The sequence below is a fragment of the Coffea arabica genome, chromosome 10e, assembly GCF_036785885.1.
Source record: "Coffea arabica cultivar ET-39 chromosome 10e, Coffea Arabica ET-39 HiFi, whole genome shotgun sequence".
NCBI classification, from domain to species: domain Eukaryota; kingdom Viridiplantae; phylum Streptophyta; class Magnoliopsida; order Gentianales; family Rubiaceae; genus Coffea; species Coffea arabica.
Window position 1 is genome coordinate 42,397,158 of NC_092328.1, and position 143,687 is coordinate 42,540,844.

The following is a 143,687-nucleotide window of genomic DNA, read 5'->3' on the forward strand; positions in this document are numbered from 1 at the left end:
GTTTTAAAAAAAAGTACTGGTTACACCTAAAAAATTTATCACACTTTGCCCCCCTCTAAATTTTGAGGTAACTTATTTTTAAATTTAGAGGAGGAAAAATATTTATTAAATCGGAAAAAAGGGCATAATTGTAAACTACAAATAACTCACATTTTTTTTTATGGAGTTAAGATTTTCAAAGTTGATTAATCTTTATAGAGGTGAAGTGTATATTTTTAAAAGTTGAGGATGGTAATGTGACTATCCCCAAATTTCAGGAGGCAAAGTGTTATTAATCCAAAAGTTCAAATCCTCACTTCTCATTTCCTTTTCTTAAATCTTGCTCCTCCGTTGGCTAAAAAGAAAAAATGTAAAAAGTTTCAATAATTTCTGTAACAAAAGGGGAAACATATTTTAAGAGAGGATGAAAGCACAAATATTCATAACATAAAAACAAGAGAAACATGACAGTACTTTCTCATTTTCTTTTTCATTTTCCCGTTCTTCCTCAGTTAAATTTCCCTCAAATTCTCTAATGTCTACACTCCAAAACATGGTTGGACTTTCATTTGCCTGATTTACCAAAGGGTGTTGTTCAGTTGCACCCAAAGTTTCAGCCCTATGGGCCATATCTTTGGTGCATAGTGAAGGTCTTGTTCGACAAACGGATTGACCAATGTTAAGAAATTGGAAAGAATGGGAAAAATGTTTAAGGTGATCAACCTTTTTATTTTACTTTTTCATTTAGGGATATCTCAACCTTCGGTCAAACTAATCTTCTAAAACTGTTTAGAATATTGTCTCAAGAACACACAGCAAGATAGCACACAGGGATCGATCACAGGACCTGCTAGTAACTATCACGCTACGGAATCAGGCTGTGTAATCAACCTTTTTAAGTTGTGCAATTTCTTGAAGAAAAGTTGAGATGCCAATAACTTTACTACATATTGTATACTAAAAGTGAATTCAAACAAAAAGGTGGATTAAATGAGACTTGGCCTGTCTAATTAACAAAACTGCCCTGCCTTATTATTAGAAATGAAGTCAACAAGAAGCTAGACAAACGAAACCTCATTCATAAGCTTATTAGATTCCATTTTTGCATATTGGAATTCAATTTGCAATGACTAAACTTGGGATGGATGTCTATGTGATTCTTCGACTAGATTATTGTAGGAACTAAATTACATTCTTGTACCTTATATTTTGATCACTTTTTTCAAATAAATATCCAAAATACTTACCTATTTTGAGAATTCTTACCTACCTAGAGAAAGATTTTGAAAATTCTGCATTAAAGTCAAGACCCATTCAAACAGATTTGCTTTTTTTTTTTAATCCCCTTTTATCTTTATAATTTCCATACTTGAAATAATGAACTTGTCCAAGAAACACACAATCAGCAGCCATGCAGCAGCCTAAGAGATTCAACAGAACATCAGTGATGGAATTTTTTTGATCTTGATAATCAAGCCTAAAATTGGAAGCCACAATAGTTAATTTATCCCTGACAATCTGACTGAAATCATTCATGCCATGTACACACTCAAGGAAACTAGTTTGATCCCTACCATTGAAGTTAACAACGGCTATACAACACATCTATATTTATATATAATGAAGAAAAAGAACTCAGGTTCCTTATATAAAAGTTGTTACACAATTCTAAATCCAGTTATGCATCTTCCTCATCAGTCACGAATTTCCCTGTTCCTGGATTTATTGCTGCAACGAAGAAAAAGACGACATTGAATATAATTAGGGGTTCAATTTCAGTAATTGGAACACCAGTCTCTATATTGAGTTGTGCCAAAGCTCCTTTCCCCGTAATGATTTCACCAATTATAGAGAAAGCAATGCCCAACTGGGCTAATCTTCCAACAAAAAGCTCATTTGCTTTGGTGAATCCAAATAGAGGACCTGCAATTATAAATCCATGTTAAAATAACATAGAACTCAACAATACATAAAAAAAAATCTGCAACTATATACTATAGAACAATTTGACCTTTAGAGTGACCAAACTTGAACTTTAAAGGCTCAGACAAATGTTTTTATTATCATACTATATCTGATTATCATAACAAGGTTATTTGTTGACTGGATTGAAAATGATGAAATCAACTTTTAGTTTGAACCCAGAACATTAGTTATTCAACTAATTAATAGTCAATTAACCAGCTAACACATACATAATTGAGAAAGTGACAGACAATGATGTTAGAGAAAGTGTCCAAATTCGAAGTTTATGGACTAAAGTTGACAAATTTCATGTTTTAAGAGGTAAAGTATCCAAAAATTAAGTTTAAGAACTAAGTGGGATCGCGTGGACAATTTAAAGTTCCAAAGTCTAATAATTAAGAATGCTAAATCATTTTACGTTGAACCCAAATAAATTTTTTGTCCGATAAAGAGAAATTAAGCAAAACACACAAGATGTTTTTAAAAAAAAAAAAAAAGCATGTGTATCTTAAGTGAAAAAAATTACTATGCTCATATTGCCCCAAAAATTATTCGAGGTATATATAAAAGGTAATAGGTTAGAGAGTGCCCTTTACCTCCTTCACGGAGCCCTAATGCACTCCTCAACCCTTTGCCAGGAGGAACAACGGCTCCTTCAATCCCAGGGGCATCATCCACAAAACGACCTCTATCACCCAAAGCTCCTATTGCTCCAAGTAGATTAAAGAGGATGAAGAACAGAAGAAGAGGCTCAGCCTCATAAATTGGAATCCCAGTTTCTAAGTTCAGTTGTGCCAAAATTCCTTTCCCTGTTATAGCTTCTCCCAATATGGATGCCTGTTGATCAATTGTCAGCAACTTAAGAGTAAAAACCAAATTGTCGAGTACTAAGGTGGGAAATTAAAGCAAAAGATCAAACGACATTTTTCTCATAGTGTAGATGAATTCTATTCGCATTTTATATCAACTAGGTACAAATTTTTAATAGCATAAATAGTTGCTACGTAAAAGAATACTATTTGAATAGCATTTCATGGAGATTGAATCAGATTGCAAGGAGATTGTGGACAAAATAATGGAAAAGGACTGGAATGACAAGTGGATTGGTCTGATACTGGAAGATATCTATGCGATGAGTTGTTCGTTTGAGAAATGTTGCTTCTCCTTTGCCACAAAGAGCTGCAACTTTGTTAGTCACTCTTTGGCACAGGTTGCCGCTAGATGTTATAAGGAAACCTCTTGGAGGACCTCCTTCCCTGTCTGGCTGATGAATGCAGCCAGGGAAGATATGCTGAGCAGTCGCTCAAGCTGATGTAGTACCAGTTTTGGTGAATGAAATATCTTTCCCGCTTTGGAAAAAAAAAAAAAAGAATAGCATTTCATGCTACAAATACAGGTACCATTTCTTAGGGCCTTGCTACAACATGAACCGCGAAAATGGTGAAGTTTGTCCATGACATCCTCTACCTCTTGTACAGTTTGACCAAGGGCTCCTTGAAACACAAAACCATTCTAGTTCTTCATGAATTCCAAAAATTTGGGATTGTATTACAATTTAATTAACTCATTTCACTAATTTAGCAAAATTGTGTAAACACGGTCATGGAAGTTCTAAATCTTTGGAAACCTCTTAATTTACTTTATTAATCTTACTTGTAAATTGTCTATTATTCAAATATCTTTTAAGTTATATTTATATACACTGACTATGTATATACTGATACCCTTAAGTACATGCAACATATTTAAAAAATGAAGTTTATATTTAACTGAGATTATGTGGTCTGCATTCAAAAGTATTAGTGTATGCATTGTTAATATATACATAATTAATCATACTCTATAACTGTTATCTAATATTTCACAACCACAAAAATTTGCCATGTTTATCTAATATTTCACAACCACAGAAATTTGCCATGTTATCTAATGGCCACAGAATGTTGCCACGTGTCTTATATTTACAGCAAATTGATGAGCTTATGCCTATTAGGTTAAACAAAAAATGTGTCAAAAACTGATGAAGTCCAATAAACATATACTTACAGCAAATCCAAGCATAGCAACACGACCCACAAATAGTTCATTTTCCTTGGTGAATCCAATTCCACCAGAAGTGCCAAAAATCCCATCCTCAACTTTTTCCTTTGGCTTGGTAGCAGCTGCAGGCTGTCACGACCAAAAATAAAAAGGCAAGAAAGCTTAGAAATGGCCAAAATGCAATACTAGGAATAATAAGTAGAAACCTAGCTTGGTACAAAAAAAAAACATGAATACCTTCTTGGCAGGAGCCTTGGTTTTTGACTTGAAGACGGCAACGGTTGTAAGAGGGCAATATGAAGAGGAAGATGAAGTGGGAAGAGGGGAAAAGAACAAATGAGAGATTGGTTTTGGTCTAATCCTCTGAAGCAATGGCTCTGATCTCTTGAGGTCACCTGCATGGCTAGAAGGGACACTAGCAGTTAGCAACATTGCTTGAGCCATGGCTTTTTCGTGTGATGATTTTGCAAATGTTCAATGAATTTTTTTCCTCTGAATACAATATGATAAAGTACCTTTATATTGAGTGACTAATATAAGTGAAGGTGTGTGTCTGAGAAAGGTTTTAAATCAAGAGATGAGGATAGGATGCCAAAGTTGTGAAAGGTGAATAAGGTGACCACGTCCCTATGTATAATTTATGCTCTTTGAGGCATGGCCTGTGTTTGGGCAGTCTGTGTTCATACACACACATCATATGGACTAAAGACTAAAGCAAAATCAATTAAAATCAGATTATCTTCTAACCATACACATATTTTTCACATACAGTGGTTTTCTTTTCTCTTTTTTTTTTTTTTTGTTATAGAAGAAATGAGGTTTATCAAATAGATTGCTAGAAATTATTCAAACACATTTTATTGGACAGAATTTGGAGGAGAATTTCAAAAGACTTAACGAGATTGGTGAATTTTGCAATCTGACCTAAGTTAAGTTATGCACAACCTTATTGGTTTTTTTTTTTTTTTTGTAATCCAATTTACATTAATAAATATGTTGATCTAATATATCAAAAAAGCGGTTGTTAATTAAGATGGATAATAAGTTGGCAATTACCCTAAACAATTACAAGTTCTGTTATTGAGGTCAACAGTAATAAATCCTATCAAAGCAACTAACGTAACTATATATTCAAATTAAAAAAAAAAAGTTTGAATGGAAGAAAATAATCTGCTGGTTAAATGACTCCAATTTGTTAATTGACCATCAATAATCAGAATTATCAAATATTACTTTTACATATAGCTTGACCTTGGAGTGATTGCATGACAATAATAGATCGGATGAACTTGACATGTATAAGCTTGTCTTATTGATTAAACAGGTTTTTGGGTCAATTAACGAGTTGGGATTACATTTTAACCCAAAACTCTTGCCTTATAAATGTCAATTAAGGGTGCTTTCAAAATATTTAGGGAGAATTTACATGTTCATTATCAAAATTAATAACTTCAGAAGTAAAAGAAAGAAACTAGTTAGTCTTCTTCTTTGTCTTGATGGAACGTTGCAGCTTTGATAGTCTTATTTGTTTGTATTTTCTAACTATTGCCGTAAACAAGTCGGACCTACCTTATTCTACAGCTGGCAACTTGTGGAATGCTGCCGCTCAGAAAAACAAATTTTTTTTTTAAAAAAAAGTGGAATCTAGAAAATTCTTGAAACTTCACATAGAATTTTGTCGTGGCACCAGAAAAAATACAAATAGAAACCCCACATAGAGGTTTCTGTGCGTGGCACATGTCAAAGTGGTCAAAAATCATTTTCTATGGTATAAACCTATGATACGTGGAATATGCAGAGAATCAGCAGGTAGTGTAAAACATTTTCTTGGGTTATAATTCACTGGACAATTAAGAGCCCATTTCGATTGTATTTTTTGGAAAATTTTTGAAAAAAAATTACAGTGAGTACCAGTGGCGGAGCCACATGGAAGCAAGTGGAGTCAATTGACCCCACTTAACTTTGAAAAAAATTAGTTTTTAGGGTTAGAAAATTAGAAAATTTTAAAGTCACATTTTATTTGACCTCATTAAATTTTAACAAATTCTTTTTTCTATATATATTGAACCCCAAACGATTGAAAATTCATAATTGTTACTATCACATGAATTTTGAATTTATTTCAAATTATTTATGAAAGTTATTTCAATAATAAATTCTTCCAAATTTTCCAAAAACAAGGAATAAGCTTTCTTGAGTGGAGTGGTAAAGCCAATTCTTTCTAATGCACACTTCCAAAGTTTCCAAAAACAAGGAATGAACTTTCTTGAGTGGAGTGGTAAAACCAACTTAAAAGTTTTCAAAAACAAGAAATTTTCAAGTGGATGCTAAATTTTCTATTTATGTTACGAAGTTAGGTTATTATGATTTTTATTTATAACAGATTAAAGATAAGTTTCTTAAAAGAAACCCGTAGAAGATCAAGTTGATGATAGTTCGCAAAATGTTTAAAAGAAAACATCAAGAACTTCATTTACTCACGTTGAAAATAATGTATTTAACAAAATTGATAATTAATTGATTTTGCAATGTTTTTAGAAGATGAGTACTTGTAGGTCAATGAAAATTGATATTATTAAAAAAAATAGAGTACTTATAGGGTACAATTATAAATGTTTTGCAAATTTATTATTTTTAGTACATGTTTAACCTATCATTAGGATAGTATTGTAAATCAAATCATACTGGACGATTTCTAGCAATTTGTCAATGAAACTTGCTTTTTATCCCCAAAAAAAATCTGTAAGGATTTTTTACTTTTTATTCTTATATTTTGATTTTTGCTTTGTAAAAGTTTTAATGTATTATAAAAAAAATAAGTTTTTTGTACTAAAATTTGACCCTACTTACTGTGGAGTCTTGGCTCCACCACTGATTATAACATTTTTTTTTTTATATAAAATATGATGTATATAAGATAAAAAGATATATGGCTCAAAAATGTGAAAAAAAATTTTTTTCAATTTTTCACGAGGCAATAGTAAGGGAGGTGGAAGAGTACAGATGCATTTTCGTCTACTTTCAATCTTTAGTGTCGGTTTATTTATTATTGTTTTGATTGGAATCAGATGTAGCTTCAGCAGTCAGACTAGTCCTGTGCAAAGCGCTGGAAAAAGGATGGTGCAATGTCCGAATACAACTCCAAAACAAGGAAATGCTGAGACAAATCAAGCATGGTAAATCATCGGATGGCAGACTGGCAACGATCCTAGAGGATATCTTTAGCTTAATGTCGTTGTTTCGAATGTGCTCTTTTTGCTTAGATAGTAATGATAATAGTAACACTATTGCTAATGTTAGCTCATATGCCTTAGGCATTTTGATGGATGAGGAAGGATCTTTTCCTCTGTGTTGCTGAACACAAGTTGTACAGCTTGACAAGCCGTTGCTCGAATTGTAAAGTCATCTTTTAGATCAATACAAGTAATCTAACGTTTCGAGAAAAAAAAAGAAGAAGAAGTGATAGTGCCCAAATTGGGGGATAATGAGTTCTGGGTAATAGAAGACCCAAAAGTGGGTACTGAACAAACTCATAGTAGTACATCAAACAATATCAGTGGGTGTCATTACCCTCTCAATTCCACTGAGGAGTTAAAAACAAAAAAAAAAAAAAACCAACTAATTGGGTAGTTAGAACAACTAGCAAAAGTCACAAACATGTTATATTAATTACAACTTGGTGCATTAAGTACAAAAGAAAGTCAAACAACACATGCTTCGACGTAGACTAATTTTAGCACACTTCATTGTGATTAACTACCGTCGCACATCAAAGAAGTTAACTTTCTCCCTACACAAGTTGGCCCAATTAGCAAGCACAGACCACTTTTTCCCAAAAGATAGTATGTTCAAATCCCATCGATGTGAGAGCTGTGTTAGTGGACGATCTATAAAAATCTCTATAAGTGATCTATTATCATGGATTACTTAATTTCCTATAAGCACACACGCCGTGCGAAACTAGCATGGCATTCAAGAGTTTTACAAATGCAATACAAGTTTTTCTTAGTCTCCGATACAACTAGCATGACAAGTTGCTCATTATCATACTATAACTAGTCCATCATATGTTACGTCACACATTCTTATTATAGTAAGACTAGGGAATTACTTTCCGTGCGAGGCGTGGGAGTGATAGACTTGTTGAGAAGGCAAATTTGTCCGTTGATTGTGTAGTGAATATTTTCTATTGAATCATATCTTTAGGCTAACATTTTCTACCGAATGATAACTATAGCAATGCGATGCGATGTGAAGACACACTAAAAGCCACAAATCAATATATCATGATGCATGCTCCATAGAGAGTCACAGATTACAAATACACAGAACTCGATACTTAACCTAATATAGGATACTTGGTATATTGATGTAGAAAAATGAAAATAAACATCGTCAGTGAGTTGATTAACCAAAGTCCAAGTTAAATGGACTTGCCTACAATAAACCAAATACACAATTTGAACACTTAAAATAAGACATGAATAGGGAATGTAACTTGAACTAACTATATATCAGAGGCCGTAAACCTCAAAAGATTGATATTCGGAGTTATATATATATATTTTTATATAATAAAAGTCTATTGCTAATTTGTGGTAGCAATTAAGCCGTTGCTAGGATGTCCAAAATAAGAGCAATGAAGCAGTTGTTGTGAGATCGAAGTAAGAGAGCCATGCTGCTTATCTCGACAAAGAAGTTGGAAACTTGGGAAGGCCACTGAGCAAGGTCTTTTATAGGAGCCCCTGAATCTGCTCGAGGCCTCTATTTATAGCCTCTGTAATGGTTTTAATCGGATAGATATTATCTCTTTGTTTGTTTAGAAAAATCAGGACACGTGCAATTTCAAAGCCTTTGGAAATAGTCAAACAAACTTCAAGGAACGTTCGTCAGAGCCTTTGGAAAGAGTCAAACAAACCAATTCCAAGCTTTAACTTTGTTTGATTGAAAGTTGTGGGATAACATAATGCTCCACGTTTCGGTTTAAACCCATGTGCATGCCAACAACTTTTTCTTATCCGATAGAAACAACCTGATAGAGTATGAAATTGTCAAAGCATGACCATGAGTTTTAAAATAACATGTGTAGTAACAAATCTTTTGAAATATACAACAAAATCTACTTTCGAATGATAGCCTCAACCTAAAATCTCAGTATCCATAAGAAAGGCATCTTTGAGGAGGAAATGTTAAATTGGAGGCTGAACTTACTGTTTGTTGATTTAACAGAATCTTGTCAAGGTAATTGACTAAAGAGGCCACTTGATAACAGTCAAAGAACCATAGAAAAAGAATCTCACACGAAGGAACAATGAATGCACAAAGGATAGAAATGTAATATCAACTAAAAAATTCTCTGGTTCTTACACGCATTTATAAGACAACAAAAAATATGAGTGGCACCATATAGAGTAGAAAATGACGGCAATTTCCTTGGAAGCGCAGATGAAAGTAGCTTTGCAAAGTAAAGAAGAAGTGCCTCTTATATATTGTAAGGATATTAAGGATAAGGATATACTTTGCGGCAATTACAATCCCATACACAAAGAAAGAAAGAAATAGTAGATTCCAGCCAAATTATTCACCCATGGCAACCAGTACTCCAGTTAGCATCCCCTCTAAAATGAAGGCATGGGTCTATGGCCAGTATGGGAAACCCGAGGATGTCCTTAGATTGGAATCCGAGGTTGATGTTCCTGAAGTAAATGATGAACAGGTTTTGATCAAAGTAGCTGCTGCATCCCTGAATCCAGTCGACATCAAAATGATGGCTGGTTTATTTAAGGCCACTGATTCTCCTGTGCCCGTAAGCCTCTTTTTTTCAGTAAAATTTTTGTTTGTTTTAGTTGCTAGATAGCCCTTACTGCTGTTTTGTTCATCTGGCAGACTGTTGCGGGATATGATGTCGCGGGCGTGGTGGTTAAAGTTGGAAGCAAAGTAAAGGAATTCAATGTCGGGGATGAAGTATATGGAGACATTCACGAGCATGCTTTGAATAACCCAAAGGGATCTGGGTCACTGTCAGAGTACGCTGCAGTGGAGGAGAAGGTAGTAGCTTTGAAGCCCAAGAATTTGAGTTTTGCTGAGGCAGCTAGTCTTCCTCTTGCCGTTGAAACAGCGTACGGGGGCCTTGAACGCGCAGGGTTTTCAGCTGGTCAATCCATTCTCGTTCTGGGCGGTGCTGGTGGAGTCGGATCTTTGGTCGTTCAGGTACATTTTTGTGTTTGGTTTCTCCCCTTAAATTCCAATACTTTAAAAATCAGCTCTAGTTGATTAGTTCCAAAGAATTAGTGATCAGCACGAAGTTGAAGGAGTCTCTGTTTTGACCAATGAAGATGAGACGTCCTCATGGCGGGGCGCATTTGTAAAGCAGCGGGGCGCACTTGTATTAGTTGTATAGCCGCGGGGCAACGGTGGGGTGTAAGTAAGGAGTTCGCTTGTGCTGCGACCAGGCAAACGCTCAGCATATTTTTTAGGGTTATTATCGCTTTACCCCCTTAAATTATATTACTACTATCAGTTTACCCCCTAACGTTATCTTTTAGTCACTTTATTCTCATAAGTAATTCAACTCAACATGTTAAGAAGTTTTGGACAAAAATACCCTTTTATTTTATAGCATTACTACATTGTTATTATCACTTTATTCGTTTGGATTATAGTGATACAATCACTTTAGTTTCTAACATTATTTTCTAGGCATTTTATCTCATCATTAATCTAACTAGTATGGTCAAAAAATTTTAAATATATTTATCCTTTTTATATATAATTAAAAATAAAAAAGTTGGAATGGTTATTCTTCCTTTTTTTCACTTTGAGAGATCGAAAAACATAAAAATAAAAGGATTTTCTCAAATTTCTTTTTTTCACACTTATTAATACTAAGAAAAGAAAAAGAGATAGGAAAGAAGGAGACAAAAAATTAGATTTTGCAAAAAAAAGAAAATAAAGAAAAGTCTAACATTATCGTGTTACTTTAAGGTTGTCGGGATTAGAATTGGAATTTGGTGGTAAACAAAAAAGTAAAATAATTTTAAAATAATAAAAGTATTTAATTCTTTCTTATTTGTAATTTTTAAAAAAAGAATTGAGCTCTCTCTCTCCCCCTCCCCCTCTCCATCTTTCAATTTTTTTTCAAAATAAGATTGCCAAGAAGAAAGAAATTAATACTTTGACTTTTTTTCTTGATACTAAAAAAGAGAAGAGTCACTTTAAATTTTTTATTATTTTTATTATGCAAAGAGGATGGTATTTTCTTCTAAAGTTTTTTAACTTGCTAAGTTGATTTAATGGTATGATAAATTGTCTAAAAAATAACTCTAGGGGGTAAATTGATAATGAGACTATATTTTATGGGGGTAAAGTGATAATAATTTTAAGGGTTAAACATGTCTTTTCACTTTAATTAACAAACTCCATTAAGTTTGACCGTTAGTCTTTGGGGTAAAGTGACTAAAAGATAACGTTAAGGGGGAATTTGATAGTTACACCAAACGTTAAGGGGGTAAGTGACAATAATCCTTTTTTTTTTTTTTTTGGGTAAAGTGTAAAAGTGTCCCCTATGGTTGAATTAACCTACAAAAAAGTCCCTTATACTTTCAAATCATACATTTTCGGTCCTTCATGATTTAAACTAATTTGAAACAGTAATGGAAATCATCAAAACTAATGAAAACGGATGAAATGACACAATTACCCTAATATATATAAGTAATAAAAGACCTTCTAATAACTATCCTATTAAGCAAACTTACGAAAAAATCCTCTGTGATTAAGCCAATCTACTGAACATCCCCTATGGTTACATGTTGCTTTTATTTATTTATTTATTTTATGCATAGGAATAAGGTAAGTTGTATTTGGAAGTATTTATTTATTTATTTTATATATAGAAATAAGGTGAGTTTTATTTGGAATTTTTATTTATTTATTTTATATATAGAAATAAGATGAGTTGTATTTGAGAGTTTTGGGTTGTTTTTGAAAATTTATGAGTTCTAAGGGGTTTAATAGGTATATCAGCTAAAAAATTGAATTGAAAAATTAGTATTTTCCATGTCAAGCAGCCTCAAACTCATTAATTTAAATGATTTTTGTCGATTTCACATTAGTTCAAACCATGAGATACTGGATTATATGATTTGAAATCATAAAGGACATTTTCTATAGGTTTGCTTAACCATAGAAGGCTTTTCTGCATTACAATTCTAAGGGTATAATAGGTATATCAACTAAAGATTTATTTGTTTCTAGTACAAATACTCGCAAAAGAAGCGCATGTATTTCAAACCCATTAATTCAGAAGATTTCTATTGCTTTTTTAAATTAGTTCAAATCATGAGACATTATAGTGTATGTTTTGAAACTACATGGGATTTTTCTGTATATTCACTTAACCTCAAGAGATTTTTCTATATTTTACCCTTTTTTTATCTTACATACTTTAAATTGTTATAATGTATTTTTCTATAAAAATTTCAAAAAATAGCAATTTAAACGAGTTTATAGCAGTGTTTTAAAAATGGGATCGGACCAGCTGTGTTGACCGGTCGGACAGCGAACCGGCCTTGACTCCAGTCCGGTTCATGCTTTGGGTTGATTATACTTAAAAACCGGATTGAACCGTTCAAACCGTGCGAACTGAATTGAATCGTTGAATTGGCGGTTTTTTTGTTTTTGTCTATTAAATTGAAAAAATTAAAATAAATATATGTTTTCTTTAACCTTAAAAACTAATTATTAAATGCCACATTCACTCACTTTCTTCTCATTTTTTGGCTCTTTTCAAGTTTGTATTTTTATTTTCTATTTTCTTGACTTCCTCCAAACTCAAAACTTCTTTTTTTTCAAGTTGCAATATCTAAATATCAAAAACTTGAATTAAAATTTAAACTCACAATGAATTTTGTATAATTTCAAAATATTGTGGTATTTTTGAGCTGGATTTAACATTATTTTTTTGGTAAATTCAATTAAGATTGAGATGAAATTTATTTGTTTCAACTTATAATTTAAAAAAATTATTTGTGAAAATCCAACTTCTTTGAAAATATTAAATTTTTCATCATGTAAAGTCTTAAATTAGTCCAATGCATGTCTTATTTTGTGCATATATATTTAAATAAATTATTTTTTAGAAAATTCATTAAACCAAGGTTGAACCGGTCCCACCGATTGAATCTCGACCCGAACACCTCACTGGTTCAATTAACGGTCCGAGTTTTGTTTAATAAATATATACTTATATATAAATATTAATACAAAAAATATATATATAATTAAATATATTTACATATATTTATAAATATATTTATTTATTTATTTATTTATTTTAATATATAAATATATTTAATTATATATACTTATATAAATTTATAAATATTTTTATTTCAAATATTTTTATAATATGTAAATTAATATATATATTAATATGTATATTTTGATATTTATATTTCAATTATGAATATAAGATATATATAAATTAAAGTAAAATTAATATATTTCAATTATGTATATTAATATGTATAATATATATATTATATCAATTGAAATAAATATTATATTTTTATATATAAATATAAATATTTTGTTTAAAATATATTTATATATATTTATTTAAATATAAATATATATATCTATATCTATTTATATAAATATATTTATTTATATATTTGTATAAATATGTAAATATATGTATTTCAACTTTGTTTTATAATATGTATATTAATATATATTAATATGTATATTTCAATTATGTATATTATATTATATATATAAATTATATTAATATTAATATGTAATTTAAATTATGCATATTAATATGTATGTTATATATATTATATCAATTGAAATAAATATATGTATTTATATATTAATATTAATATTTGTTTAAAATATATTTATATAAATATATAAATATATACATATCAATTTTGTTTTATAATATGTATATTAATATATATATATATATATTTGTATATGTATATTAAATATATAATAATATACATATTAAAAAACAAAATTGAAATAAAATATTATATATATAAATAAATAAACATTAATATATAGAAACAAAGCCAGTATATATTTAAAAAGAATCTCAACAAAATTCTAAATTATAAAAATATTCAAAAATATATTTTAAAAATACCTCTAAAAACAATCCAAAAACATTTACAGTAAAAGTTTTTCATATACAAAACTACAGTAAAGTTTTTAAAAAACACCTCCAAAAACAGCTAATCCAAACAGAGCCATTAGTTTATAGAAGAAAGTGAGGAGAAGGAAGTATAAACGAGTTATTTGAGTCCGAATTAGTATTTAGCATTAGTGATAGATGGGAGATGATAAAAAACCATAAATGGAAAATAATAAGGGAGCGAGAGTAAAAACTTTTTGACGATTTAAGATGTGTTTAAGATTTGGGGGAAGAAGGAGGACGATTTGTAGCTGCACCAAGTGTAGAGATGGGGAGCTACTCTTAAAGAACATTTAGTATCAAGTCCTCCTATTTTGGCTCAGTTATAAAATTTGGCTCACATGTTATCTGCATTTCTTATTTAACCCCAAAACTAGATTTCTTATGAATTTTACCACTTTTAGATTGTAATACATATCATAAGAAAAAAAAAATTCAAGTTTCAAAGTAATATCATTATTGTCTCTTGTCAGATACAAGACTACAGTCTAAAATTTGTCAGATACAACCGTTTTAAGATGCCCAAGACTACTATTTTATTGAATTTTTACTATATGTTCCATACTATTATTACTACCATATATTGCAACAAGAAAATTTTTTGTAGTTTTCATAATTGTGCATTTTTTATGGTAAATAATATTTCTCTTATTTTTTGCAATATTTTTTTAGTATTTTATGTATTTGTAAATGGTAAAAATTAAAAATACGTAGGACTTATGCCTCAAGCCGGGGAGCTTTTGGCCTACTTGGGTGGAGACAAAACGCCTCCAACCTGTCCAACATTTTTTACTTTTAAAACATTTAGCAGTACTGTACTAAATCATCCTTGGCAGAGACGAAAAGCCAGCAATATTTAATTACTATATGTATCAATCAAAATTTCGATTTTGGCTGAACCATCATAGCAATTTTAGGTTTGGCTTCTGGATTAGATAAATTAAAAGTAATTCTGAAAATTGACCTTTGATTAGAACATGAAGATAAATCATACTACCTAAATTCATGCATGACTGAAACGATTTTTGATCTGAGGCAGCTGGCAAAGCATGTCTTTGGTGCATCCAAAGTGGCAGCTACTTCTTGCGCTGGGAAACTGGAGTTGCTTAAAACCTTAGGTGCTGATTTGGCAATAGACTACAAAAGGGACAAGTATGAAGATTTGCCAGAGAAATTTGATGTGGTATATGATACCGTTGGTAAGAATGAATCCTAAGCCATCAATCTCTTGCTCTCTGTTTTCTGCTAGGCAAAAAGTTTGTATAACTTTTTTATACATTGTCAATGTATAATTTTTTTTTTCACGCTAACATGTTTAAATCATACTGCATATCATGAATTCAAATTATACACATGTAGCATACATGAAAAATTGTTAGTGTAAAAAAATAAAATCATTACACTGTTAATACATAAAAAGTTAATCCAAAAAGTTTTGCTGAACTAGCTTTCTTGATAATTGCTAGTAATTAATTTGGATAAAATTTCTTACATTGTCAGTGTATGCATTTATGGACCTAGATGCATGTCACGTTATTTTAATTTAGATTTAAACATCAAATTTTTCATATGTACTATGTATCTAAATCCGCTAATGTATACATGACCGCGCACGAAAAATTTACCTAATTAGCTTCGCAAATGTGTGAAAATGAGCAGGCGAGAGTGGCAGGGGTAACAAGGCAGTAAAAGAAGGCGGAAGCGTGGTGACAATCGTGGGGGGCAGGCCAGTGATTCCCCCTGCCTTCGTATTTGATGTCACTTCAACTGGCACTGTCTTAAACACACTCAAACCTTTCATAGAGGAGGAGAAACTGAAGCCGGTGATTGACCCTAAAAGCCCATTCCCATTCTCTCACACCATTGAAGCATTTTCCCATCTTCAAACTGGCAGAGGTACCGGCAAGGCGGTCATATATCCAATTCCCTGATCACTAATCATTGCCCCGAATCCCTGGACGCATCATAAACTTTTACTACTAAGGTGGCGTTTGGTTTTGGAAATTTTATGATGTACATACATGTATTGTATCACGAATCAAATGATTCTTCATGATTCTAAGATGTACATACATGTATTGTATTATGAATCAAATAATTCTAAGATGTACATACATTGTGATAAATGTATTTTCATTCATAATTTATATTAATGTATGTGGGGTTCGTTGAATGTAATGATAGATTCATGTCTTTGATCATAGAATCATATGATATACATGAATTTGTACACAATATCTTGAATGTATTTATACAAGTATTTATTAAACTTCATTTGTTTCTTAAACAATCTCTCTTATGTAAAGAGGTCAAGTAGAAAGTGATTCCTACTATTTTGAATTCTCTCAAAAAGGACTCTTTAGTTCAAGAGGGTTTGTCTTACTTTGTGCAAAAGTCTAAGACAAACAAACTTCATCTTATTTTTAAAGATATTTGTCCAAGATTATTGCACATTATACGGGACAAATAAAGCTTAAAGGAAAGTGATATTCTATCACGATTTGAAGCCAATTCTTGTCACAATATTTGCTAGTTCGTTATAAAATATTCCCAACATTTCGTTCTCACCTTGGAATCGGATTTGGATTTGGAATCATTCATCCTAGGTTTGGAATAGAATATGTTATTGCAATACATCTGTTTGGTTCAGTACCAGAAATGTATATCATTATTTTAGTTGATGTTTGGTTCGTTGGCTCTTTCGAAATGGGATATAAGAAATTTTCACTAATTAAATGTATTAATATAAATATATTAGTAAATTTAGTATAACTAATTAATAATTTCTATTGATAAATATGTATAATTATTAGTATAATTCAAAATATCAATTATATTACATATACTAATATACATTATATAATACATATAAATAATAATATCATTATAATAAGTTTGTAACTAATTAAATTAAATATTATATATAATTAAATACAATTATAAAAATATTATAATATAAATATATAATTATATATATGTATATAATTAAATATTAACTTTTTTAATGGGTGGCGGGACAGGCCCCTTTTCTAAATGGGAATCAGATTTGGATTTTGTCCAAAACCCTTCATGTTACCAGGGAATTGGGGAACTCCAAATTTTTAAATATGATTCCAAAATACCAATTCCGATAGTAGTAATCCAAACAATAATTAAGAGGTTTATTCCAATTCTCCATCCTAAAACCCTCTTACCAAACACCACCTAAGAATTCTAGACTGCCTTGGCTTTCTCTCCTATGGCCAACATCCCAAGTACCACCAAGACTTTAATTGTGGCTACCAAGACTTGACCTTTTGGGAGGTCAAGGGTTCAATTCATGTCTCTCACCATATAATTGTCACTTAATTGTGGTTGTCACTTCAAGTGGCTTCCTTTGACGGGTTTCCGTCGGCACCCCCTCCCCTTAAACTAGGTTCGAGTAGCTCATACAAATATTATCGTTGCTACAAAAAAAAAGGCTTTCTTTCTTGTCTTTTTAGTATAGTATAGATGTAGCTTGGTCTTGGAGGGATTGCATGACAATAATGTTGGAATAGTTTGTGAATTGAAATAGAAATAAAGTTTGTTAAATTCAAAATATTGGATAAAAGAAAAATGCCTAATGTAGCCTCTTGATGACCATTATAGTGAGGAAACGGTTTTAGCATGTTTTTTTCAATTGAAGGAGACTAATTGCAGTCTCTTGATGATTATTATAGTGAGGAAATGGTTTTGGCATGTTTTTGCCCATTAAAGGAGACTAAAGCAACCTCTTGATGATCATTGAAATGAGGAAATTGTGACCATTTGGTTTTGATATCTTTTGGATTGTCTTTCCTATATAAATGACAAGTTTTTAATAAAACAAACTAATTTAGTCATTTTGATCCTTTCTTAATAAAAGATCTCGTGGTTTTGTTGTCAAAAGTTCTTCATTCTTGTTGTATCTTAGAGGTATATTACCCTAACCCAGAAGCAAACTACCAACTATAATGGGTGCAATAAGCACCTTAAGGATAGTATTTGTACACGCCTCAAAAATCATCAACAAATCCCCTTTCTTTTGAGGAATTTGTTAGTGAAGTTTTTGTACTCTTCTATTGTCTTGTTTTATTTTTCTTAACAAATAATAGATCGCATGAAGTGGACATTTATAGTTTGTCTCATTGATTAAACAGGTTTTCGGGTCAATTAACGAGTTGGGATCACATTTTGCTTGCAACTCTAGCCTTATAAAAGAAACTAATAACTTCAGAAAGTAAAAGAAACTGGTTAGTCTTTTTCTCTGTCTCTTGATGGACCACTGCAGCTTGATAGTCTTATTTGTATTTTCTAACTATACCCATCAACAAGTCGGCCTTACCTAGTGTTTCTATAGCTGGCAACATTTGGAATATTACTGCTCCAAAAAAAAATGTGGAATCTGGAAAAACTCTTGAAACTTCACATAGAATTTTGTCGTGGCACCAGAACAAATACAAATAAAAACCCAAAAGAGAGGTTTTCTCTGCGTGGCATATATCAATCGGTCAAAAATCGTTTTTTGTATTGTATAAACACGTTACATGGAATGTGCAGAGAATGGACAAGACATTTTCTTGGGTTACAATGCACAGCACACAGGTTCTGGCATCTAAGCCTTCTAAGGCAAGAACCACATGCTCCAAAAGAAAGGGAAATATCAATCCTAACGACTATTGTTTGGATCGTGATTTTCTCTCAAAAAAAATTTACGTTTTCCGTGAACATATTTTTCAATCACATTTTTATTTCACATATATCAAATCATTACATTGCATTTTTCTAAAAAAAAAAAAATCCTAAAAATAGCAATCCAAAGCATTGTCTTCTTTGAAGTGCATATTGGACATGGTTATTGTATGCGACTACAGTGTAAATTGATAAGATAAAATATGAATCCTACTCTTTGTTTGCCCCCGACGGGTTGCTCGGGTGGTCGTGTAGCCCTTATTAGGGTGAGACGGCCTGAGTTCGATCCCGAGCTCAGCAACCCGGTGTAATTTCGTGAGGATCGGTGGGGCCCGTTCTCCTCGGGGTTAGGGGATTAATAAATTGTTTCCCAGTGCATTATATGTACGGATTAAAATCTAATTTACTGTAAAATTATCCCTCAATATACTTTCCCGTTGTTTATTAATACCGTTAAATGCATTGCCATATTTTGGCTGAGACACTTCTGCTGGCTGGACTGTGGGAAGGAAAACATTAGCTAGAAGCATAATGGCGAGTTCGAGAGCTTTTGGTAGCTTTTCATTTGAAAAATAAATAAACACGAATAAAGGGACTTTTTTGTTTCCTTTGCAAAAAGCACTAAGAAACTCATTACTTAAGTACCCATTTGGGGTTGCAGCGACTTAACAAAATGTACTTTTATGTAGTAGATTTTTTAGTTAAAGCTCTTATAAGGTGCTTAAGGATCCATTTGAGATTGAGGTGGCTTATCAAAAAAACATTTCAATTAGTAGAATTTTTGGTCAAAGTACATATGAAGTGTTTAATCATATTGTTTAGGTGCATACTTGTATAAGTACTTATTCTATTTAATATTATGCAATTTTGAATTTTTTAAAACATATTTATCTCTTCATTTAATTCAAAAATTATAATAAATTTGTTAAAATTAATTTTTTATTTTTTTGAAATGCAAAAGTTGGCTTAAAATTGCCAATTTTGAGCTTGTGCTAATAGTATTTTAATGGCAAAGGCTCTGCTTCTAAATTCAAAAAATTAAGCTCACCAAACACATTAAAAGTACTTTTGTCCTCACAATGCACTTTTTTAATAAAGCACCACAACCCCAAATAGACCCTAAGTATGTTGCCTGGATGCACACTTGGATAAGTGCTTATTGTATTGTATAATGTCTGATTTTGAATTTTTGAAATGTATTAATCTTTTTATTCAATTCATGATTAATGATAAAATAATCAAATTGATGTTTCATTTTTTTTATAAAAACATCATCCAAAATTTTTTTTTGATATGTACAATATGATTGTTAAGCTTTTCTTAAGGTATCAAAAGCAATAAAATGAATACTTTTTTCTATTTGGCTGTTAATGCATTCCAAAGCATATATAAATTGTTTCCTGGTAAAGTAATTTGTTTTTATAGAAAAAATTAATTAAAAATTACTTTTGTAAGTTATATGTAAGAGGGCATGTTCTTTTACAACTATAATAAAGATAACGGTTACTTTAAAGCTATTCTATTCCTATACCCAATTATTTATTGCAGTAAGTTGTTTAAAATCTAAAACTTGGCTAATTGTGTCATTTTGGTCAATGAAATTAACGAGAAAAGTGGCTGAAACTAATTAAGAAGCGCCAAAATCATTAGACTTTTTTCTTGATCAAAATGCAATTAATAATAATATATCTTGATTATCATGTTTTCAAGTGTAATTCGTAAGTGTCCATATCGATTCAGTTGGTTAATTAACACCTTTTTACTTGGAAACCCTTTTTATGAGTAATTACTAACATTATATATCTTTTTGTCAACAATATGTTGCAAGAAGCAAGCTAAATTCACCCCACGAGGAATACCAAAAGGCAATTTGCTGACTTTTGGCACCCCCATGAAACTTAACTACAACTTACACACACCACTCACAAACGATGTGGGACTCGGGACGGGGAACAAGGGGACTAACATTATATATCTAAGTACCAAAAGAATTTTACGGGAGAGGGAGAGAAATGTTGTGTTTGGATTGCATTTTCCGTGATTTTTCATGAAAAAATTACTGTAGCAATTTGATGTATGTGAGGAAAAAAGGTAATAGGAAAATGTGATTACGAAAACGACTCAATTTTTCGACGAAAACCGGCAATCCAAACATTAGCTTTTCAGATTTCTCTCGCTCCCCCTTTGTAAACAAATTCATGAAGCACTCAAATTGAGCGGAAAATTTCTCTCCCTCGTCTTAATATTGTCATTGTCAGAATTTATATGTTATCAAAAGAATTCTGAATGCAATAAGGAAAAAAGAAAAAGAAGACATTAATTAAAAGAGAATTGGAGGCAGTATATAATATAATCATCAATCTCCCAAAAGGACTGTTAATCGCAAAAATAATTTGGCAAAGGTAAATAGAAAATAACGCATATTTCGGGGAGTCAACATAATTTATCCTGAACTTATGACAGTAAGTTCTCTCAACGTTATACACCTAAATAAAAGTTTTTGATTTAAAAAAAAAGCTCAATAGAAATAAGGATAATTTTTTTATACATTGTCGATGTATAAATTTTTTTTTTTTGCACTAATAGGTCTAATTCATGCTACATAATGTAAATTCAAATTTAAAATTCAAATCATGCACATATAACGTATATTAAAAAATTATTAGTATAAAAAAAATCATTATATTATCAATGCATATACTCTTAATCGTAGAAATAAATGTCTTAAAATGTGCGAAAAAAATGGTTGAGCTAGCTAAACTCTGTAGGTCAAATGATCGTTTATTTCTACCTTGATTCTCTGTTTTTAACAAAATTAAATTCAAGTGAGCCCACCTCATCAATGGGCGGGAATAAAGCAAAAGCTTAATTTCAAAATATCTGGAATTAAAAATTTGCCTAATAAAACCAAAAAAGCCCACTAAAATAAAGCTGAAAAGTGGTAGTACTACGCTCCACCCTATCAAATCTCTCTCATTCTTCTTTCAACTCCAGTACAAGACTTTTGTTGAAATCTCTCTCATTCTTCGCTTTCCAAAAACATCACGTTCACCAATCACTCATCACATGCTTCTGGTCCATATTCTATTTGAAATTTCTCAGGCTTCAAATAATGTTAAAAAAAATATAGTACTAAAATAAATCAATAGATAAAGAAACTTCCTATCTGACTAGACCTTGCCTAGATTATTTATGGGTTCTTGTCTGAATTTTCACTGACATTCCTCAGATCTTTGGCTGAACTGTTTCTTGAGTACTAAAATATGAAAATGGCCTTCCAATCTGAAATCTGAAGTAGCCCAAAAAAACCTGTCTTTGCTTTTACAAGTTTATCCAATCTTGTTTTGCTCTTGTGGGAGTCTCTTCAATTCAAAAGGTAAAATGGGTTTTTGTTTGTTTTTTTTGGCTTAATTTCTCTATGCTAGAAAATGTACCCTTTTTTCTTTTGTTTGACCCCTTAAAATTTAGTAATGCTGTGCATTGTAGTTTTGTGTGGATTAAGCCCAGTTATTCGTACTTTTAGTTGAAGGGATTCTTTATTTTTGAATTTCTTGAAATGGGATTTCAGCTGACTTTTAATCTCTGTTTCCAGCCACTGTTTTATTGACATCTTGAATTTTAAGTTCTTGAATGGAGTTTTTTTAAAAAAAATGAGATTTTAACCTTTTTAATGAGATAGGTAGTTGGAACTTTCTTATTGGAGTAATGGGTCTTTGGTTATTCAAGGGAAAGAGGAGTCTTTATTCCCTTTTTGTCAAGTTGGAAGAAAAGAGGAGTCTTTTCAGTATTAGAGTAAGTTTTTTAAGAAAATTTGCTTTTGGTTAGAAATTGAGTGTGAAAAAGTTGTATTTTGTTGTTGGACTTGGAAAACTGAGTGGAGTGGATTTCAAGCCAAGGTGGGAAGATTTGAAGCCAAGTCAGCTTTAACGTTAAGAGTGTGTTAGGAAGAATTTGTAGATTTATTAGCTCTGTGGGAGGTTATTTTAAATCTCAGATTATGGTTAGACGATTAGTTTGCTAGCTTTCCTAATTAACTTGAACATGTTTATGGATGTGCATTTCTAATTTTGTCTAGGTTGGTGTTTGAATTATTTATTGGGTTGATGTGCAGATGCAGAAACTCCTTTGAGCTTGATGCGAGATTTAGTTGCTCTTCAAAATGGAAAAAAGAAAATGGTTGTGGAAGAAAAAACCTTCAGAGAGGAGCCCTGGTGAAACTGATAGCTCGGGATCATCACTTTCAGAGAGATACTCAGATGAGCAGCAGGTATGTTAACTAAGCCATCATGAACAAAAATTCTTGCTTATTGTTTTGAACAAGTTTAGTGGATGTAACGTGCAGAATAGGTGAAAATCATCGCTTGTTTTAAGGTTGTTCTGTTTCTTGTTTGCATTTCGAGTCGTTTGGATTAGTTGGTTGTGTTGCACTCGTAAATGCAGTGTGTTGTATGTTGAAGGGTATCGGATGAATCAATCTATTCACTGCAGAGAAGGGAAAAATTTTTAGTACTTACGATGCATGACGGATCAATGACTGGTGCCAAACTTGCCCTAGTGGTGTCTTATGAAATACTAATTTAATTGACTCCTGGAGATATTCAAGTTGTCAACTTTTACCATTCCTGCTAAAGTACTTCAACACAGTAGTAGTTCAGGAAGTCATTTAGGCATTTCAATGATTGGAACCTAAAGATGAACTCTTAGTTTCTTTTTCTTGATAATCAAGTGAAACTACAAATGTCTATTGAAATTCCTTTTGTTCTTCAAGACTAACTGCAACTCAAGCATGGGTTAGCAACTCGGTGGATTTGTTCTTGTGCAGCAAGTATTTAAAGAACTGTTTTTTCTTTTTAATTCCCCTGTAGCATCTTGCATGCATATATACTGTGCCCTGAATAATCCATCTGTAGTTCACCGACTTCGAATCTTCACATGTTTGTGGTATTTTTGAGGAGGTTTTTTTTTGCTTTGCTTTAACTTTCGGTTAACATTGCTGGGAGTCTTAACCGTTTCTCTAAATACTCCAAATAAGTTTTCTATGACATTTGTGTGATAGAAAACTTCTTTTTTTGGGGAAAGTATGTCCTGATGCTCTGCATTACTTTTCCACAAGGCACTCTTTTCTCCTTTGGTTTCACCAAGCTGAAAATTTAGGATTAGATGATAAACAAATTTACTAATTGGTACTACTGGCCAAAGTTCTAAATAACTACATAGACAACGAGCTAGTGGAGGCATAAGGTGGAATCAAATTTGAATGGCCAATTAATTATGGATTCAATGGTTCTGAACAACAACAGTTATGTTCATGATTCTCATATATCTATGCTATTCCTCAACTTCCAAATTGTTGCCTTCTTGTACTTTCCTTAATTAACTGGGTTACCAACTATGGGATTCATAAAACTCGTGGTTGTCTATGTCACCTATCAGTAGAAATATAATCTTGTTCTGTTTGGAATGAACATTTTGGCTTTAAAAAATATCTAGGTTGTGAACCTACAAATATATGGAGAAATGGCAATCTTAGAAATCCTTGTCTATTTTGATCGGCATCTTGAATCCTGCTAGCTATCAAAATTACACTTTTGTAACTGAAACAAGTTCTACTTAAATTTTAAAAAAGAAAAATGAACCATAGGTTATGCCTCCCTACACTTAGTGAGGGTTTATTGTGTTTTTTAGAACAACATGTTGAATCCTGCTTTATATTGCACATCATTTTTACACTACAGCTTGAGAAGGATTCGACTCAGATGAGGTTAGGCTTGGGATAAGCTTACCATGAGTTACACATTTTCGTACTTACAGTTATAACTGTTACCTTATCTCATGGTGCAACGATCAGATTTTTGTCTTTTTTCCTGGCTTTAAACTTCATTTGGAAACTTGCCATTTCATCTGTTTGATATATGGTGGCAGCGGCAGCTGTAGGTATAAGAAGCAAGACATATATTGGTCTTTTGAAAGTCTTTACCTCAGGTTTCTCATTGATTTTATAAAATGTCCCTGAATTATCATGTGTATGAGGTATAAGATCAGCGCAAACCAGTTTTCCCTGCTTTTATTTTTGGATATCCACAGCTGTCCCGTTAGGTTAATTTATTAAGATGGTGTACTGGCTATTTTTCTAATTTGGGGATATCCAGGTTCTTAAAGAAAAAGCTTTTATGCATAATGAGCTAGACATTTATCATGCGATATGTTTGATGTGTAGGTTTATTTGTTAAGTTCTGTCTTGAAATTCATTGACCTTTAATGTTGCCTACATTATTAACCTTCTTTTGAAAGAATAACCAATTACTAAATACAAAAAAGTGACAACCCTCAATCTGAAAAACATCTGGTAGACCAAAGAAAAAATGGACATTCAAACAAAAAGATGGATATGCTAGATGGTGTTAACAATTACATAATTCAACAGAACAATCTTGCATGGCCTGTATCTGATTGTTGTTGATTTTCAGCACTTCTTGATAAACAAAAAGCTTGCATTTATGGGATGGCCATATAAGGATACTTAGAGCATTGCTTTGGCTTGCATTTATGGGATGCCCAAATAGTGATTCTTAAGAGGCATTGTTTTGCTTTTGATTCTGCTTAGATTGAGCAGGAGGAAGTGAAGGATTCTCCAAATGATAGGACTCAATCACCAGAAGTCACTTCAAAAGTTGTACTTGCTGATGAAGAAGTTACAGATACTGTTAAGAATCTGACAGCAAAATTATCAGCTGCCCTTGTCAATGTCAGTGTCAAAGAAGACTTGGTCAAGCAGCACGCCAAAGTTGCTGAAGAAGCTGTTGCAGGTACCAATTAAAAGTTTATACTTCGTCTTTCTCCCTCCTTGCTTGTTATTCACTTTTTAGGAGTTTGTGAAGTTGTCCTACTATCTTTTCATGGAAATGGGTTACAATCGGTAAAACAAAGTGGACAGTGAGTTCTCTTTTCATAATTCTTCATGACTGCAGTCTGATTGAATCAATCAGTGCAGATCATGCTTCCGTACCAATTACCATTTGTTTAACAATTACGCCTATATTAGATTCTCCATAACTCAATCTGATTGAATCAGTTAGGGCATTTTCATCTTAACTTTCCATAACTGAACTTGTGTTTGTTGTGTTCTGTGATTACCATGTACCTAACTGCCAGGCTGGGAAAAGGCAGAAAATGAAGTGACAGTTTTAAAGCAGCAGCTTGAGGCAGCTGTCCATCAGAACTTGGCTTTGGAAGTTCGGGCGAGTCATCTTGATTCTGCTCTCAAGGAATGTGTCAGGGAATTGAGGCAAGCAAGAGATGAGCAGGAGGCAAGAATTAATGATGCTGTGGCACAAAAAACTAGTGAATTGGAATCTGTTAAAATTGAACTTGAGAACCAGCTACACCAGCTAAAAACTAATGTAGAATCTACACTAACTCGTTATCCTGCATCTGCAGATCCAAACATTCAACTTAAGCTTGAATCTTTGGAGAAAGAAAACTCAATTCTCAAGTTTGAGCTTCTTTCTCGTTCTGAAGAGTTAGAAATTAGGACTATTGAGAGGGACTTGAGCACCCAAGCTGCAGAAACAGCTAGCAAGCAGCAACTAGAAAGCATAAAGAAGGTTGTCAAGCTTGAGGCTGAGTGTAGAAGGCTGCAAACTGTTGCTCGCAAATCATCATCAAGTTATGATCACAGGTCTACTGCTTCCTCTGTTTGTGCGGAGTCTGTTACTGACAGTCAACCTGACAGTGGCGACCGTGTCAATTCAATAGACAATACTCACAAGAAATTAGAGCCAAATGAGTGGGAGCGAAACCACTCAGATTCATGGGCGTCAGCTCTCATTGCTGAGCTAGATCAATTTAAAAATGAAAAGGGATTGGCTAAAGATTCTCTAGCCTCCTCAGTGGAGATCGATATGATGGATGATTTTCTTGAAATGGAGCGACTTGTTGCATTGCCTGATGCTCAGAGCAAATTTCCTTCACTTGAATCGGGACCCATTGCATGCAAGTCTAGTGCTATAGAGAACTCGGTAAAACCTGAGCTTGAAACCATGGTAAATAAGGTAGCTGAACTTGAGGAGAGACTGAAGAAGATTGAAGAAGAGAAAACTGAACTACAGCATGCTTTGACTGAAAGCGAGGATTCCCTTACGGCATCACGAGCAGAACTTCATGAGACTGAAAGCAGGCTTGAAGATTTGCAGAAAGAGCTTTGTGTTGTGAACGAGGCCAAGGAGTTGCTTGAGTTTCAGCTTATAGGTATGGAAGTAGAAGCACGGACCCTGTCAGCAAATGTTGATTCTTTAAAGGCTGAAGTCCAGAAGGAACGTAGTTCTTCAGCCAAAATGGCAATGGAATATCTGGAGTTAGAGAATGAGCTTATCAAAAAATCGCAAGAAATTGAGCTTCAGCAAGCAGCAAATTCAAACAGCGAGTTAAAAATAAAGCAGGTTGGCCATTTATTGCATGTAGCATTCTGTTTTCGTCAATATTCATGTGAAACCATATCTTGCAAAGAAAACTATCACAAAGAAGAAAAGATTGGCAAGGCCTTTTTAAAGGAATGATGTGGTAGGCACTATTCAGCAACTTGTTTGCATTATGGTAGTTTGGCACATTTGAAACTAAGAAATTCAACTAATCTGTCATGTCAATTTTGTAAACCAATTTCGTTAAATGTTACGTTTATATCATTAGCTGTTGCACTCTCTTGGGTGCATTTAGATTAAAATGTGCGATAATAAGCATTTGAGCACAACTTGTCTATGGCAGGAGGACCTAGCAGTAGCAGCTGATAAACTTGCAGAATGCCAGCAAACAATTGCATCCCTTGGAAAGCAGCTTCAGTCGCTAGCTACGTTGGAAGATTTCTTAACAGACACTTCAAACCTGCCAGGTTTTTCTGGGAACAAAGCAATGGTTCCTGGGTCCGCTGCAGAGTGGAAGGCGCGTGCAAATGATGCATTTGTGCCTAAATATGAATCAGATCCTTCCAGAACACCAGCATATACTTCTAGCCTCTCAACGAATGGGATTGAAGGGGAATCACCAGCATCTTCATCATCATCAACTTCATCTGCTAATAGTACCTCTGCCAGAAACCGTAATGGTTTTGTCCGGCTTTTCTCTCGAAGTAAGAGCGGAATACAACTTGAAAATCATCAAGGATAGATACAAGAAGAACTTAGGGAGGGAAGAATTTTGCCATTTAGAGGCGTATGTAGGTTTCTTTGTTTAGAAGGATAGCCGATTAAATGCTGTTTAATTGGCATCTAACTGGCTTGGTGATGAAGCATTCAACTTGCTCTTGGTTTATGATCATTCACATTTGTTTCTTTATCTGTTCTGCTTGATCTTTGTTTTGGTCTTTATATTGATCTTCAAGTTGAGCAAAAATTTGCTGTTCAGCATTATTTGCCTAAGCTGAATAAACACAAATTCTTCAATGGATACCACTTAATTTTATGTAGTTTTTTTTTTTTAATTTGCTTTTGGTTAATTTAGGGGTAATTGAACTTGGAGGTTCAATTGTGTCATAATGAGGAACTCGTAAGAACTATTTTTAAAATAATATATTCACATTATATTCTTCTTGATTGTAACTTTATAAAAAATTCGTTGAAAATATCTTGATCTAGTAGTTAAAATTAACGTTTTATAAACTAAAGATTTTGAATCCAAACTTTCCTTTTTCTTCATCGTTTAAATCCCACCACTCTCTTGTTAAAAAAAAAAAAAAGAGGAAGGTTGATCAATATCTTTTTCTATTCTATAATTCGATCTACTTAAGCATTAAAAAAGCACATGATTAGGTTCTTGTTTGTTTCATATTCCGAACGGGAAAAATGTGTTATAGTATTATTTATCAAAAAGGTATATATCAAGGAATGCTTTACAAACCAAATATTTGTAGCATGAATATTTTCTTATAGTTGTATAATTGGCCTTCTGTTTTTGTTGTTTGCTGGACTAATCAATTGAATTCTTGAAATGTCAACCACTTTAACTTGATATTAGCTGTATGATTTTTTTTTTTTGAGTTCTTAGCTGTATGATTTTTTGACAAAGGAAAAAAAAGCCCACAAAATCTTCTAAATTCTAGAATAAATTCTTTCTCTATTTCTCTTTATGGTATACTAATACTACTTCTCCCAAATAAGAAATACTTTCTAATTGGTGTTTCCTTGACTACAGATTATGCAATTTAAGAAAATCAGTACTATTTTCCGTATGGCATTTCTTATCATAAATACCAGGGTTAAATGCAAAAAACCCCCCACAAACTATATACCGAGTTGCAGTTTACCCCCAAACTATAATAATAGGCATTTTGCCCCCATTGAATGATATATTTGGACAAATCTACCCCTTTTATTTTAAGCATTGTTATTTTTCTTTTTCCCTATCATTTTCTTTTTAAATTCTTTCTTTTTTTTTCTTTAAACATTGTTTAAATAAGTAGACTAGATTAGTCAAAATTTGTTTATTTCTTAATTTCGTATGTCAATATTTTATAAAAAAAAATCTATGGAATACAAGATTTTTTTTCCAAATGTTGAAGTCAATGTCATTTAAGAAATTGAACTTTTCAAATATATAATAACAAAATAGAGAAATTGATTAATCAATTATTAGTAGTATGAATAACAAAAAAGATGAACTACTATTGTTGTTTATTCTTATTTTTTATTTCACTACAAATAACAATTGCTAACTTTTCTTTTTTATGTGATATATAATATGTTATTTTTATTATAAGTAGTTGAGTAACTGTGAACTCTTAATTAGTTTATAGCTACTTAAATTGTTGAATTACTAGATTAATACACTTTACAACATAAGCTACATATATTTTGTAATAACAAAGAGTTTATGACAAATTATTAAGAATGAATTTAACAAATAAATAAATTAAAAAAGCAGTTTAAAAAATATTAAAATTTTTGATGTAAATCTTTTCACATCAGAGAGAGATGTTGGCTAGTTCCAAGAGAGAAGGAGAACAAAAAGAAAATAAAAGGAAAAAAAATGAAAAAAGCTAATAGAGAAAAAAAAAAAAAGGATTTAAGATAGTAGGAGTAGTATTGTCCAAACATATCATTCAAGGGGGCAAAATGCCTATTATTATAGTTTAGAAGGTAAACTGCAACTGGGTATATAGTTTGTGGGGATTTTTTGCATTTAACCCTAAATACCATAATAAAGATTTGTAACAATGTGGTTGATACCGAATGTTAGTGCAAAAGGAAAGAAATGGGGTGAGAGAGGCTCGAACTCTAGACCTCAGGATTACTCAGAAGCTATGAGACCTACGCGCTAGCGAACTGCGCCACCACCCCAACTTGTTATGGTGTGCGAACTTTAGTAATATATTGAATGTTAGGGCAAAACAAAAGAAATGGGGTGAGAGAGGCTCGAACTCTCGACCTCAGGATTACTCAGAAGCTATGAGACCTACGCGCTAGCCAACTGCGCCACCACCCCAACTTGTTTTGGTTAGCGTACTTTAATAATATATAGAAAAGGGCTTAAACAAATTCATGCTTGCAACCAAAACTTTTAACAAACCGAACTGTTTGTGAACATATTCGTGTTCGACTTGTTCAAGTTCAAAAAATATCTAATCGTTTAAACAAATCGAGTTTGAGCACAATATTAAAATCGTTCGAAAAATACTCAATCGTTTAATAAACGAATCGAGTTTGAGCACAATATTAAAATCGTTTAATAATCAAACTGAACACAAACTTGTTCGCGAATTATTTGAATAGTTCGTGAACACATATATAATTATAAAAATAAATACATTTAATAGTATTTAATATATATATATATATTATATTTTACTAAAAAAGTAATTAGACATAAATTAGCATTATTTATTTTTTAAAAAAAATCAATAAATACTATTAAACTTATTCTTAATAATGTATTATTTATTAAAACTATAATTAGATCATCTTCAAAATCAAATTAGAATTCGGCTCGTATAGTTTAACGAGCCGAACTTGAATTAGAACTCGAATATTCATACAAATAAACGAATCGAATTCAAACAATATTTATAATTCGTTAATATTCAAATCGAATTCAAACCCTGTTCATATAATATACAAATAGAACCTGAACACTTATAATATACAAATAGAACCTGAACACTAAGTATTCGGCTCGTTAAAAACTCTATTTGTAACTGCAGAATAATGCACAAAGGCCAGCAAGCTTAACCATCTTATTATCTCAACTTTTCTGATGTCCATTTTCGCATTTCAGTTCAAGATTCTCTTCAATTGTTGACTTTCGACATTTGGTGTTTGTGCAATGGTTATACTCCTTTAACTTTAACAATCATAAGCTGTCTAAATTGCAAATTTTCTGCGATTTTGCAGCTGCAGGGGTGAAATGACCATCAAGCCTCATAAGCAACCTTAATTAGAGATAATTTTGATGTTAGGAAGACAAGAAAATTAAATTATGCATGGCAACCTGGTTTTAGGCTTTAGCCAACCTATAAAAATTTTGACCACTTCACCATTTTTACTTTGATTTTGGTCATCCACCCTTCATACTTGTCCACTGCTGGCAAATCAGAATGTAGATGGCATACTAAAGATGGGATCAACCCAAGCCAGTAATCATTAAACAGGTCCACCTTAAACAGATTTTTTGCTTTATATCAGATTTTTATGTTCTTATTTTTAGCAGCTCTTGGCAAATACTCGTAGTTAAGCAGAACAAAGGGCAATATGTATGAAAGTGCATCCCACTGAAAGCAACTGGATACCATCACTTCACCTGTTTCTTAACGAAAATTCCCCTGCTTTTTTCCTCTCATGTGTATGTATACAAAACATGCCATGTACAATTGTACGTACTAATGAATCCTACAATAAGATATAACCATCCCACCCCAAAACCCCATTTGCCAAGACAAAAAGAAAGAAAGAATAATTAACCTGTAATTTGGTTAACAAGAACAGCAACTTTTGGCCTTCAAGTCAGTCATTCATGATGATTTTGAAGATAGATTTCGAGTTCTCCTCTCTCTTTGATATGCTTTAAACAGATCAATGCCCAAAAATACATTAAGCAAGTTCATTCCAGCCATTCCGAAGAGTGCAAGCGGAAGTTCCACACCTTTGCCAAACTTGGAAGCATCTCTTATTAGCTTCACAGTGATTAGAACATGAGACGAAAATCTTGCTAAAACAAAGGTAATCAGGTTGACAACCCATTCTATTTTCACAACTTTGATACGGGCATCACGAACACCAGTCATCCGCCGCACCTTTCGCATGTGCAAAATTACTGAATGCAGCTGCATTAGACGAGCAATCATTTATGAAAGAGTTGAGTAAAGGCAAGATAAACGTATGATACAGGAATAAATGAATGATCAGGAACTAAAAAAATGAAAGAAAGAAGCTTCAACTCTTCCCCTCACCCCTCTCATGTAGAAAGAGAAATAAAAAGAGAGGAATATAAGAAAAGGAAGAAGAAAAATGAACAGAGAAAACATATATCAATGCTAAAACTAATCCTCGATGCTACAGCGCTGAATTTGACGTTTTCCCCCCTTTACATCCCAAGAAGGTCCAGTTAAATCCATGGCACTCCTTCCATTAAAAAAGTTATTTAGTTGTATGACTTCTAATCTGAATGAGAAATTAATTTTACTGTCTCACAATCTAACAACTCTTGACACTTCACTATTAACTGCAGAAGCCAGGCAATGACAATTAGATAATTCTGCCACAACACTTAATGATTGTGCAAGGACAAGTATATGGAAATTACTGTAAACTTGAGTGATACTCACCCTCAAAAACTAAAATATGAAAAATAAGAACTTGAATGACACTGTTCAAGAAAAATAAAAAACTGTTCATCTAAACTATCAAAATATTTGGAGGGGGGAACATAAAAGCAATGGGGATAGGGGATCCAGCAACAAAATTTCATATTGGCCTCCGATATCTTCAATAAAAATCCCTACCAAACTTGCCCGTGTTTAGCTCAAATTCTCTTGTTTTTATTTTTATTATTATTTTTTTAATCTTAATAATCAGTGATGACAAATCCAAGGAGACAAACCACCAATTTAGCCAAACTATACTTTGAAACACCATTCTTTTGTGATAGTCCTGCAATTTGTTGTCCCATTTTACTCCATAAACAAAATGACTACTTGAAGCTCCACATGGAGTAAAATGGCTTAACCACAAGCCCTGGCTTAACTAAATTTTATTGAAGAATACTTCAGAAAGGTAAAAAAAAATGCTGAAATTTAAAGGAAGGATTAAAAAAAATGCTCAGCATGGATGAACCCATGACAATATAGAATTTTACCTCACAAATCAAGGTGAGAATGAGATAGTTGATTGTAACATTCCGATATAGGGCAAGAATAAAGCAAATAAGGAGTATAAGATGATGAGATAAGATAGAAGGGATTGGACCACTGTATAGATGATAAAGTAACATATCCCCCTGATCATAAGCAAAGTAACCACTTGAGATGCACAAAGCTGCATATGCTCCAGGCCAAGTAGTCTCAACCAACTGCGAATGCTCAAACATGTCTTTTGTACTACTTGTCATCCACCGATTGATTATGATAATGACCACTGCAGATGGATGACACACCATTCTATATCAGAAAGGATCAAAGATAAAATAAGCCCACTCAATCATGTAAAAAAACATATATCAACATAGCTGAACTTAGATACATCATTCAATTTGAATAGAGGAGAATGCCGGCAGGGCTGCAGGAATGGGATGGGAGATGAGTCTAAAGGGGAAAAGGTGGAATTGGCAACATGATTGAGACGCTATAGGGCACATTAGCCAATTAAGAAGAAAAATGTGAAACAACATATAGCCAGTTCAGACTTCAGCACAAAGTGAAAGACTTCTGTAGCAATTGCTCCAGTTCTTGGAAGAGACATCTTTTACAGTCCACGAGTGTGCTAAATATTCACAAGTAAGTGGGTAGTTACCTTGGAAATATACCATTGGAACTGTCTGTTTTGTCCTTGACATATTGAGCATATATACTTGTTTAATTGATGATTATAGTAAACCGTTAAACAATGACACTACACAAACCCTTTCCATGAATTGTTTCTGGTAAGAAAAGACACTTAAAAATTTCCAGTTATAGAGTTGAATGCTGTCATCAGTCAAGCATATCATACTTTTTGACCTTTGATACTGGCAATGATAACGCCAAAATTTAGAAAGTATTAATCCTAAAGCATAAGCCTTTCAATAATATTTGAAAATTTTGCTCCAACTATTATATCTGGAAGACCATCAAACTAAGGCAAAAAATCAGTTTTATTACTGATTCTAAGTTTTGCTTCTATAATTCCATTTCTAAACTCTCCCTTCTTCCTCCTCCTCCTCCTCCTCATTCTCTCCACCAACTGCTAATAAATGACCTTGAAAGATGACCAACATAAATGAGTCTGAAAATAAAGTTGACCAACTCAAGAAATCCTATGTAAAAGGCCATAGTGATTAACAATTTTAGGCATACCTTGGGGTTTCCATGTATTCTACCTGCTAGTGTCACATCAAGAATGGTCAACTTAATAATATCCTAAAATTTTATACATTTGTATAATCTTAAACTACTAATGTAAATTACTTAGGTGGCTCCCCTATAATGTCTATTGTACAGCATACAAAGAGCCTTCTTGTTAATTTCCAAAGACACAAAATGCAGTGTGGCAGCAAAGCATGTCAACAACCTAGTTTCATGATATACACTACAGCAAAATCAAACCATCTACTGAAAACACATATGCTCTGGATTTTCAATTGTAGTAAGTCATGATAAAAGTTGTAGCAAAGCTCCAAGAAGCTTCAACTTAATTAGTAAAATATGGAAAATAATTAACAGTAACCATTCTTGTATCATCAAGAAACGGTCCATGACCTATCCCTTTTGAATCTTGGAAGAAAATTGAACGTATGCTCATTTATTCCAAACTTTCAGACGTGTAAGCCAGTCCAGGAAGAACATTCCTTAGTCTTGAATATCAGCCATATACATTTCCAAGTTGGAAGTGGATCAACGAGGTTTTCCATTGTTTAATTGTGTATTTATATATGGTATTATGCAGTGATTGGCAAGGTGGAGAACCAGGGAAGAAGGAGAAACATATTGCATTTCCATTTTTAACAAAGCTACAATAGAGCAGAAGACTGTTAAGTGTAAAATTGCACTAAGAAGACAATCTAGAGATTTCTATACCTTGTGTTCTGTTTGAGAAATTATTCATTAATCTAAAAGAAGGTAAAATCTGTTTGATGATCTAAACTTTGACAACTGTTTGCAATCTAATTTATATTATTACAAACAATCAAGAATTCAACTTTGTACTCAGACTAACATATGCCCCATCGCACATTTGTAGAGTATCTCGGTAATTGAGCAAGTGAACTAGGTTGCACAAAGTGGAAAATTGTAAAGAAAGGACCAAATTTGCAGAATGGGACCGTTATAATATAGCCTTTGTGGAAGTGTAAAATGATAACATCTTGATTCCTCATTTTCTGTGGCTTCCCACTTGTCATAGAATATTACAGCAGCAAGTTTTGCAATGCCGAGATGACAAATAGAAGGTAAGCATAAGACTGGCATACAGAGAGAGCAGCGAGGGTTGGTTGTGGAGGAGAGAATAACAGCAGGATCTGGGAATACAACTCATAAAAAGTCACCCAATGGAGAAAGAATAAAAAGAATAAAAATTTTTGTCCATAACATTTTTGTAGTTTTTGGGGAGTAGATTTTTTGTTTCGCAACTTCTATTGAGGTTACAGACATGTGACTAAGCTTTGTACAGCTGAATGTAGTTATCAAACATCCAGTCAGTTTGACTTTTGACCTTGACCTAGTAAATTAAGACGTAATAGAAAAATCATTAATAGAGACCAACAACGATCCAAGTTTAAGAAGAACAGAACCAAACCTGCATGCACCAATAGAACAAATTAACAAGTCTAAAATGAGCTAGACACTAAATTCAGATCCTTCATTGTCAAGTGAGGTTCCTAGAACACCAACCATGATAATTAGGCCCACTTATTTTCATATTCAGTTTAAACCTGTTTACTAATACGTAAATCAGTTAAAGGTACAATGAATATAAGTTTCATATATAATCACCAACCCCAAGGTTACATACTCAATATCATAGTCATTTGACCTCAGAAACAAGATTCACTAGCCTCAGTCACTTAAATAGAACGCTGGAATTTGAACTCCATTGCCTGAAAGCAACAAGAAGCTAACAATCTTTGTTACATTCTCATTCTTATCTCCCTCTATCTTAGTCAAACAAGCTAATAACTCTGTGCTTCAACTAACTGCATTTATTGCCACCACAATCATCAAACTCTACTCATATGCAAAACGTTTTGCATCATAACTCGCTAGCATAAACGAACTAGTTAATAATCAGTGACATTTCCACCAAAAAAGTACATTGGAAAAATTAGAAAAGAAGACTCTTGGTCTCGTCTAAATGTACTAATAAACGACCACAAATGTTTTGTAATTATTACAAAAATCCGTAGATATAGCCTGTATTATAAATAGTCTAAAATTGCGACTTCTCTATGAATCAAGAAGCTAAGCTTGCCTCTTTCACAAATATTCCCAATTAGTTATTTCAATCAACTGAATTATGGCAGATAAACACTGATACGGGGCATATAAACACTGATATACACCTTACATTCTACAAAGAGCAAACAACACAGTACTGATTGAAATGCAAAACAACCCACGGGGATTCAGCAGAAATTGAGCCAAACAAAAAACAGTGTTGGGTAAAAGCTCTTCAAAATAGGCAGAGAATAAAGAAGGGACCTGTAGCAGAGGTAATGGAGGAATGGAGCAGAGAAACACAGGTGTTAACAAAGAGAGGATCACGAGAGAGGTAATTGCGAATGACCCAGTTGGCAGATTGGTAAAACAAGAAGCCCCCAATGATTGGAAGCAGCTCAGAGCGCTTATTGAACCCGATTTCAAAGAGAACTGAGACAGCCCACATCACTAAAGTCGCCATGAAGAACACCCCTGCTTTGCTTTCTTGATTCCTTCCCATCTCCCTCAACTAAACAAAAATAAACCACCAAGAAATAAAGGCAAAAGGAACAATCATGCACAATATATTCAAAGAATTGGGTTGCGGGATTGGGAGTCTATGTCTGCTTCTTTTCTAGAGAAAACTAAGCAGAAGAGGAGATGGAGCGATTTCTCTGTCATCATCCTCCAAGAATATATGATGTTCCGTTTAGGGAATATTAGCCTCGGACCCTTCATATTCACGAACGGGGCATGTGGCCGGCCACGTGTCACAATGTGTCCAATGCGTGTATGGCTGGGTAGGCAGAACTGGGTCGCGATCCATGACGTCTAAGCTGATATCGTTGGTTTAGATGAATACACTCAGTTTGAAAAAATATAAATAGATTTTCTTTTATACATGTCAAAATTGGGAATGGTGTAGATGCCACTAATTTAGGTCCGATTAAGGGCGATTAGTGTACTGCATGTCTAATGTGGGTGTACGCTTATAAAGATGGTGTATTTTATGCATTGATATAATGTGCTCGAATAAAATTTATTATTAAAATAAAGTTATATATAGTGTAAAAAGTACAATAATCGTACAATTATACGAAATTTTCAACTGTATTTGTCTCTGATCCATCAAACTTATAGTACCTAGGACACATATGAGAAAGAACAATTCGAATTGATTTTAATCAATTTGGACTATTATATTAAAGTTTTGAAAATAATTTCTTTTTTACGTGTCAAAACGAAAGTACTCTAGGGAACAAATTTCCAATCTAACAATCGTTGATACACACATGCCCAGTTTACTAAAAAGAAAAGCGTGGTTCACAATTCATTGAGCAACAATACGATTCTCTCTCTTTTGCTACGTGCACAATTTGGTAATTTTGGATGTAATAAAGTTGGCTGATGGTATCATTGACAACAGAGATGCTGTGATGGCAGATGTATATGTTGCTGTGATGCAGAACATAATTCAGAAGATTTTTTTTTTTTTTTTAACCAAAATGGATCGCATGAAGGATGGAAGGAAGAAGGCTATTATGGCAATAATGCCACATGAAAATTTGACATCTTACCATAATCCCAAGATATGATGAGATTTGATAGAATTTTATTTTATTTTGATATGATTTTATTAGAATAAATTATTGATATAATTAGAATAATTGATTGGCCATGATTGATTGTCTTGATTAGCAAGACAAAGTTTAATTGATTGTCTTGATTAACAAGACATTCCTTTTAGTTCTCTAGTAGTCAAGCCTATAGATAAGCCATTGTATTAGGCATTGAAACACACTTCAATTATAAAAAAATAAAATAAAATAAAAATTTCTTTGGTTTTTTATCAAGTTCTTTGTGAGTTTTCTCACGATCTCTCAGGGTTCTTTGAATCTTGTTTAGGGTTGTTCATGAAACACTCTTGATTATTTCTTTAAATTGTTCATGTAACAATTTGGCCTATTTTCCATCCAAACCTTAAAGCACATCAACTGATCAACAGTCAAAAGCATGTGAGTAAGATACATGCCTTGTGGAATGTTTATCTTTAACATGCAGTTTCTATTCATTCTAAAGTACAAAGCCGGGCAGTAGAATAAGGTGGCTAATGCTTTGATCAGACGTGCTACTTTGCTTGTAACTATGAACAATAAAATTATAGGATATGACGCATTGAAAGAAGACTACACGGATAATGATGATTTCAAGGAATTGTTGTTTGCATGCAAGACTAAGGCGACACAGGATGATTTTCATATATTCGATCGTTGAGTGTGTTTGGATTGCCAAATTATTCCAAATAATATTTTACTTGCATCATAAATACATTTCTCAATTCATCTTTTTATATTCTCAACTATTTTTTATCTCACATACATCATATCATAATTAAGTGTTACAGTAATTATTTCAAATAATCTCTCAAATAATACACCTTTTTCAAATAATAACGTTATCTTTTCAAAGGTAATCATGTATACATTCCTTGTATTTTCTTGCGTGAGCAATTGATTCGTGATTTGCGTAGAGGCGGTCTAAGTGGACACTTGGGCATTAATATGACTACTTCAACTTTCTAAGAGAGATATTTCTAACCTCAATTGAAGCATGATGTAGGAAACTCTATACGCAAATGCTACACTTGTCAAACAGCAAAGAGACAACCTCAAAACACAGGGTTGTATACTCCATTGCTTGTCCCTGAAGTTATTTGGGAAGACGTATCAATGGATTTTGTGCTTGGACTACCTAGAACTCAACAGGGCGTAGATTCTGTGTTTGTGATTGTTGACGGATTTTTCAAGATGGTGCACTTTATTTCATGTCGAAAGATTTCAGATGCCTCTCACATTGCTCGACTATTCTTTCGAGAGATAGTTCATTTGCATGTAGTGTTAAAATCTATCACTCCTGAGAAAGACGCCAAGTTCTTGAGCCACTTTTGGCTAACCTTATGAAGAATGTTTGGCACTTCGTTGGATTTCAGTAGTATGGCTCACCCTTAAATAGATGGTTAGACAAAGATAGACAACCATACTCTTAGCAACTTGGTGAGATGCATTTGTGGAGAATGTTATGACAGTGGGAACATGCACTTCCTCAAGCTAAGTTTGCATTTAATAATGCAGTTCATATCTCAATTGAGAGATCGTCATTCTCTATTGTGTACGTGAAGCTCCTAGACATGCAATTGATTTGGTGAAACTTTCTAACATTCCAAGATATAGCGCTGCGGCAGAAAATATGGTGAATGATATGCAAGCTATATGGGAGGAAATCAAGCAAAAGTTGGAATCCACCAATGCAAAAATTAAAGCTGCTACAGATAAACATAGTCGAGCTGCAGAATTCAAAGTTGGCAATGAGGTGATGATTTTCCTGCGTAAAGAGTGGTTTCCAGTTTGTCAATATCATAAGTTGCAACCATGCAAATATGGTCTTTACAAGATTTTACAAAGGATTAATCCAAATGTTTATGTTATTGATTTGTTGGAATCATGAGGCATCTCATGTACGTTCAATGTTGCGGATCTTTTCCTTTATCATCCATCTGAGAAACCTCTCTATACAACTCTGCAAAACAACATGAGGGCGAGTTCTTCTATGGTGGAAGAAATTGATTAAGAACATATTTCTGAAGATTTTTTTGACTAATGAAGGGTGGAAGGATGAAAACTATTATAGTAATAATACCACATGAAGATTTGACATCAACTTACCATAATGCCAAGCTATGTTTTCAGACTCGGACCGAGCATCGACTCAGTTGGGCTCAGGGCTCAGGGGTCAATGGGTTCGACCGAATTCGATCGGAGTTGAACCGGATGACGTCATAAATAAAAATTATTTAAGAATTAAAATATTGTATGTAAAATACTTAAAAGCATGTTAATATTAATAAATGTATATTTATATATATTTGATGTTTCAAATAAATTTAATAAGAAAATACAAAGAAATTAGATTGATCAAGTAACAATTTATATTATTAAATGAACATTAATAAGTCTAGAATTAAAATTATGCATTTGATTGAAAAATAACACCAAACTTTAGGACAATATTTATAAAATAAGAAATATTTGAGATATATTAAACCTAGGAGCCAAAACATAATATTGAAAATGCTTTGACCTTTTCAAAAAAAAAAAAAGCTTGACATCAAACCGGTTCATCCAGTTTGCCGGTCAAACTCGATTTTTGACCGAGTTTTTATACACCCGATTTTTTAGAGTAACTCGGACCGGACACTTGGCGAATGTTCTGATGCAATCTCCAAGTATATATAGTAGTATGCTCTTTTATTTGTGATGGTATTTACTGATAAACCCATTTCCCCATCTTATGACTTCATGACTGATTTGGTGATCCACTTCCTCACTTCGTGGGTTCATTGCTCATTTAGTAGTCCACCTCTAAGATAAACTCCTGTCACACTAGCCATCATATCAGTTGAAATACGAGTAGTGGGAATTACCCACTTCCTTACCTTTAGGAATTTATAACTCCCACGTCTTTGACTTTTAGGACCATGATCTAATGCTTGTCTTCTACTCCCTCCGTCCCATTTTGATAGTCCTGTATTCCTTTTTCATCTGTCCCAAATTGTAGTCCACTTTCCAATTGAAGAATGTAGTTGTATTTTAATTTTCCTAAAATACCCTTATTCAATGCAAGTAGTTGTTACTATAAACCTACCCCATTTAATGAGAGTTGATTCTTTTTTTACCATCAATTCAAGTTCCCATAAAGTTGTACCATATTTAATATGACTATATGAGGGTATTTTAGGAAAATAGTAATCTAAATTTACTTTTCCAACAAAGTTAACTACTTTTTCTTAAACTTTGTGAAAAAAGAAACAGTACTATCAAAGTGGGACAGAGGGAGTAATAAATTAGCTAACAACATAATCGGCTTCCTTTCCCCTTTCATATCTACATATATTGGCAGATGTTTGTGCATGCCAACAAATGTGTGGATATAAACCGTCATGTCGATTATTGATTGGCCTTAAATGGATGCTGCCAATAAGTTTTATTTGCCGATTACATTATCAATATCACCGTGTCTAGATATTAATATCACACTAACTCGTCATCAATTTTCAACTAACATACAAATAAATTCTTACTTACCGATGATTGATCAGTCCTTCTAGCCTATAAATTTTTAGCTACCGCTTTATAAGTGATAAATATTGTCCCAACAGAGATAATGTTCTCATATAATTAATTATACATTATGATAACAATTGGAACACAATGTTTTAGAGAAGGAAAAGATTTAACCTTTAAACTTGGGATACTCGAAGTGAAGCCAAGTAATAAGCTTGAATATAGGGGTGTAAGCGAATCTAATCAAACCGAGCACTCTAGGGTTCAAATTTATTTGATTATTTTGACGAGTTTGAAATTCTGTTCAAATTTAGTTTGATTATTAACAAGTCAAGAGCAAATGAGCTTTTATCGAGTCAAGTTCGAGTACCTTGTACCTTTTGCAAAACTCAGTTTTATTAATCAGATTAAGTTTGAATGGAATTTGGAAGCTTACGGAACATAAAATGTTGTTCAAACATTGATTCGATTAGTTGGAGAATCAAAACTCAAACGTGCTCTTAAGTGAGCTGAACTTGATTTGAATATCAAGTAATTTGATTTGTTTTTCAACCCTAACTAAATCTGCGTGTTTATTGACATGCAAACTCTCTTTCAAATAAGTTCTTTTAGTCAAAAATTCAACTTTATTTTCTTTCCAAGCAAAAGCGTGGTTCATAACGATGCGGCAATCCAGGCAAGATGCTAATTGGGTATTTGATTTCCTAGGTGGCCACAAGTTTTCTTAGCCTTTCTTCTTGCTACTGGATTCGTTCTTTTATTCAACAAGGAGCTACAGACGAGAAGAATTGTAAAGGAGAAACAAGGGATTGAAGCAGCCTAAAAGCTTTTTTTTCTTGTGTGTGTGTGTGTGTGTTGGGGGGGGGGGGGGGCGGAAGCCTAAAAGTAAAATTGGGGCATTGAGAAAATAGAATAAATCAAGAATTTGATCTAACTAGAAAATTAAGCTAAACCTTTAATTTATCCATATCCAGAACCACCTTGTTTTGCCCTTAAGGCTCTCAGAAACCTTGAGTGGAACCAGAAAGTGCTATCAATATCCTGTTGACAATCAATTTAAAGGCTTGAAAAGGGGGGATAGTTGCCCATCAAATGCAGTTTCACCTTGTACGCTTCTCCGTATTTCACAAGTAAATACACCCAGAAGAAGTAGCCCATTCGTTTATCCCCTCACAAGTAATACTAGCCCATTCATCTATCCCATCTAAAGATCTGCAGAAGAATATGTAACATTCCAGTCACTGAGAAACCTAGAACAATGAAACAAGCATTTCATGCTTGGGAGCAAGCTGCAGTTACGTCCAGCAATGTCCATGTCATGACACCTCAAAGATCTTGAAATAAGGGAGAGTCCCCGTTGAGTCAATCACTAACAGAGAAGATACCGGGAAAATCACAACAAATTTTATGCCCATGCAACTCCAGTACCTATATCTTGATCACCTTTTTCCATTGTCTGCCACTGAAAGCCGTCAATAGGCTTGATGCAAGAGTGCTGCGAGCAATGGTCCTAGATTTTCCTGCAGCCCTCTCTCTTCAAAGAATATTTTCAAAGCCAGCTAACAATCATGCCTGTCAAAGTAGTGACAATTAAAAGGTGCAGAGGGAACTCAAAATCCATCTTCAAGTTCATGATCCTGATTGTCAATCAGTCACATCAGCCAGTAACATGAATGTCGACATAAGCTTCCTCTGGTAATCTAAAGCTTAAGCAGTACATAGCCTACAAAATAAAAAGAAAAGTTGAAATGTGAAGTTTGTGCACACGCATCATGAGAACAAGAGTAATATCCACATTCAAGGACCAATCCCAAGAACCATGTGTACCTTATTTGGAGCAACATCGCGAACCTTGAGAAATATTGGATTCTGTATACTAGCATTCAGTGCAGACTCTGCCTCCTACAGACGATGGAAAAAGCATATCCAATCACATACCAATTGGCCGAATTTATGCAACTAGGCACTTCAAGATGAAAATGGTAGGCAAAATTAGATCCACTCAGCTTTGTAATGCTCAAGTTGAGAAATGTTTTCCAGAAAAGAATGCATGCTCCAACAAATTTGCAAGCGTTCCTATGAAATTCTTTTTACGATTTTCCAGATATAAACTCCATCAAGGGAAATGGAATCTCAAACAGAACGTAAGAGGTGTCAAAAACATAAAAGACCATGAAAGCTGTCACTTGTATAAGCTGTCTTCCCCAACAGAAAATAAGCAGCAGAAGAATAGAGGGAGAATGGTAATTGCAAAAATAGACTTACTGAAACAATGTACTCCATTGTCTCACTTGATCGCATGAAGCAATAGCAGTGAATCAAAGGTAAAGATGCCTTCCAATATCTCCTCTGTATAAGCCCTCTAAATGCATCTGAAAATGAAATTACAACATCCAGTGATATCCCATCTCTTTCCTCTCAAGAGTACAACAATAGCAAAAGGAAAAATCATTTGTCCATCAATTTCTGACAAAGTGATGACACATTGTAATCAAGCAGGTAAACATAATTGGCTGTTATTTTAGCAAGTAGTTTAGTGAAGAAAAGAAAAAACCAGAATAAAGCCATCTTGCTAATCTGAAGTACTTAAAAGTTGGTTGCTGCAGGTGACAGACACTGCATATACAGCATCTTGCCACAGAAAACTTCTGCATTGATTTTAGTACAGCCAATTTGAATTCTATGGTGCATTTAATTAAAGCAGAGACTCTCTGATTCCACTTAATTAACTTGCCAAAGTTTATAGTTCCAAATATCAACTGTCTCTCTCTGTCCTTTATTTTTCTTTTGAGAGGTAGGCTATGATGGGGCTGGTGTTCTCATATCTTCTAAATTTCATCATGGAGTAGATTTTATTACCAAGAAATTGGAGAGCAGAGGCTGGCAAGTTCATGATGACATGATCAACATGCTCCCAGGGCTTGTTTGTAAACGATTCGGAGCTTTTTATGCGTTTATTTGAACCGTGTTTTGTCCTAGCAATTACAGCAACATCAGCGCTATCACCAGTTCCATTATCTGCAAGAGAAAGTGCAAAGCAAAACTTAGGTAAACATTTAAGAAGCATCACAAGCAACAAGATAGCCCTAATGCGTTTAAGCATTTAGTTTGACACTCTTGAAACATTATTGTACAAATGAATTATTCATACAGCACTAAATTGTCTCAAAATATAGCTATTTATCTATTTTCTCAAAAGAGTTCATCTTCATTCAATTGACAAGTATCCTTTGACTGATCCAACCATACCTTCAGAACGCCTTTTTGCTGTAATTACATTAGCATTAGCCTGCGAACACAAGTTCTCAACAGTCTCAAGCTTGTATGAATTATCATCAAATTTGTCTTTCACCTCATCTGCAACAAATTTCATATTAGATCAAATTACCAGGCTTTAACTGAAGGTAAAAAGCAAATCAAACAGAATACCTGTCACATTTCTATCTTCAAGCTTAATTTGCCCTTCTCCGGATGTCATATCTTCGCCAGATGATTCGAATTTATGATTATCAGATTCAAGACTACTCAAAGGCACTGTCATCAGTTGAGCAATAAACTTTCTAGCATCCATGTTGTAGGCATGAACCAAATCATCAACTTTGTTGATTCTTGCATTTATCTTCAGAAATCGTATACTGTCTGGGTTCAAATCATTTGCATATACTAGGCAACCTTTCTGAGCTGCAGGAATAGCAAATGGACCTATACCAGCAAACATATCACAGATAATTTCCCCTGGCTGGAACAGTGAAATCAACCTTAAATGTTCATGTTCTAGTCTTGAGTTCCAATAGACTAAACTATAATCAAGCTTGAAAATTGCTCCATATTGCTTGACTTCAGTTTCCATATCATCTTTGCCAGCAAGTACTTCAAATTTTGGCACACGAAACTCATTGGTGATGGTTCCAACCTTGTTTACAACGGTCTGGATTCTGGGATAATTTTTCTGAAATAAAAAAATAATTTTAAGATAAATACACAAAAGTCAGAAAGAAAAGCATGCAGTTTAAAAGGATGATCTTGAACAACGTATATGAGTTATTGCATGAAATCTGTGTCAGATAATATGAGTCGGAATTGGATGCTCATAACATCCGAAAATGAAAGAAACCAACTTAAAAGAGTTAATTGTTGAATCTCCTACAAAAACTTTGCCTTGTATTTCTAACAATCCTGATCATTCCTTTTTCTGAGTGGCAGTTGTAGGAGATGTTTTATTAAAACATCCTTTATTGTAGAGGGCAAAGTGGAAGTTAAGAAAGTGACAATAAGTGACAACTAGAAAACCAGCATGCTCTGACTTTTAGTTGTAAGGTGCTCTGGCTTCATGAAGTAGTAAGACTTTTGGTTAACTTTCACTTTTTCTCCAGGGGATAAAACAGATGTACTTTGTTTACCGCCATTCAGTCACAGCATTGCTTGCAAATGTCTTTCAAATACATGATTGTCCAAGAAACACTATTGATGTTATAAATGAAGAAAGACATACATCATAGATGACTTTTGCAATAACATCCTTGTAAGGAAGAAGCTCATCACTTATATTCAGATGGGCAACATGACCTGCAAGCAGATAAATAATGAATGTCAATCATCAAGACAAGATTGATAATTCCAATAACTTAAGACATCAGAAAAAGTAGGAAATGAAAGAACCGTATATAGGGCATTTTTGTGCCATACAACAAAAGAAGAGAAAAATAATGTAGGATCACCAGGGAGGGAGTTACACCACCAAAAAGATACTTAACTATTGTCTCAAATGATGAGGGTGCTTCCACTCCAGAAGGCAGAATCTGCTTCAGTATATGATCTGAAACAAAATCATTCTGTAAGAAAACGAAAACTAGCAAAAAAAAAAAAAATTAGGCCATTCTCCCAAGAAAAAAAGGACTAAGAAAATTAAATGCAACTATAGCACATGTATCGCACTGCAAAATATAAAAAGTGTATCACGGAATATTGCATGTGTCTGCAAAATATAAAAAGTGTATCACAGAATATTGCATGTGTCTAACATCCAAAACTTTGATGAACTCCTCGGGGAAAAAAAATAAAAGGAAAATATGGTAACCTGCTGTCCAGTAAGAATATCCGAGTGTAACTGAATATGGAACTACTTCAACTTCGAACAGGGATTTCAATTCAGCAAGTTTTTCATCAGGAATATCAGACAAATCTGTTCCATTTAAAAAAAAAAAAAAAGGTTAGCACGATTTAACAACATAAGTAGAAAACATGCTTAAAAAAACACACAAGTAACAACAATCTAAAAAAACTAGAAAGCAGGATTGAAGAACATCAACATTTGTAGTAAACCAACATTTTCCAAAAACGAAAAAAAAATAATAATGAGCACAACAAGAATTAAAACATAAATAACATATTAAAGTGCTAAAAAATGAATCATTAAAGCAAAAAAAAATTACCAGGATTTTGGATATTTTCGGAGAGTATCAAATACCGGGTTTTATCACTGGTTGGATCTTCAGTTATTGGCTTAACCCGGGGCCTATCAAGCATGTATCTAGACCAAAAAAAAAACCCAGAAATTTATTGTCCTTCAATTTCTTTTCCAAAAACTAAAATGATAAAAATTGTTCTACCCGTTGAGAACCCGAGTGGCGAGCTTGCAATGCTCCCGAGGAACTCGAATTGCCCACAATTTCAAATGCAAGTCAAATTTACTCTCGTCCAACGCCATTTTCATGCCTAATTTTAACTGCTTTTGATCAAATTACTGAAACAAGAAGGGGAGGAGAAAACAGAAAAGTATCCGATGACTATAAGGAGAAAAATTATTGACGAAAATTTGATTAGCCGGACTGAAATGGGGGAAAAGAAGAAGAATACCTGAATCCCAAACGCTGTCGTTTTGAGCTCCGAAAAGCTAGGGTTTAACAGGCGTAAAACAAAATTTGATTAACGGGATTGAATTCTGGGGAAAGGAGAAGAATACTTGACTCCGTAACGGTGTCGTTTCCATTGGTTTTAAAAACCAGAAAGTGACTGGATTCTGTTCTTGAGCCCAACGTTGACCTACAAATGAGTTTTCTTCAATTCGGGTGCTGCGGCCCCTAGAAAGTGGGCTGAAGCTTTAGTCCTTTTTTTTTTAGGTGGATCCACAGGCCTGTCAAGTTTAAACCTTTGCATTCCAAGTCTTGCTCCGAAAGGGCAACTTTGTTTGTTTTTTTTTTGGGCTAATATTTATTGGATTTTTTCGAGGGAAATTCTTAAGTGCCAAATTGAAATTGACACATAAAATCGATACCATATTCAAATCAAACATTTTGAATTCCTTTTATAAGTTATTGCTTAGCTGCCTGATTTGGATGTTGAGTAGATATTTTGCTATTTTTTCAGGGGAAATAATAGGTCAAAGAGTTGTTATAAAAGACAAAGGGGATTATGATATGACCAATTGTATACAACTCTTACATAGGTAAAGCTTGGAGAAATTTTCTTGGAAATTCTAAACTTTGTAGTATAGGATCACAAGGTTTGCTCGAGCAACACAATGGTCTCATTATTACAATTTTGTAGTGTTGGTTTGGTAGGTTGATCATGGCATGACTTAATTGTAATTGTGGAGGGCACTTCACCAAGATTGTACTTTCTTGCTAATGTAAATCAATCAAGGAGAAGATTTTTGTTAATCAAGTAGATAAATTAGGTATTGTAGTTCTAAAGACATTGAGTTGTAAATTTTTGCCAATTGAAGGATAGCTATAGAATGGAGTTTGAATCATAGAATTGTTTGTCCTTTCTTATACTTTGCACTAGTTAGATACTTTTGTTTCCTTTTGGAAAGTCTACATTGTATTACTAAGGGGCTCCTCAAGTTTTGTACTTTTATTTTCTACTTCAATGGAAGGTTATAAATTTTACCCAAACAAAAAAAAAAAAACAAATACATTGAGTTGAGGGATCCCAGCTAAAATTGTTTAAATATCAGTAGCAGAAGCAAAGTGAAGATGATAGAAGTTGGGTAGTCTTTTTTTCTCACATCGAGTGAAGAACTCACGCACATAGTTAGATTAAACGCTCAGGAAGTTCATCAAAGAACGGCCCAAATGAACGATCTAAGGGGAACCCACAAAGCAACCTTTTAAGCCTTTTAAGCCTGTAAATGACCTTTTAAGCCTGTAGATGATAAAAGTTGGATAGTCAAAATAACCTTTTAAGCCTGTAAATGACTTAGCAGTCTTAATTTATCCTAGGAAGGTGTCAGTCTTGCAGCATGACTCTAGCTAGATGTGCCATGTCTGGAATTGATCAACCTTTAACTAGTGATCTAGTCATTAATCATTTAGCGTATAATAAATTCTTAATTGGGACTTGATCCATCTTTTTTGTTGTAAGATATTTGTACGTAATTGCCAATAAGAAAGCTCTTTCTTTGTTCTACATATATTTGTTAATCAGAACCTGTTTCGGTTTATACATGAATTAGTCTATTAGTTAGGAGAGGACTTTTAAAATTTCTTTTATATTATTATCAGGTTCAGATTCTGTACCTAACAATTGGGAATGAGAAAGATGTGCACCAATGTATTCTCTGTACACCGAATTACTTATAGATATCACGCGACTGAATATCATATTGATATCACACGACTAAATACCAAGTGTTCTATGTATTTTCTTTTTTCTTATTAAATTCAAAATAAGGAGAGCACAGTAGATTCAACCGTTAGAAAATGGAAATTAAGTGAGGGGTGAATTCAACTCAAAATAAGGTAGTTAATGTGCTTGAAACTGATGTGTTTGATAAATGAAAATCTATTTGCTGAACTTGTTAAGCAGTGCTGAACCTGTATGTATTTTTTTCAGCACAAGAATCCTAACTGAATGCTTAATTCTGATGACAATCAATAGAATTACTTCAGCTACCTTATCTTATCTACCAAATCTACCCTTATTTGTTAATTATGTTCAAAATTCTTATCTAATTAAACAACATAATATTCTCTATCTAACGATTTTTAGTTTCTCTTTTCTCCCTTTTTAATCACTTTCACATATTCTCCATACTCCTCATATAATATATTTCATATTTTATATTAATTTGATTTAAAAATAAATATTGTCATTTTCATACCTAACAATTTTAAACTAATTAAATCATAGATTCTATTTCTTTTTGAACGAAAGGATATAAGGGCAAAATTGTCAAATTAAACTTATTAAGCATTTAGCTATAAATATTTATCAAACAGTATAAATAGGTTTAGCATTAAAATTCAGACATTCATATATTTTTTTCAGTGCTTAAAATTCAGCAAATTAATTGTTTCAGTATTCAGATTTCAGAATTCAGACTTCAGAATTCAGATTCAGTTTTATCAAACGGAACCTTAAGGTCTGTTTGATAACATAAAAAAGTGCTGAATCTGAACTTTTTCAAACATTTAGATGTTTTGAGTGTTTGATAAATGAAAATCCATTTGCTGAATTTGTAGTGCTGAACTTGCGTGTATTTTTTTCAGCACAAGAATCCTAACTAAATGCTTAATTCTGATAAGAATCAATAGAATTACTTCAACTACCTTATCTTATCTATCAAATTTACCCTTGTTTATTAATTATATTCAAAATTCTTATCTAATTAAACAATTTAATATTCTCTATCTAATGATTTTCTATTTCTCTTTTCTGACTTTTTAATGACTTTCACATATTCTCCATACTCATCATATAATACATTTCATCTTTTATATTAATTTGATTTAAAAATAAATATTGTCATTTTCATACCTAAAAATTTTAGACTAATTAAATCATAGGTTCTATTTCTTTTTTGGATGAAAAGATGTAAGGGCAAAATTGTTAAATTTAACTTATTAAACATTCAGTTATAAATATTTATCAAACAGTATAAATAGGTTCAACATTAAAATTCAGACATTCATATATTTCTTTTCAGTGCTTAAAATTCAGTAAATTAATTATTTCAGTATTCAGATCTCAGAATTCAGATTCAGCTTTATCAAACGGAACCTAAATCTCTAATGTTTCCACCAAAATAAATTTGGTTCTCAAAGTTTTTGGTAGTAGGTACATTCAACAATGATGAAAACTCAATAATGACTAGTGGTCAAAATTTAATTACTGTTATTTAACAATTTTTGACTTGTACTTTTGAACCCTAATGTTTGAAATTTTAATCATTTTAGTCGCTTAAGTTTTCAATAGTGATATTGAAGATATTAGGATAAAATAAGATAAGAATTACACCGCAATTGTCTTAAATGGGTACTAGCAATTCTAATTAAACTTTTTTTTTATTTTTTTACCTCATTTATTCATGCCACTAATGTCTCATATACTTCTTCCCTTTGGTATAATTGGTCTCAAAATTGGTATTATATATATAATTATTGTTTTATACTATTAGTAATTAACTGATAATTAACCCATAATGAGTAAAAGCACTTCATATTAGTATCTATGATTGCTAGTTTTTATAACAATTCCTAACTATAACAATTTAAGGCCTATATGCACAAACCATGCAAGAACTGGCATGAAAGATAATAAATTTTATATTAATACTATAATTTTTCTTTTTTCTTTTATATATTATGTATATATTGTCATTTGATTGTAACTTATTCAAAAAATAATAATAAAACTCTTTAAGTTCAATGATGTTATTATCTCGATATAAAGTGTTTTTATGAAATTTATAGGGATTTTTGATGACATTTGTCAAATCTTTAAATCAATTCACACCTTTTTTTTTTCTTTTTAAAACTCCTAACAATAACTAGAAACTTAAGAGACCATATTGATTGAAACTTCAAAAATTAGGGACTAAAAATGTAAAGTTAAAATCAGAAAATTTAGAGACCATTTTGTTTTGCTATACATTAGAGACCAGTTTGATCTACAAGTCAAACATTGAGAATCAAATTTGTGTTTCTCCCTTTGGAAAATTTTGAGAAGTAGTAATAGAAAGATTTAAATTCTTAAAGACATATAAGTTTTGGCAAATTCACATATTCCTAATATCTAATAAAACACATGTCATAACCGAAATTACCAAATTAACCTATCCAACCAAGCAAGCTCCCACTCTAATCATCTGATCCCCAAATTCCCTTTCTTACCCATTTTGAGAGGGAAATGAATTAGCATCAAAATTTGTGGCAATCCTTCTAGGATTATTACTGGGGCCGAGTCAGTTTGAACTCGGCTCCAAGAAAAAGTCTAATGATACTGACCTTTCATTGAGTTGGGTTAAAATTGGGTCTAAATATTAGTCCCGAATTAAATGTGAGTAGAGTTTGGATCTTATTAGGGTCAAACCCGATATAGGCTTGACCCTTTAATATGCATATATATATAATTATATATAATATATTTATATTTTGATATATATATATAAGGAATATTAAATATACAAAATTATGTCAAAGATTTAGAAGGACAAATCTCAGTATGAGCAAATTGAGGACCTTTGAAGATGTATTGATTGTTGATCGTGTTTTATTATTATTTTCTATGTACATTGAATTAATTGGATATATTATTGTTGAAAAATTCTTGGTTTTATATACTTTTTTAATGATCTGTTACTGGTTCCTATATAGTTTTAATGTTGTGGTTCTGCAGATATCAAATTAGTTTAAAACTTAATAATTATAGTAATTATATTAAGGAAGTTAAGGAGTTATAAGTGAGGTTGAGTTAAGTCAAAATTAAACTTATAATCTGGATATTTTGTAAGTCAAGTATGAGTTTCATATTTATCACTTCAATTCTCATAATTCAAAACCCAAAAATGGTACTAACTATATGAGCCAAATCTGAGTTTGTTAAACCTCACTTCACTTCAGATGGCCCAATGACAAGCCTAAATCCGTCCCTTTTTTGATTTAAATGAAATTAAATTTAAACATATAGTTTAGTACTCATATTCTTTTGTACCCAAACAACCTTTTGACCTTTGAAAAAAATTACCCTAAATACTGCAAGTTATCTTCACCTTGATTAGAATTATGTCAAGTAATCATGAGAGCCAAGTCATATAATCGATTTTGTTGTCTAGGTTCTATTTTTCTTTTTTAGTTTTTGTTATTCTAACTGCAAAAAAAGGTTCCTAATTGCAATACTACTACGATTGATCATGGAAGTATATTGTTTGGATTGCATTTTTTGGAAGCGTATATTGTAACACTTTTTTAGATGTGATTTATATGAAGTAAAAAGATCATTGAAAAATGTATCAAAGAAATATTCCCAAAAAACATGAGATTTTTTGCCAGAGAATGGCAATCCAAAAAAGCTAGTATATTGGCATGCTAGTGCAAATTGACTTTTTTTTCTACAAATATATTATTTTTTATAACTTAAACTATCCCAAAAAAAGATCTCTAATCAAAATGTTGAATTGTTATGTTCAAACTTGTAACATATATGCTTCTAACAAAACAAGAAAAAAAATGAAAATGTTCAATCTTTAAAAGTAGGGTAAAATACAAAAAGGTCCCTCATGGTTAAGCTAACCTATGGAAAAGTCCATTATGATTTCGAATCATACATTTCGACCTCTCATAGTTTGACATAATTTGAAACAGCAACGGAAATCGTCAAAACCAGTTGAGGCAGACGAAATGACATAATTACCCTAATATACATATAAGCAATAAAAGACCTTTTAATAACCATCCTATTAAGTAAACTTACGGAAAAATCCCCTGTGATTAAGCCAATCTATGGAAAAAGCCTCTTATGGTTACATGTAGTTTTTATTTATTTATTTTATGCATAGGAATAAGATAAGCTGTATTTGGAAGTTTTATTTATTTATTTTATGTATAGAAATAAGGTGAGTTTTATTTAAGAATCTTTATTTATTTATTTTATATATAGAAATAAAGGTGAGTTGTTTTGGGAGTTTTGGGTTGTTTTTGAAAATTTTATGAGTTATAAGGTATTTAATAGGTATGTCAACTAAAATTTTGAATTAAAAAAATTATTTTTCAAGTCAAGGGATCTCAAACTCATTAATTTAAATGACTTTTGCCGATTTTCACATTAATTCAAAATCATGAGATATTGTATTGTATGATTTGAAACCATAAGGGCTTTTTTTGTAGGTTTGATTAATCACAGGAGATTTTTTTTTGTATTATAACTCTAAGAGTATAATAGGTATATCAATTAAAAATTTGCTTGTTTCTAGTACAAATACTCGCAAAGAAACGCGTGTATTTCAAACCCCTTAATTCAAACGATTTCCATCGCTTTTTAAAATAATTTCAAACCATGAGGTACCGGAGTATATGTTTAAAAACTATAGGGGGATTTTCTATATGTTTACTTGATCTCAAGGGGCTTTTCTATATTTTACCCAATAGTTAATGGCGTAATTCAATTAACCCAAATTTGGATGGTTCTCCAGCCAGCTTGCGCCACTGCCAGTTCTAACTTCTAACGGGTCTTTGAACCTGATATCCAATCCTTTTCCACATAGGAAATCATAATCCTAATCCTTCCTTAGTTTGGTAATAGTATTTTCTCCTCTTAGGAATTGGAGCAATTTCTCCTACGCCTATATATAAATACACGTTACGATTCTTCCAACTTCCTCACAGAAACTCCTTCCATCTTTTTCAGTGATAAACAACCCTCATCGTTTTCACTGATAAACAACCCTCCAACGCCCCTTCCCACAACCATGGTTTTTCAGCTTCCCACAACCGTTTCCAGCCACCACAACCCTGTTTTGCAGCCGAACGAATGTTCATCTACTTTGTTCCAAACTATCGCAGCTCCTGCCTCCGTCGTTTGGGCTTTGGTTTCCGACTTTGAAAATCCTCAACGCTACAAGCCATTCGTGAGATCCTGCAGAATCATAGATGGCCAGGCGAACCAAGTCGGATGCTTACGCCGTGTGGTTGTCGCGTCAGGACTTCCAGCCTCCTATAGCATCGAGCGGCTCGAGATTCTTGATCATGATCAGCGCATCTTCGGGTTCAGCATTGTCAGCGGCGACCACCGGTTGTCGAACTATCGCTCGATCATGAGTCTACACCCCAATGGCGGCGATGAGACGGTGGTTGTGGAGACTTACGTGATTGATGTGGCCGAGGCGAACACGAAAGAAGAGACGCGTGCCTTTGTGGATACGATCGTGAAACTGAATTTGCGGACCCTGTCCAGAGTTGCTGAGGATTTGGCGGGCAAAGCGCAACAACAGGTTTGAAAATCTCAATTTCTTTCACTGGTTTATCTGATTATTAGCTAAGTAATTAGGCTAGTAGTAGCTAGGAAGAGAATCATAAATTTCAAAAAACAATGAAAAAACTAAAAAGACAAAAAAAATTTTAAAATTAAGAAAAAAAGATTTTGGTTTCCTCTTTTTTTTTTCTTTTTTATTTGAAAAAAAAACATTGAAAAAATCAAAAAATCCAAAAAAGCAAAAAAGATTTGGCTTCTTCTTTTTCGTTTACTTTTCTTTGGTAGAAAAAGAATTTTCAAAAAAAATTGAAAAATCAAAAAGTGAAAAAAGATTTTCGTCCCTTTTTTTTTCTTTTTTATTTGCAAGCAAAGAACAAAAAACATTGAAAAAAAAATCCAAAAAAGCACAAAAATATTTTGGCTTCTTTTTTTTTTGTTTACTTTTCTTTGGTAGGAAAAGAATTTTCAAAAAAATTGAAAAATCAAAAAAGTGAAAAAAGATTTTCGTCTTTTTTTTTCTTTTTTTATTTGCAAGCAAAGAACAAAAAACATTAAAAAAACAAAAAAGACAAAAAAAAAATCGAAAAAAGCACAAAAATATTTTGGCTTCTTTTTTTTTCGTTTACTTTTCTTTGGTAGGAAAAGAATTTTCAAAAAAATTGAAAAATCAAAAAAAGTGAAAGAAGATTTTCGTTTCTTTTTTTCTTTTTTATTTGCAAGCAAAGAACAAAAAACATTGACAAAAAAAAGACCAAAAAAATCAAAAAATCCAAAAAAGTACAAAAATATTTTGGTTTCTTTTTTTTGTTTACTTTTTTTTAGTAGAAAAGCATTTTTTTAAAAAAAAGAAAAAATTGAAAAATGATTATGGTTTCCTTTTTACTTTTTTATTTGCAAGTAAAGAACAAAAAATTGAAAACAAAAATCCAAAAAACTAAAGGATTTTGGTTTCTTTATTCCTTTACTTTTTTATTAGTAGGGAAAGAATTTTTTTTTTAAAAAGAAAAAATTTAAAAAATGAAAAAAGGCATTGAATATCTTATTTTTCCCCAAAAATAGAAAATTCGCTTAGCTCTACCTAACACGTATCTATCAACTATGCATGAGGTGTTATTGTTTTCAAAAGAAAAAAAGGGTAATGCATAATTTTAAATCTGCCACTCTAATGTCTCATAAATACTCTACACGATCAATAATTAAATTTCTGTCCTTTTGTTAATTAAACAGCACTTGATTCCTTTTTGCCCATTTAGCCTGCCTATAAACGCTATCTTCTTAACTTTTTAACTGTTTGTGTGCATTTTAATAGCTACTGATGATCAGTTGAGTTCCTATTAGTGTGTCTAAGTGAGTTCCCTATAAATGTGCCTAAATAGCAGAGGTGAAAATGATAGGTACTTCCACTTTCAGGCATCAAAGTTAGCTATACTTGGGAATCTGTCTAAAGCTACTTCACACACCTTTGCACGTATAGCAACTAGCCCTGTAATTGTGTGATAATGTGACGGTGTAGCTTTTGATGTGAATGAAATACTAATTGGCCTCTTTCCATTTCTACCTTGGCTTAGAAACTGAAAGAAGTATGAGTTAAAACTTGAAGTCTGCGCCTAGTGATTGGAGTTGACATCTTAATATACTTAATAAGTTGGTGAGGCGATAAAGCAATCAGGGGCAGGTTAGTGCAATGTATCTGTTGTGGTTCCCTGTTCGGTTGTTGCAGAGTAAGCCAAGTCGGGAGTCTCGCTATACCAAATAATAAGTGAGAGTGCAGTTGTGGTTCCCATGCCAAACATCTCTTGAGTGAGCCAGTTGGATTCTCAGGAGACCTAAAAATGAATAAGTGCAAAAAAAGCACAAAATAGCACCAAAAAAAAAAGTGCTTCTGAAAAAAAATTGGGATTGCAATTGCCACAAGAGGGACAGCTTTGCAGTCGAAAAACAAAATCTATTAACAAGCTGCAGCCAAGTCCTTGCACTCACACATCGAGGGACAATGGGGGGAACCCCACCGCAACTATAGTGCAGGCCAACCACTGTCGTTACCATTGTTAACGCCCTGGTTCTGGTGAGCAATCCTAGATCTCACTTGGACCTTCGACTTTTAGGTATATTGGGATTTTAAACCAAAAAACTTGGTTGTGGATGAAAAGTTAAGACGAGTCTTATGGACGTTTTTAACCCAACTCCTGTGAGCACGCCATCTTTCTTTAATATAATTGTCATATGGGCCAATTAGTGTTGAATTCATATCAAATTGCTATGCTCGAACAAATTTCCTTTACTAGGCTAGATGACATTTCATCCCTCACACATGCTGAAGACTAGGAATTAACCAATTATTGCTATTTGATACAGCCTGCTCTACATGTTTTTGAGTGGGAGTATTCGTCAATTTTTCCTCGCATTCAATGGCATAGGGGGTATTCATTGTCCAAGGTGACTTGTCTATGATCGTGAAGAGATGGCTTATCATGCTTGGCACTAGAGACATGAAGTTTTTTTAACTCCACCTGTGTTGACACAATACATCACACAGCCGGTCCCAAGTCCGGATGAAGGAGGAGGGATTTTTTTTATGTTTTAGAAGGCAGCTCTTAGCGTACGTTCTCAAAATCCTTCTGTGCAGATTATATATGAAAGGTTGGTGAATGCGAGTTTTTTTGTTTCATTCTTCTTGGTAGTGCTGAATTTCTGGTCCTCATTTCATAGTTGATCTGGATTTTAGCATCTATCCCGGGTTATGATCCAATCACATATCTTTCATTCTTTTACTTTGCTTTGTTTTACAATCGCACTTTACTTTTTCAGAGTTTGTATACTTGTTCACATAAATCTGTTGTGTGTTAGAGCTGCCAATGAACTGGTTTACTGTGAGTAATCAACATGCACTAGTACGTTTGGCATTGGAAATTGACAGGAACTTTTAAGCTGGTTCTCTTCTGTTCATTCAGTCACCTGAATTGTGTTGTAATATGTTCTTAAGCTCACTTGCTATTGCAAAGGTAATGAACTTTGTTTTATCTCATGCTGATCTTTCAAACATTTGTAGTTTATATCGACAAAATATGATACGGAAAAAAGGTTACGCTACTGATATTTCAGACACAAGTTGTACTATTTGGTGTGGCTGAAGTCTGACCGTAGAGTGGCTTTCATATCTTGAATTTCTTTCCCAAATTCGTGTGCTATAGGTAGATTTGCAGCACCATTTTAGTCAGAACATATGTTAGAGCGAAGTGATGCTGATTATTTTCTAATTTTGCAATTCTTGGCAGGGATAATTCTATGGGATCAGTCTAATGCAATTTTGTATTGTTACAGTTTAATTAAATGAACAAGCTTTTATAGAACTCGTGGGCTCACATATGGATTTGAAGTCCTGTGTGTAGATTAGAAACTCTGTGAGTGGAAAGTATGTCTTTCTGGCAATGTTATTGATATTGGAATTTGTGGCGGGGTCTCCTGGCTATTGATGATAGCCTGCAGAAGTGGTTACAACGGCATCTTTGGTGAAAATCTCCATATAGTTCTTTGCTTTTCAATCAACACTTCAAATTTTCCTCAATTATGATGGTTTTATGTGATTAAAGAATGATAATGCAAACAGGGTATGTGAACTATTGTATACTAGGCCGAATTCAAAGAGAAGAATGTGATTCAGGAAAAGAAAATATTGTAAATCAGGTCTTAATGCTCATTGGTCTCAAGTACTGAAAAATGTTCACAGATATATATATATATGTATATATATATAGGCTCAAGCTTATGGGCCATTCCTTGACCAGTACATAAACTGATTATTGTATACCAGCATTTTTATAGAGATTTAAGAAATTTTCAGAATTAACTTGACAGTTTACTGATTTGACATAGCCAAATTGCAGATTGAAGGGGGCAAGATTTTGTTGTTCAAATCATCTACTTGATCTACTACCTAGTAGCTTATTTTCAAACCTGCACTGAGAGTTGACCATCAGTGCTTCTTGCCCTCTTCTTAAGCCCGTGAAGATGAATTTCTCAATTAAGCCGGTTACAACACTCAATATTGCCATGAAAAATATAACCATGCCAAGCAGGACATGCCATGGTGCAAAATTTGCTGTAGTTGTGGAGTCTTTGGCTCAGAACCAAAAGGTAAAGAAGCCAAACAGCCATTGACAAAAAAACTCCAGAATCTTCCATTAGATTCTGGCTCTAGTTGTTTTAATAAACTTGTTCTTATTTTTTCATGCATACAAGTCGTATTACCTGTTCTTACAGACAAATCCCCACCCTCTTCATTTTTTTTTGTAGATTTGCAGGTCGTCATACATGTTAATTTATCTGTACGAGCATGTGTATAAACAAAAATACCAGACTTAAACTATTACCAGGTTCTCCAAAGTCATCGGCTGCATCTTTCCTCTCCAAACTGTTGCCAAGTTCCTCCTCTGTACTTACAGATATTCTCCTCTTCTTAGCTGACATATTCTCATCCAAACTTTCAGAACCTTCAGCATTTAGAATACTCAAAGATCTGACATACTGCAAAGCATATTTAATCGTACAACTGGTCAACATCTCACAGAACATAAACGCAACTTGAATTAACTTATTTAGTTTTACATACACAACAAGGCATGTAAGAAAATGTACTGCAATTACAGGTAACAAGACACCAAGCTGATTTCTACACTTTACACCTTTTAGATGCAAGCAAGTTTCCCATTGAGATAGTTCAGATATATGAAATTGGATGAATCAATCAGATCATCTATAAAAAAAAGAAAAAGAAAAAAGAAAAGATGGTGAAGAAATATCATGCATGCTGATTCTGCACAAGTTCAGTAGCATAAGTATATAAAAGCCATAGGCTATTATCTTCAAGAATTACATTTCATTAAACTGCAATTTCTCTACTAATAATCATATCAAACAATTATGTCAGAATTGCTCCCAAACTCGAGTATTATGCCCCTGGACCATCTGTTGTACAATAAATTTCTGATTATCCTTGTGCTAATTGTCACTCTTTTAACCAAGATTTCATAAATTAATACAGCTATCAAGATAGAACCGGGTTAGCAAAAAGTTGTAGAAAGAAGCATTGTTCTAAGCTCAGAAGTGCCAAAAGTCAATCAAATTTTGAAACAAAATTAATGAAAAGAAAAAGTAAAAAATGACGATAGATCACCACCAGCTAGCCAGACTCACTTCATTTCTCCACTATTTTCCGAGAGAAAACAGTTTACATAGAATAGCCAGTAAGAAAAGATTATCTATATTTGACACATAATTCTATTATCTCCATAGGAGGATTCAGAGGGATTCTCATCTTTAAAAGTCAATAGTTCGATTGGGTAGCAGATATTTCTGTTCTCATGGAATTCTTCAGGTTTCAATCAGCAATCAGGATATAAAAGTCTTCTATAGCTGCAACTGATGGAAGTAGAAGAATACAGATAGTTATTGATGCATATGAAAATAACATGAGATTTGGAGAATATGCAAGGTTGTCCACTGTAGGAGTGATGTATCAGATCTCTATGTTGGCAGTTTGAAAAGGAGAACTGGTACAAAATAGTATCCCCATGGACGCAACGGTTTCTAAATTTCTTCTTCCCTACTTCTGTTCTAATTTTCTGCACCAATTGTATCCTAGAGCCCTATTTAGTGCACAAATTCAGCAACTCAATATTCCAACAACATAGAGCATGCTTCAAGCTTAAGACCCATGCCCAGATAACAAAGCACTTCCCCAGCTTTTGAAATCCATTAGAAGTACACTAAAATAGCTTCTGACTTACACAAGCTGCTGATCAGTAAAAATGTCATGAACTCTTTTAACTAATAGTCCTAAAAGCAGCAAACTCATTCACACAAAATTTGAACACAAGCTTTTAACAATGAATGTTATTTAACAGAAGAGAAGACAGGTTGAACTCTTACTTTCACATTGGTGTATATTCAAGGGCGGGAAAAGAAACTGCCACATGCAATGGAAGATGAGAGTAAAATGTCAGGAAGAAAGCCACATATGACACAAAGGTTTAGGACATCACTTCCAAGACAAAGATGCATAAAAAATTCACCAGTGAATAACTTAAATAACTCCTTCATGGATGGCCTAACAAACCTGGGTCTGTGGGGTGTGTGTACAATAGTACATGCAATATGTACTGGGCTTCAGTTCAGCCCTGGGGACCAGAATATCTTATGACAGGAAATTGAGGTGATGAATCCCAACATTCTAATTAAAAGCCCTTCCAACAAAGTCAACGAATAAGCCTATGGTCTCAAACAATGGCTGAAGTGTCCTCCACTGTCAATTTACCCAATACCCATAAGCTACTAAAGCACCATAAATTTTAAGTCTACTGAAATATGTAGAATTTAAATTTTTAATAAATAATCGAGATCCTAAAAAGATTACCCATTCTGCAAAGTGGGTAAATTGGATCTTCAGCCAAGTTCCCAAGAATATTAAAATTTACTCTTCCCTCAAACTCTTCATTGGTTGCATCAGTCGTGAATATTGATGGCATTCATAAAAAACGAATGGAACGCATAATGTATCAATATATCAACATCAGTTTGAAGCCCTAAGAAAACATTCAGCACACACAGCTTGCAAGCACCAGATGCACACCTCCCCATTCTCCAAGTTGGTTTATCGTTTGTCTTCCCTTTGCAACGAGAGAGGTCCAAGAAATAAAAACGATACAGGCTTTGGAGAGGACTTCAAATATAACTGAAACTCATTCATTTCTTTCACATAGAGATAAGCCTCAACAACGCTTGGCCTCTGGTGTAAATATATCCAAAAACAATTCCAAACAAGTTGTCTGCCACAAGATTTTAAGCTAACTCTAAATTGTCCACTTATTATTTGGGCCCTAGAAGAGTGGAACATCTCATGCCTATACAAGTCCCTTTAGGTATGAATGAAAGACAATTATCTAAAGCTGCTGCAATGGAGAATGCCTTTTTGATATTAAAAGCAAACGGAAGCTTATATATCTATTTCTTGAGAACTTAAAATAGGTGATTGGCAATCAGCTATATATTTCATGCATATAATATCTGATGTCTCAAATGCCGAACAAAATTGGACTAATGGTCTTCTCCTTCCAGAAATATGATCACTTAAGACCATGTCATTCTTTAGAGAAATATAACGATACACTTATTAAATTGCTTTTATATTTAAAAATTTTTTCTTACGGCAGAAAATATTGCATATCTTTTATCTATTGTTTATGATTTATTTTCAAAGAAAACAATGCAAAGGTTCCGTATTAGTAAGGTGAATTTGTGCTTAACCTGTATCAGTTATGTGCTCAAGCTTAAGCTAAGGTTACTATGTATCCATAAGCCTCTTCAAATTCAAGGAAATTGGTAAGTCATATATATATATATATATATATATATATATATATATATATATATATATATATATATATATATATATATATATATATATATATTCTGGAAAGCTGTGAGTGATTAACCAGTGCTGCATTTTGTATGTCGGATCATGTCATTTACTCAAGAAGGCACAGCAGACTTAAGCAGTCACTTGATTGAACCAAGTGACAAATGACAGTGTGTAAGCAAAACATGTTGAATAAGACTTGTAAACAAGGACTAAACCATACTAATCTGTGACCCAAAAATGCACAGGCTACAAATAAATGGATGAAGTGGAAGATCATATGAAAAAAAATTTGAAGCCAGCTACTAGACTCAGATGTTAATAACCTATCGGCAGGATAATTGACATCTTATCCTTCTGTTTGTCTGCAAACTGAAATCTTAATCAAATTTAGAACCCAAAAGTCATCAATGTTTTTCCTAGACTAAGTTCAACAGATGGAAATAGTGTTGCGTGCATAATTTTGCCATTATTCTCACAAATGAAGACCATTAGTATTACACTTCATTTCCAAAAAGTTATCACATTTAAAACGGTAAACAACTTTAGTTTGTTTGTTTTTCCCCCATCAACACCTATTGCATTTGAACAACACAACATGCCTGTGCCTACCTTCTGCATAGCTCACCCAATTCTCCAAACTTCATTAGTTTTATCAATTTGTTGCCATCCCATTTGCTGTTTACTTATGCTTAATCATTCAAACATCTATTCCATAAAATTGCAACTCTTCATCTTAAACCAAAACAATTACAGCTGCAAACACATTACACCGGTAATTCAAGCCTGCTACAGTCTTATTCACTTACAAAAATCCCAAGTTCCCAACCTTGCCCAGAATTTAAGAATCCCATAAAACCAAGTTCACTAAACCAATTTAACTGTCCTGATTTTGAAGTCAGCATGAATTTTCTTTATGTCTAAAATTTCCTTATTGTGACATTATTCCAAAGAACTGACAAGAGACAAAACCAGCAAAATTCATTACCTTTTCAAAAATTGACATGGCTTCCTTTGTTGCACTCTTCTCCCTCTCTACATAACAAAGGAAGCATTTTTATCAATCACCACACTGCCCGGACTATCCCAAACAATCAAATTGAAAATTTTCAAAAAACCCAGAAGCAAATTACATAAATAAATGCCAATAAAGTACAAAAATAACAAAAAAAAATAACTTTCTGGACAGAAGAGATGGGATAAGAGGCCTTACTGATGGGGCAAGTGACGATGAATCCGGAGTGGGAATAACTGAGGAGAGAAGAAGAGGCGTTGTAGTCAAAACGAGGAATGGTGATCACAACAGAGTGCTGCTCCCAGGGCTTCAGCTCCTCCTTGGTTTTCAGTTCCAATTCTTTTGCTTTTTCTTCTGTTTTTGCTGTCACAAATTTTTCAGCCACTCTTTTTTGAGTCTATCGGTGTTTCATTCCCAATATTATTGAGTTAATGGATTGCAATCTGTATGGCAAATGATATTTATATTTATATTTCGCCCCCTCTTTTGTATGGCAAATGAGGATTTATACCCTAGTTCTTCCACTTACTTTACTGATAAAATGTGATTTATACTAAATGATTTAGACCTTGTTTGATAATCTAATTTAACACTTAAACTTAATGGATTCAGATCTAAACATCTTCAGATGCATTTGATAACCAAAAATAGAATGTCTAAATTAACTAAGTGGCATTGAATTTTTTACGCAAAACTTGAAATATTAAATTTGAAGTCTGAATCGGTTAAACTATTAAATTGTTAAGTACTAAATGTGACACATTTGAGTGTATATCAAAATGAAATATTAAATTTAAAGTCTGAATCCATTAATTTATTGAATGGTTAAGTACTAAATGTAATACATTTGAGTGTATATCACATTAAGTGATAAATGAATAACTTATCACCTATTTTTTGGAGCAAGTTTTACCTGGAAATTTAGTGTCATTTATTTTTCGAAGCCAATTTTGCCTAGAAAATTCAGTGTCATTTAATTAATTCAGATGTACAATTTGTTTGTTATCAAATGCGTTTGAACATGTTAATATCTAAATCCATTAATTTTAAGTGTTAAATTGAGTTATTAAATAGGAGTTAATACTTAACAATTCAACAACTTAATTTAATGGAATTCAAACTTCAAACTTCAATTTTCAAACTTTAATTTTATCAAATGCATGCTCCTTTTACCCAAATTCTAGCAAATAGGATTTTTCTACATATTACCACCCTCACAATTTACAAAGTCATTTTAACAATTGAATCTATTAACCGATGTCGGTCGGTTTGGACCATTATGTGATATCAAAGGTGAAAAAAATCATATGTGTGCACAAAAATAAAACCAAAAAAAGGTGTAGTTTTTTCTTTTGGAAAAAGGGAGAATTGTAGTTTTAGTCTCCAATTTTTAGATTAAGCGCTAAATTAGTCTTTAATGTTCTGATCAAAATAAATTTGGTTCTCAAAGTTTTTGGTAGTAGGTACATTCTACAATGACGAAAACTCAACAATGACTAATAGTCAAAATTTAATTATTGTTATTTAACAATTTTGACTTTGTACTTTTGGATTGAAATTTTAATCATTTTAGTTGCTTAAGTTTTCACATAGTGATATTGAGGGTATTAGGACAAAATAAGACGCGAATCACAACGCAATTGTCTTAAATTGGTACTAGCAATTCTAATCAAACTCTTTTATTTTTTACTTCATTTATTCATGCCACTAATGTCTCATATACTTCTTCCCTTTGGTATACTTGGTCTCAAACTTAGTATTATATATGTAATTATTGTTTTACCCCTTTCTTACTCATTTTGAGAGGGAAATGGATTAGCATGAAAATCTGAGGCAATCCTTCTAGGACTATCAATGGGGTTGAGTCAGTTTGAACTCGGCTCCGAAAAAAAGTCTAATGAGTCTAACTGTCATTGAGTTGGATTGAAATTGGATCTAAATATTAGTTCCGAATTAAATGTGAGCAGAGTTCGGGCCTTATTAGGGTCAAAACCAATATAGGCTCGACCCTTTAATATGCATATATATATATATTCATATTTTGATATATATAATTATATAATACTAATACTTATGAGTTATTTGTCAAAATATATTAATATATATATACACGACTATTACATATACAAAATTATGTCAAAAGATTTAGAAGGACAAATCTTAGTATGAGCAAATTGAGGACCTTTGAAGATATATTAACTATTGATCATGTTTTATTTCTATTTTCCATGTACATTGAATTAATTGGATATATTATTGTTGAAAAATTCTTGGTTTATATAATTTTTAATGAATTGTTACCGATTCTTGTATAGTTTTAATGTTGTGGTCCTATGGATATTAAATTAGTTTAAAACTTAATAATTATAGTTATTACATTAAGGAAATTAAGGAGTTATAAGTGAGTTTGAGTTAAGTCCGAATTAAACTCACAATCTGAATATTTTGTGAGTCAAGTACGAGTTTCATATTTATCAATCCAAAACTCATAATTCGAAATCCAAAAGTGGTACTAACTACTAACTATAAAAGTGAACCTGAGTTTGTTAAACCTCGATTCAAATGGCCCAATTGACAGGCCTAAGTCCTTCCCTTCTTTTGATTTAAACAAAATTAAATTTAAACCTATAGCTTAGTACTCATATTCCTTTGTACCCAAACAGCCTTTTGACCTTTGAAAAAAATTGCCCAAAATACTACAAGTTATCTTCACCTAGATTAGAATTATTTCAAGTAATCTTGAAAGTCAAGTCACATAATCGATTTTGTTGTCTAGGTTCTATTTTTCTTTTTTAGTTTTTTATTCTAATTGTAAAAAAAAAGGTTCTAATCGCAATACTACTATGATTGATCATGGAAGTATATTGTTTGGATTGCATTTTTTGGAAGGGTATATTGTAATACTTTTTTAGAAATGATACATATAAAATAAAAAGTTCATTGAAAAATGTATCAATGAAATATTCCCAAAAAACATGAGATTTTTGTCTAGAATGGCAATCCAAAAAAAGCCAATATATTGGCATACTACTGCAAATTGTTCTCTTTTCTACAAATATATTTTTTATAACTTAAACTATCCAAAAAAAAGATCTCTAACAAAATATTGAATTGTTATGTTCAAACTTGTAACATATATGCTTCTAATAAAACAAAAAAAATAATGAAAAAGATCAATCTTTAAAAATATTACCTATGAAAGATAGAAGCAATTGATAAAATTTAGGAATTGTTCCAGACTTGTGGTTTTCAAATATCATTGATTTCCTCTAGTTTCATGTGATCTAGTAGGCCCTTGCAATTTTAATCTTTTGCCATTGCTAGAAAATGTACAATGGTAGGGAAAGAACGGTTTTGGTAGTGAAGAAAGAGGCAAAGGAACTCTTTTATAGCAACTGTGAAGTTTTAGGGCAATTGCAGTAGTTAATGAATAGACACAACCGAACTACTGGGTCAATGGCTCAGTGGCCACCTTAAGTCCCTCCTTGGGCTGTAGGTGAAGGTTCAAATCTCACCGCAACGAAAAAAATCTAAGGGTTGTGCCATAACACTCCCTTGGTCTAGTTGGGTCTGTATATCCACTAGCCTCTACCACAGCCTCCTTAGGCTCCCCATCTCTCCTAAATTAGGATAGAGTAGGTTATACAAATGTATTTTTGCTGAAAAAAAAAAAAGAATAGACACAACTGATAAATGGGCAATATTGCCTTTTTACATAGTAAAAAGAAGAGAAAGAGTGCGCGAGACCTTTTTTTTGGGAATGCTATTAATATTATTTGCCTTTTGAAAGCTCCAAATTTGGGAAAGAATGGTTTCAACTTTCCTTCTCTCATTTGTTGCTATTGAGAGAACTCCAATAGGTACCACCTTGTTACACAATATGAAGGGTTGTTTTTAAGTTCTTCTTATTGTTTGCATTGTAAGTATTGAACCTGTAGTTAAAACTCTACTAGATTTTGATTAGTTAGGATTTACAATATGTTCATGTGTTCTTGATTATTGGGTTTCTTTCTGTGCATCATAAGTCATGATTCTGATAAAAAGATTTAGTGTTTGTTTGATAACATAAAAAAATGCTGAAACTGAATTCATTCAGACATTCAGATGTTTTGGGTGTTTGATAAATAAAAATTTTTCTGCTGAACTTATTAAGTGGTGCTAAATTTGTATGTATTTTTTTCAGCACAAGAATCATAACTGAATGCTTAATTTGATAAGAATCAAGAGATTTACTTCAACTACTTTATCTTATCTACCAAATCTATCATTGTTTGTTAATTACATTCAAAATTCTTATCTAATTAAATAACCTAATATTCTCTATCCAAAATCCTTATTTAATTAAACAACCTGCAATTCTCTGTCTAATGGCTTTCTATTTCTATTTTCTCCCTATTTAATGACTTTTTTACAATTTCTCCATGCTCCTCACATCTGTCTACTCCTTATCTTTTTCCATCTTTCTACTCTTTCATAATTTTGTCATTTTTTTCCTCCCAATTTTTTTTATTGCTACCGTACTCATCGATCTCAAATTCATTATTTCCAAGGTAAGTGACATTGATTATTTGTTGTTTTGCTTCAACATTTTTCAATTGAAGTAATTAAATTTCTATATAATTTGGTTGAATTTAAAACTTGTTTATTGCAGCTTCCTTTTGCTTATATTTGGACTTTTCTTATCAAACTCTGATTTAAAAATATATTTGCACCGATATTTGGACTTTTCCATCATATATTTCTTCTTTTATATTACTTTGATTTAAAAATAAATATTGTCATTTTCATACCTAACAATTTTGAGCTAATTAAATCATAGGTTCTATTTCCTTTTTGGATTAAAAGATAGAAGGGCAAAATTGTACAATTTAGTTTATTAAGCATTAAGTTATAAATGTTTATCAAACAGTATAAATATGTTCAGCATTAAGATTCAGATATTCATATATCTCTTTTCAGTGCTTAATATTCAGCAAATTAATTGTTTCAGTATTCAGAATTCAGAATTCAGATTCAGTTTTATCAAACGAAGCCTTAGGGTCTGTTTGATAACATAAAAAAGTGCTGAATCTGAATTTTTTCAGACATTCAGATGTTTTGAGTGTTTGATAAATGAAAATCTATTTACTGAACTTGTTAAGCAGTGATGAACCTGTATGTATTTTTTTCGGCACAAAAATCCTAACTGAATGCTTAATTCTGATAAGAATCAATTGAATTACTTCAACTACCTTATCTTATCTACCAAATCTACCATTATTTGTTAATTATGTTCAAAATTCTTATCTAATTAAATAACATAATATTCTCTATCTAACGATTTTTAGTTTCTCTTTTCTCCCTTTTTAATCACTTTCACATATTCTCCATACTCCTCATATAATATATTTCATATTTTATATTAATTTGATTTAAAAATAAATATTGTCATTTTCATACCTAACAATTTTAAACTAATTAAATCATAGATTCTATTTCTTTTTTGAATGAAAGGATATAAGGGCAAAATTATCAAATTAAACTTATTAAGCATTCAGCTATAAATATTTATCAAACAGTATAAATAGATTTAGCATTAAAATTCAGACATTCATATATTTTTTTCAGTGCTTAAAATTCAGCAAATTAATTGTTTCAGTATTCAGATTTCAGAATTCAGACTTTAGAATTCAGATTCAGTTTTATCAAACGGAACCTTAGTATTTTATCTTTTTTTTTAATCTACCAATCTAAGATCCTATTTGGGGTTGAGGTGTTTCTGGTAAAAAAATACTTTTTAATGCTAAAAGTATTTTTAAGGCATTTAGTGGATATTATTCTATAAAATTAGAAATGAAACTTTTGGTATTAAAAGTAGTTTCAGCAAAAGCTCAAATTTGATAATTTTAAAATAGCTTTAGTGTTTAAAAAAATAAAACATTAAATTTAATCATTTTATCATATATTATGAACTAAATAAAGAGATAAATATTTTTAAAAAACTTTAAATTATACATTATCCAATACAATAAGTTTTTGTTGAACTATGTATCCAAAAAACATAGTTAAAAGCACTTAAGCACTTAATGAGTGTTTTTATTATAAATTTTATTAGTGAAATACTTTTCAATAAACTACTGCAACCTCAAACGGATCATAAGAATAAAAGCAAAAATTTTCAAAAGCTTGAAAGAGGATCCTATTGTTAGTGAGAATTGGCAAAAGGGGTGAACAAAAAGTAATGGTGTATATACGTGATTTGCCCTTTTGCCTTTTTTGGAGTAAAGCAAAGTAAAGAAGGGAGGAGCCAACAGCTTTTAGGCTATTGGTACCACCAAGAAATTTAAATCTTGGTGGGATAGGAGGTCAAGGGCCTTGCCACTTAATTGTGTATGTTACTTTTAAGCAATGTTTTCAGAACCGGACCGGACCGGCCGGTTCGACCGGTTGGACCGCGAACCGGCCATGTCACCGGTCCGGTCTAATGTTAAAGCCGGAAGTTCATGGAGAACCGTTGAAACCCGGACGAACCGTGCGAACCGTTAAGAACCGTGAACCGGCGGTTTTTTAAATTCTTCAACAAAATATCAAGAATGGTGTAACTAAGATTCGAACCTGGGTTTCCAAGTTTAAATATGACAATCTTACCGCTAGACTGTACTTAAGTTTGTTGAGAATTCTACTTGACTAAAAAATATATTAAAACATCAAGTTCTTCTCTTATTTTTTTTTTTTCAATTTTTTCTTCTTAACCATTTTTAACCCAAATATCCACAACAAGATTTTCTCAAGTCTTCACCATTATTATCAGGTTATTATCTTTAGCAGATTGTAAACAAGTTGAAAATTTCAACTTTTCTTGTTTTCCAACATTTTAGTAAGTTTAATTTTTTTCTTTTCAAGGTTTTTTTCTATATTATTATTTTTAGTTGATTTTTTGCATTTTCTTCTTTTTCCCCTCAATTTTCATATGTTTCCCTCATTTTTGTTTTATTTTTATTCGATTAATTAAGGATGAAATTTTTGCAAAAGTAGTGCACATCCGTGTAGGAATTGGGTAGGAATTACAAATAATAACATTAGGTTGGTCAAAAATATGGTAGTTGGCACATAATCGAAACTATTGATAATTGAATTTAAAATAATTAATGGTATAGGATCATTGAATTTAATATTACATGTTAATTAATAATGTTTAGTAGCAATTAATTTTTTATGTGTTTAACTGTATATTTGTTTTTCAAAATTTTTTAGTTTTTTTTTAGTTTGAGCAATTAGATTTATATTTTTATAATAAAATTTTAACTTTTTCAGCTTAAGTTGATGAAATTGTGAAGGTGGTGTGGTTGCTTATCATGCCACTGATAAAAGTTTGCTATTCAAATAGTTTGTCTTAATTTGAACTCTTTTATAGATTTTTTTAAGGGTTGTAAAAGAATTTCAATATTTAATTTATTTATTTTTTGTGTTTTTATTTGTGATAATTGGTGCACATTTGGATTGTATCTCTTTATGTTTATAATGAATTTATGAAAATTTGTGGTGAATTATGATATTTTAATTATATTTATCATTCCATGTTTTGTGTATAACTTTTAGAAAATTTATTATTATCATAACTTAAATTAAGTTATGTTGGTAAAGTTCAAGTGTAGAATGAAACCTGCTTAGTACTTAACACTAAAAAAAAAAAAAAAAAAACAGTGAACCTTTGAACCGGCCGGTTGGACCGGTCGGACCGGTCGAACCGCGAACCGGCCACCTCTCCGGTTCACTGACCGGTCCGAGTTTAAAAACATTGCTTTTAAGTGGCTTTCTTCGATGGAATTTGCTGTTAGCTTCTCCTCTCTATAGATTAGATTAGAGTAGGTTATACAAATGTTATTGTTATAAACAAAAAAAAAAAAGTAAAGAAGGGAAGAAACAAGAGTCACAATCCCGGTTAAAGCAATAAAAATGGAACACAACACGACTAGACTGCACAAAATCATACACAATACCAGCAGGTGAAGCAAATTACCTGACTAACTAAACTTTTGGAATAGTAGGGTTTTGGTTACTTAATTTTTAAAAGCATGTATCTACTAATTAAATTATCAAAAATATAAATTTTGAATTATTCCGTCTGCTTCTACCGTCAAGTTAATTTGTCTGATATAAGGATTTGCACTAGTCATGAGACATAACGGTAAAAACACACAAACGATTAGATCCAAAATAAATACTTTTGATAGTTTAGTAAATAAATATATATTTTTAAAAGTTATCATTCGAAAAGTTAAATTGGTATAATTTGCTCCCAGCTGGATGATAGGGAAAGGTGGGGGAATATTAGTAACTTGTAAGTATCTATAAAATATCTGTTGCAATTCTATTCCATGCATTACATTAGAAGCAAGGCCGGGGTAGGTGGTGGCGCCAACAAACAAAGACAGGTATCATGCCTCGATGAGCCGAAGCACCGCCACCGTCAGAACTGAACTTGGGACATAATCTACAGTGAAAGACAGACAAACACGCAAAGACAAACGTCTCTTCTTCATCATAATCACGATTGGCAACACGGATACCGTACCTCTACTGCCTAGTGGACTAAAGGAAGGTAGCGTTAGAGATTTTCTTCTTATTATAGGGTATATTTCTTACGTAATTCACAATATGGATGCCGTACTGCTACTATCTAGTGGACTAGTGGTGGACTACAGAAGCTACTGTTGGGATTTTCTTGTAGTTACACAGTTAGCATATTTTTCAACTAATTCGATGTGTACCCATACAATTTTTTTTTTTCCTTGTGATAACATAACAAGTATACAAATTTGACTAGATCAAAGAGACACTCTGATAATTTCTTTAGATTATTTTTCACTGCAAGTGTGGATGGAGTTTGAACCCTCGATCTACAGTTCTTTTCTAGTGATCACTGAACTTTTGTTGCATGTGTAAATTCTATTAATTAGTATATTTTTTAATCACTATTTTTATTTCATGTACATCAAATCGCTACGTTACATTCTTCTACAAAAACTTTATAAATATAGCAATTCAAATGGGTCAAAAAAACATACAATATTCGTACACAACTGTACAAAATCTAACCGTGGCTGTCCCAATCTGGTACCTAGTTATCCCCAGCTTAAAAGGACTGAAAAAGGATAAGGAATCTCAAACACTAGTTACTCGTTCAAATAACTCCCTCCTATTCCTTCCCACGGAAAACAGGGTGAATTTTCTTTGATTTATTTCTTTTTTGGTTTATGTTACTGACTCAATTCTCTCTGCTTCTTCCTCACCAGTCACCAGGTCCTCAGTATAAATATCTGCCTCTTCATCTTTCCCCATCAGCTCTCTTCAATTCCTTACTGAAAGTTGATTAATTTAGCTGCCATGAAGCCCAGTTTACTTTTGGTAGTGGCGTGTTGCTTGGCAGCACAACTGTTTGATGCTGCAAATGCTGCTTCAGCTGTGGGAGATCCCGGAATGAGAAGAGATGAGCTGAGGGTAGCATTTGAAGCTTGGAATTTCTGCAATGAAGTTGGAAACGAGGAGGCCCCTGGCATGGGTAGCCCAAGAGCTGCCGATTGCTTTCATATCTCCTCCAGTAAGCCTCCCAACCAACCCAAAAAGTTTCCCTTGTAGATGTGATACTGATAACTACACTTGCATTGAAAGATCGGATTTAATTACTACTAGTAGTTACTACATTAATACTGTTAAGCATCAAATTCTGTAACGTTTTCTGTTTCATTTTGTCAATGGATTTAACCTTGTCATGCCGTTATTGATCAATCTTTTGCGTGGTTGGTAAAATTAGATGGTTCCTTGATCCACAAAGTGACTGAGGTTGACAACAAGCTGGGAGTCGGGAAACCATTCCCTGGTTTGCCAGAAAAGGCTCTGAATGATCCAAATCTCTACGCAGTGGAGAAAGAGCTGTACCTGGGCTCCCTGTGTGAGGTTGCAGACCATACCACCCCAACAAAACCTTGGCAGTTTTGGATGATTATGCTCAAGAATGGAAACTACGACACGAGATCCGGGCTTTGTCCCAAGAATGGCGAGAAGGTACCACCTTTCATTTCAGGGCAGTTTCCATGTTTCGGGAAGGGATGCATGAACCAACCGTTGTTGTACCATCAGCCCACTGCTGTAGTCACCTCAGAAAATGGGATCAAAACCATGAAAGGAGGTTTTAGTGGCACCTATGATTTGGTTCCGTTCCCTCCTCCTTTTGGGATTGGTACTCTTGGTGATTCTTCTCTGAATTCTTACTTTGAGGCGGTTTGGGAGAAGAAAGTTGGCGATGGTGGGAGTTGGATATTCAGACACAAACTCAGGACCACTAAATTCTACCCCTGGCTGATGTTGTACCTGAGAGCTGATGCAACCAAAGGCTTCTCTGGTGGATACCATTATGATACCAGAGGAATGCTCAAAATTGTAAGTCTACCATATTCTCATCCCCCAAGTCTCAGCCAGAATAATGTTTCCAAAAAGTGCGTTTGGCTAATCATGATTTGCACCCAAAAAAAAAAAAAATCAAACATTATACAACTTGCATCGTGAATGGGGGAAGGGGTGTGTCGAGTGGTACCGAAAAGCGGGTATAAGTAAAATGTTTTAAATTTAAATTTTTTTATCTACACTTAAAAAATTACGTTTCAAAAAATATTACAATATTATTCTAAATAACTTTTTTACAAATAATCTCCTATTGAAACACATGTATTTTTAAAAAAAAAGAAAAAGAAAAAGAAGAATTCCGATTGGCCAATGCCAAAATATTAGGATGAGTGAATGGAAAGTGGTCCAACTTTAGGTCACCGGCCAAATGATTTTTGAGAAGGAATCCATGAACTTTTTGGGGCAAATGATTAAACTTGTTTGACTTGGTGCTCCCGAGAAACACGAAATAAAAAGTAATTCACTTGACCGACAAACTAGTACTCATACCTATACCCATGCTTGCGCTATTAGCTGTGATGGAGCCACTGATTTTGGCGGCTTTTGGTTATAGGAAACATCTGTGTTTGGATGATTGTTTAGAGAAAAATTTAGCACCCCTACTATAAGTCTATAAATGTGTGTGCAAAATGATAAGAAAAAAATGATTAAAAAACGTGTTTAAAAATTATAAAAATTATGTATTTATGTTATATATTTTTGTTTCGTTTGCTTGATTTTCCAATTTTGATATTTGAAAGCAATATTGAGTAATTTTTTTTTACAATAAGCTATATTAAGTAGTAAATCAAAATATACACCAATAAACTATAGTAGTACGGGGGAGGGATGGATGGATTGAATGATTAAGGGGGAAGGAATGTAAATGAGGTATCTCGGGTTGGATCCCTCCCACTTACTATATATGCATATATATATAGTAGTATAGCAAAAAAAAAGAATAATTAACATCTTCTGGGAGAGAAAAGGAATAAAATATACATCAAACATTTTAAAATAACTTATATCTAATAGCCTCAAATGTGGAGTACATAAATAGGATAGCTAGTTAACTATGTATTCTCTATCTACATGTTTATGAAGAGGATGTTTGATTATTTACAAGATTATTCATTCAAGATTTTATATAAAAGTTAATAATATTTCTTACATTGTTAGTGTAAAAATCCATTTATCCTTCTAGGTTTGGGTGCATAGCGCATAGTACTTATGCAAAAAAGAATACTTCAAAATTAAATAAATTGTTATACATCATGAATCCAAACGCACAAAGTGTAAAAGAAATTCAAACACTGAAAGTGCAGAAAGAAAACGAGCCTTTCTATAAAAAAAAAAAAAAAAAAGGATGTATATGTAGAATCAAATACTTGAATTCAATTTGTCATGGATAAAAAATTTATTGAAAAGCGTGCATAATTTAGTTATTAAGAGATTTTTCCTGAGAAAAATTTTACAAGGGAGTACCTAATACTAAAGCATGTAATTAGAGGTTGAATTTGGTACATCAACAAATTAAATAGCCCGCCAAAAAAATCTTCAAAGAAAGGACAATGGAATTTTGTCAAAATGTGTAGGTGGGGCAAAAGAAAGATTTCAATACAAATTCTCAAAATTTTCTGTGATCAAAAAAGTTTCTCGAAAGGTTGGGGTCAACTGGCCCCTAATCTGTCTGCCACTGACTACTGGGCTACATTTTGATCTTTAATTAACTTGTCTTGCACAAAAAAAAATTTTTTTTTTCCAAATTCTTCCTCCAAACCTTTCTCAACCGAAACCAAACAAAAAGCTCCTCAAGACATGCAGATTAATTTGGATGTGTTCTGTAGTACCGCATGTTCTAGGATTCAAATCATTGGTCACCCATGTTTGTGCTAAAAGTGATGCCAATCTTTCAAGCCAGAATGAGAATGAGTAGTATTTTTTGTTGATGACATTTTGTCTGTGGATCAGCTTCCAGAGTCCCCTAACTTCAAGGTGAAATTGACCCTTGACATCAAGCAAGGGGGAGGACCTAAGAGCCAGTTCTACTTGATGGACATAGGGAGCTGCTGGAAAAATGACGGCCGTCCTTGCGACGGGGATGTGCTCACCGATGTCACGAGATACAGCGAGATGATCATCAACCCAGAAACTCAAGCATGGTGCAGCCCTGCAAGCATGAACAGATGCCCTCCATACCACATCACTCCAAACAACATCAAGATCCTAAGAAATGACACAGCTCACTTTCCTTACTCGGCTTATCACTATTACTGTGCTCCTGGAAATGCCCGTTTCTTGGAATTCCCCGACAGTACTTGTGATCCTTATAGCAATCCACAGGCACAGGAACTGGTTCAGTTGCTCCCGCACCCCGTATGGGCCGAGTACGGCTATCCAAGCAAACGAGGGGAGGGTTGGGTGGGAGATGGGAGAACTTGGGAGCTCAATGTTGGTGCACTCTCCAGTAGACTTTACTTCTATCAGGTCAGCAATTATGCTAACCTTCTCCAGCTGCACGTTTTTGTCATATGTGAATGACCATGATCATGGTTCTGCAGGATCCAGGTACCCGTCCAGCTAGAAGAATATGGACATCATTGGATGTGGGAACTGAAATTTTTGTTAGTAACAAGGAAGAAGTTGCAGAATGGACTCTCAGCGACTTTGATGTCATTCTGACTTCCCAACCACCTTCATCTGCATAACAATATATCCAAGCTAGGCTCAGATATTACCCTAGCACAACATAAAGCTTTGTCCAGCAGCTTTCCTCTACTAATGACGCTAACAGAAAAGAAGTATTTACGGAGATAGAAGGAGAAGAGGAGGTGGAAGGCACCTCGGTCATTAACCATATTGTAGATCCCTCGATTTTTCGTTGCTAGAAATAAAAATTTCCAGAAAATTTTTTGTTAAATGTGAAGTTCTAAAGAGCTCTCTAATCTATTTGAATTTACATACTTAGTGTAACGTATTAGCCCTTTGGTTCCTACCAGTTGAATAAGTTATGGATCCTCCATTACCATGTCTTAAAAGTAGGTGTAGCAGTGGGCACATAATTGTAACATGAGTTGTAGTCCATTACCTATGAAGCCAAACTCATTTGCCAGAATGCTGCCTGTCATGTAGCATGCACATGGTATTTGAACATGACTTGAAGTCCCTCTAATATTGTACTCCAGAATGCTTGTTATGCGAGAGAGAGAGAGAGAGAGAGAGAGAGACAGAGGGAAGGTGGTTATCTGCTGTAACTGATAATTCAATTCACAGTTAAAATTCCAATAGAAGCTAACAAAAACCTATCAGTCTAGTCTAGTGAATAGCATTCAGAGATGGTACAAGGAAAACTCTGAAAGTTTGGCTCCACAAATTGACGGAAAAATCAGACACCACTTTGTGGAAGCTTTTATAACACAATCTGCTCTGCTCACAGCCTCTCCATCCTTTGGAAAGATAAAATGTCTCAGTTGATGTAAGACAAAGTGTAGTAAAACCAAATCATTAATCAAGAACTTTGTTTATAATGTATGTATTCAGTTCATGCTACCATTCTGAATTAACCCCAATACACTAACAGACAGGGGTTTCAGGGAATCTCCAGCACTCAACTATACTGATGTATCTATGTGGTCCATGAGACTTAATTTTGAAAAAGAAAGCATTCAGCATATCATCCCTCTCCAATAGCAGGCTCTAAGTTTAGCTTTAGCCCATGAGCTAAATTAGCTTCTTAACAGTATAAATGATTGCAGTGCTTCTTCACTTTCCTGACAATGGGTGATATAAACCCTAAACACAAACAAGATATGAACCATTTTGTTCCTTGCAACAAAACCTGGCTAAATATACTGTGGAGCGAATATTGAAGCAGATTACTTCTTCTAGAAAGATGAAATAAACCATCAAGAGTGAACAGAGCTAAAAGATGCAATAGCTTCCATTTCCTGCTGCAAAAGTAGAGCATCAATGAAAGTATCCAAGCCCTGGCCCTGCATTATCTCATCCATAGAATGACTAGTGATGCCAACGCGGTGATCAGTAACCCGCCCTTGAGGAAAGTTGTATGTCCGAATACGTTCTGAGCGGTCTCCACTACCAATCTGTTCAGCATGTGAACATTAAAATATTACTGGAAACTGTCAATCAAGTGACGTCAATTTACCAGTTTGCTATGAATAGAATCCATACCTGCTCCAATCGAAGCTTTGATCGGAGTGAGTGAGCTCTTGATCTTTCCATTTCATATAACTTTGCACACAGCACTTTAAGTGCTTTACTCTTGTTCTAGCAAGAGATTCCAAAATGAAAATTTTAAGAAAAATCACTGAACATAAGCATCAAGAAACAAATTGCAGCAAGAGTATACTCATACAACTTGTTCCTAAATCCATAATTAAAGATAACCAATTGCAGTTATCCATCCAACCAAGAAAACATTCATATCAGAGAAATATAAAAAACTAATTCTTTTCATGTGATTGACAAAACTTAAGAGATTTTTTCAGTAGATACTTTGATCAGTTGGTGGAATATTGGCAATTTGAGGTAAAAACTCAATTCACATAGCCATGGAAGTAACAACTCTTGGAGAAAAAAATAAAAAGGCCTACAAGCTAAGCATCTGTGTCCCTCTTGCTCCATTTGGAAAAACAACTAAAAGAGGGGGATTCAAGAAAAATAATCTATTCTAAAGCAGCAAGATTACAACTAAACAGTTCCTCTTCTATATTCAAGTTAATGAAGAGCCAAATTAGAAGTGCAGTCACCATTCTAGCATCTACAACATACGAGACATAATTATTAAACCCTATATGGACCTGAAATCACAAGAAAGAATAGGTCAATGAGCAACTGGTAAAACTGTTCAGGCAATTAATCCCACCATGTTTGCATGGATAAATTGGAGAAAGAATAATGACACGATTATAGTGTTGCATCAAAGCAAAGACTCCATGACAAAATACATGTACTCAATATCTATACCTCTTAATCTCTTATTTGGCATTAGAGTTATTACCCATTATAGTTCGAAGACACATTAGGATTAGATCGGGTCAGTTACCATGTGTTGAGACCGTTCATCTTGTATGGCAACTGTCAACCCAGATGGAATGTGAGTGATCCTAACAGCACTGTTAGTTGTATTAGCATGCTGACCCCCTGAACCACCAGATCTATATGTATCGATTCTCAAGTCTTCATTCCTCAGCTGCACATCTACCTGCAAGAATAGTTAAAAATAGAACTATAAAAGCCTATCATTTCAAGCTTAGTCTTTGCAAATTTATTCATATGAAACACCAGAAACATGTGAACATATAGCACAACAGAGTTTTCCCTTCTCTTGCTAAAACTCTCCTACCTGATCTGCCTGAGGAAGTATTGCAACAGATACAGCACTTGTATGCACACGCCCAGATTTTTCTGTCACAGGAACTCGCTAAAAAAAGGCATATCAGTAAGCTTTCCGAGAAGGACCAAAATTCACAACTATAAATGGAGAGCTGCAACCTGCACTCTATGAATTCCACTTTCAAATTTTAATTTCCCATAAACACCAACTCCAGATATTGCTGCACTAGCCTCCTGGAAAGAGCCAGCACATGTCAAAAGGACTTTTGTACAGACATATATGGGAAAGTTGGCAAAACATAACAAACACATGGAGCATTTTGGATACTACCGAAGATGGTATATTGCTATCAGGATAAATACACATCAGGATATCTACCAAAGATGGGATATTACTATCAAAAAAAGCAAGGAAAAATGGACCTTGTATCCTTTAAGATCAGACTCTGCCACATCTAGCACGTCAAACCTCCAACCATTCTGCTGGGCATATTTATCATACCTGATATAAGCAAATGTCAGAACAGCAAAAGTATTTCTGTATCCAAGACAATTAATCATGTCATATTACAAAAACTCACATTTTAAAAATGTCAACTGCAAACAGAGAAGCCTCCTCTCCTCCAGTCCCTAAAATACACTTTGTAAATAATACTCACATTATCCTATTCCAAATGCACTCAATCCATATACAGGAAAGAGAAGAGAAATGCAACTTCAAAAGAAAGCCCCATTTTTAACTGTACCTGCTCTTACTTCCAATATGCAGTCACGTTCATCTGCATCATCCTTGGGAAGTAAATGTTTAAGAAGGAGACATTGTAGTCTCTTCTCTTCTTCCATGGCTTGGCTCAGTTCTTCGGAAGCCATCTCTTTCATGTCTCTATCGTCTTGACACTCAGTTATCACCAACTTCAAATCCTTAATCTCCTATCAGAAATGGGAGGGGGAAGAGAGAACAGGGTAACGAAAAGGAAATGCATTGAGAACAAAAGAAGAAGTCAAGGTCCACTACAAGCAATGTGTTAGAAGCATGTAATGGTATCTGTAACAAAAATAAAGTAAAATAAAATAAAGTAACCAGAAAGACCAGAGATGGTGGTTATAAGCAATCCAAGAGGAAAAAGATATCAAAAAATTAGAAGAAATGACAGAGAATAATGTTTCAGCCCTGGACTAATCGCTTTCAAAGAATAGCCAATGGACAGAAACAATACCAAATTTTCCTTGCTTTCGCTTCTTTTCTGTTCTATTCTTTCCAACTTCCATAATTACAAAGAAAACGAAACTCTGATTGTTTTGTCTCCCAAACTCAAAAACAAGGGAAAAATTCTCTCTCATCAACCTTTTCTTTTTCCTTTTACTTCCCTTCTTAGACACCAATACAAAAGCTAAGCCTTACATGCTTCGTATCTATAGAGATTCCCTAAAGAGGTGATAGTCTTTTCCAGCTTGTTGAATGTACATAGTCAGACATCATCCATGCAGGTGCCTATAGAACAAATCAACCTTACCTTTTGTTTGGCCCTCAATTGATTAATAAGATCTAGTGAATGTCTGAGCTTGCGGAGCTCCTTATTTGCCGTTGAATATTCTGCTGGTGAGGCTTCTGGCTGTCTTAAACCAAAAGGCAGGAATTAAATCAAGAAAACGGAATCTGCCATATAACATGAATTAAAGTGGATTTGCCTCAAAGCAAGAACATATTACTAGAAGAGAAGATCATCAGAACCAGCACTAGCTTTGTGCTGACAGAAAGCTCATAACCAAAGAGAGGCACAAGCATTTGAGCACGATTCTGTTTATCGAACTTCCTTTACAACAGACGACAGTACTTTATAATTTAACCCAAAAAAAAAACCAAAAGATAAAAGACCCTCAGGTGCTTGTTTACACAGAACACAAATAAGCGAGGAATTAGATAATAACATTGGAAGAATACTGAGGTAAAATAACCTGATTTATGAGGCCCATAAGATAACAACTCCTCTGCTCAATAGCTGACAATCTTTGCTCCATAATCTTGACAAGATCAATAGATAATTGAGGTTGTGTTTCTGCCAATTCGAAACCAAATAAAAACCAAATTGAGTCGTCCCAAAATTGGAAAAACGAAGATTAAGGGTCTGTTTGTTTGGACTGAAAATATGCTGGAAAATATTTTCAGGAAATTCTGGTGTTTGGCAGCCAAAAAGATTGGGAAAATTTTTTCCCGTGGAAAATCTTTTTTGCAATCAGGGGTAAAATGACTTCCGCATCTGTTGTGCTGAAGTTATTTTCCAATAACTCTCAGAGCTCATCAACCTCACGATCCCTTTAAGAGGAAAAATTTTGAGAGCTCATCAGTCTCATGATCCTTTACTAAACCGAAATTTTTCAGATCATGACTGAAAATTATCAATTGTGCCTAACCTAGACCTACAGCCGCCTCCCCCACCACCACCACAAAGACGCCTCCCCATCTTCCTTATCTATCTTAGTACTATTTGTAAGCATCAGTGAAGTGCTTCATCTGATAGAACTCTATCAATGATAAGGATCTCATTCTTGATGCAATTTCCATTGACATAGCGATTAGGTAATTAGTATGAGCTGTAATGGTAATGGGTTTGCGATACTATGGATTTCCTGATCATGGAGTATGATCTAATTTTTTGGAATTTGAAGTATTTGGATTGGGGTGATGAATTGATATAGGTGTGGATGGGAGTTCTGGTTGTTGGCAGAAGGAAACTGACAAATCTTTGAGGGGAACATTCTTTGTGGGTTTTGGCTGCAAGGATTATTTTTCAAAAGTGCACCAAACACCTGAAAATGAAGGGAAATAATTTTTTTTCCTATGAAGATGATTTTCAATGAAAATATTTTCCTTGGCAAAAAATTTTACACTAAAACAAACGGACCCTAAATATCCAACAACTGCTACCATGAATCAAAGTCGAGAAAAATTGAGGTATTCTCTCAATTCTACCAAAATGGAATCGAATCAAGCATAAGTTTGCGATCAAAACAGATATGCATAGAACATATAACATGGTCTGGACCTTTATCCTTCTTGTAGGTTCTTCAGGATTTCAGGATTCTTGCATTAGATTAACACTTTAAAACAGGGAAATTGTATTGTAATTGCTTGATCATGCGGATGATCTACTCCTAGCTTTTTCCTCATTGCATAAAAGGAAAGTTAGATAAATATACAAAATAGTCTAATCTAATAAAAAATCAGCACAACGAACACGGGGGTTATCACTGAATTAATGGCTCCAACACCTATATTGAGTACAGAAGAATGATTGTGTCTAGAACAAAAACAGCAGGAACTTATTTCTACTAAACATTTTATAGTCCAAAAATATTGTATTAATAGGATACCAATAAAAAATGAAAAGGATAATGAAGAAGCAGCAAACCAGTGGTGGTGGAATATGAGCGGAGGAAATTCAGCACGGAGGACCTCTCCGGCGCCGGCGCCCTGGAGGATTGCATCCTATTAGCTCCATTCTTAAGCTTAAGGACTTGTAATTTGCATGAACAGCAAGAAGAAGATCCAAACTCTTTCAATGCCCAAACCAGAAATTGATTGTTCCGCCAAAACCAAAATCTCCTTCCATTTCCCATTAGATTTTCCGTTTTAACGGTTTCTCTGTTTTTTTGAAGGGGTTCAAAGTACTAGGGGACTAGCTTGCTGTTTCCCCTTGTTAACTTAATACTACTATATACTAATTGGGCAATGCGACCGGTCCCAAGCCCGAGCCCTACAAATATTTTTTTTTTATTTTCATATAAACATAATATACAAGTGTGTCAACCATAATTCAATTAGATTGACTTGTCTAAATCCGTCCACTAATAAGTGAACTTAGGTATGCAATAAATTTTGAATAGATGTAAATAGGTATCCAATTAAACCTATTTAATTGGTAGATAGTAAATTGACTCGACTCACCCATTTAAACTCTTTTAAAAATAATTATACATTTAAACACAAATTTTAGTAGGTGTTAAGCAAATAAATTTGAATTTTTTACCAATCTAATAACGATAAAATGTCAGAATTTTTTATCAAAAAATAAAAAAAAAATAAGTAAATTTTTAAGTGAGTTATAAATGGGTAATTGGGTATATCAATATCCATTTATTAAATGAATATAAATGGATTAATTCATTTAGACCCATTTATTAAATGGATATAAATGGATTGACCTAATTATACCCATTATCCATTTATATGTGCTCAAATTCGCCCAAATCACCTATTTTAACACCTCTATTTATATAAGATTCTTCTAATCGAATATGGGCCGCAATGATTGCCAGGCTAACGATCTAAGAGCTGTCATGACCTGGACAGTTGTCCATGTCACTCATGATATTTCGTTTATCCTACCAATTGCCATTCTTCCACCTCCTAACCATATTTTTCCAATTCATGACCTATTTCATTATCATTTAAAAAGCTTTGGCCAAATCCAAGGTCAAATTTTTTATAAGTGGGATCGACATAAAATTTTATAGAATTTTGCATCTTTGAAATTTTTCTATAAATATCTGCTGAAAATTTTTTTCGAAAACTCCTAATATGTTCCTAAAAAGGACCATCCAAACACATCCTTGTTTATTTGAGTTCATCTCAATAGAATTTATTTACTATATAACTCATCTTCAAATATTATATATACACATATATATGTATGTGTAGCCCGTGCATGCACGTGTGGATATATCAAAAACATATTTTATATGTGTCTAAATTTAGTAAACAAAAAAGAAGTTTACATTAATCAAAACTATGGTTCAATGTTAACAGAATCTAGATAAGAAATTAATGAGAGTTCACAGTATCATTTGAATCTCTAGAATGAAAATATTTTCTCTTATATATAAGAGCATCCACAACAATGTATAATCAGGGGTGTAATGGCCCCCATTACACCGCTCCATGACACGGTTTCCCATTGGAGCCGTGTCATAGAGATTACACGCACAATACTGATGATGCGCGTCATGGAAGATGTTGTGCGACCCAAACGGCATGACAATACCAGCAAACATCCAAATAGCCAAAATGAGATAGCATTTTACTTGGTCATTTTTTGAAACATTTTACAATGATCATTTTTGGAGCCAGCTATTTTACAATGGCCTTTTTTTACAACAGCCTTTTTTTACAACGGCTATATTTTAGCAACGGATAATTTATTTTACTTCCTATAAACACATAAAGTAATTTTTTATTTCACCTCACAATCTTCTACTCCATTATCTCTGCTACTCCCTTATTCATTATTTTCAATCTCTTTACATAATTTTATAAATTTCAGTATTTTATCATTATGGATGAGAATCTTAATAGTTTTAGAAATATGTTAAATAGTCCAAATATAGAAAATTCATCCGCTTCACAAAATCAAAACCACCAAAATTTCCAAAATTCACAAGATTTGCCAAATTATGCATTTTCAATTTCAAATTACCCAAATTTACCCAATCCACCACATTTTCCATATCAAATTTTCATGTATCCGTCACTTAATTATTTTAATCCTTCTATGGGAAATCACTATACACCGGGGTATTATAACCTTGGTATGGGTTGTGAAGGCTCAACGACTCCGTTGGAGATAAGGAAGGATTTTGATTTCGCCGGTCAACAAGATAATGCAACACCAATGGAGTCAATTTCAGATTCTCAATTTCCGTCGTATTCAACACAACATGAGGTAGAAAATATAAATCTCACAAATGAGGCGGTGGAAAAACCTGACGGTAAACGTGTTCCATGGAGTTTGGATGATGACAAGATGCTTGCAAATGCTTGGCTTACAATTTCAAATTGCAGCATTGTGGGTAACTCTCAAAATGAAGAGAGTTTTTGGAAACGAGTCGTCGACTACTTCAATGAGAATCGAAAATCTGGACCACCACGAAAATATAAAGCAGTGAAATCACATTGACATTGGTTGAGTCGGATGGTTAATGAGTTCAACCAATATTACAACAGATTGGTCGGCGAACATCATAGCGGGTGGAATGATGACCAGATCAAGCAACACGCACGTGAGCTATTTCATCATAATAATAACAAGCATTTTTTACATGAACATGTGTGGGTGTTGTTGAAAAATGATCCGAAGTGGAAGGTAAATGCTCCTATGCAGCTTTCTTCAAAAAAGATAAGGACTAATAAAAACAGGGCATACACTTCTTCATCCAATGCGGATTCAAATTTTGACATCGATGATAATGAAGCAAGCGAAGTTCGCCCACCTGGTAAAAAAGCATCAAAGAAGGGAAAGAGAAAGGCAAAATCAAAGGTGAATAAGGAAAATGTAAGTGGGGAATTTGATTAAATCCAAAAAATGCTGATGCAGCAAAAAGAAGAAAAATTGCAGGCTATGGAAAACTTGGCAAATAAGTTAGAAAGTTATAATTTTCGAAATGATTACGAAATCTTACTCAAGGATACCACGGCATGATCGATCAACAGCTTTGAATTCATGAGCAAATGTGCTCCATCCGAAAAGCCAAATATAATATTTCTTAGTCAATTTTTAATTTTATTTTACTATATGTAATTGTTAAATTTATATTTGAGTTTTTAATAGTTTATTTGTAATATTACTTATAATTTCATGTCATTTATGTTATTTGGAAATAAAATTTTAAATTTCACCATTTTAATTTTATTATGAAAATTAGCCGTTACAAAAATAGTCGTCAGAAAACTAGCCATTGGAAAATTAGCTGTTGGAAAAATAGCCATTGGAAAACTAGCCGTTATAACACTAGCACTATATATGTATTGGCAAGACGCAATACATTGCCATCAAATACTCAACACACTCAAAAAATGTCTCAATATCCTAATATCTCTCTTATAGAAGAAATTAAAAAGTTTTTAGCAATGATATGATGGATGACACTGATGATCAAATTATGAAGATGTTGGAGCAATGGCAAATGCAACATACATCTTCACGTCATAACATCCATCCACACAGTCGAAGATATTACAATCAAGAGCGTGGTGTCGGACATGTTCGACTTTTTAATGACTATTTCACCGACGAGCCAGTGTATCCTTCACATATATTTCGCCGATGATTTCGAATGAGAAGGGAATTGTGTGACGCCCCGAAAGAATGAGTGTGAGAACCCGAAAATTTTTTTAATTTTCTAGGGTTTATTTTATTTAATCGCCCGACTTTTCTACATTTTCTTTATTAGAAAAATTCCCCAGATAAAGTTTATGAGCAAAGATAGTTTTAAAATGATTTTTCTAGTATCGGTTAGCTTTTGAGAAATTAAGAGCGTATTTTGAACATGGGACCCGCAAGTGCGGTAAATGCATTATATTTTTGACAACTTGTTGGAATTTTGTATTAAGTGATATTATTTTACAAAGTATTAAGATATTTGTATTGGAGAGACAAAAAGATAAGTTTTAAACCAAAAAGGTGACAAGTGTCATCTTGTGATTTAATCTTGGACTTTGACCATTATTTCTTACCTTTACTAATACTCAATTTTGACCCAAAAATCATCCTATTTCTATGCTTCATGGCCGGCTCTCTCTCAAAGGAAAAGAAGAAAAATCTCTCAACTTTCTAGCTTCTCATCTCACTCAATCTTCAATTCTAACCGATTAAACTTGAATTACTCCATAAAACCTCTTAGTTTGGTGGAGTTGAGCTTGGTTGTGAAGTTGTTTGGAAAGTTAAGGTGACTAGTTGCTCTATCTCTTGTATTGCTAAGGTGAGTTGTGAAGAACCACTTTCCTTCCTCTAATGATGTTCAATTCATGATTGGTGGTGGTATAAGATGCACTTTTATGGATTATATCTTGGTTTTGGTTGAATTGGTGAAGTTTTATAATTATTGGGGATTTTTCTGTTTTCATATGGATATGATTGTGTGGTTATATATGATGATTGGAAATGATATTTAAGAACTCTATGAGGTGGAAAAAGTGGTTAATTGCAAACAATTTCTGTTTTGGAAGAAATTTTGGAAAGTTAGGGTTATGATGAATACATTCTGCCCGAATTTTTAGCTCCTAGTTAGAGGTCGAATTGGCCTTGGCTTAAAATATGAAAGTTGTAGGGAATGATATTTTAGAGATTCCTACAAAATTTCAGGTCAATCGGAGTAGCGTAGAATGAGAAAAGTTGAAATTACTATTGCTGTTCTGGTTTTACCCGAATGTAAGAATTGCGCCTGTAATTGGTTGTTTTGGCTGGAATTGCTTCCGAATTGGTTGTTGAGGTCTTCTGATGAAATATATCCCTGTTTCTTATCTTTCGGTTGGCTTTGGAATTTCTGGATTTGGACTTAGGTAGCCTGATATATGATGTTTCCGCTAGAATGCGTTCTGTGAATCTGTTTTTGCGGTTCTGGTGTAGTATCTTGCATTTTTGACCTGGTTACACTCGAAACTGGGTTGAGTGACCTTCTGAAATATTGTAGCCCTATCTCTTAGCTTCGAAACGGTGGTCTTTCACCTTCATCCGATAATCGTACCGCCTTTGGTACCATTACCGCAAAATGACGTCAAAACTGTTTTTCTGGTTTTGAGCTTAACTTTCATTTCCGGACTTTTCCCTAACTTGACTTGTACTAGGACTACTTGGAGCTTGATGAATGGCTATTGGATGAACTTGTTGTTGTGTGTGTGTACCTTTGGGTTGGAATGAGGAAATCATGAAATCATGATGGCTGGAAAAGTTAGCAAATTCAGGGGAAGTGCTGTCCGAACTTTGAAGGGATTTGTTTGCATTGAGTTTGTGACTTGGATTTGAGTAAGGCAATGTTATATGATGGATGATTTCTGAGCCGTGGAGGTGAGTGACCTCAAACTATTTCTAAATTTATTTATGAACCGTTTCCTGCATTATTTACTTTTGAACTGTTTCCAAAGTTACTTTTGAACTGTTTTCTTGCATATCATGCGTGCTTATATGAGAGTGTTCCTTGTTTGATATATTTCCTTGACTTATTGGCTTGTTATTATGGATTGATAATGTGTTAAGTGCTTTCAATGATTGTTAAAACGAGTTTTTTGGGCGAGTGTGTACTTTATCGCACTCGACCTAAATAAATGTGAAATTTTCATAATTAATGATTAAATGCTACTTGCGCATGAATGTAAGCCTTTTGGGATGAACTGGCCATTGCCCCTTGTTACCGGTCGTCTCGAGTCAGAAGCGGACTCGATCGGGCGATTAGGGACCTGGGTGAACGTTTGGTATACTCGAGTATTATCTTGAAGTCTGGTGGAGCCCGGCCACTGGCTGGGAAGGGGGTGAATGAAATGAATGATTAAATGAAGCGAGGGTTTATTTACAAAATGAAATTTTCAAATAATTGGAGGAATAAGGGGAAATGGCAGGAGAACAAAGCGAGTGTCACAGCCCCACCTCCCCCTAAGGCGAACCAGAGGGTTCGGCGGGCCGCCTACCCAACTCTCGCCGGGACTCAGTCGTTCACTACATTCCTCAAATGAATTACAATACAAATCTCAAATATAAATCAAAGGTTCCCAAACTTTACATATCATAAGCGAAGCGTCCACGCTTCCACTGCGCCACTCTGATCCTTGATACCAACTATTATACAGGAGGAAGTCCAAATCTTGACTATAGACTATTACACAACCAACCAATTCTAAACGTTCAATACAATCCCGATATGAATGATTACACAAAAGGAATCCAAATGCAGAAATTCCAAAGGCATATGATAGCTAGGCCATCAAGCTACATTTCATCAGAAGACACCAACATCCAAATCCAAAGCAATTCCAGTCAAAACAGACGATTACAAGCGCAGTTCGCACATTCTGATCAACCCAGAACAGCAACAGTAAAATCGACATATCTCATTCTACACTATTTCAATTGCCCTGAAATTTTACAGGCACCTCAAACACATCAATACCTACAACTTTCATGTTTTAACCAAAGGCCAATTCGGCCTCTAACCATATGATACAAAACCGGACAGAAAGGGGGTTATGAAACCCTAACTTTTCACATTTCCTTCCAAATCCAAAATTGGTTGGAATTTCCAATCATTTATACCTACTAGAGTCATTAACCATCAATTCCCATCATCAAAGATATCCATAACATCACATTCATATTAAACCAGAAAATTCCTCAATAAATTGAAAACTTCACCATCAATTCCTTCAACCCATGAAATACTCCACAAAATAACACACATGGCCACCACAAACCATTAATTAACCAATACTAGAACAAAAGTAACTTGTATATTCAACTCACCTCAAATTCAAGAGAGCTACCAACTTAGAGCTTCCCTTCAAAAACCAATCCATCCAAAGCTTTAAACCACCATAGAGAGCACTTGTGTGAAATATTTGCCAAAACCACCGATTAAAACTCAAGATTCAAAGAAGGAAATCAAAGGAAAGAAATGGAGTTTTTCTTTTCTCTCAAAGCTCACGGAAGAACCAGGGAAGAAATGAGATATTTTGGGTGCAAAAGTGGAATAAAAAGGGAGGAAACAGCCGGTCAAAGCTCATGACCGACTCTGCCACGTCAGAATCCGGCCGGAATCTGGCCGGATTTCCGGCCGGATTCTTGGCCGGATTCAAGGCAGTGGCCAATTCAATTTTTTTTTCAAAACTGCAAGGCAACCCGGCCAGCTATCTGGCCAGAAACTGGCCGGATTTCCGGCCGGATTTGGCCCCTGTCGTTTTTCAAAACTTTTCTTTTCTTTTCCAAGTTGAAAAGCTGTGCCACTCCGCTCGAACAACAACGATATATATAAAATGAAAACCCTCCTTCATACGGGGCGTCACAACGAGCGCGCGAATATTTGGCTCCATGTGGGCCCGTATCCTTTTAATGCATGTTACCATCGCTTTCCATTGTAAATGTTTCTTAAATTATTGATACTCCATCATTGATTTATGACATCATTGAAATGAACTATTGTTAAACCGATTTGATTACTGATTTTACTGGTTACTCGCTGAGCTTCTAGCTCACCCCAAAAATATTTTATTCCCCTCCACAGGGCTCGTGGCGAAGGAAGGCTTGTTGTGATTTTATTGTTGTTGAATTCCTCTTGTGTAATAATTGGGATCATGGATCAGAGTGGCGCAGTGGAAGCATGGACGCTTCGCTTTTGATATGTAATTATTTATTGGAGAATTTGATGTAATATTTGAGTTTTATCTTGTAATTTGTTTGAGAACTGTAGTGAGCGACTGAGTCCCGGCGAGAGTTGGGCAGGCGGCCCGCCGAACCCTCTGGTTCGCCCTAGGGGGAGGTGGGGCTGTCACAAATTGTTCCTTCAAATTGTGGAGTCAATGACAAATCATTCAGAGTTTTTTCAAATGAGGGTCGATGCAGCCGCCAAAAGAGGACTTTCTCTACTTCAAAAAACCACAGCAGCTATCCGACAGTTAGCATATGGAGCACTTGCTGACCAGTTGGACAAGTACATAAGGATGGGTAAATCCACTGCAATCGAATGTTCGTCACAATTTTGTCGGTGCGTGATCGATATTTATGGGGCACAATACTTGAGAAGGCCTAATACTAATAACGTTGAACGTTTACTTCAATTGCATTCTGAGCGCCATGGTTTCCCCGGAATGCTTGGTAGCATTGACTATATGCATTGGCAATGGAAGAATTGTCCCCCGTGGCATGGAAAGGTCAATTTACTCGAGGTGATCAAGGATCTCCCACAATAATGCTAGAAGCAGTTGCATTAGCAGATTTGTGGATATGGCATGCATTTTTTGGCGTTGCGGGGTCTAACAATGACATTAATGTACTCAATCAATCTCCACTATTTAACGACGTATTACACGGATATGCTCCTGATATTCAATTTATGGTAAACGGAACACAATACAACAAAGGGTATTGTCTAGCAGATGGCATATATCCAGAATGGGCAACATTTGTTAAAAGTTTTACTTCTCCTAAAGATCCAAAAAGGATCAAATTTAAGCAAATGCAGGAGGTTGCAAGAAAAGACGTCGACCGAGCTTTTGGAGTGCTCCAATCTCGTTGGGCAATTGTACGTGGCCCAGCTCGGTTTTGGCATGGAGATAAATTGAAAGATACAATGTACACATGCATCATATTTCATTATATGATTGTCGAGGATGAGGGAGTTGCAATAAGAAACTGGGATGATGATGATGAAGAACCAACGATCCCTGTGACTCAAGGTTTAGTCGAAAATTTTCACCATTATTTTCAAAGGAATGCGGAACTACGTGATCGGGAAGTACATCATCAACTTCGGTCGGATTTGGTCGAGCATATTTGGGAACGATTCGGAGGCAATAATAATGAAAATTAGTATTCGTTATATTATTATTTGTATTTTATTTAATTTTAATATTATGTCATGGAGTTAAATTCAGTAGATAGGGTATTATTAATTAATAATGGATTATTATTATATTTTCACGTTTGAGGTGTCACGTCAATAATTTATTTTTAAAAATAACCGTTTTTAAAATAATAAATTTATTTATTTATGGGTTATGAGTTGTGCATTATTAAAATAAAAGAAGGGAGAGAGTATAATAAAAGAGGAAGTAGTGGAATGCTGATATGGCATGTGGACCCATGCTATTATACTCTGTAAGTGTAATCCATTGTGGATGAGAGTGTAATAAAAAAAAGGAGATAGTGGAATGCTGATGTGGGATAGTGGAATGCTGATGTGGCATGTAGATTACACCCTGAAGAGTGTAAACCATTGTGGATGCTCTAATGATAGAGATTGCTATGTCAAAGTTCAAGAATAAAGAAATATGACACAAAAATTAAAAAGTAAAGTGATAAATTCATTAATATAGTGTACTTAATTCCCTAAGAGAATTGTAAATTATAACTACTAAATTGTTGTAAGAGCCCGGTGCAACCCAATGAGTACAAACAAATTCACAATGATGCACAAAGATATATCAAATTTAAGCACAATAAAGAAAACTTAATTAAAGAGAAAAGATAAGAAATGCAAACCAAATATCAAACCAATAGCCTCTTCAATTGATGGCGATGCTAACCAAGATGTACAAGTGAAGGCTCACTCCTTCCTCACCCCAAATACTCTTTGGTTGAGCCAAGGAGTTTTACAACTATTCTAGTTAATCCTCAACAACCTACACTTGAAAGATCACTCACCCAATTAAGAACTATTTTATACAAATGAGGCAACCTTCACCAAGGTTTTACCACTCCAAGTGATTGGTTCACCTTCACCAAGGTTTTACTACTCCAAGAGAGTAACCTTCACTTGAGCAACCTCACAACCCAACTTCCCCAACCCCTTATACAACCAACAAAGAATCTTTCTACTCAAAAATCTCACTTGTAAGCTTGTATTTTGTGTTGGCAAAAGTCTTTTGTCTTCTTGTGCTTTGGGGTTTTTATAGAAGGTGAGAAATGGCTCCAAAAGACTCTCCAACGGTCAAATATTAATTGCTGTCAAAACTAGCCGTTGGCCTGTCGGACGTCCGACAGGTGCCTGTCAGACGTCCGAACCACCTGTCGGACGTCCGAACCCTGCGTCCGAACGTAGGCAGAGAGTCATCAAATCTTTGCGAAATTTCTCGGACGTCCGATGCGATCGATGTGCGTCCGAGGCGTGCGTCCGATCCTTCCGGACGTCCGATGCTTCCTCACGAGCGTCCGACAGAGTTTCCTTCTTGATGTTCTTCATCCTTTCGGACGTCCGATAGTTTCCTTTTGGCCTTCCGACATGAGTGACCTGATTTTGCTTCTTCATTTGGTTGGTTTTCTTTCCTTGACACCATTGAACCTGATTCTAACAAATTTCTCACATAAAAACATTAGACCAAATCTACATTTTGGTTTGTTAATCATCAAAACCAAGGATTGATCGACCAAGGTCAACAATCTCCCCCTTTTTGATGATGACAAACAAAATGAAGATTTCTTTTATCAAATAAGTTCAAATAAAGCTCCCCCTTAGAAAGTGCCAACATGCAAAGAAATTTCAATAAATCCTAAATTGTTAGTCCCACAGACAACCAAGAGGGGGGTGAATTGGTTTGATTAAAATCTTAACCAAGTTTATGCACTTTTTCGTTAATGAAAATTTACCTTCCTTTTTAGTAATGATCAACCAAGTAGATAAGAAGACAATAGCAATATTGATCAGAGAAGCAAGTATAGATAAGCAATGAATATTTTATTAAACAGAAATGTAAAATAGAGAGACAAACCAAGTGTCTACCAAGCTTAACCCAAACTTGAAGACCAAACACTAGGAAGAGCAACTTCTCTTTGATGAACGAAGATCAACTAGATGTACAATGGAGGGAGTACTTCCTCCTTGCCCTAAGCCTCACTTAGTCAAGCTAGGAAGTTTTACAATCACTCAGAAAACCCTCAACAAAGCTACACTAAAGATCCTTTCAACCACAAAAGAAATGCTCAACAGAAATTCACACCACTTTAAAACAAATCTGCTTTGGAGACTATTTTCTAGCTAAAATATCTCACTAGATCTTGTAAACAAAGTGTGCAAAAGTCTTTTGTCTTCTTGTGCTTTGGGATTTTTATAGAAGGTGAGAAATGGCTCCAAAAGACTCTCCAACGGTCAAATATTAATTGCTGTCAAAACTAGCCGTTGGCCTGTCGGACGTCCGACAGGTGCCTGTCAGACGTCCGAACCACCTGTCGGACGTCCGAACCCTGCGTCCGAACGTAGGCAGAGAGTCATCAAATCTTTGCGAAATTTCTCGGACGTCCGATGCGATCGATGTGCGTCCGAGGCGTGCGTCCGATCCTTCCGGACGTCCGATGCTTCCTCACGAGCGTCCGACAGAGTTTCCTTCTTGATGTTCTTCATCCTTTCGGACGTCCGATAGTTTCCTTTTGGCCGTCCGACATGAGTGACCTGATTTTGCTTCTTCATTTGGTTGGTTTTCTTTCCTTGACACCATTGAACCTGATTCTAACAAATTTCTCACATAAAAACATTAGACCAAATCTACATTTTGGTTTGTTAATCATCAAAACCAAGGATTGATCGACCAAGGTCAACAATTGTAACATTTATGTTATATTGTTTCTATTTTTTTTATAATATTTGCATATTGCTATTACCTTCTTGTATATTCCCTAAGGAAACATGAGAGTAGTATATTAATTATACCGGGCAAGATTAGTATTACCATATGATAGGTAGAAATTTCTAAGCTTAAATGATACATTTTACATATTTAAGTTGAAATTAAAATGTTATAATGGAAAATTTTTTATATTTTCTTGTAAGATTTGAATCTATTTCCAATTTTAATTGATATATTATAGTTCTCAAATGTTTATATTAGGTAGGATTAGTGCATTTAAGTATAATTATTATATGATAGATAAGAAATTTTCAATTTAAGTGATTTAATTATGGTAGTATTTATTCAAATATGGAAAAGAATTTATTACAAATAAAATAATTCAAAATTATAGAAAAATAGAATGATGAGTTGGAGGCTCAATGGATGCTCAGATTGAAAAGTTGTCTTCAAATATATATATATATATGTGTGTGTGTGTGTGTGTGTGTGTGTGTGTGTTTATATACATACATATATATATATATATATATGCGTGTGTGTGTATTTGATAGTATGTCTTATTTTTTATATTTGATAAGTTGTTTTCATTTTATTGTTACCAATTTGACGGGTTTCAAATATTATTTCTCAGTAGCAATAATCATTTATAAGTTTGGTAATATGTTAATATGTTAAATATTAGATAAAGGGCTACATGATAAGTATGCAATTTGAAATTGTGTCAGTATATTGGATGTTGTTAATATTTTTAAAATGTAACTAACTGATACTTGCGTACACTGTAAGACCCAAAGATTGAAAGTTGTTTATTTAATTAAAATAAATAAAAAACATAAGAAAAAGAAGATGGGGAGTTGATAGCTCTTTAAGGGGTCTACACTAAAAACCCCTTTTTACATACATATAAACTAGCATTAGCACGGGTTTATATCTAAGATAATAATAATAATAATAATAAATTATTTATAATAGTTACATAGAAAAATATTAAAAACTCAAAAGAGTACTATTTGATTATCTAATATGTATCATGTTTATGTATCTTACCTAAAAACTTAAAGTATATTAAAAACTAGTGGGAATACCCGTGCTATGCACGGTGCTGACATTATTGGAAAAAAATTAAAATGGCGAACAAATAAAGGTGAAAAAATTTTACCAATAAAATTAAAATATAATATCTGTTTAACAATAGTTTGAAATATAATAGAATGTATATATCATTCAAGAACCGTCTTTTTTCGGTTGTATGAGAATTTTTTTTATCATTGTATGAGAATTGTTAACAAAAAAATACAATAGTTAATATAGAATAGCATCAATAGAATTTAATACAATTGTGTTGTAATCAAATGAAAAATACGCACCAATTGAATTGTTATTAGCACCCATAGTTAATGAAGTAATCCTTATATAAAAATATTTTGGTACATGTAGTAATTGGTAATCTATAAAATAAAATAAATTGCTAATCTATAAAATTGCTAAGTTGTCTATAAATAGCATCAATAGAATGTAATACAATTGTATTGTAATCGAACAATTGTAATACAATTGTATTGTAATCGAACAAATAGTTGATTTAGCAAGATAGTGCAGCCAAAAAGTGTGTATGTAAGATGAGTATGACGATATAAGAAGCTGTATATTTACCATGATCACGCAAAATCATTGGTGATGTGGATGCCTGGCGATCTTGAGGGCAGTTAGATTTTTCATTTATTTGATCTAGAAATAAAATATATATTAAATTAAAAATCAATAGTTTATGTATTTATTTTATGTGTAAATAGTGATACATTGTATGAGAACTGTTAACAAAAAAAATACAATAATTAATATAGAAATAGCATCAATAGAATTTAATAGAATTGCATTGTAATCAAATGAAAACAATTACAGAGAAGTGGTTACCTGAACTAAGGAATGCAATTTTAAATGCTCAAAAGTGCCTTGACGATTGCACATATGTCAGGGGCTTGGTGAGTTTTTTGCTCCTCTTGAATCATTTTTTTTTCTAATTGTAATATATTACTTGCAGATGTTAAGTAGGACTTGGCTCTAAACTTTCATTTAAGTACTTTAAGCAATGAACTATTTATTCCATGAATTGAATTGTGTTGTTGCTAGATAGATGAATCACGTAGTTGTAATTGTCATTGTTGATAAAGAAAAGAAAAGCTAGAATGCAATTTTGCCAAAAGGATTTCTGACGAAATTAAAAATTAATCCAATTTTAATAATGGGCGTATAGTGCCTTAGTTATTAGTAGTATCTGAATTATTTTTCTCCAATTATAAACCATTTTTAATTATCAAAAAATCTTTTTTTTTATTTCATGCACGATCATTTTTGGAATAAAATTATGTAAATAACTATCGTAACACCTATTTTATGTGATAAATGTGCAATAAAAAATAATTAAAAAAATTTCAGTAATACAAACAAATAAATTTTTATAATATACAATTTATGTTAGAAATAGTATAACCCTCGATCATGAACCTATACCATCCACAATTATATAAGCAAGCAATATCTTTTTATCTTTGCTTTACAGTATAAAAATAGGCAAACAACCGTTCATAAGATTTTGTAAAAAATTTTCAGAAATAATGGATGATCAGAAAATCAATGCAATATCATTCATGACAAAAAACAAAGCAAAAGCAAAACATACTTAAAAGGCAGAGGGGACTGACCTGGAAAATTAAGCCGGCCGCAAGAAGGTTGATTTCTGCTGGAGTCTCTGCACATTATATCTTCCACTACTGCTCACAAAAGAAACAAAATCAATACATTTACAAAATCAATAGAGAACCCAAAACAAATAAGAAACTGAGAGAGAGGGTGAGGGAATTAACTCGATAAGTTAATTAAGTCGATCAGTAAAAGGAGAATTTGTAGGAGTAATTGTAGGATGAGTTAAGATAGTGGGATAGTGGGAATATTGATTGGTGATAAGGTGATAGTGGGATAGTGGGAATATTGATTGGTGATAAGGTGGGTTATAACCCACTACTTTTTATGTATTAAAATAAATACAAAAATATGAGTTAAGATAGTGGGATAGTGGGAGTGAGATAGTGGGAATATTGATTGGTGATAAGGTGGGTTATAACCCACTACTTTTTTTTGTATTAAAATAAATACAAAAATCTAGAAAAAAATATGACAAGTTTAGAAGGCATTAAGATGGTTTCTGCTAAAAATCCCTTCATGAATACATATAGATATAGATATGAAAAAAAAGATTAAAAAAAATTATAAAAAACAACATTATTATCCCACTCTCCTATCGGTTCGATCCTTAGCCCCATTTTCCCTGCCCCTTTGGAGCCGCTTTATGTGTTTTTGTCATGTGTCCCTATTTTTCATCTATTTTTTCATACTTTTTTGCTGCTTGTGTAAAATTGCTCTCCTTATTAGTTCTACTTATATACTTTACTATTGAGGGGAACAAAGAAAGGAAAGAAACTTTTTAATGGGGATTGAATCAATAGTGTATGCTTTGAGACCAAATTAATAACTTAATTTGGAAGACTTTTTAATGGGGATTGAATCAACGGTGTATGCTTTTTAATGGGGATTAAATCGACAAGAAAAAAACTGAAGCAAACCCATTATATGTAGATGCTGGGAATGAGTAGTATGGGAAAATACTTTCATGAAAAATTATTTTGATCTCTTATCATTTTAAATGGCTGAAGTGCATCGATACCAAAGGAAAATTAAAGAGTTATTGTTTTTAGTTTCTCAGAATCATGGTCCCATTGAAAAAACATATCTTTCAATGCAGTACCTTGCAATTATTGCTTCAGTAATTATGAGATTTACTTGATAAATTGGGACACATGGCAAAAACACGTAAAGAAGGCTCTACAGGGGCCGGGGAAAATGAAGTCGAGGATTGGAACCGCTCTCCCATATTCTTTCCCTTCGCACCGCTTTCCCTATCCCACAACCCCCTCTCCTCTCTACTCTCCGTACTCTTTATTACTCTCTTACTCATGTTTTTAGTCCAACTTTCTCATATCCTTACAACCCTTTCCCATCCCCCAAATCCTACTTTCTCTTCTTTTTTTTTTTTTTTGTCAACACAGGGGTGTCCGGGTCAAGACCCGAAGGCGGCCCGACTAATCCCCTGCGCCTGAAGTACCCCGCCCCCCAAGAGCACCCAGGCGGTATGTGAGGCCAGACTCGAACCTGTGCCACCCCGAAGATTACCCCCGAGGCTCACCAGCCGAGCTGACCCCGAGGGGCCTACTTTCTCTTCACTCTACTTTCTCTTCACTCTACCCGCTCTTACCCATTCAAATTTGAGGCCTACTTGCCTTCTATCCTACTATTATTTTCATCTATTTATAGCTATAAATGGTAACCTGTTTACTTGACTCGCCTATCAACAAATGGGTGTGTGTGTAATTTAATTGGATTCAAATTAGTGACCCAATTAAATCCATTAATTAGTGGATATTAAATTGATAGATGACCTAATTAAATTAAGATAAAGACGTGGATTTAGACTCAATCATTAGTGGGTTAATCTAAATCACTCCAATAATTATATTCTAATTTTTACAAAGACATATTTATCATATTTCATCTTCTTTAATTTCTATTTTTTAAAATTTTATCCTACTTCCTCCCTTCCTTTCATAATAGTCTAATAAATTTACTGAATGTTAATTGATTATTTGCATTAATACCTAAATTATTTTTAGATTCTTATGGAGTGACAAAATTTGAAATTTACTATGATCACCATTTTAGGTTCTTCCGTGCAATTTTTTATGTTTTTTCTCTTTCTTTAGTTAAACATTGATTTATTAGCTTGATATGTTGTTATTTTTTTTATTATAATGATATACTATTTTGTTGCTAAACAAAATGTGAAAGAAAAGGTAAACAAAATTTAGTAGTGGACCATGAGTGTGTAATTGGATAACTCAAACCCATTTAAAACTAGATGCATAGATGACTTGTCCATTTTGAACCATTATCTAAGTAGATATATACAGAGGTTAACTCAATTATAACTTTCCCAAATGTACATGAATAATCTATTTTGATAGCTTTCCACTAAGATCTACTCTCCTCAATTCTAGAGTCCTATCTTTCAACTCCTTTCACTATTTAGGATTCATTACCTTACTTTTTAAGTGTTTTTGGGCATGTAAAAAGCTAGAATTATGTCTCCACTCTTTTTGCACTATCAAGGGATTTGTTGCCTCATTTTTAAAGTATTTTTGGTCAAATAAAAAGCTAAAATTGCAATCATCGAGAAAAAGTAAAAAGTTTTTGGGTGTGAGTTTGGTAAAATACTACATTTTCATCAAAATTTCACAAATATATCACAAAAAACAACCATCTAAATACACCTTTATTGATTTAGAATTCATACATAAAATTTCTTTTACATGCACTTTTTGATGTACATGTGCTAGATGAAAAATCATCTAAATGCTTGCATGATATTAATATTGAGTTTATTCTAAATGCAAATAAATTATCATAACTATTATTTACATACTCCAAATATAATGTTAAAGTATAAATTTCAACGTTAAAAATTTAAAACTTTGACAAAACAAACCTACTAATTAAAGTCAAACACAAAAATATAAAACTTAGGAAAAAAAAACCTATTAAAGTGCCTTAAGTTCACTGAATATAAAAAAAATTAAGATAAGTTTTAACCCACAAGAAAATTGATTTATTGATATTAATGTAAATCATTAAAAATAGGAGTAATCCAATATATATTATTAGAACACTTTGATAAATAATTATTGTACCCAGAAGGGAAATGATAAAAAATATAATTGGATGAATAACTAAAAAATAGGACTAATCACATTATCCATTCAAATATCCCAGACCATAAATGCCATTCTTGTGTCGGGGTTGTCAAATATGCCCTTGTCATATAAAGGCACCACAGGAAAACAGACAATATACATCTTCAGAATCCTACCTGTCATCTTCCAAGATACGCGAACAAAAGAAGATACTTTTCAATTCCATCCGCCACAAAAGTCTTAACTTGCTTGGTAAAAAAATTCCATCCGCCAAGGTACGAGAACAACGTCGTTTCACGCCGGCGAAAGCATGTGGAGAATGCAAGCGCCACGTGTGAAACGCATGGAGCCCCAGTAATGGCCACGTGCCAAGCGGTGGAAGGCCTGGTGAGATCGCGCGAAACACCAACCTCTTATCAACAAAATCTTGAAAATCTCTAAAATTGAAAAAGTAAAAATAAAATAAAACTAAAAAAAATATGAACCAATAATATTTTTCTCTGTTTTTTTCTTTCTTCTTCTTCTTGCCTTCTAATATCATCTTCCAACGTCTCTGTCACCTTTGAATTATCAACCCGCCACCGCCATGGCCGCCATTGCTACTGCTACAGCTCTTTCGCTTCCCATTCCTCTAAGTCGATCTTCCAAGTTTAACTCCAAAAGGGTATGTGTCTTTTCTTTCTTTAGCTAATTTTTTTTTACGATTTTTTTTCGTACAGTGTCCAGTCATAGAGCAATGTTTTCGGGAAAAATTTAGAATGGAAGTTTATATTTTATTTTTTTGTTTTTTCTTCCAGATACTATATTGTAAAGAAAGTGGCAAATTTTCCTCTTAATAGATATTCGGTAGCTGCCTCGTTGAAATTTATGGCTTTGATCAGGGTGTTGAATAGATGGTTGAAGGATATAGGAGAGGATGATCAATTTAGTAGGCAATCCTTTTTATAGGAACCATTTGAGAGATTTTATTGGAGATTCTAAGGTCTGTAGTTAAAGATCACAAGGTTTGGTGAAGCAAGACTGGAGTTGTTAATGGTTAGTACAGTTTTGTAAGCCTTGGTTTAGTTAATGATGGTAGAACTTAATTGAGAGTCTGAGAGATTTCACCTGGACTGCACTTTTTGGCTAATATAACTTGATCTTGAAGAATATGTTTGTTAATCAAGTGGATTAATTTGGTTTTATAGTTCTAAAATGAATTCAGTTGAGTGGCTCAAGATAAAACCTTTTTGGGATATCAGTAGCAGAAGCAAAATGGATACAATAAAAATTGGTTGATTCATGATGACCAAGCCTGTAATGCAGTTTAGGAGGGTGTCATTTTTTATAACTCTAAGTAGATATAACTTTTTTGGAATTGATCCACCTGCCTAGCTATCGGGTCATTAATCGTTTAGTAAGCCCTAAAGAATGTGTACAAACATTGCATGAATTCTTGGGGCCTGGTCAATCTTTCTTCAGATACTGTTTACGGTCGGCGCTTAGAAGCTCTTTCATTGTAACAAATATATATTAGTCGGGATCTGTGTTCATTAAAAGATGAGTTGAATGAGTTATTTGGAAGAGCTATTAGTCTATTAATTTTAGCCAGAATGCGTGATGAGGGATTCTCTTCTTGCCTGCTTTCTGCTTTGTCTCTTTTCGTTGCTAAAAGGGTGGAGAATATCTTCTGAGTTGCATCTTGAGTTAAAGATGCATTCTCAATCTGCAGTTGGGAATTTTGTTCCTTGGAGTTTAATGTTCAGACTAGTGTGTTGTGTTGTATGCAGGGGTCACTTCCTGCTTCTGTTAGTTTAGTCCTTGCTTGACTTCTAAATGTGGCTGGTCTGTTGAATTTTCAGTCTGTGAGAGGAGGCTTTAGAGTCTTTGCAGTCTTTGGAGAAGAAGGCGCATTAGTGGACAAGAAAAGCCCATGGTATCCGCTCTTTGATGTAGAGGATCCAAGGTCTAAAATTCCCCAGTGCAAAGGGAAATTTCTGGACGTGAATCAGGCTTTAGAAGTTGCTAGATATGATATACAATACTGCGATTGGCGGGCTCGGCAAGACGTTCTCACTATCATGCTCCTGCATGAAAAGGTTTGTGTCTGGATAATTTTCACCTGCTATTAGAGTGTTGCACTATCACATTACTAATGAGTAGCTTAGTACTTTGTAAGGCTTTTTAACAAGGTGACACTTATGAGTTAATTTCCAAGGTTCATGTCAGTTTCTTTCTGATGGACAAACAATATGAGAACACTTTATTTTTGTTTACAAAATTGTTGTATTGGCATTTTGAAAATTTTATGTGCAGGTCGTAGAAGTATTAAACCCTCTTGCCCGGGACTTCAAATCAATTGGAACCATGAAGAAGGAGCTTGCAGAGTTGCAAGAAGAGCTTGCGCAAGCTCACAGACAGGTATAGCACTAACTGGTTTTCAATGTATATGTATGTCAGACTTTCAGTATTATCACCTCTATCTTTTGTTATTGCTCCTTATGGGGCAACCATACATCTATTTGCACACAAAGTATGCATGCATGTAGAAATCACCATAGTCTGTTCTCGGAAATCGAGCTTCAGATATGCAGGAATATCCATGCCCTGAATTTAAGAAAGTAAAATAGGCTCATCCTCCATCATCATGGTTACTTATTGGCAACTTTGTGGGGGTAATATTGCATAGCAACTCAAATGGCCCATTTACATGTAACAGGTGCATATATCAGAAGCAAGGGTTGCAACTGCTCTTGATAAACTGGCTTACATGGAGACATTGGTCAATGACAAGCTGCTTCAAGACACAACCAGATCAGAAGCCAGTCGTGTAGATTCTTCTCCCAGCACTTCTCAACCATCTCTTGAAACTGTAAAAAGTAAGCTACCAAGGAGCAGCTTGAATGTTTCTGGACCAGTCCAACCTTATAATCCCTGTTTGAAGAACTTTTGGTACCCCGTGGTTTTCTCTGCAGACCTGAAGGATGACACCATGGTTAGTCAAAATTTTCAACTATTTGTAGGATGTGAATGGTGCTGCTCCATTTTCACCACCATTATTCATTTCACTACTTCAGTTGAATAGGATGTAATCCTCACAGTAATAATTAATTGCAATATTGTTATATTTACTAACTTCTAATAACTGATTTGGTTTCCATTATCAGCATGGAATGTACAAGTTTCAATGAAAGTGTCATTGACATAAAAAACATACTTTTCTGACTATGTGTTGACTTACTTTTTGGTGAGCCTCTTCTACTTTTCTGTTTCAGGTTCCTATTGATTGCTTTGAGGAACCTTGGGTAATCTTTCGTGGGCAAGATGGGAAACCTGGATGTGTCCAAAACACCTGTGCTCACAGAGCCTGCCCACTTCACCTGGGTTCAGTCAATGAGGGTCGCATACAGTGTCCCTATCATGGTGAGCTCAAAATAATTCTAGTGGATGACTTGTGCATTCCAGCACAAAATTCCAAAATAAGAATAGAACTAGCTTTTTGTACTTACTGACTATTTAAATTTCAAATTGATTGACTCAAGGGTGGGAATACTCTACTAATGGGAAATGTGAAAAAATGCCATCTACAAGATTGGTTAATGTAAAGATCAGGGCATTGCCATGCTTTGAACACGAGGGGATGATATGGATATGGCCAGGCAATGATCCTCCAACAGCCACCCTTCCTTCTTTACAGCCTCCTTCAGGATTCCAAATACATGCTGAGGTTTGTCTTTGATTCAGTGAGAGCTTTCTCACTTGTAGCAAGCGTAATCTTCATAGATGGCACAGCTTCACCCTTATTTATTTTGCAGATTGTTATGGAACTTCCAGTAGAACATGGACTACTCTTGGACAACCTTTTGGATCTTGCACATGCTCCTTTCACTCATACATCCACTTTTGCCAAGGGATGGAGTGTACCCAGGTTCATAGTATTAGATTCTTTGGTTTTCGGCTTCTACATTCTAGTTCACATTATTAGGCTCAAGAGCAATTATTTAAGCACTTTTTGATGATCACTGCTTGAACATGGTGTCCACTGAGATTTGCTTTCCATGTTTTTAAACCAGTCCTACCATAACAGACAAAATACACTGGATTCAGGATGTAGTTGCCTTTGATGTTAAGCTAAGAACATGCATGATCTTTATTCTTTTGAGCGATGCTGGTGCCAAAAGAACTGAGTGAACAAAGAAATGTCAATTCTCAACTTACACACAATACAACCAGTTGTGTTGATTGTAGTTTGAATGCAATATGATAAAGAAAAAAGAAACAACAATTTTAGAATTCTCTTCATCAATCTTACCTGTTTAAACACGTGACCATAGTATGATTTCAGATGTACCTATGCTGTTTCCTGATTAATGTTTTTTGGCAGCTTGGTTAAATTTTTGACACCTGCATCTGGCCTTCAAGGATATTGGGATCCATACCCAATAGATATGGAATTTCGACCACCCTGTATGGTGTTGTCAACCATCGGAATCTCGGAGCCTGGCAAATTAGAGGGACGGAGCACTGATCAATGCACTACTCACCTTCATCAACTTCATGTTTGCTTACCTGCATCTAGGCAAAAGACAAGATTATTATACAGAATGTCACTAGATTTTGCTCCTGTGCTAAAACATATCCCTTTCATGCAATATTTATGGAGGCATTTTGCAGAAAAGGTAAATGCTTGTGTTATATTGACCTTGAGAGGTATAACTTAGATAAATTACATAACATAATATTCGTTACTGGGGGTTGCATGGATACAATTTTTAAGGACTCAGTGTTGATTTTGCTTGAACTGACCAACTTCGCAAATCTTGAAATGATGCCGGCAGAAAATTCCATGACCTGCAGTTTGGTGCTTCTTCCAAAATTTCATGCACAATGATCTTTCCTGTATTTTATTTTATAATTCTCAAACCTATCGGAGCATTCTTAGAGAGCTCAACTTCCTATCCAAGCATTCTTAGAGAGCTCAACTTACAATTAGAAAATTGGAAAATATGCTCAGTTTGCTTTTGCACTTTCTGCATTGACCAAATATTGCATTCACTCTGTTTCTCCCTCGATCTTTCTTTTCCTGTTCTTTCCCCTCTAACGACTCTTTTCCCCAATTTCTTACTATCATTCTCTTTCCTGCAGGTTTTGAACGAAGATCTACGACTAGTAGTTGGCCAACAAGATAGAATGATTAATGGAGCAAATGTTTGGAATTTGCCAGTTTCATATGATAAGTTAGGAGTGAGATACAGAATGTGGAGGGATGCAGTGGACCGGGGAGTGAAACAATTACCCTTCAGCAAATCAGTATAGCATCAGGTTCAAGGTTGTTCAACTTGGGTTTTTCATAATAAATCATCAAATCATGCCAGAACTGCAGACGATTGTGCCATCCCTTTAACTGGTATCAGTTTCTACCTGCTCTACCACAGGAAAGCTGCAGTCTCAGCCGGGAACTGTAATATACTCATTCGAGGCAGAAAGAAAATGGTTTTCGAATAACACGCTTGTAAAGGAACTGTGCGCTTATCTTTTTTTGATTGCTTAGTGTACAGTTAATCAGGCTCCAACCCTCCCTATTGTATCCTCTGAGTGGAACACTTCCCTTTTCCCACTTTTGCCCAATTGCCTTCCCCAGATTCTTTTATTTGTGATTTAGCCTCATGGGAACCATGCAGGTTCTTTCACTCCTGAAGTCTTGTTTCAGCCTGGGAAATGAAACCACTCCTGTACCATACCAAAACATGTTTTCTTTGAACGAAATCAATATTCATTAATAGCTTGATGCCTTGATCTGATTTCTCATGACTTTTCCTCCTTTTAGCTGGACTAAAACAATCTTTCATTCTTAACAGTTTTGCAGTTGAAAATATATGTGGATTGAACATGGCAACAACAAACATTTATTATCAGCAAAATCAGAAGCATATTTCATGGCTTGAACTTTTTTCATTTGAATCTCCAAATATACTTATTGATTCGAGTTCAATTCATACATCAAAATTTGGATAGGAGATTATTTGAAAAAAATTATTTAGAGTAATAATTTAATACTTTTTATGATGTGATGTACGTAAAATAAAAAAGTATTTAAAAATTGATTATGATGCAAGTTGAATAATATTTAAAATTTTCTTTCTTGTAAAATATGCTAATGTTTGAAATTTTCTTTTTGTAAATTATGCTAACCAAACGGAGGCACGTGCTGCTAAATGTTATATTTTTGGATTAAAAAATTGATCAATTGGTGAAACAAAGTAAAACAAACTTTTGTCAAGATGAACTCAACTCAAATGTCGAGCCCATTTTGTATTTTATTCATATTCAGATCAATAATTTGCTACTAATTGATAAATTAAATTTAAACGAGTTTTTTTTATCAAATCAAGTTCGATTGATGCGTCCAACATTTTAATTCATTTTCATCTTTTTTATAAATTATTTACCCCATCGAATCTAATAATTATTAATTTGATTTAAAAACCATTGGTTCAGTAAAGAAGATTGAAAGATTGAGCCCTGAATTAAGAACCAACTATTTTTACATAAGCTACAACAAAATTTCCCTACCTACACAAAATCAAACCCTAAAAACAAAAAATATATATATACAATAAAAAAACAAAAAGTTGGAAAAAATTACAGAATCCTGAAAATGAAATTCAGATATCACAGGGCGGACCCACAGAAGGGGCAAAATCGGAAGTCAGCGTCAACCTCTCGAGAACAATAGTGACATTTCAACACATCGGTAACCGAAGGCAGCCGCGTCTCCTCCACCGACGGAGGAGGTGGCGGAGGGGAGATTGACTGAGGGAAGAAGAGCTTGCAATCGTCGCAGTACATGACAGGCTCTTTCCCCGGCCATCGCTTGATGGGTATGAAGAAAAGATTCAAAACCTTTTCGTACTCCACGAGATCGGAGCGTGAACCGCAGCCTATACACCTCCCTACTCCGCTCTTCAGCACTTGTCTTACCTGCTGATTCACGCCTCCAATAAAGAAGAAGAACATTTTTGGTTCTGATTTTTTTTCCCTTAAACTATTGGATATGGATTTGAGTTGGGAAACGGGATTGGGAAGTTTAAATATGGAAAGACGAAATTTCTGGAGCTTCAGAAGCTTATTCTAGGAGTTTCAGAAAGCTTACTTGGTTACCACTCTAACGTAGTCTAGGCTGGTCTAGTCCGAAAAAGTACCAGAAGAGGGAAAAAAAATTTGATATACATTTTTCTTGTTTCATGTTTGGTAAGCTAGGCCCCGATTGGCAAACAAGTTTTCGGAGTGTTTGTCTAAAACTTTACTTCAATTTACTGTAAAAATTATAAGAAAATTTTTTGAAATGGGTAAATTTTTGAATATTTTGAAGTGTATAGTTTAAAAATTTTGAAATTTTTTTTATGATTATTGTAATTAAAATTGTTAAAAAACTTATAACAGACAAATTTAGTCAAAAACTTATTTGCCAAACAAAATTTGTCTTGGTTGGGTAAGTTGGTTATCAAAAGGAATTTAAAATCTGAGGTAAAATCTTGCATCGTGCATTTGAAAAAAATTTAAAGAGTGTGTCCAAACACCTATTTAATCTGGATGGATCTCTAATACAAAATTTAAATAGCGCGTCCAAACACTTCTTTGATCTAGATGAGTCTCTAAAATGATGCAGCTCAATAATGAGTTACATGTCCGGATATAGAAATGAAGCCCCAAAGCATGAAACGCTGGCGTTTTGATACAATTATGTATCCTATATATAAAGATTGAGTAAGGAGTTTGGAGTTAACATTGGGGTTAATATTATCTCACTTTATGTACTTCCTATAAAAATTACTTTTATTTTAACTATTTATAACTATCCATTACTACTTTTACTTTTAAGTATATGTTTTAAATATAACTACCCCTAAACATTATAACTATCAATATAAAATTTGCTTTGAAAATATTTAAAAGATTAAAGTTTGCTTTAGTAATAAAAATTTTATTTAAAATATATAACTATAAATATTATGTATTTTTTGATTGCACACACGGATCTGGGGCTGGAACAGTTGTCAGAGCAACCGTTTCGAAAGGTGTAACATTATTTGTACACGGTATAATATCATCTGTACAAGGTGTAATAATAGAACAACAGTGAGTAACACTAGAACTATATTTTTGTGGATCCCACACAGCGTGAAAATCGAGTTACAGTGAGTGATCTGAGCCGCACAAATTTTTTTAGCTTAATCATGACCGTGAACCTTCCAGAACGGTTGTCTCGGCCCCTCCTCCTGCACACATATAGGGTGTGCATTGAGCACTAGTCCAGATAGACCAGTAGAATGAGCTGTATAAGTGGGACGGTGTCGTTTTGATGGGTGAATTAATAGAATCTCAGTTACAATTAGTCGGTTATTCATCCTATATGTAAGCATGTCATTGGCTGGAAGGGAATTTAACGAATAACAAGAATCGTTCTCTCTTTCCTCATCTCTTTTTCCCTCTTTTCTTTCTTTCTCTTCTCCTTCTTCCATGGTCCTACCAATTCTGCATCTCCCAATCTGGAGTAATTCTTTCTTCAATCTAAAAATATAATCTGGAGTAATTTTTTTTTTGTCGACATAATAGATTTTATGTTACAACTACTTTTACTTTAAGTATCTGTTGGCAAAACATTTTCATAAAAACTTGGATATTAGAATGTAGATCAAGAGACTTCCAAGTAGAACTTTAAATCTTTTCTTGGTGGCCAATTAGTCTTGCTACTCTAGGAGTAATTGGTTTTATAGTTGTGATGATTGATATCTTCCAAACTATATAGTGGTTTGTTGTGCTGTCAAAAGACAAAAAAAAAAAGAAAAGAAAAGAAAAGAAAGAACTCTTGCATGTGTGGAATCACTGGTCAAATCTAAGAACCATTGTACTTTGCTTTTGGTTCAATAGACTTATGGTTCTCGTGATCATTATGCGGTATAGATGTTGCTGATAGAGTAAAAAGAAATTTATGTTGTTTGCGGGGTTTCGTAAGGGGGAAAAAAATCCATATGCATTAATTTTTTTTTTTTTTCTAAATTGTCACTTTGAAGTTTCTGTGTCTTGATAAAAATTCCATGGGTTGAATGCTGAACATGAATAAAATCATGTCAATTATGCATGACATAGCCAATAAATATTTTGACTGAGCTGGCTTCAACAATCAATTATGTATGCCATAGCCAAGTTTTTGTTTCGATTGTGATTTTTTGGAATTTTTTTTTATGTTTTCTGTGAATATTCTTTTTATATCTTATCACGTTTTTACTTTACATGCATCATATTTTAAAAAATCGCTACAATAATTTTTTCTCGAAAACTCTTCAAAAAATACAATCCAATCAGGAGTTTTTTTAAATTTTCAAAAAAATGAAATTTAGTGTGAATTAGATGCTGGACTCTGCTCAATTGCCCCATTAGTAAATTCCGGCAATAAAACAGTTGCTCCAAGAGCCACTAAGTATATTGCGAAACTACGCTGCAATACCATTGTTAATTGAAGTGCTTGCATATTAACCTGTGCATTATCCATAATACAACTTGTTATGCCAATAAGCAAAATTTAGATCATTAATCTCATATTAGGCTCTATTAAGAACTGCTTCATTTACATAAAACTTGAGTTTCTGCAATTCACAACGTATTACACACACAATCTCACAGCTGGTGTTAGATTTCCTAGCCCCCAGAGCTATGGATGACTCAAAATTAGACAGCACAGTATACTATACTCATATGACTAAACTTGGTAATGCATAACCATATCTATCATACACAGATGGTGATGGCACCTGATAAAAGGGAAACTACTGTTGTTTTTTATGCTGGTTTCCATGCTGTAAGCACTTCCTGAAACATCTCTACCATTAATTCTCTATCTGCCTGCCTGAAGAAGATACTTATCTCATCTTTGATGTCGTAAATTTTGCCAAAATCAAACAGGTACATTAAACACCCTTTCTTCAACTTGTTGAGTTGGTAAAGCCAAGCCTCTTGCAACCTCTCGAGAACGTTACCGGTATTGATATCTTCTAAGAGACTTTCCTCGCAAGCATCTTTTAGGTCAGCAATGTCATACTTGTTTGCCGCGCCAAGCAATGCCAACCTGTGCTTCCAAAAATCCTCTTGTTTTATGGTCCCATACAAGTAGCTAAGAAGGGCTGTGCAAGATTCTGTAGACATGTCTTCTATGTCAATTGTAGAGGACTCTTTCTCCCTCAGATTATGAAGGAACATACTATGGAAAACAGGAGAACTTGCAGAAAGAATTGCCTTATGAGAACGAACAGTTCCATCAGCAGTGTTGATGATGACATCAGCATGGATACCCTCAAAAAGCATGCGAGAAAGGCATCGGAGGGTGCTTTGGGTTGCCAAAGACTGCATGACACCATCACTAGGCCATATAGGATTGGCTTCTCCACCCTAAGATTTAAATAGAGTGTTAAAGAAAAAAGCAAATTCTGATGCAAAGAATACTGTACGATTGAAAGCCACTTAAGAAAGATTAAGTTAAAAAATGGATTTGAAAGATCCTTTTCAGCACTTGCACTACTTGTATGAACTCTAAAATACAGTGCAAGATTAAATAGTTTATGAAAAACACCGGTAAGTAAGGTGTTTCCAGCAGAATTTTTTCATGTTTTAACACAAACTTTTTGCCCTTCCTGATACCATCACATTGCCTACAATAACTCACATTTAAGGGGTATATTTTCAGGTCCAGAAACTCAACATCAATGACGAACCGACCCTGAAACGTAGTATCAATAGGCCAGACAAAATCATCACTTGTCCGAAGCAGTCGCTCATGAACTGGCATGTAACAACCAAGTTAGTTGAAATTCATACAATTTAAAAAGGCAGACAAATTGTCATCAAACTGTATTCAGTTTTTCAACTCAAACAACAGCATTTTAGAATGCAGATGCTTTGGGAAGAGAGTTGTCAGATAAAACAAAAAAGTTAATAAAAAAAAGAAGCAACAGACTACGAATGGCAACCAAGTGGGGGGCCTTTCCCCTGCCCCCTGCACCGTTGCCCAAACATCCCCCCGCCCCCTGTCACCCGCACCCCCCACTTAGCTTCCCCCATGGGTGCCCACGAGAGCTAATAGAATAAATGTATAATTAGTAAAAAGAGTAATTAGTAATTTAATATAAATGTATTAGTATAACTAATCAGTAATTTGTATTAGCATAAATGCCTAATTATTAGTATACTTAATAATATTAATAATATTACATATACATAATCTGATACTTATAACTAATAATATAATTATTATAACTAATAATATTAAATATATTACATATATATTTACAATATATATTTATTTTTTTAGGCGGGTGACGGGGCGGGAGTATACTCCCCCGTCCCCTGCCCCGTCAATCCCCGGTAGGCCAGGTGCCTGCCATCCTTACAACAAACAACTGGCAGATCCATGGCGCCCCTAATTACTCAAAATATAAAGTATTTTGCTTCAAATGGATCTTAATCTGTCATTGAGAAAAGGTGGCTTTGTAGCAGATCAACAGTCCAAACAAGAGGTGATACGAGCAACTCTACAGTCCAAAAGGGATGATGAGAATTTTCCTTTTAAGGGGGGATCAGAAACAAAGCATCTGTTTCGTTGTTAAACAAATCATTGGGCCAATAAATCACTCAAGTGATAAAAAAAACTGCAGAGCCCAGCATTTGAACCTTGGTATGAGCAAAACCTTATTGCTATCTTCATATAGTTTAAATTTGGAGGAAATAAATCCTTCAGCATGATGCTTGGATCAGCAATACTATAGGGCATAACACCATCTCAAAAAAATTGAAATTATGGTTATGTTTATACTTCTAAGCTTTTATCTTCTTATTTCATTAATCCTCTAAGGAACTTCCAAGTCAAAATAACATGGAAAAAAAATTCTGTCTCTGTCGGTTGAACAGCTTTATCATTCTTTATAATTTTCCAATGCATTGCTCAATTCTTATAATGCTTTCATGATATCAAATTGTTATAGTTCTTTCTACAACTACGAATATTAGTCAAGAGTAACTGGTACAAGATAAAAACTTCAGTGACTGAAACATCGACGATTTGGAAACATTTTAAGGCTAAAGAAGCTACATTCCCGCAAGGGACATATGCATCCAAGTTTATCTTGCATCTAATAATTCATCTTTGCATCAATATGTGCAGCTACAGTGTAACCCAAGCCATGTGTTACGGTGATGCACCACATGTTCTCAAGGACAATGAAATGTATAATGAGCCATTGGACTCAATAAACCAAAAAGAACACAAGGGTAAGTGAGCCCAAACTCAATAGGAACTCAAACATGTCAATGGACACTAAAAGACAAAGTGGACATGTTTACTGGGGGAAGAAGAATGGCAATACAGAAGTCAAGATTCATCTTCTTTAAGGCACAACACAAACATAACTATGTAGAAGTTACAATGAAAGCATGCAGCAACATATGCCCAGTGGGTTTGCTCACACGCATACACATGGGGGAGAGAGAGAGAGAGAAACTCTAGCTTCAAGCTGAAATAGTCTAAAAAAGAAAAGGAAATGAAAGAAAAGAACTTTTCAAATTCGGCCATTTCATTTGTCCGGGGAAAAAAAGGACCACGAAATCAGAGTATAGTGTAAATCAATATTAATTGTAGCAAAACAACTTTCTGAATGTTAATTATAACATTGACCACAGGTAATATGATGATTTTGACATAGAATGTTTACCTAATTATTAGGAAATCTCCATAGATGGGACAGTGCAAATTGTGTTTCCACGTCAACTAAAAACACATATAATGAAACTTTTCCTAGATTGATTTATGAAAAAGCACATTTCACCAACTACTAATAAACCAAGTATAAAGGTAGATGTAAGTTGTCAATACTTGAATGGTTATGCCTCAAACTAGAGCATCCAATTGAACAGCTCTAAATTCATCTAACAGAATACAACATTCCTAAGTTGTGATTAAATTTGATTGCAATCATCCTTTTAGCAGATCAAATTCTTTCCCCACTTACGCAAATTGTTCAAACTCTAACCACAAATAAACGCTTGATCTGTAATATTTTTCGCATATAAAACTCAAATCCCCTGATTTCAGCCCACAAGAGTATCTTCCCCCTTTCAACCATGGTCACGTAAACACCTTAATACCTTATAACCTCACCTTTTAGCAATGTCTCAGATCACCCTTGACAAGTATATTGATTAACCAAAGAGAGAAGTTGGTTTTTTGCAAGCTTACTTGAGACTTAACTACCAAATTTCACCTCACAATTTTAAGACAATATACAGTTGCCATTGATACCCAACCATCGAAGATTCTTCCCTCAAGCTCTCTATAATTCAACACGAAATTACTCGATTGACATCTCTAGAATGCCCAAAATTCAAGTGAAAGCGGAAAAGGCAAACAAATTAAATAAGGGAAACAAGCATAAAAACATAAATACAGTGGTACTGAAAACGTACTTGGAGAAATATATGGCTTGCGATTTGTGCCTGTAGTCGTGACCCGTAAAACAAATCGGGCTTCCGGAGGCTGCTCCTTAGACACCCGAGACAGCTCCGGGAATAAACGAAAATACATGTAACGACTCTTCTCAATGGATAAAATCCTACGATCAGCTCAAAATTAGTCACAAGCTCACAGAAAGTAAATATAAACAAATAATTCAGAAGCCAAAAGTTCGGAATTTCTGATTTTTGGGCCGAAAAGAGGCGGTTATATGAGTAGAAATTACCAGTTCCAGATACCCATTTTAAAAGGGTCTGAGCGTTTGTAGGTGGAGGGTCCGAAAGTGTCGATTCTCCATTGAGCAAGCCTGGAGATGGTCTCTACTTTGGAGTCCATGAGAGCTGTCTAATCAGCTTAAGACTTCTGAGTGAAGTTAAAGAAACAGAAACAGAAAGTCACTACTTATAAAGAGGGGAGGGGAAATGGCAATTGAGTAGTTTCCACTTTTCAGTCTGACTCATTTCAGGTTTTCCGCAATATTGGAGTGGAGTACACTACAAAGTGGAAGTAAAAGCAGGGTGCCAATCGAGTCCAAATCGGATTGGCGGTTCGAGTTGAAATCCGAGTATAACAAAAACCTGTTGACTCGAACCTGATCCATCAATTCGAAATAGGTCAGGATATCTGAGTCGAACCCGAAAATTTCGAGTTGGCGGGTTGGTGGGTCGATCTGAAATGACCCGATACTTAATTTTAATTTATTAATTTATCACTGTAATTTCTAATAAAACCAATTTCACAAGACTAATTACATAATCAAATAATAAAATTTTAAATAAATAATCCCAAACCAAATTTAAAATAAATTAAAACATCGTAAAAGTGTTTTATCCCAAACCAAATTTAAAATAAATTAAAACAGTATAAAAGTAAAAAATAATATAATACATTATTTGTCCAAATATAATAATTTCAACTTCACACAAGTTAAATAAATTCATTTAGGATTAAGTGACTAATGCCTTTGGAAAAAAAGAATAACTTAGTTTAATTAGATAAAATAATTTTTATGTTTATCGGATCACCCACGGGTTGACCCGAATTCGACCCGTTTCCTTTTCGGGTTCATCGGGTTCGACCAGATTCTGACCCGAACCCGCGAAACCTTAATCCAAACCCATTAATTACGTGTTAGGTTCATGTGTGTTTTCAGGTCTTGTCGAAAATTGTCATCCTAAATAAAAGACAACACTGAAATATCTAAACTAATTGTTTAAGGGTCAACAATTTTTTTTATAGCAACTATATATTAACATAGTTTTATAAATTTATTCATATAAACATGAAAATGCAATAAAATTTCAACTACACTTTTAGTTTTATAACTTTGAAATATATTCGTACTATTTATATCCAAAATTTTGCTGAATTCAAACTTGATATTGAATTTTCAACCATCCTTTTTGCCAAAAAAAATCATATAATATACAACTTTTAATATTCTGTATTATACCCGTTCCATTGTACTATTGCCTTTTGTCTGAATAGTCTAAAGATGAGCTAGGAAATTGGAAAAAATTTACAACAAGATACTAGATATTACTTTTTTTTTCTTTTTTTTTTTCAAGATATCTTACTCTAAGTAACCTAATCAATGACGAAATTAAATTGATTGACTTTTACAAGTAATTTGACAATATGAGAGGAACTAAAATTCAAAAACAATTTTACAACCAAATATATATACAATAAATAGAGCAAACGATGAACTACACTAACAAATAGAGGGAGTAGCGAAATAGAACGCAAACACAATTTGATCTATAGCGGTTCAGCAGCCTACCCCCAATGTTTACTGCTAAAGATCTCGCAAGTTTGGTGTTTCTCCGCTAAGGATCCCTTCCAATGGTGAGGTAACAACATGCAAAATAAGGATCGCCTTCTCTAATGGTACTAGCTATAAATTCAAGAAAAGCCTCACAATACTCAATAAATTGTTTGAGTATTACGAATGAAACAACAATCTTTGAATTGTAGATGATACAAGTGATGATTCATATATACCCTCAATGGTATACATACAAATATGAAGCCCTGAGTAATTCAATGAATGAGATTATGACTTGATGAAACTCAAATTCAAAGTTGCTAGATCTAAATCCAAGAAAGCCTCACAATACTCACAAATTATTTTGAGTTTTACAAAAGAAAAAAAACAATTTTCGAAGTGTAGATGATAAAATGATAGCTCTTATACACCCTCAATAGTGTAAATACAAACTTTGAAACCCCAAGTTACTCAATGAATGAGATTATGACTTGATGACACTCAAATAGTGAGAATTCTGAAGGCTTTTTATGTTTAAAATTGATAGCTCATTTAATATTTTCATATGAGAGATTTTAGAGCATTTATAGAGGAGAAAAATAAGTAGGGATGGCAATTGGGATGGGTGCCGGCAGGATATTTTTTAATGATATTATTATCTCAATAAATTAAAAAAAATTTAGTGATATTATTATCTCAATAAGTAGTGCTAAAAAAAAAAGTCGGTTGCCCTTACGGGTCAAACCCGTCAGACCAATCAACCAAAGAGCCAAGTAGGTTACTGATTTGCTGGCCAGGTTGATATCGAAAACATATTTTACAACAACTGTGATATCCTATTTTAAATGCTAAGAAATAAGTTGTATCTATACACATATATAAGAAGCAATTGGAGTTTACTCTTTGGCGCAGTTTTCGCCTTGCACTTTCATCTGCTTTGTTGGTGAGAAAAAATTGAAAATCTAGGGATAAGTTTCATTTGTTTTGTTATGCGCAGGGAAGCATCATTTGTTTCTCTGCTCTAGGAAATTCACGTGGACATACGGTGGTATCATGCCATAACCCACTAATACTTGTTTGACAGCATTACAGCAATGCAGCAATGGTTTAATGTCATAAACCATTAACATTCTTCTTCATAAGCCATTAACATTCTTCTTTTACCGGATTACAGCCACATGGTTGGATTTTGTGCAATCAAAGGTTCATCTGCTTTGTTGGTGAGAAAAAATTTAAAATGGAGGCACATGTCTATTAGCATACAGAGGGAAGCATCATTTGTTCCTTTGTTCTAGAAAATTCATCATCTCATATGGATAGGCGGTGGTTTCGTGTCATAAGCCATTAATATTCTTCCTTTACCGGCTTATAGACCATGCTCTTTGTACATCTGATATCTTTAAAATTGCATTTGTGTCGCCGCATTGTTTTTGTGCGTTCCAAGTGGAGTTTTATTTTTGTGCCGTCTGGCTTTTCTTTGTGTGAAAGAAGATAACCCATTGAAATCCTTATTTGACCGGCCTACAGCAATACAGCAATAACAGTATCTAATGACTCTATTGTCCTTCGAGAGCTATAGTTCTTCGAGGTTCTTCTGAAACACTATAAACGTTATTTGTGGTTTCTTTGTTCTCCATCTTGCATGTTCTTTTCGTCATCTTCCATTTTCTTCTTTGTAGCTTTTAAACAATTTGCAACTCTTAAACAATATGCTCTTTCTTTCTTTTGTCGACTTCTAGCTTCGTTTGCTGAGCTTCTTCTTTCTTGCTTCTTATATCTGCAACTTCATTAGCTGCTTGTTATCGGTGCAAGTTTCCTCACCAGTTACAGGTTCGGTTTTATGTGCATGTTTATTTTTGTTATTCTGCTGTTTATTGAATGTCTTATTGGTTTTGAATTGCTACATGTTGCACTTTTGTTTATTGGCTATTTGATTCTTGTTGTCCAATAAAATGAGCTTCTCCAAGTTTGTTGTTGATTCTGCTGATTCAATAACTACAAAAAAGAACCAACGTAATAAAAAACTAAGAGAACAATACGCTGCACTCTCTCCTCAAGAAAAGGAAATTCGCTTGGCCAAACAAAGAGAGGCATATCAGAGAAGAAAATTAAATAAATTTTTAGCACTTCCTGCTCATGAACAATTAAAACGAGCTGAAAAATTAATTATTGGGGAGACTTTTCGCATTCACTGTGACCAAACAAAAGTTGAAGAGGAACAGGATCGTCTGGCAAAAAAAAAAGGAAATCCGTCGACAGAAGTAGAGAGAGGCTTATCATAGGAAAAAGTTGCACTTATCTTTTGGTGCTCATACATCAGAACATACTGAAGAAATTGTCCATGCTGCTCCTGCTACTGCGTTAACTACTACTATGATTACCAATTGCCTGTCGAGTGAAGATCCAGAAAATCTTAAAAAAAATCCCTTGACGCCCGAGCATCGTGCGGGGACCGCACGTAGTTTATATATATATGAATGTAAAAATCATATGCAATAACAATTCCAATAATAAGTTTCTTCAACAAAAAGTTAAAATTTTTAATTATGTATAAGAGCATGAAAGTTCAAGTCATTATTGACTTAATTTTTTTGGATTGAAAATTAAAAAGAACTACATAAGTGGTCTACATTTACCCACTGTAAGATTTAGAACCCAAACTATCAAAACAAATCTCTTAGGGTTTGTTTGATAACATAAAAAAGTGCTAAATCTGAATTTTTTCAGACATTCAGATGTTTTGAATGTTTGATAAATGAAAATATATTTGCTGAACTTGTTAAACAGTGCTGAACCTGTGTGTATTTTTTTCAGCACAAGAATCCTAACTGAATGCTTAATTCTGATAAGAATCAATAAAATTACTTCAACTACCTTATCTTATCTACCAAATCTACCCTTATTTGTTAATTATGTTCAAAGTTCTTATCTAATTAAACAACATAATATTTTCTATCTAACGATTTTTAGTTTCTCTTTTCTTCCTTTTTAATGACTTTCACATCTTCTCTATACTCCTTATATAATATATTTCATCTTTTATATTAATTTGATTTAAAAATAAATATTGTCATTTTTATACCTAATAATTTTAAACTAATTAAATCATAGATTCTATTTCTTTTTTGAATGAAAGGATATAAGGGCAAAATTGTCAAATTAAACTTATTAAGCATTCAGCTATAAATATTTATCAAATAATATAAATAGGTTTAGCATTAAAATTCAGACATTCATATATTTTTTTCAGTGCTTAAAATTCAGCAAATTAATTATTTCAGTATTCAGATTTCAGAATTCAGACTTCAGAATTCAGATTCAGTTTTATCAAACGGAACCTTAGTTATGATATATAGATGCAAATCAAATATCCTATTAGTTCAACTATTTACAAACAATTGCGATCCTTGTAGAATTCGGCCCTAATACTAACAAATGTTATTCTGATAGCAAGATTGTACAATCCAGATTCCAACTATATAGGCATAATAACAATATAATGTATTCAAATAACTGTAAATAGAATTAAACCTATCTCATTAACCAACTATATAACACTAAAGCACTAACAAGTTGAAAGAAATATATGCTACCTATATGTCAAATATCAAGAAATATATGCTACCTCTTTGTTAAATATCAGTCTATCTAAGAATAATACGGGTGTGTTTAGAATTGGACATTGGACTAGGACTGTCAATGGGGTCGGATCAGCCCATACTCGGTTCGTTTGGCCCTAAACAAAGTCCGATGAACCCAACCTTTCAGTGAGTCAGTATGAGTCTGTATCTAAAAATTAGGCCTGAATTAAATATGAGCGAAACTCGAGCCCCATTAGACTCAAATCGATATAGGCACGCCCCTTTAATTGCCTATATATATAATGATATATATAATATTTATATTTTGATATTATATATAATTATATATCTAAATATATTATTACTAAATACTAAATATATACAAATTACAAAACACAAAAAGACATCTGAAAACTCTTTTATTAGTTTTCTTGAGAGTCAGTATTGGTAATGCATAACTGAAACTCTTACTTTTCTTATTGACTGAATAAATTTTTGTGTTGGCATAATATTGGTTGATTTATTTTGAGTGTAGAAACACAAATCATCGAGTATGTTTGGATTTAAGTCACAAGGTTATGAAGAAGTTCTAACCTTTGAAGATGTATTGACTTATAACCGCATGTTTATTACTGTTTTTCATGTACTTTGAACGAATTACATATAAATATTGTTGAAAAATTCTTGGTTTATGTACTTTTTAAGAACTATTACTTATTTGTGTTTAGTTTTAATGTTGTAGTCATGTAAATATTAAATTAGTTTTACAACTCAATAGTTATAGTAATTATATTAAGAAAATTGAAGAGCAATAAGTGAGTTGGATTAAACCTGAATAAGGCTCAAAATCCGAATATTTTGTGAGTTGAATATGATCTTCACATTTATTAACCCGAAACTCATGGCCCGAAATCCAAAAATATTACAAATTAAATGAGTTGAACCTGAACTTATGAAAGCCCGACTCATATGACCTGATTGACAGGCCTACGCTGGACTCGAATTCCACCGTCTGCTTAACATATTGGTTAATGATGTAGGAACTGTATCAGTAAATCTTTATGGTCCAACTATCCGGTGCCAAACCAATAACAACATACATAAAATTGTGAATGTCACAGTATGTAAGGATATATTCTTTTCATAAACTCTTAATTCCAAATATTAAAGTACAAAAGATCTTAGTTGTTTAGTTGATGAAAGAAAACCAAAATTACTTTTTTCTTTTTTTCTTTTGTCAAGATTAAGTAAACTAAGCGGGGAATGTTGTCTCATAATGACCTCTCAAAGATCGACTGATTGTCAATATGAAATTGCTCTCAATGTGTAGATGACTTTTTCCCTAAACAAAACCCTCGATTTAAATAGCATTTCTCCCATAACTTTTCTCTCATCCAAAAACTTAGCCCTTTTTTAATGGCATAGTACTAATTCACCAGAGATTTTACCCATCTTCTGATCAACCCCCATTTAAGGATCAAACCCTTTGAATTAACACTAACCCAACTTATTTTGTCTCTTTCCCCGTTCTACTTGAGAAAGGAAGCGTAGGGAAAGAGTGGCTATGTTCTAGATACCATTAGGCGTGACAAATTGATGTAAAACCAACTGCATAATTGCAAATCACACATTCTTTGTAATTATTTTAACTACAAATCTTGCCTTAACATTCTCGTGCCAAAAATGAATTTAGTCGGCATGATGTTGATAAAATTCACTATTTTGTACTAAAAACACTTGTCAACTTTTGGAAAAAAGGAAAGACTTGATAAACATAAAAAAATTAATTAAGTTAAAATTTTGAGTTAATTATATTTACCTCCCCTGAGATTTGACCAAACTACCAAACAGGCCCTAAGGTTTGGTGAAATAACAAAGACCTCCTTTCAGTAACTTTCATCAAATAGTTTGTACCGAACTAGCGTAAAGACTAGATGCCCACAACTGGATTAGTATATTTTTAAGTTCCAAAGGAAAGAATTTGGAAATACATAAACACCATATTTTAGTTTTAAAAAATCTATTTTCCTCTTTCTTTCTTTTTTTTTTTTTAAAAAATATTTTCATCTCCTTCTTCATAAATTCCTAAAAGCTTTTTAAAGCTGCTGCCATGTCTATGGAAGCAACACTTGCAGCCTAGCCTTCCCTGCCATTCTCCGTCAACCGCTACCACCTCCGGCAATTGCCAAATATGCACGATTGATTTATTTTTCCAAGTACATAATGATTTCAGCCTCAGATTTGGCCAAAAAAAAGGGTAGAATAAAGAAAAGTCCAATGTGATTAAGTGAATATATAGAAAAACCCATGTGGTAAATTAAATTTATAAAAATCATTTAAATTAATGAGTTTGTGATAAACGCGTTGTATGGCAAATGCTTGACTTGAAAAAATAATTTTTTAAATCAAAATTTTAGCTAATATATCTATTAGACCCCTTAGAGATCATAAAAAAAAAATCAAAAACCATCGTAAACTCCCAAATACAACTCACCGTATTTTTATACACAAATAAATAAATAAAAATTTTCAAATACAACTCATGTTATTTCTATACATAAAATAAATAAATAAAAATTCTCGAGTACAACTCATCTCATTTCTATATACAAAATATATAAATAAAATACCACCATCCCTACCTCTTGCCGCCTCCATACTCCACCTTCCATCACCACCCTTTTCCCTCTCCTTCTTCCCTATCTCCATTTCCCCTCCCTCCCCTTCATCCCACTCCCTCTCATCTCCTCACAGCTACTTCACCATATACTCTCTTTTCAATTACCATAGTCAGTTGTGGAAGAGAGGAAAGGGGTGAGGAGAAGGAGTCGTGATTAGATCACCCCTTCCCCGCATCCCTTCCCCTCCCTCCTGTGATAGATCTAGTCACAGAAAGGATGTGAGGAAGTACAGAAAAGGGGTTGCAAAGAGAAGGAAGGTAGGTGTAGAGCAGGGAAACGAGAAGAAAGAGGGAAGGGGAAGGGAGAGTAGGAAGAAGGAAAGGAATGAGGTTTAGATGGAGGGGAGGGTGATGGTAGATGGTGAAAAATAATGGTGGCGTCAATAGGTAACCATAGGAGGCTTTTTTATAGATTGATTTAACCACAGAAAGTTTTTCCGTAGGTTTGTTTAATTAGAATGGTTGTTACGGTCTTTTTTACTTATATATATTAGGGTAATTGTATGATTTCATCTGCCTCCGTTAATTTTGACGATTTTCATTGCTATTTCAAATTAGTTCAAATCACGAGTAGAGTTGAAAGATGAACCAAACTATTTGCTATTCAAATAGAACTTGACTTAGTAAGAGCTCATCGGAACTTGGTTTGCCAAGTAATCAAGTCAAGATTGGACAGTGTTGGATAATATTCAAACTCGATAAAAAAATTTGTTCAAATTCAGTTAGGCAAATAAACAAGTCAAATTTGAATAAAATTTCAAATTCGTTAAAATAATCAAAAAAGTTTGAACATTAGAGTGTTTGGTTTGATTAAATTCATTTACACCTCTTCCCACGAAAGATCGGAATGTATGATTTGAAACTATAAGAAACTTTTTTGTAGGTTAATTTAACTACAAGGGACTTTTTTGTATTTTGCCAAAAAAAAAGATTATAAATCTATCAAACAACCGAAAACTAGTGGGCCTTTCCTCCTTCACCACTCACTCAATTGGAGATCAAAATCCACTATACTTTACTGGAATAATCCTCATGAAAAATACAACAGAAACCAAGCACAATACATTCCTTGAGTATGATATGGGATTGAAAATTTTCAATTGGAACCAATCAAAGTATCAGACCGATAACTCCGTATAAAATTTTCAATTTTGGAGATGCTTTTCAAAAACTTTATTGTAGTAATATATGTAAAATGCTTTTGACTATAGATGATTTGTTTGAATTAGGTGCTTTTGGAGATGTTATTTGGGGTGTTTTTAAATTTAAATTTTTATTGAGATATTTTTTAAAAATTTGTTATTTTTACCATAATCACTAACCACCATCGGTCACAATCACCATCTCCTCCCTCCTTCCTCTTCTCCTCTTCTCCCATCCCATCTCTCGCAATCCCCTTTGTGCCGCAACTAGACTAGGGGGAAAGGAGGGGAGAGGGTAGTAGAGAAGGGAAGGGAGAAGAGGAAGGAGGGGGAGGGAGGAGAAAAATGTGGATGGCAACAGGAAGGGTTTGGGGCGGGGAACTGTCCCCCACCCCCTACCCTATTGTCAAAAGACTCCCCAAGGCCATCTCCCTTCCTATTCCCTCCGCCCGTGCTCTGCTTCTGCAATGGGTACCCGTGGGTGAGCATTTCTTTTTCTTTTTCTTTTTTTTTTTTCGTATTGAAGAGGAAGATTTCAATTTTAAGCAAACCTACGTTTGCAATATATATAAATTAGTAGTCCAACAAAACCTTATATTCAAATTGTTTCTCCTCAAAAGTGAGATTTATTTATTGGTGGACAAGCAAGCATTAGACAAGTGTGCTAATAGATTGCAAAGAAAAGGTTAACAAAATAGTTTTAAATTCTTCCAACTGACACAATTTCATCAAACTGAGAGTGAGTGGCGGCTGAAAAAGAAGAAGGTATGTGGCAAAGAAAGAAACGAACTAGAGAAAGAAATGTAGAAGAAGGTTAGGTTGAATGTTAATAGACTTGTTTGTTTCTCTAATATTTGATATTTTATGTCTAGGATATAAATAAAACTAAAACCATTTAAACTAACATACATATAATCTTATTAAGATTGTAAATATAGAGAATTCATCAAAGTTTTATCTAATTATTAATTAAGACTAGTTTATAATAATTATATAATTATATATATATTCATTTATATTTATTAATTGAAATGGTGGAATGAAGGTAGGGAGGATTCATTTAAAGCGACAGGAGAAAAATCTTCCTCGCCCCTACCCCTGTCCCTTCCCCTCCTCCCCCCCCCCCCCCCAAAAACCTCTGCCCCCATTACTTCTTCTGTGGGGTGGAGAGAGGAAGTAGGAGAGGGGAGAGGCGACAGTGGAGGTAGAGGAGGGAGGAGGGAGGAGGGGAAAGGTGGTAGTGAGTGGTGGGTGAAAAAGATGGTAAGATTTGTTATTTTTTTAATTTTTTTATAAGTTGTATTTGAAATTATTTTTGGAGTTTATTACTGAAAATGCACAGACAAAATAGTTTGTGGAAAAACTCCTAATCCAAACAGAGCAATCTTGCAAAATTGGTCACAACAAAAGTTCCCACTAGGCATTGCCATATGCTCAACCAATGGGCCAAAAACCTTCCGACAGAGAAGTTTATTTAGCCTCAGCATCTTCTCAACATTTGCCTTCTTTTAAATACTAGAAGAATGAATGAGAAGAAGTCACACATACTTCAACTTATTACAGATAATTTTATTTTAAAATAAATTTTATATATACTGACAGTATATATATTATTATCATTGGATTCATGACGAATATGTCAAAGTTGAATTTTAAATTTAAATTATTATAGTTGTCATTCATCTAAAGGAAAATTAATCCTTTATTTTATTGACAAGTTTGTAGGAACATCAAAATAATGCTAATTGGAGAAATTCCGGCTAGTCATCAGAATGTGCTTGTCAAAATAATGCTAATTGGAAAGGAATTCCCCTAAAAGAGGTACTTTTAGTTGATCAAGTCATTTTTTAACAATGACCAAGTTAAATGAAATTGGAGAGAAATTCCTTAAAAGAGGTACTTTTAGTTGACCGAATCATTTTATTTAAATGACAAAGTTCAGTTAAATGAAAAAAAATGTTTGGTCATTATTGACCAGGTCAATTTTTGTGGAATTTGCAATAATGGACTAAACGGTTGATAGATATGTTAAGATTGGATTTTATTCTTGTCATCTATCCCATTTTGATAGTTCTAATTTTTTTTTTCACACAGTTTAAGAAAAAATAGTTAACTTTATTGAAAAAACAAATTTAGATTGCTATTTTTCTAAAATATCCTTACATTAAATGAAGTTGGCTTTTCATATATCAATATGTTTTGGAAAATCTAAATGCATTAAATGGTGTAGGTTATATTCAATACTAACAATCTATATTAAATAAGGTAGTTTACAGTAATAACAACTTACATTAAATAAGGGTATTTTAGAGAAATTAAAAGACAACTATATTCTTCAATTGGAAAGTGGACTACAATTTAGGACAGACGAAAAAGGAAAACAGGACTATTAAAATGGAACGGAGGGAGTACATAACATGGACTCTAAAAAGGGCAATCCTCAATGAAGTTGAAATTAATGAACTCATGGAAGGGCAAGGACATCTAGGAAGGTGGATAGACGGTTCAAGTCAAGAAATTAATGGAAGTATGAACCAATAATCAAACCTATAGCTCAAACTCCAGTTCCAAAGCTAGCAATGCAACAAATTTTTGAATAAATTTATGAGAAAGGTGAAGTTGTTTGCAACATATATTCAAAGAATAAATGAAATCTATGCAAAAGTTCGTATTCCAAAAAGGATATATGAACTTTCTTTGCTTAAGTTCTTTTATTATATTCCTTGAATTGGCCGAGATGGTAAAGCCGGTATCATACTTTCTTGTCAATCCGAACTCGAACATCTCCTAAAACATCTGCCTGTCGCATAGGGCTTATTTAGTGCGGTTTATCCCTCCATGTGGCTGGCGGGCTATTGTATGGAATTGGGTTTACTCAGTGCATACTTTCGGATAGCGGCTGTGGATTCCCTTGTTAACAAAAAAATTTTTGTATTATAGATATTATTCAAGTCCCTAACAAAAATTAACAATTTGGGTGTGTGTGTATAAATATAATTTTTGGTTTTAAACCATAAATGTTTAGCAACTGGAACCTTATTGGATGTTTGGATTGCATTTTTCTGAATTTTTTGTAGAAAAATTACTATAGTGATTTGATATATGTGAGGTAAAAGATAATTGAAAAATATGTCCACGAAAAATGTAGCAATTTTTCTTTAAAAACTTGCAATCCAAACGTACTCTCAGCGGAGAATACTCTACTGTTCTACTTTTCTGACTTGTATATGTCCAAGTCAACTGACTAAAACATTGATAGGAGACTTTTCTAATGTCACAGCAAATTCCTATTGACACAACGAATGTGTTCTTCTCAAAGTGAACTAAATCTTTAGCAGTGAAATTTGTAATTGTATTTTAAAAGAAATTTGCTCTGAAACTATAGTAGGTGCTGTGATTATTTGCCATATCACGTATGATTCTAAGCCAAATTTCGAATTAGGTTAACTACACATTCTTTTTTCTTTTTTTTTTTCAATTTTTTAAATATCACTTGCTTTAAAAAGTATACCCCTAAACTTTAATTACTTAGGCAATGTTATAAAAGCTTTCAACTTGTTTGGACTGTACTTTTAGTAGAAATTTTTCTTTTGGATTTTTAGTGGAATTTTTGGGTTTTCGTGAAATTATTCTTTTTCACATGTTTCAAACTACTTTTTTTTTTACCTTATATATATCACATCTCAAAAAAAAATGCTCTAGTAATTTTTCTACAAAAATTTCCCAAAAATGCAATTCAAATGGGTTCATGAAGTCAATTTTCGATGGTTGACTTGAAGGACCCATTGCCACCAAAGACATTAAACCCAACATACAGTCAACTGCATTGCTATTCACAATTTCACAGAACTAATTTACCCTAGTTTCAAGTTTCAACTGCATTGCAATTCACACAATTAGTCAACAATAGCTGACCACAACTGCAGCAATTGACAAAGCATGATATAGGAATGTCTATTAGTACAAGGTATTTTCGTAGCTTCAATGCCATTGGTAATGGTTAGAAACTCAAAAGATTTCTTCCTTTTGGGCACTAAACCTATGTTTGGATAGAGTATTATTTGAAATAATTACTGTAGCATTTTTTTGTGATGTGATGTATGTGAGATAAAAAGTAGTTGAAAATATAAAAAGATAAATTGAAAAATGTGTTTATGATGTAAGCAAAATATTATTTAAAATAATTTAGCAATTCAACTACATTTGTGTTTGGATTGCTAAAAATGATCATTTTTTTTTGTAAGATAAAAATGATCATTTTTATGAGTAAATCTTATGTATACTGATAGTATATACATTATTACCGTTGAATCCATGACACATGTGCGATAATTGAATTTTAAATTCAAATTTTATATAATTATCGTTCATTCAAAATTGACAATATATACGCTACCAAAAAATTGTTAGACCAAAACTCCCATTGCCTATTTACAAGTCATTCATGAGTTAAATTTCTACCAACGCATGGGTTACGGGTTCAATGGATAAGCCAGACTCTTTATTTTGTTGTTTCTATATTACACTAAAAAGTTTCAAGCAAAAGTCATTTCCTATAATCGTGGAATCTTTTCCTTCTTCTACTTCTTCTTCTTTTCTTCTTCTTCTCGATATCTACATTTACTTATTTCTTAAACCAATTTGAAGTAATCAAAGTGTGGATATCAAATACGTGTGTCAATGCCATTTCAATATTTAATATATGATTGATTGCAAACATTTCACATTGTCATTAATTTACTATCAACATTTAAATACTTTCTTGTTCTGGTTGGTTATTTTAACTAATTGTAACTTTTGTTTTTATATAAGGGATAATTTCATTGACCTCCCTTGAGGTTTCGAAAATAACACTGACCTCCCCTCAACTGATTTTGGGACCCATTGCTGATGTAACCTGGAATGAATTTGCTACTTTGCCCTTATGCATAAAAGGGTGATGAGAAACCAATTTCAGGAAAAATATAATTAGGTCATTAAATAAATGAACTAATTAAATGATATTAACTGTAGTTCTATCTCTAATAAGCCAATGTAACTACACTTAAGAAATGACACTAATTGATGCACCAATATGGAGCCATTTTTTGTGATTGGACATGACTTTAGAGAGCAACACAAGGATAGTATTATACGAAAACTTGGCGAAGATGGAAAAATGGAGGGAAAAGAAGGAAAAAAGCATAGCTCCCCTAAGGTTAAAATATGCTGATTTGCATTAAGATTATTGACATGCTACCCACTCATGCTTTTGTATATGGTTGGCATTAGTGACAAACAATCAATGGTCATGAAATTTGGCTTTGCAATCCTCACCATCTGCCTCATTCATCTGGGGCAGATGGTGTTTGAAACTATATTGGATTGCATCTATAGTTATGTAATACTATAACTGCTACAATTATAGCAATTTTGAACTAATGTCAAGTGACTTTTGTTGCCTTACTAACTAGTTCAACTAATAAGTTGTTGCTTATTATCTCTTAGTAAAGTTACAGTAGTAGTCATCTAACAATAGTCGTACATTTCTTCCAAATACAATCCAACTGACAAGTATTACTGGTTTACTTCTTACATAATCAGAAAAGATTTAAAATGGTTGGTACAATGTCGTGACACTTTTATATTTGTTACAAGAGTTTATCCAATTGATTTTATATTTTGGATGAATATAGATACAACACCTAGTATGATATTTATGATGAGTATCATGTTAACTATGGCCTTTGGTTGGTCTAGCCTTGCCACTTTTTATTACCTCAAAATTAGATAATCACACTAAAAATAAATTATTTCTTGAGTTGCTTGAGCCGTTTATATGCTTTTGAAAGAAACTTAAAATATGGCCATTGCACTAGCCATTTGTGCAAACTGAAGCTTCAAGTTGTTGTTACTGCACTTTTCCTAATTGCTATGACACCTACTAGAATTTACTAATTATGTTTGTCTTTTAATAGTTTTCATTATTTACTAATACAAGTTGTGGATAAGCAAAAAGGGCATATGTGGAACACAAATATCATCTCACTCCTCAAAATATTTTTTTAATGCTCATTTTCCTGACATGGGCTGATCATGTTACTACAACTATAAGTTCAGGGGAGGTTTATGTCATTTTCAAAACCTTAGGGGAGGTCAATGAAATTGTTGGAAACCTCAGGGGATGTTTCTGAAATTATCCCTTTATATAATCAGTCTCTTTTGATGTTTTCGTTTGTTTGATTTTGTATTTGGATTATGGAGTTTTTAATAGACAAAAAAAGTTAAAATCTAAAATCTATCAAAAAGTAGCTTTTGGTGATTCTTGTTATTCTCTGTTTATTTTCCATAATCACACATTTTTTAAAATCTAAAGTAAAATGCTAAAAACATCACTCACCAGAGGCCACTTATTTCATAATAAATAAAATAATACTTAGTATGTTGGTTTCATTTGCATGTGTTTCTCAATTATTTTTTTTAATTTTTCTAACCATGTTTTTATTTTACAAACAGCACATTCTAAAAAAAATGCTATAATATTATAGCAAAAAAATTAAATAATTTTTAATCCAAATAGACCCACTAGTTTCACTATCTTCACATCAAAATAGAACAGAAAAAAAAGAAAATATTTTTCCTTTTGAAAATCTAAAGTAAAATGCTAAAAACATCACTCACCAGAGGCCATTTATTTCATAATAAATAAAATAATACTCACTATGTTGGTATTTATTGCATGTGTTTCTCAGTTTTTTTTTAATTTTTCTAATCATGTTTTTATCTTACAAACAGCACATTCTAAAAAATGCTATAATATTATCGCAGAAAAAATTAAATAATTTTTAATCCAAATGAACCCACTATTATCACAATCTTCACATCAAAATAGAAAGAGAAAAAAAGAAAATATATTTCCTTTTCCATTTCGATTATATTTACCTCCTAAGTTTGTTTTCTATAAATACTGGAGTCCTAGAACCGGGAGACAGCCACAGCATCAAAACTTACAAAGACAGAGTAAAGCAGAGACAGGGAGAGGATTGAGGAGGATGGCAGCAACAACAACAAGAGCAAAGCCTGAGGCACCAAAGATAGTGTGGAATGAGAAAGACCGAAAATTTGAGACAGAGGATAAAGAAGCATACTTGCAGTACCAGCTCAGAAATGGGGGAAAAGTTATGGACATCATCCATACTTATGTTCCTTCTAGCAAGAGGGGTTTAGGCCTTGCTGGCCACCTCTGTGTGGCTGCTTTCTCTCATGCTCAATCCAATTCTCTTTCAGTCATTCCCACCTGCTCTTATGTCTCCGTAAGCCCACCTCTTTTATTTTATTTTTGGCCACCGCTTCTGTCCTCCAATTTGTGCATGTTTTCTTTAGTTTTAATGGAATTTTTTTTTGGAAAAAATGTTTGTGGAATTTGGGATGAATTTCTGTGGTTGTATTGAATTTAGGCAAAGTTCTGATGACTCTTTTCTGGGGTTTTCTAATTTTTCTTGTATGTGTTGTTGATATTTTTTTTTATCGACTTCTTTTTGGGTTTTGCATATTGCTGCTGTTTGAAATTTTTATCAAGATAGGTTTTTTATTCGTCGTTATTCTTTGGGAATGGGGGTGAGGGTCAAGAAATGCTATGTCATATTAACTGATAATTTTGTTAATCTTTTTTCCTGTAGAATTCTCAATATTTGGTAATTTTTGTTTATTTTGAATAGGTGTTTTCCATTCTCTCTTAAGTTATTCATATCCGGATATTTGCAACAATGTTTTCCCCTTCTCATCCCAGTATTTATTTCATGGCTGGAATCTGGAATTAATTGGTTTTGTGTGGATACATGGTGTTTGTTCTTGACTGGTGAATGATAAGCACAATGGTATATGAGTATGTGTATTAGCTGTGAACTTTAAGGTTTTCACATGTAAAGGTCAAAAGTGTTTAAAAGTGTGGGTAAATGCATGGTTTAAATAAGAAATTCTGAACTGAGATTAAACGAAGATGACAGAAAGATTGAGAAGATGAATTGAATTGTGATTAATAAGAAAGTTCAATGGAAAGAGAAAATTCTTGATTGTCTTCAGCAAAATCTTTCAGATATCTAGCCGCTATTACACTTTCTTTTTATTACTCAGTACCTATTGCAAATGCCTAATGTAGAGATATTGCAGTTGACAAGTTAGATGTGCTTCTGGAATTATGAACTTAGATGAGGTAAAAAATGGAAATAAAATAATGCCTTGTAGGAATCAAAACATGGCATGACTCTGGTAAACTCTTTTGAAGTGAAGAATTTGGACACATTTTTAATCTATCATTTTTTGATGGCAATAAAGATGCACAATGAAAAACCTTTTGAACTATTGTTGCTTCTGATGCACAAGTAGATGTAGAATGTGAATGAATTAGATGCAGAACTTTTCTAAATAACAAAATTGAAAATATGGAGAAGATGTAGGTCTTTTTTCTAAAGTAGCAATGAGAAACATGAGTATAGAAACATGGAATGGAGGCCATTTTTTCTGAAGTCGCATGAGAAACAGGTGTATATAGACAGGTGAAGAAAATTATGCAGAAATGAGGGATGGAGGTCCTTTTTTTTTTTTTTTTGTCTGAAGTAGCAATGAGAAACAGGTGTAGAGAAAGAGGCACTCAAGGGAAGACTACAAAAGAAATTGTAGTTTCATGTCTTGACACCAGCTAACAGATAAAATTTGTATGAAATATTTCAACTTTAAAGACCAGGTCAAAGTTGATGGTCCTTTAGAGAATAAAACATGTTTGATGACACTGGAGGGAATAAATCAATCACTCACATGTAGAAGAATCTGTTATTCTGCAAAATTTTCACTTAATGATCTTTTACGACTAGAGAAAATCTTAATGATAAGTTATTTTTTAATAACTGCGTGCATTTTTGCTTACTGCTATCCAGTGTAAATTTTGCAAGATATGCTTTGGCTGGTATCCCATGAGGAATAATACATGACAACCAGTCTTCACACTGTTTTGGAACTGCAACTCTATAGCTGCTATTATCTTCAAACCAAAAGGAAATTATGTCTTGTGAATTGAACTATATTTTTTGGGGGTGGGGGGGGGGGGTTGTTGATAAATTGGGTGGTGATCATAAATACTTGTGGTTGTTGTTTAGAAGTCATCTCAAATAGATTAACTCTCACATATAAAAGTTGTATACTACTGTTGCACTGTCATAAGGAATTTAAGAAGCAAGCAGAAACAATTTTCTTAATAGTTATAAACCATGGCACAGGTTAGCTGCTTTGTTTCAAGTTTTAGAATGGGAAGTAGCATTGTAAAGGGACATTGTGATGGTGTATATTACTAAAGGAGCATGCCCTACTGATTCATTGCCATGAGAATTGCTTCATCAGCTTAGTTCTTGGACCTTCAACAGAGAGGGTATAAAGACTTGTATAGTCTATTTGACATCCGGTTGGATAGATAGTAGTCTTCTACAGTAATCTGGTCTGACTGTTCTATCTTTGCAATTTCCTGGAGTGAATTTGTCATTTGCTCTTCTGATCTTGATTTTCTGCTTCTTCCAGACTGAAATGTACTTCGGGCCTCAGTGTTTTTCATTTTTCCGGAAAACAGCCAGATTTTCTTTCTTTCATGATATATGCCAAGCATTTAGTTACTTGCTGGGATACTCACTACTCTATCCTGGTTTTACCTGGCAGGATACTTTCCTTCCCCGAAACTCATCATGGGATTCTGTTGTGTACAAAGAAGAGCTCAAGTCTTCTATATGAAGTTGATGCTACGGTGAAAAATCACCTACTTGATCTTTCAAAGAAAACTTGAAATAAAATTGTCATACTTCTATCAGCTTATAGCTCTTTTTCCTGGCATACAGTCAACGTCCTATATATTGAATGTTATACTGCTTTACCTCTTTTCAGCAGAAGTTCTTCAGCAGTTTCTTCAGTCATACTGTTCTTGCTGTGATGATTGTTTCACCTTTCCATTCCCACGACAGAACAAGTTCACTGCTTCAGTTGCAGTGAGCAGTTTTAGATGTTGTTAGTGCAGCAACTGAATTATGGAATCTCTCTCTCTCTCTCTCTCTAAAATGTTTAATTTCTTCTTTTCTTTTTGAAAACTGTTTTAAATTACAGAAAGTTGAGATGTCTAATCAGGTAAAGAGTAAAATTGTGCAAAACATCTTAATCTCTGGAATAATCTGTGAATGTTGTATAACACCTGAGTTTTGCTGTTTGATACAAGTTCATAAGGTTATTAAGAGTTGAAACTCGAAAGAGAACTTTTGAACTATGCATTAGTAGTGTTAATCGTAACTTAATGAAGCTTGAGGTATTGTTTGATAGCTCATTTCGGCACTTAAACTTAATGGATTTGGACCTTAACATATTCAGACGCGTTTGATAACCAAAAATTAAATATCTGAATTAATTAAGTGGCACTGAATTTCTTCAGCAAAATTTGCTCCCAAAATTAAGTGATAAGCTATTTACTTATCAATGAATGTGATATACACTTAAATATATTCGATTTAATATTTAACAATTCAGTAACTTAATGGATTTAAATTTTATATTTCAGATATCAAACTTCAGTTCTATCAAACGCATCCTAAGACTTCTATGCAATTATGTGATAAATGTTAGGGGTGGCAATTTTCGACACGACCTGAAAACACGACACGAACCTAACACGAAATTAATGGGTTTGGGTTGAGGTTTCGGGAATTCGGGTCAGAATCGGGTTGGACCCGATGAACCCGAAAAGAAAACAGATCGATTTCGGGTCAACCCGTGGTGACCTGATATGACCCGTTATGATCCGTTTACGAATTAAAAATAATTTAATAAACATAAAAATAATTTTATCTAACTAAACTAAGTTATTCTTTTTTTCAAAGGCATTAATTACTTAATCCTAAATGAATTTATTTAATTTGTGTGAAGTTGAAATTATTATATTTAGACAAATAATATATTATATTATATTTTACTTTTATACTGTTTTAATTTATTTTATATTTTGTTTGGGATAAAACACTTTTACGGTGTTTAATTTATTTTAGATTTGGTTTGGAATTATTTATTTAAATTTTTATTACTTGATTATGTAATTAGTTTTGTGAGAAATTGATTTTATTAGAAATTACAGTGATAAATTAATAAATTAAAATTAAGTTTCGGGTCATTTCGGGTCGACCCGCCAACCCGTTAACCTGAAATTTTCGGGTTCGGATCAGCATACCTGACCCGCCACGGGTTGGCGGGTCGGGTTCGGGTCAACAGATTTTCTGACGGGTTGATCCGAACCCGACCCGCCAACCTGATTTGGACCCGAATTGCCACCCCTAATAAATGTAAGTCTACCGAATATTGCACAGTAATGTTTATTTGATTAAAACAGTAAGAAGGGGGAAAAAATCAACGAGGAGAAAAGAGAGGAAAGATTTCGTAATTGTTAATGCTACGATCTCTCTGAAACCTCATTTGAAGGTATTGTCCATTTTGGCCCAATGGACTTCACTGCTCTGTCCTTTAAAAGGCACGTCACTTGGTAGGGAACGATTTTTAATTTAAGTTAGATTCTTTCTTAATTGTCAACCGATCTAGAGGATCTTTGGTCCTCCTCTTTATATATCACCATAAACCCTTTCATAAGTGATGCTTGGATCGGGTGTCCAACATTCTTATTTCAAAATTCACTACTTTGAATTGGGTTTTTTTTTTTTTTATCAATCGTCATTTATCTATCTTACACCTATTTCTAGTCCTCTTCTAGCCTATTTTAGAGGGGAGGATTCAACTGAACCTACAATGGAATTAATGGGGACTGAATTACCTTTAGATCAACGAAGAATCGGGATTGATTTGAATGGGCTATTTTCAACTTTATTTTGGAATCATCATTGCCCCCTGTAGCTGTAAGGGATGCTTGGACCGAATGTCTAAGGTTGTTATCTTGAGCTTACTACTTTTGAGTTCAAGTTTTACTCTCGGGACGGTGGATTTGAACCGGAGTTCAACTCTACTGTTTTTACCTTCTTTTTGAAGCTCAGTTTCGCCTCTCCGTAGGAATAGCTTTCTTTCTCTACTACTTACTATTACTGCAACTATTACTAGTACTGCTGCTACCCCAACTTCTACCAGAAGAGGAAATAGTGAGTTAAAAGAAAATTGCACCACTACAACTACTTGAAAAAATGCCGCAAGAAAGCAAAGAAAATGAGTCCTACTAGTTGAAGAAATTCATGAGATAGTTTTACTACCTTGAACATTCAAGAAAGAAACTGTTCTTACAACTAGAATATCCATGCAGATTCAAGAAGATAGGAACTCAAGAAAGAATCTCAAGACTGGAACAAGGTGGAACTTAGCTCACTTATTAGAGATGGGAGTTTAAAAAAGAATTCAAGAAGAGAAAGAAGTTGAAGAAGCCCAAGTTCTCTTCCAAGAACTTGAGGGTGGTTCACCTTTGGAAATCCCAAGTCAGCTACTACTACATCATCAAGGGAGGAAGTCCAAATTCTTAAAGAAACAAAAAATATCACCTCAATTAAACAAAAGGTACATCCTACTCAATAGAAAGAAAAAAAAATTGAAGTTACCTTATTAACAATAATGCCTGATATCAAAATCTTGCTAAGTATAAACCACATCATGAGTCCCCCCACCAGATGCTAGAGGCAGACCTTTAAGTTATGAGCTAGACTCTCTCGCATAACCATCAACCAATGTGATATCTTTGATCCTCCTCCTCACATCACCAGTAATCAAAGCACCTCTTTTACGCGATGTATATTCACAAGTGCCGAGGGTAATAGTCAATCTATAACATATCTCAAAGTATATATCAAGATGTATTTCTACCAAAAACCATGTCAAATTCGTAATATCTTCTTGTTAATTATGATGTGCACAAGGCTCCTGGAGAACAATGTAAAGTACTATAGTAAAATTTCAGTGATTTCACTATCAGAACATACACTTTTTAAGGTTTCATAACCATGATGCATCAGCATCCATTGCCAGGAGTTTCACTATTGTAAACTTTAGTAATTGTTGAAAACTAGGAAATTGATCTCCTGAATCCAACAATTTCAGTTAACAAATATCCTACAGAAAGACGATAACAATATAGTAGGGCATACTTTGACAACTATTACTTCTTCATTCACAACCAGTATTGTTATTCAGTTTGTAACTACAATACAGTTCTGAAAAAAATGTAAAAGAAGACAGAGCCTTGAAGATCTTGGACTGTGTCACAAGATTATAGTGGCTTGTTTAATAAATATAAAGAGAGATTCACACCACACTCCTCTTCACTGCAGCTTATCATTACGGTTGGAAAAGAAATAATAACACTAACATATTTACATGGTCTGTTCACCGGCATTCTTCTGATGATCAGCCCGGTACATAATAGTCCATCCTTTCCACCGGCAGGTTAAGAACTGATGTTTCCACCTATCCCAGAAAGTAGACAACACACTATTATGATAGAACAACATTTGTAAGATAACCCAAAATAAAAGAAAAAAAAAACATATTAACAAGCCCAAAAAAAGGTCATGAAAATAGATACTTAAGCCGAACAAATCTCATGAAAGATCATACTCCATGCCCATTATATCTACCAATTACCAAGTGCAAACGTACCTAAGAATAAGCATTTACCTTAGAACTTCTAATATTGGAATAACAGATCCTGCCCATTCCATTTAGTGAACCAACAATGTTGTCTTGGAATTATTTAAGCGCGAGAATTCATTGCAATTCTCAGGGTAAAGGAAATTTAGCTTCTTCCACAACACCTAGAGTGCTTTTATTTTTAATGCTCCAGTTATGCATTTAACAAGATCTCAGGTAACAAATGCATCAGTTGATCACAAAGATGACCAAGATGTTATTTTGGAGACATCCAAGCAAGCAGTAAAAAACAATGTAACATGCAGAAAAGAGAAACTTATACGTCAGAATGATACAATTTGCATATAATCATGAATAGTCCACCATTGAGAATGACAAAGCATGGAAAAAAATTGTATTCTAGTTGTGACAAAAAATAATAAAAAAAGAAGCTTACCTCCTCAAATGGAATGAAGACGAAAGGTGTCAGACCTCTCTTGTGTGTAATTGCTGGAACGTCTGGGTTATGTGTCTCATCTTCCTCCCACCTTTCAACAACGCCAAGAATGTCTTCATCAGGGCCAGTAACCTCAGTATCACTTACGCCACTGGTAACAAGTGCAAGTAAATCCATCCGATTATTAGCACCTGCTATCGTTCCCCTTAACCTATTCATCAACACATAAGAATGTAAAGAAAAAATGAAACATCTGTGTTTGAGACCATCTAGGTTACCCCAAAAAAAAAAAAAGAAAACTTTCATACAAGTATATCCTTAATCTTAACCACCAGGAATTTCCGTTGCAGATGGAATTTCCATTGGAGATCTTTTTAAAGCCCTAACAATCCCTCTCACAACTCTACCAGCAGTGACTACCTTTTTGGCAATAACTCTAGGCACCTTTGTGGAAGTTAGACACACACACAGATATACAGAAAAGACACACACTTGCTAATCTCCACCATTTTCTCTCTTAGAAAATATAATAAGAAACTCTGACCTTATACCAGTTCCTTCCATTTCTCACATGACTTCGTAGAGTTACTAATCATATTCCTTATCATCAGAAAGATGACAAGTAACACCTTTCGTTCACAGAAATTGAAGTAGAGTTCAACAAGTACCTCAACCGAATTCTCCACACAGTAGGGCGCAAACCAGGATACAGAAAAGCAGCTTCAACCTGTGAATGCAGCAGTAAAGATGAACTTCAAAATCGGAATGAAATGAAATAAAACAAGCAACAAACTGTTGAACAAACAAATTCCAGTTTTGAACAGGAAGAGCAACTTGCACAGAATGAGAATGTCACATAACATAAATTAGGAAACGCATGAGATAATTAGTATTAGAACATAAAGAAACCAGCAAATTTAAGCAATTGACCTTGTCCTCCGACAATGTATAATGACCACCAAATACACAATCGCCTTTTGTAGCACGGAAGTTCATGTATTTTGCCACTTCCTTCACTTTCTGTGATGAATTCTGATAGTCCAAAAGAGAAAAAGAAACATAATCAGCCAGAATATAGGAAGAAGATTTTATAGGGTACCAAAAAGCACTAAGGTAGCAAATGAAATAACCTTGTACAGAAATCTGCCTGAAGGATAAAATCTCAAGTAACGGTAATAGCACACCTGCATTGAATAACAGAACCAGAGTTTTAGAAATGGTGGTGAATCAACCACTAAGCATAGAAATGGCAAGAGAGGGAAGCAAGGACCCAATAAATAATTGATTTAAAGCAATTCAAATAGTAAGTTCACCATGAATATAAGATGATAAGCTCATTACTCCGAAGACCCATTGCACATAGCAATTCAAATAATTGACTTAAGTTCTTGTCGAAGTAAGCGAATGGTAAGTTCACCATGAATATAAGATGATAAGCCCCTTGTGCATATGAGCAGTCAATTTGATTTGAGAGACATAATATTTAACTCCCAAAAGATAAATTCAAGGACTAGAAGCTCACGCTCCAAGTTTCAGAAAACAAAGGTCAAGACAAATAAGCCAGAGAGGCTTCAATAATCTTACTTCTAGAGTAGTCTAACTACCCAATATATAGAAATGACTTAAATTTGTCAATTCTAGAATACAAGAGGCACTTTTCAAACCTTAAAAAAATTTCATTCAAGATAAGATCCTGTAATGGACTGGTACTATAATAATCTGCAAGGGACACCATGAGTGCAATCATAATTTCTCCAGTATCACTGGAGATGTCTTGCAACAGAAACATAAAGTTCAACATAATCATCACTTGAATCATAGTACTTCAAGATCTTCTTCAAGCCCAACCATGAACTACAACATTTTTATTTATTATTTTTGTTCATTTGTTTATTTATTCTTTTATGAGGAGGAAAAAAGTTATTGAGGCTCTAAGGAACCTATATAGGAAGACATCTCTCTGCTTGGGGCAATGAATAAAAAATTAGTTAATGTCTTGGATAACATTCCTTAATCCAAAAGTAAGGAGTTTTCAAAATAACAGTTTTCAGTTCTACTATAATACTCTCAGCCACAGCAAAATCCCACTTATTCCTCTCTACAAAATGACCAAAGTGCACAACGGTGCAGCAACTCAAATTTTAGCCCTTTTTTTCTTGTTGCTGTAACACCACCATCTTAAGTGAGTCAATTTTGATAAGAGTCCAAGGTAGGCAACACCATTCACAACTTGAAAGTCATACATTTCCCACAAAGACTCCTTTCAATAAACATAAATAATATTCTGTATGCGCAAAGGAATAAACATACAATGTGAACTGGCTTGGTAATCTTCCATTCAGCAGCCCCAGCACGAATATAGGTATTTCTACTGACATACAGACCTGTAAATGTAAGTGGATCAGTAGTTGTAGCCAGGCCAAAATAAAATAAAATAAAATAAAAATTTGAATAACTAAAAGAAGAAAACCTACTGTTTGAATGCACGGAGACACAGAAAGCAGAACTGAAATAATGACAATTCAACTTCATGGAACACCATGACAAACAACCAAGGAATCATTTTAAGTTCCTCAACCATCAAGAGGAAAGTAGTCTCCAACTAGAGAGTTAAAAATCTCAGAATTTTCACTCAACGCTAGACTCTTGACAAAATTCTTGAACACCAATATGTTACTTGCATGTACTTAATCATCATCTCCTTGGTTTATTTATTTATTCTTGTGGGAAGTGAAGTTGAAGCCTTGCATGTCCATCATCAAGTCTTGGGGTCGTGTATTTATTCTTTTCATTTTGGAGGAATAGAGGTGAAGGACTGATAAGTCAACTACCATAACAATAATGTGATAAATAAATGTAACCTAGAAATTCTGATAAATAAATGACTGTAGATTCCATATTTCTTCTCTTCTCCATCTTTTAGTAACTAGTTGATAAGAAAACACACCCCACACAGTTGGGGTTATTCATGAAGGATCCTTTCAACCACCATGCGGAAGACCCTGACATATTAATAGGACATGATTACACCACAATATTGTAAAAACTGCAATGAAGCATCAGAAAAAAGCAAGTATAACTAGATACTCCAAACATGGTAGACAGAGCCCAACATTTAAAAAGCAATCTTGACTAAATTAAATCAGATATAGGACCATAAGTTAGCACCAGATTTCATCAACTCAAACATGTGAATGGAAGATTTACTGATGCAATAACGTCAATGGCTTGACAAACAGCTTGCTTGGTCTAGAACATATATTAATGGATAGGGAACAATATATTTTACTGTTAGTAAAGCCTCCAGATTAAGTCAAAGAGAGAGAAAGTGGGCGGCTCCAATCTTACAGTAATGATCACACTAAGAATATTTAATTGAATTAACAGAGATGATGTATTTTTTTCCACTTCTGAAGCATGATACAATCAGGTAACCCACTTAAAAAGTATCAGGTGCTCTGAATAGCAACTAAGATTTTATAAGAATTGTGAAGAAAGTAACTGTTATCACTTTAACATTTATCTCAGGAACTAACATTTGTGGGCTCTATGGACTAACCACCACACTAGGAAAAGGACCATCTATGTAAGTGCCCAAAAGCGGTTAAGACAGCCATAATAACCAAATGAAAACAAACACGTTCTACAAGAGTAGCAATATATACACGTCATACCATCTGTTCTGACCCTGGGTCTTGATAGCCACATTCTTCTCCACGAGCCATCATATTTTGACTGAAGAATCTTATAATTTTCAGCTACTCCAGTAACCTTTGCAAGCACAAACCAAAACAAATTTCAAAATGAAAAGCCATAATTTAGAGAACTGATATAGGATCACTCAATGTCAACATATGGAGCTTTTACCTGCCAAGCCCTAAGGCACGCATTGCGCCAAAAAACTGGGTTACGAATGGTGTATCTCCACTTTCGACAAACACAAGCTGCCCTTCCTAGGGTGTATGGAGCCATTTTTGAAAAAATCTGCAGCATTGGAGAATTATTGGCATCTCTCAACATGATACATTTCAGTAAAACTGTCCTTGCATACAGATTTGAGAAACAAATACCCATCATATTTTACTTCACCAAAACAACTTTAGAAATTGAATGTGGTTATTTTCTTTCACAACCAGCAAGAGCAATTGGAAAAGACGGAATCAAAAGGAGAAAGCAAGAGATGAGCATTCAGTGAACAGTTCTATGGAAATACGATGGTTTGGACCAAAGGTTTTGTTTAGAGGATGGAAGAACAACAGAGGTGCTGGTCTCGAGTTCATGGAATGTAGAATACCTTAAATTTCTCTGACAGTCACGAGTTCGAATCAATTTTATACGTAATAGGTGTTTTAGAAATAAACTCTTGTGTAGTGCTGGGAGGTATGTCTTTCTTAAAGACTCACAGAAAATTAAAACTCTTGTTGAATTAAAACTTAATTTCAAGTTTGATTGGCCATTGCAATCCATCGTACATAGAATTGCAGCTCTTGAAAGCAAAGAACAGAAATATAATATGACTTCATTCCCAGCTCATTAACTCCTCCTATCCATGAGCAAACATGTAGAAGAAACCAAGTAAATCTCTACTGTAGTTGACAGAATGGTCTTACTCAAGGAAAGTAACTCTTGGAGAGGTCCCGCAGAACAAATTACTTCTAATGACTGAATACCAATGCCAATTTGACAACTACAAAGCAATGTAAGAAAATAGTATAATCATAAATTTTTTTCATTTCCCCAACCAAGAGGTTGGGAAAGCCGAAGTTTACAAAACTGCATCAATGTTTGAGTTCTTTTTGAGCATCAAACCATTGGTAGTCATTCATAAGATAATCTAGACAGATTTACTAGAATTTTTCCTTTTTCTTTTTCCCTTTTTCTGCTTACAAGTCTTACACCACAAAGCACCTTAAAATCCATTAATTAGTTCTGCCCATATCTAGAATCAGTTTTGTTGATATCATCATGCACCACTTTAGTAAGGGAGGTAAAGAATTCACCTCAACTTAAGTCCTGTTCTTTTGACCGAATAATACAAATTCTATTCAGGTACTTGATCAAAGTTTGACACTATGCAACTTTCAGTAAGAAAATGAGGGAGAGCTGCCTTGACAATCAACATGAAACTCAAGATCTTTTTGCTTGAAATACATATCTTTTGATTCAACCTCTAATTGGAACTCAAAGAATAATCAGATCCTAATTGACTGGAGAGTAAGGGAAACGCTATACACACGGAAAAAAATGGCATTAATGAAGAACAGTTAGAGGACCCTGACCCCAAGAAAAACAAAATCTTGATTATCAAATCATTTTTAAGTTGCAACCAGTGAAGTCCTCAATCAAGACAATAATCCTAGGACTAAAAGGTATAGCCAAAACCAGTTTTCTGGATAAGAAAAGGTCAGAATAAATCTAGCCAAAAAAAATGTGATTGCCTAAAAGTTTTTTTTTTTTTTTTTTTTGGGGTATATTGCAGTACTCCAGACACCTTTAACATGTAACCAAGTGACTGAGGCAACAGGCTTTCTATTTGCCTTCTTCCTTTCAACAAGCTACAAGATCCTGGAGAGATGCCAATTATTAATCATGTGAAGAGTGAAGGTAAACGCTTTTAGATTCTTTGACTAGAAAAATCCAAAACTCAAGATACTGTTTTGTCCAACCTTGGGAAGTACTAATGCAGGGTTGCATAAAGGACCAAGAAAGAATAAAATTTAAATAATTTTGAAATCCATTTGAGCTGTGACCCAAGCTCTTAGAGATGTTCTCAGATAGATTATAATTTTCATCAGATCAATAATAGTTTAAGGTAAAGTACAGCTCCTAAGATTCTTAGATTATCATTGGACTTGTTTATTTGTTGAGAGACGGTACAGTGCACAAGTTTATTCCTAAAGGATCAAGTTCTGATCATTTGATACGTCACACACTCCTCTTGCTCTCCAGTTTTAACTGTACCCATATCTGGTGTTTGTAACAGCAGACTCACCAAAAGATTCATTATCACCTAACTTCTTGGTGTCCTTACTCCTTAGGCCCGTTCCCTTAATATCATAACAGAAATAGAAGGACAGGAAGGAAAAATCAGTTCAACTCATCAAGATTTAAAATTTCTTTGCCGGAAAGGACTGCATACAAGCTGAGAGTTTCAAGCACAATACAGGCATGTGCCCTGAAACAATAAAGAAGAAGAAGATATAACCAACTCAAGAAAATCTAATGAAATTGCATATGCAAAACAGCAACAAGAAAATGAGACATCACTAAGGATAAAAAGTCAGTGATTAATACCTCAAAAATAAGCTCATCAGGCAAGGCACGGTGAATCAGTGCTGGATCAACTACTGGTTTACTGCTTGCGCTACCAAAAGGAGCCACCGGCCGAATGTTAACCCCATAAAGATCTGATAAAACAACCCAAAAGGTCAAAAAATTGAAAACAACAAACAATCTATAACACTACAAAGTACTTTCAGAAAATGACATGAACTATATCCAGACAACAACATAATAAATTGAGCACTACAGTGTTGCAAAATTACCAAGCCACGGCCTTTGTGTCACAAAAAATTGAGCAGCCCTCATTCTTGAAGCTGCTTCAAGCTCTGCTGCTACATTTGCATAATCTGAAAGGCATCAGTCATTATTGAGAATTAGCCAACCAAAACCAAAACCATGACATAAATCATTTAACCAATCGACATTTAACTAGAATTCTGCTCAGCTTCGTTAAGACTGTGCTTGTTTCCTTACAAGAATAAGGATTGGATTAAGTAAACATTACTACAGAATACCATTCCAGCGGGACCAAAACGCCGGTGGAGCCAAACAAGGGCAAAGTTTTGAACGAAGAAATTTTACACCAAAAAAACACACTGGCAATCCAGATGCAAAAATCAAATTTTAAATGCGGTTTTTCATTTCTTAATCTATCAAACACTACACCTAAACTAAAAGATTGAAACTTGACCACTTCCCAGAAATTCAAATTGCATTAAAACATAAAATTCACGAAAATTATAC

General features: G+C 33.7%; 12 protein-coding genes, 1 long non-coding RNA gene, 1 other non-coding gene and 2 pseudogenes across 20 annotated transcripts in view; 7 read left to right on the top strand and 9 right to left on the bottom strand.

The window, feature by feature from the left end:
* Positions 1-1,408: 1,408 nt before the first annotated feature.
* LOC113712839 (photosystem II 22 kDa protein, chloroplastic) lies at positions 1,409-4,517 on the bottom strand. The gene is made up of 4 exons (XM_027236438.2): positions 4,222-4,517; positions 3,991-4,113; positions 2,541-2,781; positions 1,409-1,902 (listed from the first exon to the last, which is right to left on the bottom strand). The coding sequence occupies exons 1-4, from the start codon at positions 4,426-4,428 to the stop codon at positions 1,658-1,660; spliced, it is 816 nt and encodes a 271-aa protein (XP_027092239.1). The 5' UTR covers positions 4,429-4,517; the 3' UTR covers positions 1,409-1,657.
* Positions 4,518-9,380: 4,863 nt separating this feature from the next.
* Positions 9,381-16,363, top strand: LOC113712140 (2-methylene-furan-3-one reductase). Its single transcript, XM_027235432.2, has 4 exons — positions 9,381-9,790; positions 9,871-10,194; positions 15,225-15,384; positions 15,845-16,363. Exons 1-4 carry the CDS (start codon positions 9,572-9,574, stop codon positions 16,114-16,116), a joined length of 975 nt encoding a protein of 324 aa, XP_027091233.1. The 5' UTR covers positions 9,381-9,571; the 3' UTR covers positions 16,117-16,363.
* Positions 16,364-21,933: 5,570 nt separating this feature from the next.
* On the top strand, positions 21,934-28,204 carry LOC113711105 (filament-like plant protein; annotated as a pseudogene).
* A 2,060-nt stretch (positions 28,205-30,264) lies between these two features.
* Positions 30,265-30,349, bottom strand: TRNAM-CAU (transfer RNA methionine (anticodon CAU)). The gene is given in 2 exon segments: positions 30,265-30,300; positions 30,312-30,349. It is a non-coding gene; the product is annotated as a tRNA-Met (tRNA).
* A 1,263-nt stretch (positions 30,350-31,612) lies between these two features.
* Positions 31,613-37,319, bottom strand: LOC113711786 (uncharacterized). Its single transcript, XM_027234989.2, has 3 exons — positions 36,750-37,319; positions 33,215-33,492; positions 31,613-32,183 (listed from the first exon to the last, which is right to left on the bottom strand). Exons 1-3 carry the CDS (start codon positions 36,985-36,987, stop codon positions 31,872-31,874), a joined length of 828 nt encoding a protein of 275 aa, XP_027090790.1. The 5' UTR covers positions 36,988-37,319; the 3' UTR covers positions 31,613-31,871.
* Positions 37,320-42,500: 5,181 nt separating this feature from the next.
* LOC113710846 (tRNA (guanine(37)-N(1))-methyltransferase 2) lies at positions 42,501-47,591 on the bottom strand. 4 transcript variants are annotated; one of them, XM_027233894.2, is made up of 12 exons: positions 47,444-47,591; positions 47,197-47,330; positions 47,020-47,117; positions 46,665-46,769; positions 46,341-46,403; positions 46,080-46,153; positions 45,017-45,536; positions 44,837-44,944; positions 44,447-44,605; positions 43,853-43,959; positions 43,415-43,489; positions 42,501-43,310 (listed from the first exon to the last, which is right to left on the bottom strand). In XM_027233894.2, the coding sequence occupies exons 2-12, from the start codon at positions 47,298-47,300 to the stop codon at positions 43,245-43,247; spliced, it is 1,479 nt and encodes a 492-aa protein (XP_027089695.1). In that variant the 5' UTR covers positions 47,301-47,330; positions 47,444-47,591; the 3' UTR covers positions 42,501-43,244. The 4 variants fall into 4 exon arrangements, with proteins under 4 accessions (XP_027089695.1, XP_027089696.1, XP_071923896.1 ...); XM_027233895.2 differs by having other exon boundaries at positions 47,197-47,302; positions 47,444-47,581; XM_072067795.1 differs by having other exon boundaries at positions 47,197-47,312; positions 47,444-47,529.
* Positions 47,592-54,275: 6,684 nt separating this feature from the next.
* Positions 54,276-54,803, top strand: LOC113711487 (abscisic acid receptor PYL4-like). The gene has a single exon (XM_027234651.1). The coding sequence runs from the start codon at positions 54,276-54,278 to the stop codon at positions 54,801-54,803; it is 528 nt and encodes a 175-aa protein (XP_027090452.1).
* A 4,129-nt stretch (positions 54,804-58,932) lies between these two features.
* On the bottom strand, positions 58,933-63,645 carry LOC140015441 (uncharacterized). Its single transcript, XR_011822089.1, has 3 exons — positions 63,406-63,645; positions 63,181-63,227; positions 58,933-59,302 (listed from the first exon to the last, which is right to left on the bottom strand). It is a non-coding gene; the product is annotated as an uncharacterized lncRNA (long non-coding RNA).
* An 8,675-nt stretch (positions 63,646-72,320) lies between these two features.
* LOC113712321 (uncharacterized) lies at positions 72,321-76,549 on the top strand. The gene is made up of 4 exons (XM_027235685.2): positions 72,321-72,787; positions 73,001-73,626; positions 75,601-76,116; positions 76,191-76,549. The coding sequence occupies exons 1-4, from the start codon at positions 72,574-72,576 to the stop codon at positions 76,335-76,337; spliced, it is 1,503 nt and encodes a 500-aa protein (XP_027091486.1). The 5' UTR covers positions 72,321-72,573; the 3' UTR covers positions 76,338-76,549.
* Positions 75,222-82,738, bottom strand: LOC113712322 (peptide chain release factor 1, mitochondrial-like). 4 transcript variants are annotated; one of them, XR_011821864.1, is made up of 14 exons: positions 82,395-82,736; positions 80,941-81,041; positions 80,499-80,597; positions 79,731-79,914; positions 79,566-79,614; positions 79,408-79,486; positions 79,144-79,218; positions 78,995-79,072; positions 78,695-78,853; positions 77,821-77,916; positions 77,468-77,732; positions 76,972-77,075; positions 76,718-76,818; positions 75,222-76,329 (listed from the first exon to the last, which is right to left on the bottom strand). XR_011821864.1 is itself a non-coding variant. In XM_027235687.2 (11 exons), the coding sequence occupies exons 1-11, from the start codon at positions 82,600-82,602 to the stop codon at positions 77,535-77,537; spliced, it is 1,323 nt and encodes a 440-aa protein (XP_027091488.1). In that variant the 5' UTR covers positions 82,603-82,738; the 3' UTR covers positions 77,118-77,534. The 4 variants fall into 4 exon arrangements, 2 of the variants coding, with proteins under 2 accessions (XP_027091488.1, XP_027091487.1); XR_011821863.1 differs by lacking the exons at positions 75,222-76,329; positions 76,718-76,818 and having other exon boundaries at positions 76,859-77,075; XM_027235687.2 differs by lacking the exons at positions 75,222-76,329; positions 76,718-76,818; positions 76,972-77,075 and having other exon boundaries at positions 77,118-77,732; positions 79,731-79,911; positions 82,395-82,738.
* Positions 82,739-84,953: 2,215 nt separating this feature from the next.
* On the top strand, positions 84,954-91,332 carry LOC113711489 (uncharacterized; annotated as a pseudogene).
* An 8,997-nt stretch (positions 91,333-100,329) lies between these two features.
* LOC113712263 (chlorophyllide a oxygenase, chloroplastic-like) lies at positions 100,330-105,665 on the top strand. The gene is made up of 9 exons (XM_027235594.2): positions 100,330-100,549; positions 101,727-101,963; positions 102,181-102,285; positions 102,584-102,859; positions 103,140-103,287; positions 103,407-103,591; positions 103,680-103,792; positions 104,249-104,543; positions 105,010-105,665. The coding sequence occupies exons 1-9, from the start codon at positions 100,472-100,474 to the stop codon at positions 105,178-105,180; spliced, it is 1,608 nt and encodes a 535-aa protein (XP_027091395.1). The 5' UTR covers positions 100,330-100,471; the 3' UTR covers positions 105,181-105,665.
* Positions 105,666-106,357: 692 nt separating this feature from the next.
* Positions 106,358-107,064, bottom strand: LOC113713081 (uncharacterized). Its single transcript, XM_027236799.2, has one exon. It carries the CDS (start codon positions 106,879-106,881, stop codon positions 106,537-106,539), a length of 345 nt encoding a protein of 114 aa, XP_027092600.1. The 5' UTR covers positions 106,882-107,064; the 3' UTR covers positions 106,358-106,536.
* Positions 107,065-109,446: 2,382 nt separating this feature from the next.
* LOC113711063 (BTB/POZ domain-containing protein At1g21780-like) lies at positions 109,447-113,878 on the bottom strand. The gene is made up of 4 exons (XM_027234204.2): positions 113,649-113,878; positions 113,377-113,522; positions 110,585-110,700; positions 109,447-110,310 (listed from the first exon to the last, which is right to left on the bottom strand). The coding sequence occupies exons 1-4, from the start codon at positions 113,756-113,758 to the stop codon at positions 109,705-109,707; spliced, it is 978 nt and encodes a 325-aa protein (XP_027090005.1). The 5' UTR covers positions 113,759-113,878; the 3' UTR covers positions 109,447-109,704.
* A 15,666-nt stretch (positions 113,879-129,544) lies between these two features.
* Positions 129,545-132,642, top strand: LOC113711909 (acetyltransferase At1g77540). The gene is made up of 3 exons (XM_027235147.2): positions 129,545-129,885; positions 132,275-132,359; positions 132,497-132,642. Exons 1-2 carry the CDS (start codon positions 129,625-129,627, stop codon positions 132,344-132,346), a joined length of 333 nt encoding a protein of 110 aa, XP_027090948.1. The 5' UTR covers positions 129,545-129,624; the 3' UTR covers positions 132,347-132,359; positions 132,497-132,642.
* Positions 132,643-135,720: 3,078 nt separating this feature from the next.
* LOC113712920 (F-box protein 7) overlaps positions 135,721-143,687 on the bottom strand; it is an 8,535-nt gene continuing 568 nt past the window's right edge. The window contains exons 2-11 of the mRNA XM_027236558.2: positions 143,207-143,290; positions 142,956-143,068; positions 140,529-140,645; positions 140,336-140,432; positions 138,972-139,045; positions 137,792-137,845; positions 137,592-137,693; positions 137,330-137,388; positions 136,662-136,872; positions 135,721-136,042 (exon numbers count right to left, since the gene is read on the bottom strand). Of these exons, the coding sequence (XP_027092359.1) occupies positions 135,983-136,042; positions 136,662-136,872; positions 137,330-137,388; positions 137,592-137,693; positions 137,792-137,845; positions 138,972-139,045; positions 140,336-140,432; positions 140,529-140,645; positions 142,956-143,068; positions 143,207-143,290 (971 nt within the window). The 3' untranslated portion in view covers positions 135,721-135,982. The remainder of the gene's footprint in view (positions 136,043-136,661; positions 136,873-137,329; positions 137,389-137,591; positions 137,694-137,791; positions 137,846-138,971; positions 139,046-140,335; positions 140,433-140,528; positions 140,646-142,955; positions 143,069-143,206; positions 143,291-143,687) is intronic.

Bases quoted from the DNA above. Each gene is read 5' to 3' on its own strand.
- LOC113712839 (XM_027236438.2), bottom strand. From the start codon at position 4,428: ATGGCTCAAGCAATGTTGCTAACTGCTAGTGTCCCTTCTAGCCATGCA. The intron at 4,114-4,221 runs GTATTCATGTTT...TGGTCGTGACAG, and splicing joins CCAAGGCTCCTGCCAAGAAG to CCTGCAGCTGCTACCAAGCC. The intron at 1,903-2,540 runs GTAAAGGGCACT...TTATAATTGCAG, and splicing joins ATTAGGGCTCCGTGAAGGAG to GTCCTCTATTTGGATTCACC.
- LOC113712140 (XM_027235432.2), top strand. From the start codon at position 9,572: ATGGCAACCAGTACTCCAGTTAGCATCCCCTCTAAAATGAAGGCATGG. The intron at 9,791-9,870 runs GTAAGCCTCTTT...TTCATCTGGCAG, and splicing joins CCACTGATTCTCCTGTGCCC to ACTGTTGCGGGATATGATGT. The intron at 10,195-15,224 runs GTACATTTTTGT...GATCTGAGGCAG, and splicing joins TCGGATCTTTGGTCGTTCAG to CTGGCAAAGCATGTCTTTGG.
- LOC113712321 (XM_027235685.2), top strand. From the start codon at position 72,574: ATGAAGCCCAGTTTACTTTTGGTAGTGGCGTGTTGCTTGGCAGCACAA. The intron at 72,788-73,000 runs GTAAGCCTCCCA...TGGTAAAATTAG, and splicing joins TTGCTTTCATATCTCCTCCA to ATGGTTCCTTGATCCACAAA. The intron at 73,627-75,600 runs GTAAGTCTACCA...TCTGTGGATCAG, and splicing joins CCAGAGGAATGCTCAAAATT to CTTCCAGAGTCCCCTAACTT.
- LOC113713081 (XM_027236799.2), bottom strand. From the start codon at position 106,881: ATGTTCTTCTTCTTTATTGGAGGCGTGAATCAGCAGGTAAGACAAGTG.
- LOC113710846 (XM_027233894.2), bottom strand. From the start codon at position 47,300: ATGAAAATGGCGTTGGACGAGAGTAAATTTGACTTGCATTTGAAATTG. The intron at 46,770-47,019 runs GTAATTTTTTTT...TAAATGGAACAG, and splicing joins CGAAAATATCCAAAATCCTG to ATTTGTCTGATATTCCTGAT. The intron at 44,606-44,836 runs GTATGGTTGGAT...TTTCTCTTGCAG, and splicing joins AGCAAAAAGGCGTTCTGAAG to ATAATGGAACTGGTGATAGC.
- LOC113711487 (XM_027234651.1), top strand. From the start codon at position 54,276: ATGGTTTTTCAGCTTCCCACAACCGTTTCCAGCCACCACAACCCTGTT.
- LOC113712322 (XM_027235686.2), bottom strand. From the start codon at position 82,602: ATGGGAAATGGAAGGAGATTTTGGTTTTGGCGGAACAATCAATTTCTG. The intron at 79,915-80,498 runs GTAAGGTTGATT...CATTTCTGATAG, and splicing joins AATTGAGGGCCAAACAAAAG to GAGATTAAGGATTTGAAGTT. The intron at 77,733-77,820 runs GTATGGATTCTA...CATGCTGAACAG, and splicing joins CAAAGCTTCGATTGGAGCAG to ATTGGTAGTGGAGACCGCTC.
- LOC113712263 (XM_027235594.2), top strand. From the start codon at position 100,472: ATGGCCGCCATTGCTACTGCTACAGCTCTTTCGCTTCCCATTCCTCTA. The intron at 102,286-102,583 runs GTATAGCACTAA...TACATGTAACAG, and splicing joins TTGCGCAAGCTCACAGACAG to GTGCATATATCAGAAGCAAG. The intron at 103,288-103,406 runs GTGAGCTCAAAA...GATTGACTCAAG, and splicing joins CATACAGTGTCCCTATCATG to GGTGGGAATACTCTACTAAT.
- LOC113711063 (XM_027234204.2), bottom strand. From the start codon at position 113,758: ATGGACTCCAAAGTAGAGACCATCTCCAGGCTTGCTCAATGGAGAATC. The intron at 110,701-113,376 runs GTACGTTTTCAG...GTTACATGCCAG, and splicing joins CAAGCCATATATTTCTCCAA to TTCATGAGCGACTGCTTCGG. The intron at 110,311-110,584 runs GTGAGTTATTGT...TTTAAATCTTAG, and splicing joins TGAAAATATACCCCTTAAAT to GGTGGAGAAGCCAATCCTAT.
- LOC113711909 (XM_027235147.2), top strand. From the start codon at position 129,625: ATGGCAGCAACAACAACAAGAGCAAAGCCTGAGGCACCAAAGATAGTG. The intron at 129,886-132,274 runs GTAAGCCCACCT...TTTACCTGGCAG, and splicing joins CCACCTGCTCTTATGTCTCC to GATACTTTCCTTCCCCGAAA.
- LOC113711786 (XM_027234989.2), bottom strand. From the start codon at position 36,987: ATGGGAAGGAATCAAGAAAGCAAAGCAGGGGTGTTCTTCATGGCGACT. The intron at 33,493-36,749 runs GTCCCTTCTTTA...ATCCATCTGCAG, and splicing joins CTCCATTACCTCTGCTACAG to TGGTCATTATCATAATCAAT. The intron at 32,184-33,214 runs GTAAAATTCTAT...CGTCTAATGCAG, and splicing joins TTCTCACCTTGATTTGTGAG to CTGCATTCAGTAATTTTGCA.